Source organism: Capricornis sumatraensis, chromosome 9 (genome assembly GCF_032405125.1).
Source record: "Capricornis sumatraensis isolate serow.1 chromosome 9, serow.2, whole genome shotgun sequence".
Taxonomy (NCBI): domain Eukaryota; kingdom Metazoa; phylum Chordata; class Mammalia; order Artiodactyla; family Bovidae; genus Capricornis; species Capricornis sumatraensis.
In genome coordinates, this window is record NC_091077.1 from 72,938,856 (window position 1) to 73,083,034 (window position 144,179).

Sequence of the window (144,179 nt, forward strand, 5' to 3'; positions counted from 1 at the left end):
GGAAAACCAATAGACTGTTAAATCTATGAGTGGAGAAACTCTATCTTCTTCATTACTTTATCTCCAGGACCTCACACAATTCCTAGTACATACTAAACATAATAGAGTGCATTGTGTAGGTGAGTTTTAGGAGCATCAGACTGGAGAGATTATCAAAGTCATGGAAAACTGATTTTATTATCTGTTTATGCAACTCAGCAGAGAACTAGACAAGACATTTAAAAGTCTTGACTCTATATTTGATTTCCAAAAGCAAGTTGATACTGGAAAAAAGATAATCTTTTCATATATACAATCACTCATGTGTTTCCTCTGCTTTTCTATATGTGCTTCCTATATATTCTAGAATCATAAATCTATTACCCCTTGTTTTCTCTCCCTATTTTTCTTCCTTCTTTCCTTACTAGTGGACTCTTGGCATTTATTTTTGGCTATTTTTACCTGAAGGAAAGTAATAGCCTCCTAACTGGTATCCTTCTACTGTAACATCTAAAGAACCATTAGTGTCATCTTTCCAAATTGAAACTGATGTCCTGCTCTAAAAATGTAATGGCTCCATATTGCTCTCAGAAACAAGTTCAAAATTCTATGAGGTTTTTTAAGTCCATGCTTAGTCTGGCCATACCTGACTCCTAGTTATTAGCTCACGTCCCTTTCTCTCTCCCTCACTGTGTTGTTCTACTGTTGCTATATCTCTTCCCAACTAGAGTCTTTGGGCCAGCAGTGCCAGAAATGATCTTTCCAACCCAGTTCCCCTTTTCTTGCAACTAGCTGGTGCTGGCTACAAAAACCACAGCTGTTTTCCTAGTTCAACTTGTTCACGACAGGCTGTGTTCTTTGTAACAAATATCATGTAGTTAATAAACTTTTCCCCCCTTTCTTTCTCTAAGGAATATATATTCCACAAGGTCAGAGATTTATCCATTTGTTTATATCTATGTTCCCATTGTCTGATACACTCACTGAATGTAATTGGAAAAATAAATGAAATGATGAATATTGAGAAAAAAATGTTAATTATCTCTCACAATTAGTACAATTTTTAAGTGATTTTTAAGGATAAGTATCTGGGTCCATAATACAGAGAAAAAATCCAATTCTTTTTCAGTCTTCTACACGTGCAAGTCTGATGGTCAATATTGTGGTGAGAAAGTTATGAATATGAAACTTTGTTAACAAGTTCTCAGTGTTCTCAAGTTAATGATCTTTCAAGGGTTTATGTTAATTAAAGAACAAATTTTAACTCAATATTGGCATCTGTCTCCATAAAATGTAAGACAATCACAGGTTTTTTTCCACTGTATTATATAGCTTATATAATCTAGCATAAATTCCCAGAATTAAATATTTACAAATTCACAATTTTGATACTGAATAATAATTTATTTTTCCTTGATTTACCTTTTATTTATCATTCATTTTTTATCATGAAGTATAGTTTATTTCCAATGTTTGTGTTAGTTTCATGTGTATAACAAAGTAATTCAGGTATCTTTTTCAGATTCTTTTCCGTCATAGGTTATTGCAAAACACTGAGTATAGTTCTCTGTGTTATATAGTAGGTCCTTGTTAGTTACCTGTAATTATTTATTTTTTGATGACTAAAAGTTTTAATCAGCCTCTGGACCCACAATCTGGATGTCAGAAACTGCAAACCATGTTACACTAAATAATCAGGAAAATAAAGAAATTGAATGTTACTTTCAACAATGAGAGCAGGACCAACAAAAGAATTTTTTTGGTAAATATCAATGAACCAGAAATCAACTATTTGTGAAGATCCCACTCTCCTAATATTTTTTGTTGTGGTTGTGGCAAAATATATGCAAAATAAAATTTACCATTTTATCCTCAAATGTCAAGGTTAAATAAAGATGTAACATACATGGCAGAGACTACTTTGCTGTTCTCCAGATCTGTGTTTTCTATCCTTGTACTTAAAGCTGTCCTTTATTTACAGCTATGCTATTAGTTTGGTGTGGCCATAAGGCTCGATCGTAGCTCTTATAATGAGGTCTGAGCAGAAGTTAACATTCTCCCCATTCACACTTGCTCTATAAAATACTTCCATCGAGAGTTCCTCCATGCTTTTTGCTCATATAGTGGTTGAATGACAGGACTGAAAGGCCGTAGAGGAGAATAAACTCACAAGAGGAAAAGATGCTGGTTTCCTGAATGATCACTTGGAAGGTGAACTGACACAATGGAGCATTTAATGCCATCACTTAATGTGGTATGGAATTAGGAATTTTGATGGTCACAGATATAGAATCCAGTATTATCCTAACAAATACTCCATAGCAGATACAAATATGGACTGCTAGACTTTCCAGGTATTGAACTAGCAAAACATATAAGAGGTGCCTTTCTTTTGTTTGCTTTCCTCTTAAGTGACTAGTTTCTGGAAGTTGATAGTAGCATTTGAGGAGACAAATATAATGACCTGATATTACTAATAGCAGGAAGAAAGGCTGGGATGAGCAGCACATCCTTTAGGGGATGGCATAATTCCCTACAGAATGCCTGAGGCTGACCTGAGTTCACATCAGAATGTAATGATGGTTGCCACAGCAACAGGGTAGTAGCATTTATTTCTGTTGAAAACATCTGAAGCACATGATGCACCTTTTCCAAAGCGAATGCTCTATTTAGAAGTCATTTGCCCAGATTGTCTATCCTAAACTGCTATGATTCCCTGTTGAGCTCCACTCCTTACTATAAAGAGCAAAGGGCCTCATCTCATATTTCCAATGTGACTGTTCACTCCATTTTCAGCTTATCAGAAAGACTAGAGAGGAACACAGAAGGATTCTTTTGACTGGGGAGGATGTGAACTATAAAGGTGATAAGGTATAAACTGTTCCCTGTGAGAAGAAGGAAGGACTTCCTTCTTAATCACTACACACGGATGTGTCTGATAGTGAGCCCTGCTAGAGTAACTTAACAGACAATATAGTTCTGCTTTCTCTTCTGAAAGAGTTAAAACAATACTCTTAGGAAGATCTGGGGAATGGGGAGATCTCTGGATTAATGAAGCTCACCTAAAACGACTTGTAAAAGCAGCTGGATTAGTAGAGAAATTACTCTCTTGTTTAAAATACGTCTGTGGCTCCATGTTGGGATACCAGACATGGAACAACAAACTGGTTCCAAACTGGGACAGGAGTATGTCAGGGCTATATATTGTTACCCTGCTTATTTAAGTAGTATGCAGAGTATATCATGCGAAATGCCAGGCTGGATGAAGCACAAGCTGGAATCAAGATGGCTGGGAGAAATAACAATAACTTCAGATACACAAATGACATCACCCTTATGGCAGAAAGCAAAGAGGAACTAAAGAGCCTCTTGATGAAAATGAAAGAGAGTGAAAAAGCTGGCTTAAAGCTCAACATTCAAAAAACTAAGATCATGACTTCCAGTCCCATCACTTTATGGCAAATAAATAGGGAAACAATGGAAACAGTGACAGACTTTAGTATGGGGGGCTCCAAAATCACTGTAGATGGTGATGTCAGCCATGAAATTAAATGACACTTGCTCCTTGGAAGAAAAGCTATGACCAACCTAGACAGTATATTAAAAAACAGAGACATTACTTTGCCGACAAAGGTCTGTCTAGTCAAAGCTGTGGTTTTTCCAACAGTAATGTATGGATGTGAGAGTTGGACCATAAAGAAGACTGAGGGCTGAAGAAGTGCTGCTTTTGAACTATGGTGTTGGAGAAGACTCTTGAGAGTGCCCTGGACTCCAAGGAAATCAAACCAGTCAATCCTAAAGGAAATGAACACTCACTACCTCCTGATGTGAAGAACTAACTTATTGGAAATGACCCTGACGCTGGGAAAGATTGAAGGCAGGAGGAGAAGGGGATGACAGAGGATGGGTTGGTTGGATGGCATCACTGACTTGATGAACATCAGTGTGGGCAAGCTCTGGGAGTTGGTGGACAGGGAAGCCTGGGGTGCTGCAGTCTGTGGGGTCACAAAGAGTTGGACATGACTGAGAGACTGAACTGAATTGAACTGATGTTGGGATAAATGTTTAAATTCTTAAGAAGCTACTAATGCCTGAATCATCATGCCCTTACTCTCTTCTACATACCCATCTCAGAACAACCTTCTCATCTCTATCTTTACTTCAGCTTTCTTTCTTGCAATTTTATAAATCACCATGTTTACTTGCATCTCATAACATATTCATTTGCTGTTTGCACTGCATAGAATGTTCACTGTGGGACCACAGTTTTTTTAGTTAAATACATCTCATTCATTAGAATAGCACGGAGACAGTGCTACCCTCAAGCTTTCCTTGTCTCCTCAACTAAGTTGAGGATCCTTTCACATGGTTATTGTGGGTTGCATTATTTGTTTAAAATATCCTCTGGTGGGACTGTCCCTTTCTGTCTCCTCTTAGTGGAGAAGTGACAGAGAAGGCAATGGCACCCCACTCCGGTACTCTTGCCTGGAAAATTCCATGGACAGAGGAGCCTGTAGGCTCCAGTCCATGGGGTCGAGAAGAGTCAGACATGACTGAGCAAATTCACTTTCACTTTTCACTTTCATGCATTGGAGCCGGAAATGACAACCCACTTCAATGTTCTTGCCTGGAGAATCCTAGGGACGGGGGAGCCTGGTGGGCTGCTGTCTCTGGGGTCGCACAGAGTCGGACATGGCTGAAGCAACTTAGCAGCAGCAGCAGTGGAGACGCGTATTTCCTTCCTCATTAATGCATGATTTTACTATGAGGCTCCTTGGTGGCTCAGCTGGTTAAGAATCCACCTGCAATGAAGGAGACCTGGGTTCAATCCCTGGATTGGGAAGATCCCCTGGAGAAGGGAAATGCTAAGCACTCAAGTATTCTGTCCTGGAGAATGCCATGGACTGCACAGTCCATGGGGTCACAAAAGAGTTGGACACAACTGATCAACTTTCACTTTCACTTTGCTTTCTACAATGAAATGAAAGTGAAAGTGATAATATGTTCATGAAGAGGCCTCAAGGCTGGTATAACTAAGATAGGAAATGATAGTTTCTTCTGGATTCCAGAAAGAAAGCATGTGGAGGAGAGTTGCAACTGACCCACAAAGAACATTAACATGAGCAATAAATAAGTAATTAAACCTTTATCATTGTGTAAGTCACAGAGACTTGGAATATGTCTGTTATTTGAACATAATGTAGCAAAAGCTGACAAACTGTCATATTTCACTTTTTTTAAATAAGAGGAAGTATAGCAAAATAATATTAAACAGGTTGTAAATTCAAACCCCTATATTCAATGTCCATTCTGCCACTTGATGCTTTGTGTTTTTAAACATCACAATTAATGTCTTTGGCCTCTGTTACTTTACTTGTGAAATGGAGATGATACTAGTATATACTTCATAAGGTAGTGGTCAGGATTAAATGAGTTAATATTATTAAGATTCAGTTCAGTTCAGTTCAGTCGCTCAGTCATGTCTGAGTCTTTGCGACCTCATGAACTGTAGCATGCCATGCCTCCCTGTCCATCACCAACTCCCGGAGTCCACTCAAACTCATGTCCATCGAGTTGATGATGCCATCCAACCATCTCATCCTCTGTCGCCCCCTTTTCCTCCTGCCCCCAATCCCTCCCAGAATCAGAGTCTTTTCCAATGAGTCAACACTTTGCATGAGGTGGCCAAAGTACTGGAGTTTCAGCTTTAGCATCAGTCCTTCCAAAGAACACCCAGGGCTGATCTCCTTTAGAATGGACTGGTTGGATCTCCTTGCAGTCCATGGGACTCTCAAGAGTCTTCTCCAACACCACAGTTCAAAAGCATCAATTATTCAGTGCTCAGCTTTCTTCACAGTCCAACTCTCACATCCATACATGACCACTGGAAAAACCATAGCCTTGACTAGACGGACCTTTGTTGGTAAAATAATGTCTCTGCTTTTGAATATGCTACCTAGGCTGGTCATAACTTTCCTTCCAAGGAGTAAGAGTCTTTTAATTTCATTGCTGCAATCGCCATCTGCAGTGATTTTGGAGCCCAGAAAAAATAAAATCAGCCACTGTTTCCACATCTATCAATATTACCTTCTCCAAATTAAATATTACACCAGTGCCTAAAAGAGAACAAGCCCTCCACAAGTGTTAGTTATTAGTATTCATAGGACTTAGCAAATTTTTCAATCACAGATTCTCTATGATTATTTGATTAAAGTCTGTTTCCCCTATTAGACTGTTCGAATCCTGAGAGCAGAAACCTCACCAACTTGATTCACTTTTATCTCACCAGTGAATAGCATAAACTTATGCACATAATGAGCACCTGACAAATATTTGTTCTATAATGAATTTTTAAAAATGAATGAATAAAATTAATAGCTCAAAGCTAATACCAGTCACTGTATTGAAAGGAAGAAAAGATAAATACTATTAATATTTTAAATTACTTGTAAGATGAACAATATTTCAAGCAATTCCAGCTTTGTCCACTGAAATTATATAAAATCTATACTGATGGAAAAGCCATATTTTTTTGGATGAAATTTGCAGGATAAGATTTCCTATGGTAGATTGCACTGCTGCTATTACAAAGGTCATAACTGTGTGAAATATGGGAAGGTTGTCATTTGTTTACATGTTTCTCAAAAAAAAATACTTCAACAATGACCCATATAATTATTTGATTTTATGATGAATAAAGTCAGTTCTAATGTCTATATATAATGCCTGTTTTCATATTCTTTCACTGCCCCTTTCTACCTCTCTTAGAAGACATTGCCTAGTACCCCATGTTGGCCATCATTTTTGTAACATCCGATGTGACTGCAACTTCATGTCCATCCATCTCTGAAAACAGGTCTCTATTTTTTTAGGTACTTTGCTTTCCATTTCAACATTGTGTACCAGGCAATGTCCTGTCACAGAGGCTTGAAATTCAAAAATTAGATTGTATGCCATAAGATACATGACTGGACTGGTAAATTAAATTGGACTCTGATGTAGATGAGTAACCTGGGAGAAAAGACTGGGATACAAATGTAAGGCTTAGTGAAATTAGACCTTTGGAAGGTAGGATGAGCACTCCATGAGAACAGAGCTGGCAGCAAGACTCTCGGTATTGACAGGTATGTGTGAGCCAGTGAACCAGTGAAACACTGGTCTGTTGTTAATAATCCTGGAATGAACATGAGAGGGTAGACTTCTCTTTGAAATCTTGATTTCATTTCCTTTGGATTTACATATATACAGAAGCAGGATTGCTGGGTCACATGGCAGTTCTATTTTTAGTTTTTTTGAGAAACCTCATACTGGTTTACATAGTGGCTATACCAATTTACATTCCTTCCAAGAGCGCCCTTCCCCCCCCCCCCCCCCATATCCTTACCAACCCTTTTTCATAACAAACAGGTATGAGGTGGTATCTCATTGTGGTTTTGATTTCCATTTCCCTAATGATTAGTGATATTGCACATCTTTTCATATACTTATTGGCTATTTGCATGTCTTTTTTGGAAAAATGTCCATTCAGGTCCTCTGCCAATTTTTAGTTGGATTTTTAACTTGTTGCTATTGAGTTGTATGTGTTCCTTATATATTTTGGGTATTAACCTGTAATTAGAGAGGAGGTTTGCAAATATTTCTCCTATTCTGTATGTTGCCTTTATATTGTATTGATTTTTTTTTTTACTTTTTACTTTACAGAACTGAAAAGTGCAGAAGCTTCTTAGTTTGATGTAGTCCTGCTTATTGATTTTTGCTTTTATTGCTTGTACCTTTTGTGTACAGAAATTTGCTGCCAAGACCAATGTCGTTTTTTTTTTTTTTTCCCTGTTTTCCTTTAGCTTTACAGTTTCAAATCTTATGTTCAAGTCTTTAATTCATTTTGAGATAATTTTTATGAGTGGTATAAGATAGGAGTCCAATTTATTTTTTGCAAGTGGTAATCCAGTTTTGCCAGCAACATTTATTGAAAAGACTATCATTTCTCCATTAAGTATTTTTGGCTTCTTTGTCAAAAATTAATTGACTGCTAATGGAAGGGTTTATTTTTAAGCTCTCTATTTTATTCCATTGGTTTATGTGTGTGTGTGTGTGTGTGTGTGTGTGTGTGTGTGTGTGTGTTTTGCTGGCACCATACTTCTAAATTGCTGTAACTTTGTAATAAGTTTGAAATCAGGAAGTATGATAACTCCAGTTTAATACTTTCTTAAGACTGCTTTGGCTAGGAGAGGCCTTCTGTGGTTCCATACAAATTTTAGGTTTTTTTCCTCTATTTTGGTGAAAAATGCCATAGGAATTTTGATAGGGATTTTACGGAATCTACAGAAGGCTTTGGGTATTATGGACATTTTTACAACATAAATTCTTCTGATCCCTAACCTTGGATATTTTCCCATTTATTTGTGTCTTCTTCCTTCACCAAAGTCATATAGTTTTCAGTGTACAAATCTTTAATCTCCTTGGTTAAATTTACTCCTAAGTATTCTACATTTTTGAAACTATTTTAAATGGGATGGTTATCTTTACTTCTTTTACAGATATTTCACTGTTAGTATTTAACTGTGTTTAAGTTAAAGTATACATATGACCAAGTGATTTTAATTCTTAGAAGTTCATTTTTAAAACCTTGGTCTGCAAGCCCTTGAGACAGAAACTTGGAAATATCTCAGTGGTGGTTAGATAAAAACATGTGCATGTTTTATTACAAGAGAAACTAACATAATAAACACTTAACAAGTCAGGTTTGTTGTTTTTGTTCACTTTATTTGCCAACGAGTGTTTTTGAACTTAACAGAGATGACAGCTGGAGATATCTTAAAAGGGACAAGATACAGGCACTTTGATTTTCAATTGATGGTATTTGTGGATAAGAATTTTGTAAATTATCTTTCCTTAATTTGTCAAAAATTAATTACATCATGAATGTGTGAGGCTGGGAAGGGACAGGCAAGGCAAAAATGTTTAGGAGGTAGAAACATGGTAACAATTTATTGATCCATTAATTAAATGATAAGGCATAATAGCTCAGTCCAGTTCAGTTCAGTTCAGTTGCTCAGTCATGTCCAACTCTTTGCAACCCCATGGACTGCAGCACACCAGGCTTCCCTGTCTATCACCAACTCCCAGAGCTTGCTCAAACTCATGTCCATCGAGTCAGTGATGCCATCCAACAATCTCATCCTCTGTTGTCCCCGTCTTCTCCTACCTTCAATCTTTCCCAGCATCAGGGTCTTTTCCAATGAGTCAGTTCTTTGCATCAGGTGGCCAAAGTATTGGAGTTTCAGCTTCAACATCAGTCCTTCCAGTGAATATTCACGACTGATTTCCTTTAGGATGGATGGTTGGATCTCCTTGCTGTCCAAGGCACTCTCAAGAGTCTTCTCCAACACCATAGTTCAAAAGCATCAATTCTTTATTACTCAGCTTTCTTTATAGTCCAACTCTCACATCCATACATGACTACTGGAAAAACCATAGCTTTGACTAGAAGGACCTTTGTTGGCAAAGTAATGTCTCTGCTTTTTAACATGCCTTCTAGGTTGGTCATATCTTTTCTTCCAAGGAGCAAGCATCTTTTAATTTCGAGGCTGCAGTCACCATCTGCAGTGATTTTGGAGCCCCCCCAAAATAAAGTCTGTCACTGTTTCCCCATATATTTACCATGAAGTGTTGGGACCAGATTAGCATAGTAGGTAATTTATTAAAAAACTGCATTTTTTAAGATTTATTCAGAAGTAGATGTCAGTTTCTGTTCTCAAACTATTATATTTTATATTTTGCAATCAAGAATATCCATGAGTTACAGAGAACAGAGTTGTGGTTGCCAAGGGGAAAGTGGAGAGGGATGGACTGGGAATTTGGGGTTGGTAGATGTAAATTTTTATGTTTAGTATGGACAAATGACCAGGTTCTACTGTATAGCACACAAAATTATGTGCAGTCTCCTGGGATAAATCGTAATGGAAAAGAATACTTAAAAAAGAATTATATATGTCTATGACTGAGTGACTTTGCTGTACAGCAAAGACTGGCACAATGTTGTACATCAAGTATATACTTCGGTGAAAAAAAAGAATATTCAGAAGAAATTTAAATGACTGAGTAAAATGTATTCAAATTAATGAAGACTACATTCATAAGATAATAGATGAAATTCGTGTGGCAGTAAATGTTTTTCCTTGAATAAAAAGAGAGACAATTTATAACAATAAATAATAATATTTAATCTAATCAAAGTTTAGCAGTATAATAAGCTTTAGAGTCTAAATTTCTTGCCATGTTATCCCTATAAATACAGATCTGACTTCCTTAGAAAACCTGGGTGCTTGTTATACTACATAATATTTTCTTTAATTATATTTTATTGTCCCAAAGAAAACTGTGATATCTCTGAAATATAACACAAGCGTCTAGTGCTCCCATTTTTGTGAGGTGCTATCCCCTGTGTGCTTCATCCGCTAGCCCTGAGTGGATTGTGGGCACACTTAATCTGGGCAGGAAACCAAAGGGACAAAAACACATTTCTGAGTTTTTACATAAAGCACTTCATTTGTCTAGACCTGGCACCAAAGAATGAAATATCAATTATTACAAAACAGATTTGGGGCACTTAGAGGCACATTACTCATTCTTCAATGTGGAATGGGAATTTGTGTTTCCAGACGAGAGAGAGATGGCAGGTGCAGCGAGAAGTACTGCAGTAAAAATTCCCCTACAAAGAGAGATGCTGTGTGTAGAGAATGTGTGCAAAACCTCCTGCATTGCTTAAACCATTTTTCTTGGGTAGAGAAGCCAGTTTACATTTTCCAGTGAACCATATCTATTGACGATTGCTTTGATTTCATTGAACACAAGGCTTAACAAACAGCCAACGGATTTATGTTTTAGGGGAAAGCCTGGCATAACCTTCATCAGAAAAACCTCCTTCAGAAAGAACTGATGTGCTTAGCCTGCCAAATGCATTTAAGTGTTGCAACAGTCTAAGAAAACAGGACATATGTGTGCCTCGTTCACCAGGCTGAGTGTCCTCTGAATAACCCCCTCGGGGACAAGTCCACACACAAAAGATTTCACATGCTTCCTGACCTTAGCAACTTCTGCATCTCTCTAGTTGGTGCTGTAGAGGCTGAAAAAAAATCTATTTGATGGTAAGATTTTTTTTTTTCCACTTTAGTGATTTGGACCTTTAAGAGCTGTTCATTTTTAATTCATCCATTTTGTTCTCTGTCGAGGGCAAAAGCAAGATACGCTTTTTAAAATATGTGTAGATAGTACAATGTATCAATTAAAATATCATTTTCCCTAATTGTAAGATTTGAATTGCAAACAATGACAATTTTAACTGCTTTATTGAAGTATGATTAACAAATAAAAAGTTGTAAATATTTAATTTATACAACTTGATATTTCAAGGTAGCTATACACTCTTGAAGGGCTTCCCAGGCAGCTCAGTGGTAAAGAATCCTCCTTTAATGGTGCAGAAGACACCAGTTCAATCCTTGGGTCGGGAATATCCCCCAGAGAAGGAAATGGCAACCCACTCCAGTTTTCTTGCCTGGGAAATCCCATGCACAGAGGAGCCTTATGGGCTACAGTCCATGGGGTCACAAGAGTCAGACATGACTGAGCAACTGAACACCACCACCACGTACTCTCGAAACCATCAGCACTATTAATGCCGTAGTCACCCATCACTTACAGAAGTTTCCTCTTCCCCCAATGTGTTATTTTGTTGTTGTTTGGTTGTTTTATGGTTTTCCTTTTTGTGTTAAGAGCACTTTGCCATAAGATCTAGCCTCTTCTTGAGTCTGTTGGGCCCCAGTTAGAAATAACCCAGTTGCCAAAAGTGACACATTTTGGGGCAGCCAGAACCCCATCACATCCTAAGGGTCTGCTTTGTTTTTCAAGCAGGGATACCGCCTTTGGGGAAGTTTCAGGAAAAAATATGATATTGAATATGATTTCTGTGGCTGATTTCTATGTGGGTAATACAGAGACATTATTTTCTGCAGTATAGATGGAGGGAGGGGAAGACTGAAGCCAAAAACTTGTTGATCTTTGATTTACAAGACTTTGTGCTCAAGCAGGTTCTGTGGACTTTATCCAAGCTCTGCTTCATTAGTAGTTATAATTAGAAAGTAACTGTTCTCCGTTCCTATGGTATTCTGATATAAATTTTGGGAGAGACACATGCATTATTGATTTTATATTTGTGCAATATATGAGACTTTTAAAAATTATTTAATTGGAGGATGATTACAATATTGTGATAGTTTTTGAGATTTTTAACTGAAAAATCTTTCCTTATTCATAAGTAATCTTTAAAATTCTATTTAAAGGCACTCATTCCTCACGTATCAGCCTGGCATCTTCAACCTGTGAGGCACCATGCACTTGAACTTGGCCCCTGCTGTTCCTTTCATTCAGAACATCTCCTCAAACAGCACCGGTCCTTCTCCCTCACGTCACGACGCTGCTCAGATATCATCTGCTCAGTGAGGTCTTCTACGGTCACTCTATTCAAAATGGCACCTCCATATTTATACTTCCTATGCTTCTTCCAAGCTTTATTTTTCTCTCCAGGATTTAACACCTTATAGAAAAGTATATAATTTTACATTGCTTATGTGACCTCCATTCACAAAGATGAAAGCGCCATGTGGGCAGAGGTTTTCAGCGGCTTTTATACTAAAACTAACCAGCCTAGAACACTATCTTACACCTAATATATACACATTTGTATATATACAAATATAGCATTGGGTGAAAACTATTAATACCAAAAAATTAGCAATATATAAATACAACTACATATATCAGATCCAATTTTGTAAACTACACATAATTAGGGACAGTAGTAGAAATAACCAAGGATACTTGTCTAAATATTTATAATTCCATATTTAGATAATTATTTAAAAATAAAAAAGGCTGTATTAATTTTAAATGGAATAATTTTCATGGGTTTAGACATCAGTTCCTGAAATCTTTCAAAATTTGTTTTGCAAGGTGTATTTTAACTTAAACGATATTATTGCTTTCAAAATATTTTCCCAATAACAAGAGAAAAAAATTTGCTTACATTTAAGAAGAGTCCATCGGAGAAGACAATGGCACCCCTCTCCGGTACTCTTGCCTGGAAAATCCCATGGATGGAGGAGCCTGGTAGGCTGTAGTCCATGGGGTCACTAAGAGTCAGACACAACTGAGCGACCTCACTTTCACTTTTCACTTTCATGCATTGGAGAAGGAAATGGCAACCCTCTCCAGTGTTCTTGCCTGGAGAATCCCAGGAATGGTGGAGCCTGATGGGCTGCCATCTATGGGGTCGCACAGAGTTGGACACGGCTGAAGCGACTTAGCAGCAGCAGCAGCAAGAGGAATCCATAAGAAATTATAATACAGATTTACTTGATTTCATTCATTAACTGAAAACTTCTAAAACAAGAAAGTGAAAGTGAAGTCACTCAGTCGTGTCCGACTCTTTATGACACCGTGGACTGTAGCCCACCATGCTCCTCTGTCCACGGGATTTTCCAGGCAAGAGTACTGGAGTGGGTTGCCATTTCCTTCTCCAGAAAATCTTCCCGACCCAGGGATCGAACCCAGGTCTCCCGCATTGTAAGCAAGACGCTTTACCAGCTGAGCCACCAGGGAAGTCCTAAAACAAGAAAGACCAGGACCAAAACAAAAACAAAAATTACACCCTGAGAAGAATAACAGCATTGCAATCTAAGATACTATGGTCTTTTTTTCCCCCTTAGCACTGTCTTTCCCACCTGTGTTTATTGGCAGTGGATCCAGATTCATAACATCTGTTTTCAAAGAGACATTAGCAACCTGATATATAAATTAGTTTTCCATGTTAAAACTGACTAGGAATTAATTGCCAAATAAAGGATTGCATATTAATTCATCATTCACTTATTCATTCAGCATGTATGTATATATTTAGCAAAAGCCCACTATGTAAAAACATTAGCCTTTGTACTACCTACAAGAAGAACAAAACACAGTCTTGGTCTTCAGGCAGCATGCATGCTATGGGAGAGAACGACTGGAAAATCCAAGCTACGTGTGGTGATACCCTGAAAACTCCCATGGCGGCCTTCAGAGTCCTGCTCCCTCCTCGAGGATCTCTAGAGCACAAGTGAAGAGCTGTGAAGAGCACAAGTCATGAGGTCAGGAAGTATAGGCTGTGATGGAGACAATTTTACCAAACAAGGCAGGAGACTATAGGTGCTAGTCAGGAGGTGTAATCAATGTGTGTGGGAGTAATTAATTCCAATTCAAAGACTGGAGGGTGGGAAAGGGGTGACAGGAACCGCAAGTGGTGTAATGTGAATTTTTTCCCAAAGCTAGGAAGGTTATTTGGCTTAAATAGACTCTCACTTTCACTTTCTTCAGTTAGAGTAATTAAACATAAAAAAAAAATAGAAAACATTTTACAGATAATTTCTACTTCAATATCTTTGTTTTATTGATCCAGAAACTGAAGCTCAGAGGGAGAAAGTGATATGTCCAAAGTTACAGAGTTAGTTAAATGCAGTATGAAATTCTAATCTCATTTATTAGTTATTACTTACTATTTGATATTATTTTCAATCTAGAATTTTTTCTCTAGTTTTTCCAATGAAGCTAATCTTTCTCTTAATCTCTTGATTATTCAAGTGGTCTCCTATTAAGTGCTAAGAGAATTGTAAGGTGATACTGTATGAAAACATTTTAGATAATATCATGTGTTAAAAATCTGCTTCAGGCAAGAAAATTATTTTGTAAAAAATGTTTGTGCTGTTTTCCTTAACTAAATGAACCAAACTTATGATTCCATACTTTTCAGTTTTTTCTCAGGCTAAAAAAAAAATGACTATAGCAAAAATAACATGTTATAGCAATAGTGAAGGGGATTAATGTTATTTAGAGATGTGGAAAACTATTTCTAACAAAACTAAGCATTTCTTTAAATCCTTTAAGTCTACTGTGACTAAAAGAATTAGAGTTGGAAAAGTTCCCTCAGGATAGTATAAATCAAAAGTGTATGGCCTTGGTGTGGGTTCTATTTCTGATTTCACTCCCACCTTTTTTCTTTCATGATGGCTCTATTGGGAAAAAATATTTCATTTAAATACTATTTACTTAACACTGAAGAAATATTTGGAAAATTAAAAACAATTCAAATTATCTTTTCAATTTAAAAAATTGTTCTAAAGCCTTAGATAATTAGCCACCAAATCTTGAATTTACATTTACCTATATATGTAAAAGTCAAGAGTGCTCATATTCTATAGGCATAGGAATTTAACGGCAATGGTATACCATTATATACCCTTTATATATATATATATATATATATATATATATATATATATATATATATACACACACACATATATACACATATATAAAAATACATATTTACAAGTATATTTTATACACACATATATAAAGCATATATATATGTAGGTAATATATATATACATATATATATTAGCCACAATGTGATAGGCATACAAAAATTTTTAAAAAACAATGTTCTATACTTAATGTTTTGTATCTCCTTGGAAAATCATTAGAAATTATTGATTAAACTAAATTGAAAATGCCCTTCAAAGAGTATTAAATGGGAAGGTTGATTAATAAATTTACATACATGGAAAAATGTTATGCATCGGGAATAAGAATGAGAGTAACTAAATTTTTGAAAGATTCTAGTTCTGGTAAAGTATCCTTAAAGTACAGAGGCATTATGAAAATATTAATTAAGTAAATTATTTAAATTGCTGCCAGCCTAAATATAAATCCATCCCATTTATGGAATGCAGGATTAACTTTAGGGCCATGTTAATACTGTTCACTAACTTTAATCTGGATTTCTAAAAGTGCTCATTATTTTACAGCATTATGAAGAGGAAAAGAGAATAATTTCTATGTGTGGGTATTTATTTTCCCATGTAGGGCAAAAGTTAAAGAGAATGAGAAATAAAATATTAATGACAGACATACTTGAACAATAAGATTCTTGTTGCATTTTTCCATGTTTTAAATTTCTAAATCTTTAACTATTTTAGGTTTAATATGTGTTATATCTATCACTTGGAAAAACAACCATGACTTTCAAATAGGCAAAACAGCAACAAAACCAAAACAAGTATTTTCTCGTAAGATTCCTTGGTATATATATATTTTTTTACTTATAAGTAAAACATAGCCAACATCCATTAGATCATCGAACCTGTAAGTAAAATCCAGAGCCAACATCTGTTGGATCATTGAAACATTCATTGGATCATTGAAAGAACAAGAGAGTTCCAGAAAAACATCTACTCCTGCCTTATTGACTACCTGAAAGTCTTTGACTGTGTGGATCACAACACACTGTCGAAAATTCTTCAAGAGATGGGAATACCAGACCACCTGACCTGCCTCCTGAGAAATCTGTATGCAGGTCAAGAAGCAACAGTTTGAACCGGACATGAAATGACAGACTGTTTCCAAATTGGGAAAGGAGTGTAGTAAGGCTGTATATTGTCACCCTGCTTATTTAACTTATATGCAGAGTACATACTGGAAAATGCCAGGCTGGATGAAGCACAAGCTGGAATCAAGATTGCCGGGAGAAAGAGAAGCAATGTCATACATGCAGATGACACCACCCTTATGGCAGAAAGTGAAGAACTAAAGAGCCTCTTGATGAAAGTGAAAGAGGAGAGTGAAAAAGTTGGCTTAAAGCTCAACATTCAGAAAACGAAGATCATGGCATCTGGTCCCATCACTTCATGGCAAATAGATGGGGAAACAATAGAAACAGTGGCTGACTTTATTTTGGGGGGCTCCAAAATCACTGCAGATGGTGACTGCAGCCATGAAATTAAAAGATGCTTGCTCCTTGGAAGAAGGGCTGTGACCAACCAAAACAGCATATTAAAAAGCACAGACATTACTTTGCCAACAAAGGTCCAACTAGTTAAAGCTATGGTTTTTCCAGTAGTCATATATGGATGTGAGAGTTGGACTATAAAGAAGGCTGAGCACCAAAGAATTAATGCTTTTGAACTGTGGTGTGGAGAAGACTCTGGAGAGTCCCTTGGAATACAAGGAGATCCAACCAGTCCATCCTAAAGGAAATCAGTCCTGAATATTCACTGGAAGGACTGATGTTGAAGCTGAAACTCCAATAGTTTGGCCACCTGATATCAAAAACTGACTCACTAGAAAAGACCCTGATGCTGGGAAATATTGAAGGCGGGAAGAGAAGGGGATGACAGAGGATGAGATGGTTGGATGGCATCACTGACTCAATGGACATGAGTTTGAGTAAGTTCTGGGAGTTGGTGATGGACAGGGAAGTCTGGCGTGCTGCAATCCATTGGATCGCAGAGTCAGACACGACAGAGTGACTGATACGAACTGAAAATAGAGCCAGATAGAAAAGGCTTCAGAAAAATTTGTAAGAAAAAATACCAAAAAATAATTTAAAATCCATAATTATTGAAACTTTTATTGAATATGACTGATTTGGTGGTTTTATGTTAACTGAAAAAATGGCAATGATCCACCATGTCTTTGAGTTATATGGACTATGGATATACCACTTGGTCTTATTCTAGGGTTCACCATGTCCATATTCTGGGCCAGCTAAGGAAACATAAGCAATAATTCAGCAGATGGCACTCCTGTCCTTAGGTCGGGACTAAAACCAAGTCTAAAGATGTTTGTTTCACACCTTAGTATAGAAATAGCAATGAGAAACCTGTAAAAACTATTTATCATATTACTAAATGGATCAATGCAATCCCCACCAAAAGCTCAGCAAGTCATTTTGTGGATATCAATAAACTCATTATAAACTTTGTGTGTGTTCATTCAGTCGTGTCTGATTCTTTGAAACCCTATGGACTGTAGCCCACCAGGCTCCTCTGTCCATGGCCTTCTCCAGGTAAGGATACTGAAGTTAGTTGCCTTGCCCCCTCCCAAGGGATTTTCCTGATCCAGGGATCAAAACCACATCTCTTATGTCTCCTGCACATAAGAGACATGCAGGAAGGTTCTTTACCACTAGCACCACCTGGGAAGCTCCCTCAACTTTATATGGAAAGGCAAGAGACCCAGAATCGTCAACACGAAATTGAAGAAGAACAAATTGGAGAACTGATGCTAGCGGGTCTCAAGGTTTTCTATAAACCTGTAGTAGGCAGTTCAAATCAGGATGGTGGTATAAGAGGAGCATGGAGCTCACCTCCCCCATCAACACATCAAAAATGCATCTTCAGGTGGAATGGTCCTCACTGAAGTCTACCTGGAGACTGTCAGAAGGACTCCTGTAAAACCAAAGCTATATGAAAAACATACACCTAATTGGGTAGGAAAGGAAGAAAATTGCTTGGATCAAGACCTGTGCCCTTGTGAGGAGTCTCATGGGAAAAAAAAGATATTACACAGGAGGACACCCTCCCTGGGTAGTGAGCAGTTAGAGCCACAGATGGGTTACCCTGTTCCTGGGGTCCTTTGAGAGGGAGACAAGCCCATTGGCTGGCTGGAGGACCACTGGGCCTGACAGAATGGCTGTGGGAAGCCTGAATTCCATCCAAAAGGAGCACACAAGCTGGTTTGCCTCAGAGGCAGGGTAGAGAAAGGTTGTTCTAAAGGCTGCTGGATTTCCAGCAACCACCTTGCTATGAATCCCAGTCTAAGCTTTGCAAACACTTCAACCCTACTCACTCCACGTTACATTGCAGCACTGGATCTGAGGTAGTTATGACTGGGGCAAAGACTGGACCATGGGACACAGAGTGACTCAATCCTGGGACAGCTTGGGTGGTATCTCAGTGGGTGCTTATTCAGGAAGTTTCTCAGAAATAACTCAGATCCCTGACAGCAGCTGCACAACCACAGTTCACCTGCTGAGATGTGCTGAGTCCACATGGCCCCTGCCCACCCTGCAAAGCAGCTCCACAACAGAGCAGGGGGAGCCGAGGCTAGGGTCAGGGACCAGCTGTGATGGACAAAGGAGACTTGGACTCAAGGATGTGTCTGAGAAGAGCCGCTGGGGCCTGCACTCGAGCTTAGAACCTTCAGGGGCCTGACTTCCCTCCTCCAGGGCAATGCAGGAAAACACACACACACACACACACACACTCCAAGGGAACATAGCTAGCTTGGGCCCAACCCTCTGGGATCAGCCACTTGGGATCAGACCCACTGATAGGGTAGTGATGGTCACTGAGCAGAGAGGAAGTCCCATGTCATGCTGTGTGTGACAGCTCTGGCCCCTTCACCTCCAACCCACCCCCTAGGAAGGTGATAGCTCTAGCACACACAGATGAATGATGTGACTTACATCCATGTCAAATCCAGACCCAACCCTGCCAAAGGTGTTGGGCACATACAGTTTGTACAGGGATGCTCCCACATAAAGACATTCACTCAAGCCTGCAGAAAGTAACTATTTCACCCAAATTCATAGATGTAGAGAAAGTCGAGCAGAATGAAAAGGCAGAGGAACTACTCTCAATTGAAAGAGCAAGAGAAAACTCCTGGAAAAATAAATAGTGAAACAGAAACAAACAATTTACCAGATAAATGAGTCAAAGCATTGGGAATTAAAATGTTAACTGAATTAGGGAACACAGTGAACACTTTAGCAAGAAACAAGAAAATAAAAAAGACCCAATTAGCAAATGAGGAATTCAATAGCTGAAATAAAAAAACACACTGGAAGGAATGAATAGCAGACTTAGTGATACACTTCACTGATTCCCAGAACAGCAACCCTGTAAACTGATCTCAGTAACCACACATTTTAATCTGGGAGCACTCTACTATTGTTTCTGGATTGGTACTTGCTGACATTCTGCCACAGAATATGAAAAACACCATTGTCACTTTGTGAAAATGCCATTTCTTAAGAAAGACAGACTTTCCTGATTACACTGAGGGAAAGAGATTCCACCCGAATCCTATCACTCATTACTCTCTGAAATTGTAATATGTATTTATGAACTGTACTGTGAAGAAGGCTGAGTGCCGAAGAATTGATGCGTTTGAACTGTGGTGTTGGAGAAGACTCTTGAGAGTCCCTTGGACTGCATGGAGATCCAACCAGTCCATTCTGAAGGAGATCAGCCCTGGGATTTCTTTGGAAGGAATGATGCTAAAGCTGAAGCTCCAGTACTTTGGCCACCTCATGCGAAGAGTTGACTCACTGGAAAAGACTGATGCTGGGAGGGATTGGGGTGGGAGGAGAAGGGGGTGACCGAGGATGAGATGGCTGGATGGCATCACTGACTAAATGGGAGTGAATCTGAGTGAACTCCGGGAGTTGGTGATGGACAGGGAGGCCTGGTGTGCTGCGATTCATGGGGTCGCAAAGAGTCGGACACAACTGAGCAACTGAACTGAACTGAACAGAACATGTATTTATAAACGTGCAGTTTATAAATACATCCAATCACATGGAGGTATTGTCTGTCTTGGTCACCACTTAAACCCCAATGTCTGAATGAATGAATGAGTGAAACTGTGAATGGAAAACAGAATAAATGAGGCTAAGAGAAACTTATGTTTAAGGAATTTATCCAAATGTTCACAATTGGTAGGTTGTACAAATGAAATTTTAATTGCAGATTTGAGTCCAAACCCTATGGGCATCTCATCATGCCAATGGTTTCCCTTTTGCTTCCAAGAGTTAATGTCACTGTGGCCATGGAGAGTAGCATAATATAATAGGAATTTGAGCCATATGGAATTTTCTTCCTAGGTTGAGTGTTATTTAATCTATAACATGAAATATATAAAGAAGTCACTCTGCTACTAGGAAGGATATCTTATGCAGAAGAATCAGTAAGTTCAAGGGCTTATACATCAGGAAAGAACATGGGTTATTCTATAAACTGACAAAAGGCCAATATAGTTGGAATTTAGTAAGTGATTGACAAGAAACGTGTTTGAAATGAGTTTGGAGGGTGGGCAAATTCCAGATCCTACATAGTCCTGTAGGTTATGCAAAGGAATTCAGATTTTATTCTAAGCACGATAGGAAGACACTGAAGGTTCAAGTTTAAAGAGTGACATGATCTGAGAGTCTGAATGGTCACTCTGGTTGTTGTGTGGAGAACAAAGAAACAGTGAAATATGTATACATGCTCTATACCTCCACACCCTACTTGTTACCTTTGGAGAGGTATAAAGGATGGGGGAAGAGAGTATTTTGTACAGATTAGACACATGGTAACAGCGGAGTTTATGATAGTCTCTGAACACCAGACCTAGGTATATACCCTCTTTCCTGTCCAAGCTGCCTGCCCTCACAGCAGTATGAGCAACCTAACACAGAATAAGGCCTTGCCCTACAGATTGCAACTTTGATATGAATGGAACACTAAACGAGATATAATTTCATATGTAAAACATTCAGTATGTAACATATATTTTCTGTTAAAGTGTATTTTATTCCTGAATGCTATCCAATTGCTAACTATAGTTTTCTTTTTTTTTTGGCCATGTGATTCTTACATCTAATTTTTTTTTTTTTTTAACCAGCTCTGTTTTCTTTTTTTTCTTAGGATAAAATTCAGGCATTTAGAGATCCCCTTAGAAAAGGAAGCCTTCCTATACTGCTGGTGGGAATGTAAATTTGTGCAGCTACTATGGAATATAGTATAGGGATTCCTCAAAACACTAAAAATAGAGTTGCCATATGATCCAGCAATCCCACTCTTGGGACATGGAAGCAACTTAAATGTCCAATGACAGATGAATGGATAAAGAAGTTGTGCACATATATGCAACAGAATACTACTTACCATAAAGATAATGAAACAATGTCATTTACAGCTACATGGATGAACCTAGAGATTATCATGCTAAGTGAAGTAATTTAGATAGAAAAAACAAATATCAAAAACAAAATATCAAATATCATATGATATCACTTGTGTGTGAAACCTAAAATATGATACAAATAAACTTATCTATGAAACAGAAACAGATTCACAGAGGAAGAGAACAGCCTTGTGGTTGCTGAGGTGGAGGGAGTTAGGGAAGACGAGGACTGGGAGTTTGAGTTTAGCAGATACAAACTATAATATATAGAATAGGTAAACAAAAATGTTCTACAGTATAGCACAGGGAACTATATTCAATATTCTATGATAAACCATAGCATAAACTTATGGAAAAATATATGTGTACACATATAACTTAATCACTTCGTTGTACAGTAAAAATTAACAGAATGCTGCTGCTGCTAAGTCGCTTCAGTCGTTTCCGACTCTGTGAGACCCTATAGACGGCAGCCCACCAGGCTCCCCCGTCCCTGGGATTCTCCAGGCAAGAACACTGGAGTGGGTTGCCATTTCCTTCTCCAATGCATGAAAGTGAAAAGTGAAAGTGAAGTCACTCAGTCATGTCCGACTCTTCACGACCCCTTGGACTGCAGCCCACCGGCTCCTCCGTCCATGGGATTTTCCAGGCAAGAGTACTAGAGTGGGCTGCCATTACCTTCTCCTAACATTATAAATCAATTATACTTCAATGAAGTAAATTTTGAAAACATTCTTCATGATCTGGTCCCTACATCTCTCTATTCTCACCTTTATAAGCAATTTCCACTCATCCATCACATATCCACAAACACACACACACACATACTTAGTGCTGAAACAGTAATGAGTATAGTCATCGCATCCTATGATATTTTTCCAGGCTTTTATACCTTTGGGGGGATGTTTGACTTTTTAATCTGACAAACTTGTATTCAATCCTAAGACCTCAGTTGCTGTCATCTTCCCCAGAGAGCTATCCCTGGTATTCTATTAAATGGAGGCAGTTACACTTTTTCCTAAATTTTCTCTATACCTTACTTATGTATATACTAATGATTTCTTTATCAGATTGCTATTTACTTATTACCAGAATGAGTTTCCTGTTAAGGGATTACTTCTCATTTGTTTTATGTTTCTTGTGTCTATCAGCATTTGGCTTGAGACAATTCAGCCATTCAAGGAATATGTTCTATGTTGAATTCTACTTTTCATCTACACAGATATTCTGAATAACTACTATTCAAGTGCAAATAATGTAAATTTGGATTATGAAGTAAAAGTGGAAACCAGGATAATTATTATTAATTTGTCTACTCCTCCTTGCAAAATGAGTTACAACTTAACAAAAGGAAACATAACACAATTTCTTAGTGAAACTGCAAACATTCTTTAGAATTTTAATTTTTTCCTTTGTAGTTTTGGAAATCTATATTTATGAAGATATAATGTAGAATAAAAGGATAAATTAAAAGTCCATGACAAGCTTGTTTTAAAAAACTGAACTTGGAAGAAATACATCAACATACTGTGGATACCACCTTTTTATGGTTTTGATTTAAAGCACTTTAAAAATAATATTTCCACTAAAGGCCTCTACTACAATTTATAATGATTTTGGTCTTTTTTGTTCAGAATGCTGCTGACCTTTGAAATTAAAGGAGCTGGGAGCTGGAAGGAAGAGAATCGGTATTTATTATTTGAGGTGGTATTGCATGACCAGGCCTCTCTCAGCTCTGACAAAGGAGATCAGAGCTTGTGAAGGCATGGGAAAAAGTTAAACACCAACCAAACAAAAAACTCCATCCATCTGTAATCCCGGTAACAGTAATAGACTATAACATACTTTTTAGATTCAAGATCCCAGGAATTAAGATAGAAACTGTTTGCAAAAAAAGAGGTTTCAGTGGATATATGTTTCTGATGAATGTTATTTCCTCCTTAGATTTCCTCACCTCCTTTCACGAGGCCACTGGAATGTCTAAAAATAATATAAGTAAAAATAATGTTCTGATGAATTAATTACTTCAGGAAGAGAATCACAGATCTCACATGGTTATGTTAATTTCACTGGGGTCTAGATATTTGTGATTGGGATCTTTATCTTGTTCCCTCTATAGAATAAATACCTAAAATAGTGGAACAAACATGGTGAGATCTCAGTATTTGTTGGACTAATGAATGACATATTGCATATCAACTTAAATATAAGTGGAAATAACTATTCTTTCCAATGGTCATATAAATATATATACATCTGCATTTTTTTTAAGATTTATTTATTTATTTATATTTTTGCTATGCAATGCAGCATGTGAGATCTTAGTTCCCCAACCAGGGACCAAACCTGTGCCCTCTGCATTGGGAGCATGGAGTCAATCACTGGGCCATCAGGGAAGTCCCTTAAAGATTTTTTGTGGAAAAGAGCTCTGATATTTCTCTTACTCAATCCTCCAATTGTTAAATTTTGCCTCATTTGTTCTATTTCCCAATCTATACATAAATATATAGTCATTATCTTTCATCTTTTCCTAAACTTTCTAAGAGTAAGATGTAGGCAGAATATCCTCTCACTCCAAAAATACAGTATTTATGCTCCCCAAACAAGAATACTTTCGGGAATAAAAATCATATAACCCTTCCCCAATTTAAGCTCCTCAGTCAGGAACCTAAAATCAGTACATCATCATTCAAGCCCATGTTCCCATTCAAATTTTGTCAGCTGCCACAAAAATGATACCTTTCCCATTCTAGTTCTGATCCTTATCTAAGACACCATGGTGAGTTTAGCCGTCAGCTCTCTTCTGATTCTTCCATCCTGAATTAGTTCCTCAGTGTTTTCCTGTCTTTTGTGTTTTTGATAGGTTGTTTAACGGTGCTTGTGCTGAATCACTCAGTCATGTCCATCTCTTTGAGACCCCATGGACTGTGGCCCACAGGCCTCCTCTGTCCATGGAATTTTCCATGCAAGAATACTGGAGTGGGTTCCCTTTTCTTATTCCAGTAGTTTCAAGCAGACAGGCCTTAAACCCTATAGCAGGAGCCCCAAACAGGGTCCATCTGACGATTCTTCATGTCCTGACTCAGGTCATGCACTTTTGGTAGAAATTCCACAGAAATGATATTATGCACTTTCTGGTACATCATTTCCAGAGATACTTTGTGACCCCATGGACTGCAACACGATAGGCTACCCTGTCCATCACCAACTCCTGGAGCTTGCTCAAACTCATGTCCATCAAGTTGGTGATGCAGCTGTATCACACTGAAAAGTAAACAAACCAGCTTTGCAGAAGAATCAATCTCTTCCAATCCTTTTCATTAGACAAATATCCTTCATAAAATAGTAAGAAACAAAGTCTGTCAGTACCACTTCTGGTAAAATAGGTAGAAATGCAGGAGACTCATGGAAAATTGTCTCTCAAAGCCCAGCTGCAGGTTGATTCCAGGAAGGCTTTAGAAAGTCACCACATATGGACCTAGGGGTTCAAGACTTCCATTTTCTATTATCCTTAGCAAGTTGGAGACATTTTTCCTTATGGCTATGAGATGTTTGCAGCAGTTTCTTGGTATCATACTCACATATGCACCTTAATCTAGTGAAAAAGGGATGTTTCTACTCTTGCTTCTCCTTTATTGATGCAGCCACACTGCCTGTTCACAGCTTAGAGGGTAAAAAATCTGCCTGCAATGCAGGAGACCTAGGTTCAATCCCTGGATAGGGAAGATCCCCTGGAGAAGGGAGTGATGACCTACTCCAGTATTTTTGCCTGGAGAATTCCCTGGATAGAGGAGCCTGGTGGGCTACAATCCATGGGGTTGCAAAGAGTCAGACACAACTGAGTGATTTTCATTTCTTTTGGTAAAGTGAAAGTGAAAGTGTTTGACTCTTTGCAACCCCATGGACTGCAGTCCATGGAATTCTCCAGGCCATAATATTGGACTGGGTAGTCTTTCCCTTCTCCAGGGAATCTTCCCAACTCAGGGATCGAACCCAAGACTCCTGTATTGCAGGCGGATTCTTTGCCAGCTGATCCATAAGGGAAGCCTTTCTTTTGGTAAAGATTGGGTCATTCATGTTTAATTAATTCCAGTAGGCATGTATGGATGTGAGAGTTGGACTGTGAAGAAGGCTGATCGCTGAAGACTTGATGCTTTTGAACTGTGGTGTTGGAGAAGACTCTTGAGAGTCCCTTGGACTGCAAGGAGATCCAACCAGTCCATTCTGAAGGAGATCAACCCTGGGATTTCTTTGGAGGGAATGATGCTGAAGCTGAAACTCCAGTACTTTGGCCACCTCATGCGAAGAGTTGACTCATTGGAAAAGACTCTGATGCTGGGAGGGATTGGGGGCAGGAGGAGAAGGGGACGACAGAGGATGAGATGGCTGGATGGCATCACTGACTCAATGAACGTGAATCTGAGTGAACTCTGGGAGTTGGTGATGGACAGGGAGGCCTGGTGTGCTGAGATTCATGGGGTCGCAAAGAGTCAGACACGACTGAGCGACTGAACTGAACTGATCTGAACTGAGGAGGAGAAGACCTATTGTAATTCTTCCCTTCTATTTTCTTTCCTGCATCATATGAAGGGGAGGATCCAAACAAATGGAGATTGTATACCAAAGAAACAGGCAGATGGGGAAACCAATTGAGACTGCTAGGCTCCTATTCCAGGAATATTTCTACTTCTCTTCTATAAATTTTAAACTTTTTTTTTTTGGCAGCACAAAGATGTAAATGATCTTTCTCTTCCGTGTAAAATAATAAAATACAAGTAATTGCAAACATTTTACCTATTGGCAAAATCCTACTGGTGAAGCTAAGTAGAATATACAGCTTCATTCTATTGTCTAAGAGTTTGTGGTTCTTACTCAGGTTATGAGGTTGTAATTCAAAGAATTCCTTCTTTTCTCCATGAGGTTTAGAGACAGTGAACAACAACATTACTATCACTTTAAGGAATGCTCTCCATCTTCTAAAGTGTTTCTTCTGATTTATAGCTTGAAAAAATGTGAATAGGATTGCTCTTCAAAATTAAATTTTCTTAAATTCCCTTGAGAGTTTATCATTATCATCTTCATCAAGAAGTCATCTCTTGAATTACCAGAGAGCCAATTAGCATGATTATGAGAGCAATTTATATTTGAATGGTCTCTAAATATGTATTTCATGGAAGGAAAGTGAAAAATATCTGTTTGATTAATTTAATTGCTAAAGGTGAAATTCAAAAAAAGAGAGTACTTCCTTTCCACTAAATTGGCTTTTCTTTTCCTCTAGGTTAAACTTGTATATCCACGAACTCTCAAACATACAACCCTGCTGTGATGTAATGGAATCTCAGGAAACTGGGTTACCAAGCATTTCTAGTAAACTAGGGAAGAGTCTTTCATTTTTTAACTGGTAGAATATAACAAAGGCCTCTTTTCTGAAAGAATGTGTTCTCTGGTCTCCCTTCCTTAAGGGAAGTAATTACATGAAGTGCTCTACCTAGTTTTTAAAATCCGATTTGAAATATGCCACATTTAGTTTCTAAACAGATGCCTCTTCAAACTTTGACCTCTTATACTGGGTCAAATGTTGTTTCTTTAGTTGGTTTTTGTTGGTTTTTAGTTTTTTTTTTTTTTAATCAGGAATGTAGTTTCTATCAAAAATTCTGAAAGATAAATCCTAGTTCATACATATATCTGTCTACATGGTGGAAGGGAAAAAGCTAGAGTCCTGGACCAGGCTTTCCCCCAGAATAAGTTGCTTGGGAGCACGTCACGTAGTGATAATTCCAAAGTAAGATTCAGGAAGTCCCAGTTAGCCTCTATTACTGTGTGACATTGGAAAAGTTGCTTAACCGTCTTGGGATCTTTGTTTCCTTGTTGTGAAGTTCAGGCATTGTGTTAATGCTAAGAATCATCATTCCATAAACTGATTCATCTCAAGATCTGTGAGATTTCATGATTTTTACTAGTTTTATAGGGCTGTAGTAAGGATGGTTTCTAGACTTAAGGATATGCCTTTAGTCCTTGAAAAGTTTTGTTTTATAAATGTTTTAAAGGTTCAGTTCTGTGATATATTTTCCTTTTTTTTTTTAATTGGAGGATAATTGCTTTACAATGCTGTGTTAGTTTCTGCTATACAACAACTTGAATCAGCCAGTTCCATGATTTTTATCTTACTGTTTTCTTCTCTATTTGTGAAAAAACACAAAGACTAAGCATCCTGACTCTTTATTTTCCTAATTCTCAAATTATCTATTCCTGACTTTTTGTCTCATTGAATACACTGCTCTTATGGAAATAAAGAGATGAATTTAATTGATACAAAAGAGAAAGTTCTACCATGTGCAATAATGTCTTCTGAATTTGTGCTCTAGGATATCAGTAAAACTTTGATAGAACAATGATAGTAATGTAGAGGTAGTGAATACTGCAAGGCATGCCATATTATTCTCTTTGAGAACTAGATGGAGTCCAAATAAAAATTAACAAAAGTAGGCATGTTTTTATATTATGTTCCACGCATAGGTTGCTTTCTTGTATTAATTATATGTGTCTAATCTACCTAATCATTGTGTTCTAAACTGTTTATTTATTAAGTCAGCTGGGTATGCAATCAGTTCAGTTCAGTTCAGTCACTCAGTCGTGTCCGATTCTTTGCAACGCCATGAATCACAGCACGCCAGGCCTCCCCGTCCATCACCAGCTCCCGGAGTTCACTCAGACTCACGTCCATCGAGTCCGTGATGCCATCCAGCCATTGCATCCTCTGTCGTCCCCTTCTCCTCCTGCCCCCAATCCCTCCCAGCATCTCAGTCTTTTCCAATGAGTCAACTCTTCGCATGAGGTGGCCAAAGTACTGGAGTTTCAGCTTTAGCATCAATCCTTCCAAAGAAATCCTAGGGATGATCTCCTTCAGAATGGACTGGTTGGATCTCCTTGAAGTCCAAGGGACTCTCAAGAGTCTTCTCCAACACCACACTTCAAAAGCATCAATTCTTTGGCACTCAGCTTTCTTCACAGTCCAACCCTCACATCCATACATGACCAGAGGAAAAACCATAGCCTTGATTAGATGGACCTTAGTCGGCAAAGTAATGTCTCTGCCTTTGAATATGCTATCTAGGTTGGTCATAACTTTTCTTCCAAGGAGTAAGGGTCTTTTAATTTCATGGCTGCAGTCACCATCTGCAGTGATTTTGGAGCCCCCCAAAATAAAGTCTGACACTGTTTCCACTGTTTCCCCATCTATTTCCCAGAAAGTGATGGGACCGGATGCCATGATCTTCGTTTTCTGAATGTTGAGCTTTAAGCCAACTTTTTCACTCTCCGCTTTCACCTTCATCAAGAGGCTTTTTAGTTCCTGTTCACTTTCTGCCATAAGGGTGGTGTCATCTGCATATCTGAGGTTATTGATATTTCTCCTGGCAATCTTGATTCCAGCCTGTGTTTCTTCCAGTCCAGCTTATCTCATGAGGTACTCTGCATATAAGTTAAATAAGCAGGGTGACAATACCATGATACAATTTCCCAACTACCCCCCCCCCCACCGCCCCTCCCCACCACCAGCTCAACCTCTTCCATAATCTGGTGGAGGCAGTGATGCTTTCTGCCAAAAGCTTTGTGAGTAGGGGTTCTTAGATATATTCTCTTGCATGAGGGTGTGTGTTTCATGAACTTAAAAGTAAAAAATTTCCTAAGGGAATAATGCCAGAGGCAGAAATCTTTATAAAGGGATATAGATGGTAGATGAGAGCAGTATGATGAACTTGAGTTCTATTTCATAAGCTGACTGATTTCTCCCAGAAATGGAGTTGACTGGGTGGAGGTGATGAGAGTTGTGGATGGGATATAAAAAATCACAACATTGTTGCTATTTTAATTTTAGAAAGGCTCAGTTCAGTTCAGTCAGTTCAGTCGCTCAGTCATGTCCCATTCTCTGCAATCTCATGAACCGCAGCACGCCAGGCTTTCCTGTCCACCACCAACTCCCGGAGTTTACTCAGACTCAAGTCTGTCAAGTCAGTGATGCCATCCAGGCATCTCATCCTCAGTCGTCCCCTTCTCCTCCTGCCCACAATCCCTCCCAGCATCAGAGTCTTTTCCAGTGAGCCAACTCTTCGCATCAGGTGGCCAAAGTACTGGAGTTTCAGCTTTAGCATCATTCCTTCCAAAGAAATCCCAGGGCTGATCTCCTTCAGAATGGACTGGTTGGATCTCCTTGCAGTCCAAGGGACTCTCAAGAGTCTTCTCCAATACCACACTTCAAAAGCATCAATTCTTCGGTGCTCAGCCTTCTTCACAGTCCAACTCTCACATCCATACATGACAACAGGAAAAACCATAGCCTTGACTAGACGGACCTTAGTCGGCAAAGTAATGTCTCTGCTTTTGAATATGCTATCTAGGTTGATCATAGCTTTCCTTCCAAGAAGTAAGCGGCTTTTAATTTCATGGCTGCAGTCACCATCTGCAGTGATTTTGGAAGGGATCCTAAAAATGTTATTGTCTCTCAAGGATATGACCATTTCTTCTGAAATTGGGACTGTGTTGATTTTTGTGGATGCTGTAGTCACTGGTTCTTTAGTTTAAATAGTACTACTTCAATGGGGGGAAAAAAGCCTGGCTTCAGTCAGAATGCTCAAAGTAAGCACAGTGCTAAGTACCACAGTGGACTGATCCTTAGCATCGTCTCAATACCCAGAATGGTGAGCCTTGGGAAAATGAAAGTATCCTTGACTACAAATGTGAAGAGATGAGTAGATTCTGTGCTCCTATCCTGGGATGATAAGATGTTTCCAAAATGGCAGAGAAATCAAAACTGTTTTAAGCATGGAGAAAGCCGAATGTTAGTAGAGAATCAGATTAGATTAAATAAGCATCAGAATTATATGCTCTTAAAAAAAAGTGGTTCTTTAAAAAAAAATGGAGGATATAACTGTTAAACTCTTTCATTTCATACAATCATTTTCCTCAAATATGGGCTTTCTATTGATAAAAAATTCATTGTTCCTTTTTCTCCTACGACTGTTGGTTAGGTTAATGGAATTGGCATTACTTCATGAATAGATACTAGTGTCCCATTACTAGTCAATCAAACATGTTATTACTACAGTGGTTTGATATCTGCTCTCTTGATATCTGCTCTGGACCATTCCAGCAACTCCAATTTTGCTTCCTCATATCCAGTTTCATGCCCCACCTCCCTTACCTCCCCAAATCAGCCTCTCTTATCCATTCTCCACAGAGAGGGCTTTCAGGAACACATGTTTAATCCTGTTTCTTTTTGCCTAAAATTGCTTAATAGTGCCATATTACCTAGAGTATAATGCCTAAGACCCTTAAATCAGACTTGAAAGTCCTTCATATTTGCCTTTGTCTACTTCTCTAAATCTGTAATTTTTCTGTCCCAGGACCATGTATCCACTTAAACACTACCTAAGTTTTATCCTTTAGCTATAGCAAAGATTTGGATCAAGAAAGTTGGACCATAAAGAAGGCTGAGTACTGAAGAATTGATGCTTTCAAACTGTGGTGTTGGAGAAGACTCTTCAGAGTTCCTTGGACTGCAAGGAGATGCAACCAGTCCATCCTAACGGAGATCAATCCTGAATATTTACTGGAAGGACTGATGCTGAAGCTCCAATACTTTGGCCACCTCATGCAAAGAGCTGACTCATTGGAAAAGACGCTGATGCTGGGAAAGATTGAAGGCAGGAGAAGAAGGGGACGACAGAGGATGAGATGGTTGGATGGCATCACTGACTCAATGGACATGAATTTGAGCAAACCATGGGAGATGGTGAAGGACAGGGAAGGCTGGTGTGCTGCGGTTCACGGGATTGCAGAAAGTCTGACTCAACTGAGCAACTGAACAACAACAAGACCAAAGATGGCTAAAGTTCTTGGGAAACACCATATTGCTCTCTTTTCATTTATTACATTCTCTACCCATCTTGTTTTTTCATTTTTTCTCTACTTGCAAAATTCCTTTTAACCCTCAAAACCTAAGTAACATTTTTTGGAAAAACTTCCATGAAATACTCAGAATCAATCTTCTCTCTTTTATTTTTTCCACATCCTCAGTATTTGCACAGTTGCCGGCACATGCTAATTTCATGATAGTTGCTTTTATGTAAATATATCATATTTATGACTGTAATTCTCTGGATCTTTAATGAAAAAAATGTGCCTGTAAACTTCTAAGAGGAGTGTGGAATGTACAGGGTGTATCAGGAATCACATTCAATTGCTGGCAACAGAGATCTGGTTGGAATAGCTTAAAAACTTTATGATTTTATATCTTCACTAAAATCAAGATAAGAGGTAGACACGCGAGGGCTGATGTGGCAGTACCACAAAGTAAATTAAAGTTTCATCTATAGGGTGTTGTACTATAAGCTCTGACAGTTTTTCTTGTTGTAATGTAAGTGCCTAATTTAAAATCTGCCTAAGCACCCACTTCAGTGGTGGCTATCTGGAATGAATACAGTGCCAATCACAAGGCCAGTTAAAGAGTCAGGCCATGCCCCACCTACTTTGTTTGAAAAACCTTGGTTAATTTCAATAACCGAGTATTTGGGACAAAGATTTCCCCTTCGTGTGCTTTAAATTTCCACATTTGTGTTTAAATTCACTGATACAGAATGAACCTTTGAAACTATAGGCCCTCATCCTGCTGCTGCTGCTGCTGCTGCTGCTAAGTCGCTTCAGTTGTGTCCGACTCTGTGCGACCCCACAGACGGCAGCCCACCAGGCTCCCCCATCCCTGGGATTCTCCAGGCAAGAACACTGGAGTGGGTTGCCATTTCCTTCTCCAATGCATGAGAGTGAAAAGTGAAAGTGAAGTCACTCAGTCATGTCCGAATCTTCGCGACCCCATGGATTGCAGCCCACCAGGCTCCTCCATCCATGGGATTTTCCAGGCAAGAGTACTGGAGTGGGGTGCCACTGCCTTCTCTGATAGGCCCTCATCCTAGACCTCAATAAAGCAGAACTCCAGGCCTCTTGCACACTCTCTCTCTGTGAGACCTGCTGTGTCCCTAGATGTGTCATGTAATTTCTGAGACTTGTAAGGACCCATTTTCTTTCCCCTAAAGTTTCTTAATGGTTATTGCTGAGGGTGTTCTGTGTGTGGAATCAAAATTTGCACCGAGGACTTCGCTGGTGGTCCAATGGTTAAGATTCTGTGCTTCCCATGCAGGGGGCTCCGGTTTGATTCCTGAGGGGGAAGCTAAGATCCCACATGCCATGTGGCACAGCCAAGAAGTAAACACTTAAAAAATTACAAACCAATGTGACAAGAGGATTATTTTTAAGTAAAAGAAGCCTCAGGAATTGTTTTTATTTCACCCTTAGCTACCTAATAAATTAGTTAAAAGGGGCTATAACAAGAATGGAAAGAAAGAAAAGGTTAGTCTATCAGTCCTATCCAACTCCACAATCCCATGGACTGTAGCCCAACAGGTTCCTCTGTTCATGGGATTTTCTAGGCAAGAATAATGGAGTGGGTAGCCATTGTCTTCTCCAGGGGATCTTTCTGCCTCATTGCTGGCAGATTGTTTACCATCTGAGCCACGAGGGAAGCCCTGCAACAACAATGCAACTATCACCAAAGATATCTGCTACTGGGTTAGGTGTGGAAGAAGGAATTTGGCGGGGCCTGGAGACCAATGTCCTGTCTGTATCCTATTGTCTCTGTGTCCCCAGAAAACATATGTTTATAAAACATTTATTTTCCCATCTCCATGTGAACCACCTCCCTTCCTTTTGAAGTCCCAATCCAACACCCTCAATGTTCTCTTTGGTCTTTTGCTGTAGATGGTGTTTAAGGTGAGGGCTTTGGACACTTTGGTGAATTACTCAGTTTTCCTGGGTCTCTTCCATGTGTACATGCTATTAAACTTTTTTGTTTGCTTTACTCCAGTTAAGCTGTCTCATGTCAATTATTTATTAGACCAACCAGAAGAATCTAGAAGGGTAAAGGAAAGTTCTTTTCTCTCCCACACTTCCAGTCATAGTAAGAAGCACAAGGGCCAGCCCAGCCAAGACACTGGTTATCAGTAGACTAAGACGGGCAAAGAGCAGTGCTATCATGCCAACTTGGGGGATTTTATCCTAAAAACAACCCAATGTTTGAAGAGTATGGACTACTGGAACTCCAGCCATCATATATGGCTGAAGAGTAAAACAGAAAAGTGGCAAAATAGATCCACTCCAATCTAAACTTACAGCCCTCTCTAAGGAACTTTTCTCACACAATCTAAAATTAGATTTATATTTCATTGGCCTCTTCAGTGAAATATAGACTGGGAAATATATTCACCTGGTTATAATGTATATATCACCCTGTTTCTACTCCATCTCCAAATAAAAAGTTTTTTTAAATTGGTTTTCTGTTACTAAAAAGGAAGAGATATGGATAAATAAATTCTGCTGGAGGAGTTTCAAACTATGAAATCCTTATTTCATGAAACAAGAGCATTGCTAAAAACATGCATTCTTTGAAATCCAGTTTTGGAAACAATGGTCTAGGCAAGCTCTTTGAAACATTTTTCCCAGTGTAAAAACATGTCATTAATTACTAGTTACTCCAGGCGTGAACTTCAGATCCCCTCAGATCTGATATTCTACTATTGAGATCAAAACCTGCATGTTTAGTTCAAATAACTTTTTTTGTGTTCCCTTTGTCTCTGTACATTTATGAAACATTTTCTCTAGGATGGTAATGATCCTTTCTCTTCAGAGATTTTTTTCCAGAAACCCGTCATTTTTTCTTCCAAAGGACAAAGTCTAGAAGCACCTAGAGTAAAGATAGGTCAGCTATATTTTTATGCTAGAAGACTGATTCAGGTGCTTGTACCCATTTTATTGTGTAGACAGTCTATTGTCTCCTATGGCGTCCACTGGAAGAAAAAATGTTATGTGCTGTATTTCAGCTGCTGTCTAGAGCCAAGCTTTTCAAACAGTGAAGATAAAAACCGCCAATCATTTTGTACCATTACTGAACCTACCAATCTTTGGGATACTACAATTCTCTATCAAATGATGACAAAGCTGCCTGCTTTATAAGGGAAGAAACATCTGCAGCATAAAAGATGCTGCATTAGAATACAGGCTATATATTCTGCAAAGATCCTAGCTCTGGAGCCAGATAGTTCCAAGGTTCAAATCTTGGCTCAGGCATTGGCTGGATGGAAAATCTTTGAATTTTCCACCAAAAAGAGCTTTGCCTCTCTGAGCCTGAATTCCCATCTCTGAAAGGAGCATCAAAGCATTTTGCAGAATAATCTTGAGGTTTAGAAAAAAGCCAGTAAAGCATTGAGCATAGTTCCTGGCACATGTACTCCTCCATAATTTGTTATCTTCCTTGACTTCTTATTCCTTCCCCACTCCTCCTCATCCTTTTACTCATCCTTAGATTGTTATTTTTAGTGGCTGTAGAAGTATCAATGTTCTATAGTAATAGTAATAGCTAGATGCAAATATACTTTATTCTGTTCTCCAAACACTTTAAGGTGAAGGCATTTTTTTTTCCTTTGCAATCCATACACCTGCCTTCCATTGTGCAAATGTATTCCTTATTTTCAGAAGACTCATAGCATCAGTAGACTTTGTGTCTTTTTTTAAAATAATGAGGAATGTGAGCCAGTATAATTCACAAAGGAACAGAGACAGCATCTATCCCATCTGATTGCCTACTGTAGTCTATAATTTTCAACACGATCTGGCTCCTGCACAAATGGCTAAATTCAGCCAGTTTTCCTTTTCCTCTCACTCATTATGTTCCAGCCACACAGCTTTTCTTTCTCTTTTTCAAGCTTCAGTGTCTCTACTCATGTGGCTTCTCTCTCTCTCCCTCTCTTTTCCCCTCCATTTCACTTTCTCTCCCTCTCCTTTTCTCTGTCCTCCTGGAATATTCTTCCCCCCAAAGTCTACATGGCAGACCTTTATCTTAAATGCTATCACTTCAGGCAGGCCTTTCTGGACCACTCTATTTAAAGAAGCTTTCGTAATGATATTATTCTTTTCATTGAGCTTCATAATGTTTATAACCACCCAAGATTTTAAAATCTATGTATTCACCTTTTTATATTTGTCCTTGCTCACCAGTAGGTGTGCAGCAAGAGGGGAAGGAAATTGTTGGTCATAGTTAGTGCTCTATCCCTTGTGTCTGGAATAATCTCTGCCATCTGGAAGGTGCTTGATATATACTTGAATCAATGAATTCATGCTAAGTAAACCTTTATTGGGATTCCCAAGTGGTACTAGTGGTAAAGAACCCACCTGCCAATGCAGGAGATGCAAGAGACACAGGTTCAATCCCTAGGTCAGGAAGATCCCATGGAGGAGGAAATGGCAACCCACTCTAGTATTCTTGCCTGGAAAACTCCATGGACAGAGGAGCCTGGTGGTTTACAGTCCATAGGAGCCTGGTGGTTTACAGTCCATAGGATCAAAGAGGTGAACACAATTGAAGCCACTTAGACAGCACAGCACAAACCTTTACTAAATATGAAGGAAGGGAATCACAGGATATTTTTAGTCTTTTGTCTTTCTACACTTCTTTTATATGCTGCAAATTTTTTTTTTCCAACAGTCTCTCGAGACCATAAAGTATCTAATATTTATTTACTTGTAAGCTAATACTTTATTCTGCTGCCATTTCTAGAATGCTAGTAAAAGACATAAGATCCCCATGTCAAAAATAAAGGACTTTATTATTCCAAGCACGCAGCACGAGGCGTGCAGCACGAGCATCACATTTGCATCAGTGTCCCATGCCCCGATTTTCACAGGGTGACAGGATGAGGGCCAGGTGACATCTGCAAATTGAATGGGGTGCATTATAGTAGAGGAGATTCCAATTTAGGGGACTCACATGTCTTACTATGAGAAATGAGCACGCTTGCGCTTTGTTCTAGATGAAAACATTATCTCTACCTTCCAAGCCAATAAGAAGAATTGCTTTTTGCTCTAAAGAGACATACTCTCTTATAAGGATGTTTACTAAAGAAACATCTATGAAAAAATAATCTGGAAGAAAGCAACGGTTGTTTCCTGCTCATAAGATGTGCAGAAATGCCAGAAAATGCATTTTGCTATCTCCCAATAAGTCCCTCTAATTCTTACTCACATTTCAGCCCAGGGTCTATTTTGCTCTTCTATCTTCTATACTGTGTTCAATTCATTTGTCCACTCTGAATGCTCCTGGTTCTCAGGAAGCTTATAGTCTAATATCAGTGAGTAAGGAAACCCATTTTTCAGCTCCCAAACCGAATTACCTGCCCCAATCTGTGAGTACAGGCCCCTAAATATTTGAAGTGGCAGCCACTGTTTCTCAGCAACATCTCTCTAGGTATATTAGACAAGAAGTAGTAATGCTTTCCAGTGAGTACAGAAGGCTGGATATCTTCTGAAGCACTTAGAAATATTAAACTCAGCAGGAGAGTATAAGAATGATTGCACTGAGAAAAATCCCCTTATATGATTTACTATTGTTGGTATTCGTAATAATCAGAAGATCCCTAACCAGCAGGGCTCCAATACTTTGGAGATGGAAATGTGCCTGTCATAGTTTGCAATGTAATCAGTCTGTATTTGTAAGGACTGGATTAGAGGTGGGAAATTTTTAGTCCAGTAGAAGCCTGGGCACCAATATCTGAGTGTCAAGTTTTTGAAAATATTCAGCAAGTTCTTTGGATATATGGACTGATATATAGGAAAACAATTTTCTCGATTGATAACTGCAATAAGGGACATAATATTCAAAAAGAAATAGAGAAGGGTGTAGAGGCTATATTATACAATTTGCAAACTGCAACATTTTTTCTTTTTACCTGTTCAGAGGTTCATGGAGCCAAGGAGGAGAAGTAATTGTACATTCTGATTGATCTAACTTCAGTGTTTGTATGATCTCAATCTTTCAGAACATTTATAACTAGACTACAGTCTTTAAGGTAGGATTATCTAAAGCCTATAATGACTGCCCACACTGATAGACACTGCCATCACGTCTAGGAATCTTCAGTTCATCCATTAAATCCTAAATTGTACAGTGTATCCAGGGAGACATGTGTTGCTTGACATGTAGCATTAGCATGCCTGTTTTGTAAATTCTCAAGTGATGATGACAACAGCTGTGTTCCTTAAAAAAAAATAAAATAAAATCTTACAGTGTCATTGTCTCCAGTAATGATACCTATGGTGAAATTTCCCTCAGATAACTGATTTCTAACCTCACTTCAGTCCTGAGTGTTCACTGGAAGGACTGATGTTGAAGCCAAAACTCCAATTCTTTGGCTACCTGATGCGAAGAGCTGACTCATTGGAAAAGACCCTGATGCTGGGAAAGATTGAAGGCAGGAGGAGAAGGGGACAGCAGAGGATGAGACAGTTGGATGGCATCACTGACTCAACGGAGATGAGTTTGAGTAGATTCCGGGAGTTGGTGATGGACAGGGAGGCCTGTCGTGCTGTGGTCAATGGGGTCGCGAAGAGTTGAATATGACTGAGTGTCTGAACTGAACTGAATGAACCTCACTGTGAGGAACAAATATTAATCTCAATCTGTAGAGAAACTGAGTTTCAGAAAGATTTATTAGAGTAGTGATAATAATATTAAGAATAGAAATAATATCAGTGACTTTAATAAGTTTACTGAGTATTTATCATGTGCTAAGCACTGGGTTTCCCTGGTAACTCAGATGATAAAGAATCTTCCTGCAATACAGGAGACTCAGGTTCGATCCTTGGGTCAGAAAGATTCCCTGGAGGAGGGAATAGCAACCCACTTCAGTATTCTTGCCTGGAGAATCCATAGCGTCCATAGGGTCACAAAGAGTCAGACATGACTGAAGTGATTTAGCACATATAAGCACTGTGCTAAGAACTTTATTTACCTAATTTAGGCCTCACAGGAAAAATTTGAAGTGGCTCTTATTCCTAATTATTTGGCAAATAATCAGAGACATAGAAAGGTTAAGTAATTCGTGTCTGCTCAGTAATTAGCTGAGTCAGGACATGACCCCTGTTTCTGTGAAAATGCTCTGCTGTCCCTCTACTTGGATATCTACTTCATGGAGTCTGCTTTGAACAAAGCCTCTGCCACCTCTATGCCCATCCAAGACTGGGCATCTAATCCCTCCCTCCAACCTCTACTCTCACTTCATCTCAAAAGCACAAAGAAAGTCCGTCTCTTTGCAACCAGTCTGCTTAGTCATTCAGTCATGTCTGACTCTTTGCAAACCCGTGAACTGTAGCCCATCAGGTGCCTCTGTCCATGTGATTTCTCAGGTAAGAACACTGGGGCAAGTTGCCATTTCTTTCTCCAGGGGATCTTCCCGACCCAGGGATCAAACCCATGTCTCCTGTGTCTCCTGCATTGAAGGCAGATTCTTACCCTCTGACCCATCAGGGAAGCCCACCAGGGAAGCCCCAGAGACCATGTATGCCTTACTTCCCTGCATCATGCCACCTTGACTATCATGCTAATTTTTACTCGCTTACTCTTTTGAAATGCAAACCTATTTAAGCTGGGTTGGAAATAAGAAAATGCTCCTCTCATCTACCAGGATGCAGTAGTAAAATGTAATCATCAGAGTTTTAAAATTAGAAGTGTTGCAATAAAATCCTGCAGATATATTTATTAATGATTATACCTGACCTTTTCATCCTTTAGGCAGAAAGCCATGCTTTCAACCCAGAGAAAATAGATACCCAAAGTGTATTATATTCATTAAGGGAGAACTGTTTTCTTTCTTTGTACAAAGATGCAAAGCAGAATTATACTTTTCTCTTAACTATGAGGTTAACTTTTTAAAATCTCCATAAACAATGGATTTATGATGGTACATTGTTTAGGAGTGAAAAAAAAGACATTTGGGACATTTAAACATACACTGTTTTAAAGCAGGGTTTTAAACTTACTCTATTTTAAAACAGCCTCTCTTTGTTGAGGCTATGTGAAAATTAAAGAAAAAAATAACAGTAAAACCTTCCATATGAGAGAAAAGAGCACGCTTGATAGGAATTTGGAGCTGTTTACTTACATATCTGTTGTGCAAAATCATAGAACCAAACTTACATATCTTTTCTAGTCAGGGAAACAAAGGGACTTATTGAACAATTGGCCCACGAGAATTACATGGCTAGTGGCATTCCAACATCTGCAGACAGAGAACTAGGCAAAGAACTCTGGTTCCCATCAATGTGATGCTAACAAACTTAAACGTATGCTCTGTAGGCTAGCTAGCAAGCACAAAACAAATTCTGCCTGAAACCCTGAAACAAACAAACCAAACATGGGAAGGGGCTGAAGTCTCCACATCGGTGATACTGTAAACTGTTCTGGTATTCATAGCATGCACCCAGTGAGGCTTTCCTACTCAACGATGTATGTTCAGTTGATTGACAGCCTCTGTTTTTCAATCATCTGTTACTGAGTTTATAGTAAACCTGTAAGCACATTATTTGAAGCAGAACTTAAGATTCTGAACTAAGTTATCTTATTTCTGAAGGGAAGTGTTACTCCTGGATGACTATGTAATTAGGAGAACAGAGAAAGTGAGTCTGAGCTTCTAGCACTAGGCTGCCACTTCCTCTTCAACTTCTAGAAGAAGTGAATGAAATCTCAGCAATTTTGAGAATCCAGCCTTTTCTGGGTGATAATTATAATACAAACTTGTCTCTGCAAACACGTAAGAGTCAGACTTCCATGGTTTTAAGTGAACTCAGGTGTCACTGATTTCTTCTGTGTCAGGAAATTGATATCACAACCTTTTACTTTTCCTTTCTGTTATTGTTTTATTAAAGTTTTTACAAAATATGTATATACATTTAAAAGTTGTACTATGTGGAAATGACGAATTAAAAAGATGTGATATCTACAGATAGTTTTATTTGTCTTAAATGTGTACCATTTCAGACCTATATTTTACCTTGTTTTTATATGTATTTTGCAAAACAGAAATCATACTATTTACATTTGCTTTTTGATTCAGCAATACATTGCAAGCATCTTTTTGTGTCAATGAGTAAATATTTACTTGTTTTATTTTTAAACACTGCATATAATTTCATGATGTGAATATATCAAAATTTATTCAACCATTCCCCCATATTTGAACTTTTATGCTCTTAATTTCAGAAGTATTTACTGATGATTCTACATTAAACCTCCATCTATATACACACTTTCACTCTTGTACTAAAATATCTAAAGAATGCATTCCTAAAAATAGTATTACCGATAGAAATTTTGTATATATGTATTTATCATTTGATATATATTAACATTGCTTTTATTACCAGCAATTTTTCAGATGAACATTAAATCAGAACATTAAAGTCTTTAAAATATTTGTAACAATCTGATAACCATGACATTATCTTGTTTTAGTCTGTATTTTCTTGATCACAACTGTAGTTAGATATCTGATCTTATATTTCTATTAGTAGAATTATCTTACTGATGTAACATTTCATCTTCTGTACTCATTTCTTTTCTGTGAGTTGTCTTTTATTATTTATTTAACTGATCTATAGGATTTTTGTAAATTTCTTCCTTCACCAAGAATCCATTTTTATTTACAGTTGGAGGTGCAAATCAAATTAAAAGTTTCAGTTTGACTTTAATGTATGCTTCATAATGTTGCCAAATGTATTAAATAATAAATTACTTCACAGATTTGGAATATTACTTTTTCATATAAAATATATCATATGTTCATGAATGTTTCTAGGCTTTTCATTATTTTTTAAAATAGCTATATAGATCGTTCAGCGCCAGAAATCTTGAGTTTATTTACTATACTTTTTCATATGCATTTTTCTATCTGGTAGAACAATGTCTATGCCTAGTCTTTCTTTCCTCTAAAAAATTCTTGATGATTTTGTTCACATATGTTCCTTCACAAGGACTTGTGAATTGACTTTACCAGTTCTAAGGATAACCTTAATTATTTAGTACATTTGTAAAGATTTTGAATAAAAGAAATTCTGGGAACTCCAGACATTAATATTCACATAGACATGAATTCTGCAAATGGAATTGAGAAAGCGAAACTAGTAGTTCTAAGCAGGTGTGTCCTTCAATAGAGCACTATGCTGTTAAATAAATAAATATAAAATTTGAATATGAATTTGAAAACCAAATAGAAATTATGATAAGTGTGGTTACTGAGGGCTCTGCAAATAAAAGTGATACAAACAAGTAACTACTTAATATTGTCCAGGCATCATCTTTTTAGATTTTAAATAAAATTTTATTTTTCCATACGTTTAATGTATTGAGCTCTGAAGACTATATTTATCTTTATTTCTTAATGTTTCAAAAAAGAAGGGATTTTAGCAACTTTAGAGTAAGAATGATATTTGAAACGGAAAGAATGATAAAAAAAATTTGGGACTACAATTTCAAATTTTACAAACACTTGCTCTACCTGTATCCCTACATTATAAGTAGATGGGTTACTGTAAGGTTTAACTAATTTAGTCCTAAACTGTTTGGGGTTTTTTCCCTCTCACATTTTCCTGGTGCCTCACAAGCTCTTCTCAAAGAAGGTGGTATTAGTCTGCCTTCTATTTTAATTTTTTTTAATTTTCCTTTTTTCTTACATATTGCTCCAAGCCAAATTACACCTTGATTTTGGGAAAGCAGGGGATGGAGGCCACAGTTTGTAATGGATTTTTTTTTCATAATTTATGGGGCCTCCCATGAGCATGTATGTGGGCAATAGCTGCTGCTCTGAGAGCAGGGCTTGTAGTGGTGTCCTTAAGCCTTTGACAAAGGCTTTCCAAACCTTGACTGACCTTCCCCAACCATGTTCTTCCAAAGCCACAGGGCAGTTCTCCTGAATTCACTGACTTGCTCGCGAGCCTGACAAAAATTTCTCCAGGCACTGAAATCTTGATTTAAACATATGGCTGTCAGACTAACTTAAGACAGTTCAATCCCTGAAATAGCTAGTTTTCCTAGAGGTATGGAGTCTCTCAAGGTCACCTAAAGAGTAACTACAGTATTTTAACATGGTTCACCAAACTAATAATGAAGGATAAGAACAGGACAACAGTCTAGATAAGTTGCTTGCAGACACTGTTTCTAGGTCCTGGCTGCATTCCACTTGGATCTTTAGAAGAAATAGAAGCATCTTTTAAATTTGAAGTTATCTATTGAAAATAATTGTGTTTAATTTGAATTTCTGAACATTGATATTATTCACTTGGTTCATCAAAGAACTTCCCTGCTAAACTTTCCTTCTGAAAGATTCCCCAACACATTAAAAACAGGAAAAGCATGGTATAAAAATGGATCTCATCAGAGTTTCCCTGATACCTTATTTGTCTAGCAAAGCTTTCTTTGATTTATCATCAATTCCAGAATTTGCCAAATCAATAATAAATGGCTTGTCTTTCAATGTTGCTTTCTAGAGTTTTTGAACTGCTTCTTACTTCAGCAACAATTATACCAATTATCAGGAAAGAGTAAAACATAGCAAGAGTAGATAACTTTCCTCAACCTCTTACTTATTCCTTCATTTTCATGTCATTTATTTTATATTCCATTTTTTCTATTTTCAATATTAAGCTATCATATTTTCACTCAGTGTGAGTTGTCTTATTGGCGAAAGAGTTAAGCAGAAGAGGTTGGATGAAGAAGAATTTTTTATCTTCTGTTGTGTGGTTATAGTTGAGCCTTGCAGATGCTTCAGCCTCAAGCATTTTATGTCTTTTGTGCTACCACCTGTTGAGTCAAATTTTTCTGAGATAATGAATTTGCTTTCCCTGCAAAGACCAATGTTTTCTTGCTACAAGTTCAAACTATATGATGAAAAAGCCCAAATGGTCCACCTGATATTTGATAAAATTTGACTGTGTTGGTTTAACTGTAAAGTTTCAGCTTAATTGGTGGACATATGTAAAACCTTAATTTCAATATTCGAAAAGCTAAGTTATTGGAAAAGTCATATATTATCACAAATTATTACACTATAAAGATTGTGTTAACTATAACTGCCGATTCTTGAAAATATTTTGTAGGTATATCATAGATATTCTATGTAAAATAAAGTTATTACTCATCTAATACAATACAAATAAAGAAACTGAAGTTTAGAAAAGGCAGGTGACCAAACAGTAAGTCACTTACTGAGAAAGAAAGTATCTAACTCTATATTCTACTTTCTTAAATAGGTTATTCTTATGCTCTATTTGCTGTTGTTTAGTCACTAAGTTGTGCCCAACTCTTTGTGACCCCAAGGACTATAGCCCTCCAGGCTTTTCTGTCTATGGGATTTCTCAGGCAAGAATAATGAGTTGCCATTTCCTTCTCCAGGGGATCTTCCCAGCACAGTGATCAAACCCACATCTCCTGTATTAGCAGGCAGATTCCTTTCCACTGAACCACCAGAGAAGCTCTTCTTCCTTATATCAAACATTTAAACCTGTATTTTACATTTCACTGTCACAAATATCTGTGATCAGAAATATTTTCATCAGCCTATCATGTCAGTTCTACTCCCAGATTACATGGAAGGGAACTACCTTCACTACTTAATAATCATGAAATTTTGGAAGCCACAAAATCTATGCCTGTGGTCAAATACAAGTTCTGATTTATACCCATGTGTCTCAGAGGAAGTCCCTTATTCTTTTTGAACCTAGGTTCTCTCTCTGTAATCAGCATAATTATAAGAAATTGCAAAGTTCATGTCAAGGAGGGAGAAACTAGTATAGTGTCTGGTATATTACAGTTATTAAATAGGAGATAATCTATTTTATGAGGGGAGGGAATAGTATTTTGGAGTTCATTCTCTCATTCCCCTAAATGAAATTTATGAATGGTCTACTTTCTGTTGAAATTCTAACAGTGAGTATGTGTAGTGACAAACAGTAAGCCCACTCAACTGCTTTCAAAGATGCACTTTACATCTTTCAAAGGCAATTAGGAGCTGTCATCTTTATAACCAGTTAAAATGTAGGACAAATAAATATATCTTTATTTGTCATCTTGATTCTTTATGTTATCTTGGTAACAGGCTATGCATTGTATCCTTTTACTGGCTAAGAGAAATGCTTTCTGGGCCAAATCTCCAGTTCTCATAGTGAATAGCCTACATTTATGATGTTTGCATGGGTTTTTTGTTTCATAAATACAATTACTCAAGAGTGATTATCATTCACCATTAAAAGTCTTTAGTTCTTCTCTACCCCTGCACAAGTTCATATATATACATGTGTATATTCATATGTATATACATATATATAATACATATAATTGAATACATATTATATTAAATATAATGGAGGTTTTGAAATATTCTCCAAGAAAAATCTTGATGAATGTTTGTTACTATAAGCAAAATGGAAATGTGTTAGGATAAGATTCTTTAGTTGTAAATGATAGTTAAAAACCCCATTAGTTCTTTTTTCTACATTTAACACAAAGATGTTAGTTACATTTGGATATATTTATGAACAACCTAATAAAAATGCATCCACAAACTCGTTTTCATTTCACTGCACTGAACACAATTATTGTAAACATCAAGAATTGGGAGCTATTGAACAGATGGGGCATTAGTGTCTTAATTCTTGATCTTTGTTCTAGTAAATCCTTCCGTTTCATATCCTTTCCACAAATCCTACAGCCATTCAGGGCATGATGAATGATTTTTTAAATGCTGCTTTAATGTTCATGTCACTTTTTGTGTTTTCCAATTTCAAACAAATATGTAGACTCAGGTGCCCAAGCAGGATAATGAGATCATATTAAAATACTCAAATAATGTAAACTAGGCATATCCTAATCATGCCAGAAGATTCTGCATATACTATAATAAATGCAGTTTCTTGATACAAACATGCCTAATGTTCTTTTATTATTTCTGATAAATAAATGCTGTAAACTGATTCCTGACTGAGATTTTTATTTTTCCATGTTGCATGTCAGACACTTAAGAAATGATACTGATTGAATATCTATTCACTATGTTTATCTTAACAAACAAAAATAAAGTTAAATAAACATACTAATGGTTTAAAAGACTTTACACAGAGACCATACATACACACACATTCAAAGCTTCACTGATGGAAGCACATACACATCCTGAATGTCTTAATTTTGCCATAAAAATAGAGAATATCTGTTTCCTGAATCAAGTCATAAAGAATATAGCATTTAAAAATACCTATTCTAGGGTTGTGACAGCATTTTAACAAACTATGTGTGTTTCCTTACCTCCCTCCTGGCTTACACCTTAGTCTTCAATTTGCAAACGGAATCTACAGAGTCCAAAACCCTTGTTCAAAGTTTTAGGAATCATTGATATTTTATTTGACTTTTGAAAACAGTTTCTTTCAACTATCAGCATATTATAATTCCTCTTAACTCTGAATAAAACTGCAGTTTTCTGCTTGGTTTGATGGGATTGACATCTGAGCAAAGAAAAGACTTCGAAAGAAAATGGGTGAAGCTAGGTTACACATGAGTTGCTTATAACTGAAAACTGCCACAGATGAAAATTGGATACTGTCCTACTTATGTGACTATTAAGGAGAGTCTGGCTCTCACATGTATATTTTATTCCTGATGGTTATTGTTTGGGTCCTTCTTAAATCTTATGGAAAATTAACATAAACTGTAGCTTTGGGGAAAACTACTGCCGACTGTAGTAGCTGTGGCTAGAATGTATCTGATGGGTTCTCTCTTGGGATGTATTCTCTTCAAATCTTTCTGGTTTGGGGGAGAGCAGACAGGATGATGTGAGAAGACCTGACCTCACTTCCTCTCAGGAGCATAGCAAAATCACAACTATATTGAGAACAACCATCAGTGGAAAAGACTGGAACCCACGGAAGAAAACCTTCTCCAGCATAAAAAAGGAACCACAACAAGACAGGAGGAGGAGTGGATGTGCAATGGAATCAAATCCCATCCTCACACTAGGTGGGCAACATACACACTGGAGAATAATTCTACCACGGAGGTTTCCCCCTCAGGACTGAGAGTTCTGAGCCCCACGTCAGGCTCCCTGGCCCAGGGGTCCAGCACCAGGAAGATAAGCCCCCAGAGCATTTGGCTTTGAGGGCCAGCTGAGCTTAACTGTCAGAGTCTCACAGGACTGAGGGAAACAGAGACTTTACTTTTAACGGGGAACACAAAATACCAGGGCAAAAGCAGTCCTTTAATAGGTGCCTGGGCCAGACTCTTTGGAAGGAAAGTTATGACCAACCTAGACAGCATATTAAAAAATAGAGACATTATTTTGCCAACAAAGGTCTGTCTAGTCAAGGCCATGGTTTTTCCAGTGGTCACGTATGGATGTGAGAGTTGGATTATAAAGAAAGCTGAGCACCGAAGAATTGATGCTTTTGAAGTGTGGTGTTGGAGAAGACTCTTGAGAGTCCCTTGGACTGCAAGGAGATCCAATCAGTCCATCCTAAAGGAAATCAGTCCTGACTGTTCATTGGAAGGACTGATGCTGAAGTTGAGACTCCAATACTTTGGCCACCTCATGTGAAGAGCTGACTCATTTGAAAAGACCTTGATGCTGACCAAGATTGAAGGCAGGAGGAGAAGGGAATGACCAAGGATAAGATGGTTGGATGGTATCACCGACTCAATGGACATGAGTTTGTGTAAACTCCAGGAGTTGGTGATGGACAGGGAGGCCTGGCATACTGCAGTCCATGGGGTCTCAAAGAGTCCAACACACCTGAGCAAGTGAACTGAACTGAACTGAACTGGGCCGGACTTACCTGCTGGTCTTGAAGAGTCTCCTGGAGAGGCTGGAGGCTGTCACTCACTCTGGGGACATTCAATGATGGGAAAGCGGCAGTGGCCATATTGACTCATTAACATCAACACCACACCTGGTCCTACCCAGCAGTCTACGGTACACGTGCTGGTGCTGGGACTCATGCCAAACAACTTAAAGGGCCAAACACAGCCCCACCCATCAGTGGACATGCCCTTAGACACATGAGGGCTCCACATGTTGGCCAAGCTCCAGCTCCACCCACCAGGGACAGGTACCAGCAGCAAAAAACTAGGATCTACCATGCAGGCCAGACCCTAACCTGGGACCTGCTGGGCCCTGACCATGCCCACTAGCAGACCAACCCAAGCTTTGGGACCCACACCCTTTACTCAACTGTATCAGCAAATATCCTCCCTCTGTCCGCGTCCCATCTTCCCCACTCTGACAATCCAAATAGGGTTCTGGGCTCCCTGATCTGCAGCCAGACTCCAGGAAACAGCTCTGCTGCCAGTGGTCTTGCACTAACCCCAGGACCTGCCAGTGGGTGGGGAGCAGCCCAGAGTCTTTGGGACCCTGAGTCTGCCCACCAGTGAGCCAGCACTACCCCCTGGGGTTCCCTAGGGTTTCACAACCAGCCACCTCGTGACCAGGCTCCACTAAACCACAGCCAGCAGCATCCACACAAGGTAGGGCCTGGCAACCAACCAGACTAGAGACCAACTCCGCCTACCCTACCATCCAGACACATACAGTTTGGGTGATGAGGGGAGAGTGCACCACTGGGATGCATAAAATGCGTCCTGCATAGAGCCACTGCTCCAAGATCGAGATATGTAATTAACCTATATAACAGACATAAAAATACAAATAGCAACTAGGACAAAAGATGTGGCAGAGGAACATGTCTAGACAAAGGGATAAGATAAAACCCTAGAAGAACTAAGTGACCTGGAGACAGGCAATCTACTAGAGAAAGAGTTCAGAGTAATGATGGTGAAGATGATCAAAGAATTCAGGAGGGGAATGGATGCAGGGAGCACAAGTTAGAAGTTTTCTTTTCTTTTTTTTTAACATAAATTTATTTAATTGGAGGTTAATTACTTTACAATATTGTATTGGTTTTGCCATACATCAACATGAATCCACCACGGGTGTACACGTGTTCCCCATCCTGAACGCCCCTCCCTCCTCCCTCCCCATACCATCCCTCTGGGTCATCTCAGTGCACCAGCCCGAAGCATTCAGTATCATGCATCGAACTTGGACTGGTGATTCGTTTCTTATATGATATTATACATGTTGCAGTGCCATTCTCCCAAATCATCCCACCCTCTCCCTCTCCCACAGAGTCCAAAAGACTGTTCTATACATCTGTGTCTCTTTTGCTGTCTGACATACAGGGTTATCATTACCATCTTTCTAAATTCCATATATATGCATTAGTATACTGTATTGGTGTTTTTCTTTCTGGCTTACTTCACTCTGTATAATCGGCTCCAGTTTCATCCACCTCCTTAGAACGGATTCAAATGTATTCTTTTTAATGGCTGAGTAATACTCCATTGTGTATATGTACCACTGCTTTCTTATCCATTCATCTGCTGATGGACATCTAGGTTGGTTCCATGTCCTGGCTATTATAAACAGTGCTGCGATGAACATTGGGGTACATGTGTCTCTTTCAATTCTGGTTTCCTCGGTGTGTATGCCCAGCATTGGGATTGCTGGGTCATAAGGCAGTTCTATTTCCAGTTTTTTAAGGAATCTCCACACTGTTCTCCATAGTGGCTGTACTAGTTTGCATTCCCACCAACAGTGTAAGAGTCTTCCCTTTTCTCCACACCCTCTCCAGCATTTATTGTTTGTAGACTTTTGGATCGCAGACATTCTGACTGGCGTGAATTGGTACCTCATTGTGGTTTTGATTTGCATTTCTCTGATAATGAGAGATGTTGAGCATCTTTTCATGTGTTTGTTAGCCATCTGTATGTCTTCTTTGGAGAAATGTCTATTTAGTTCTTTGGCCCATTTTTTGATTGGGTCGTTTATTTTTCTGGAATTGGGCTGCAAGCGTTGCTTGTATATTTTTGAGATTAGTTGTTTGTCAGTTGCTTCATTTGCTATTATTTTCTCCCATTCTGAAGGCTGTCTTTTCACCTTGCTTATAGTTTCCTTTGTTGTGCAGAGCTTTTAAGTTTAATTAGGTCTCATTTGTTTAGTTTTGCTTTTATTTCCAATATTCTGGGAGGTGGGTCATAGAGGATCCTGCTGTGATTTATGTTGGAGAGTGTTTTGCCTATGTTCTCCTCTAGGAGTTTTATAGTTTCTGGTCTTACGTTTATATCTTTAATCCATTTTGAGTTTATTTTTGTGACAGAGAGTTCCTTGGACAGAGGAGCTTGGCGGGGTCTGTCCATGGGGTCTAAACGAGTTGGGCACAACTGAGAGACTAACCCTAGAAAATATAAAGAACAACCAAATAGAGATATATGATTTGGATTGCATGTAAAGTACTCTACTCCTAAAGCAAGTGTAGTGAAAAAAACTTTTTTCCCCCCTCAGAATACCTTAGAATATGGGCTGAGGATTTCAGGCGGTATGTGAGCTTTCTTGTCATAGTACATTGTCTGATAACTGAGAGTTTTATGGTTCAGTTAGTTAAAGCTTATGGAAAACATGGATAAAATAATCAGTATTGTGAACTTTATGGACATGCTGAAGATAATGGACTAAAATGTTTGATAAATAATGAATTTGTGTTGAGATCAAAAAGAAGGAAACTGGCATTCACTGGATATCTACGAGGTGTTATACAAGAGGACCATGTATTTTGCATTTGTTTTCCCATATAATGCCACAACCAGCTAATGAGATAATAGTAACTCATTTTAAAACTTCAGAAAATGAGGTTCAGAAAAGTTAAGTAAATACCAATGGTCACAAGTCTATTAGGTGTCAGTGACTAAAGAGCTGTATCCATACCTGAGCAGTCATTCTGCCATGTGTTGTATGCTAAGTCGCTTCAGTTGTGTCAGACTCTGTGTGACTCCATGGACTGTAGCCTGCCAGGCTCCTCTGTCCATGGGATTCTCCAGGTAAGAATACTGGAGTGGGCTGCCATACTCTCCTCCAGGGGATCTTCCCAACTCAGGGACTGAACCCATGTTTCTTTTGTATCCTGCAATGACAAGTGGTTCTTTATCACTAGCACCACCTGGGAACCCCCATGTGGCTTCTGCGCCATGCTAACCTGCAAAAATCACTGAAAAAATTACATAATCTTTTTTATTTGTCTGAGTGGTTGGAGCAAATAATCTCTACATGCCTTTAGAATGTCAAACATTTATGACTTAAGTATGAGAAACTTTTGGTTTTCTTTTTACTGTACTTACCAATACTGAGATGTCAAACTAGCCTTTGGGCCTGGGAAAAATTGTCTAACTAACATGATGTCAAAGATGTCTAGCTTAAGGTACAGAATTACTTTATTACCTTAAAGTACAGTTCTTTTTCTTTTCTGAACTGAACTATTAGTTCAATTTCAATTATAACAGAAGGGCTAGCCCTCTGGACATGTGTATAGTTCATTAACAAGATGGTCAGTATTATATACAGCAAAATTAGAAGGTGGGGAGCAGGTTTAGTGAGTGAAATCATTCCATATAAATATCCAAATATTTTAAATTATATATATTTGGATATATATAAATGAGGATGAAATCCTATTTAACTGCCACCTGTATATTTCTTGTTACAGACAGTTCAGTTCAGTCGCTCAGTCGTGTCCAACTCTGCAACCCCATGAACTGCAGCACGCCAGGCCTCCCTGTCCATCACCAACTCCTGGAGTTCACTCAAACTCATGTCCATCGAGTCCATGATGCCATCCAGCCATCTCATCCTGTCATCCCCTTCTCCTCCTGCCCCCCATCCCTCCCAGCACCAAAGTCTTTTCCAATGAGTCAACTCTTCGCATGAGGTGGCCAAAGTGCTGGAGTTTCAGCTTCAACATCATTCCTTCCAAAGAACACCCAAGACCGATCTCCTTTAGAATAGACTGGTTGGATCTCCTTGCAGTCCAAGGGACTCTCAAGAGTCTTCTCCAACACCACAGTTCAAAAGCATCAATTCTTTGGCACTCAGCTTTCTTCACAGTCCAACTCTCACATCTATACATGACCACTGGAAAAACCATAGCCTTGACTAGATGGACTTTCATTCGCAAAGTAATATCTCACAGATGACCATTAAAATATTAACATTAAAATATATTTCCAATGTACATATTTGACCCATTCAAATGCATTTAAAAAGACCACTTTACCCTCTGGTCTTCCTTGGTTCCTCAGATGGTAAAGAATCTGCCTGCAATGCGGGAGACCTGGATTTTATCCCTGGGTCAGGAAGATACTCTCGAAAAAGGAATGGCAACCCACTCTAGTATTCTTGCCTGGAGAATTCCATGAACAGAGGAGCCTGGCAGGCTACCCATCCATGGGATTGCAAAGAGTTGGACTTGACTAACACTTTACCCAAGATCTCAGCTGAAGCTTATTTGATTTTTATCATTTTACTTAACTCTTCTCCCTCACCCAAAATTATTTTGTAAATGATGAAAAGCCACCCTGAATTAATGAGAACATGCTCGATATTATTTTTCTCATTTGGTTCACATTTAGTTGGATAAAGTGAAAACATTTCTGTTGAAAAGAATCAGTACACTTCTTCAATTAGGTCAGGGCTTCCTGCCATTTAAAATTGACAGAAAAAGCAAAATGTACCAGACTGCAACACTGGAAACAGAGCTATTAGGCCTCCCTATGATCTCTGGTCCTAGGTTTGACCTCAAGTTCCTTCTGCTCAGAACTAGTGACTGTTTCAAAGGGATTTCACAACTAGCCTCATGAGACAAAAGGAAAATAGAAGAAAACTTCCAAATACTAAAGTGAGCCTGACACCATGGTGCAATTGGGTACACTATATCATCAAAAGAAAAAAGCTCATCATGAATAAACACCTTTTTTAAATACTCAGGGGTAGGTTTTATGTGACTGCTATGAAGATGGTCAAACATAGACATAAGAATAAAACAGATCTAAACATGAACTCACAACCACATCTTAAGGAAATAAAGTAATGTAGAGATGTGGTTAAGAGGATAAGCTCTGAAGTTAGAAGATCTGAGTTTGCATTCTAGCACAAACATTCACTAGCTGTGTGACCTTGGGCAAATCTCTCGCTCTCTCTAATCCATAATTTATTGAATGATTTGTAAAAGAGGGATATAAGACTATCTCTCACAGATCTGAGAATTAAATGGAATGATTTATGCACATTGATTAGCACATTATTTGGCAATAAGTAAACATTTTAAGAATATTAAACATCACAGTTATTGTGATTTCAGGAACTTAATTCAATCAGAGGCACACTGACTTTAAAGGGTTTTTCCCCCCAGGTAAAAGAAAAAAACAAAAATGTCAACTCCTATCTAAAAGAGTCAATGTAACAAGATCATATAAAATAAATGACTGCTTTGCCATTAATTTCTTATGGTTTATTCCCTGGTTTTATGTGCTCCTGTTAATGACACCTTAGATGGAAAATAATAACCACACTCATAATTTAGAATTGCAATTGCTATTTTTGAAATAGTCATACTATCAATATTTTAAACATCCACAATTTATTCATTAAAAACATACATGTCCCAAAAGATATTATATATACATCATCTAGCAAAACCTATCTTATAAATATTGCATCTTAAATAGAGAATCATCATATAGGTATTTCCATTTTCATATTTTTACCATAGTTTTCTGATACATTTGATAATTATTCATAAATATTCATTTGTTTTGAAAGGTATGGAAATGTGCAGTTGTATCTTGCTGGAGAGTCACATAACACTTTTAGTCTCAAGTGAGATGTGATTGGCATTGTTTTCATTATTGCTCAAATGATAAAGTTCAGTGTTTATGCTCAAAAAAACAATCAGCAGAGTGATTTGGTTGTATGTCATTAGTCATAAAGTCATTCTCAATTTGTAAAGAGAAGTAAAAGGAGCTGTGACTATAAAGCCAAAGATGGGGAAAAAAATCTAAATTGTGTCATGTTTAGGAGTATCAGTCTCAAGTCAAAATGGAACTATGAAATTGCATTTTAAATTATCAGGTAAGAAAATAATGTTTACTAATTGTTAACCTGGGGTTTTGAAACCTTACTAAAGTGAATTTTATTCTCAGAACTGTTTAATAAATAAGTAAATTAATGGATAAATAAAATAAAAATTAAATAAATAAATAAAAATTGGGTAATGTCACACAGGAAAACTCTTGATGCTCCTTCAGTGGCTATTGTTAAGAATACATTACATTTGTTGTGTCTGGACAGAGTAAGCAATTACTGCCCAGAAACAAAGGTATTATGAAATAATCTTCAAATCTCCCTTCCTTGAAGATTCATTTCTAAAATAACTTCCCAGTGACACTTCTCCTTCAAAACTCAGAAGAAACCAAGCCCAACTCTGAATGTGATCTTTAATTATATATTTCTTATTTCAATCACTTGTTTTAAGTTTCAATCATATAAGCTGATTGTGTTGCAAGCACAGTCAAGGAACACTTGTAGAATCAAAAACGCATGAGTGGTATAAACTGGCCATGTAGATTTTTCTCTTCCCTTACCAATGATACAACCGTATCAGAAATGTCTTCTCTGCTAGAAATCCTCCTGGGAAAATGGCTAGGAAGCTCACCAAAGTTCACACTTTGTTCACCAGAAGAATTGCATAGTGCAGTCCCATCTCTTCTTTTCAGCACCTGCTGCTACCTAGTCCAGGGGAAAGAAAGTGCTGAAGGGACAATTCCCACAGCATCAGGTCATTTCAGTAAATGCTTCCAGAAACACAGGACCCACCTCCTCTCTGCTACAAATTCCCATTCACAAAATCCGAGGAGAGAACTACAAGTCGTCCCTGATTCCTTGGAAATGTAGTTAGACTGATGTTGAAACACACCCTCCTTCCCTCAGTGTATAATTATTTGTGGGTGGAGAGCCACCAGGGAGGGTAATACAAGAGGAAAGAGAGAGAGAGAGAGAAAAAAAAAAAACAAAAAAACTAGAAGCAGGCTTTGTTTGACCTGACTTCTAAAAATCTTTCTGTTCATCTTTTCTCATCCCCTCTCTCTCATTTTTCTAATCCAGAGAATGATGGAGTTACAAGGCAAGGGAATGAATCCGAAAATAGAGATAGGACGCTTGCCTAGAAATTATCCGGGCGAATTATTTAAAGTTAAATACTCCTGGTCCTAGGAAGCCAGCATAATTCATATTTAAAGGAGGTTATCTTTTCTGGATCATGACATAAACAAACAGTTTTCCTCCAAAGATTAAAACCCCGGTTCCAGAGCGCGTTCTGGCTGTCCTCTAAACTGCAGACTGAGGAGAGGTGGAAAGCGCTGATAACCTGTGAAAGTGCGAAAGACTCTCACGCCGGTGGCCAATTCGCCACCGGCCAGAGCTCTTCCCTCCTAGCCCTCATCATTCGTGACTCTGCAAGACACAAGGACTCAGACGTGTGGGAGTGCGTGTGAGCGAGACAGGCGAGAGGAGAGCGCGCTTTCCACATGTGGAACCCTGCACCTCCCTGTCTCATCGCTTGCATCCATTCATATACATGTAGTGGTTAAATATTTGATCAAAGGTGGAATAGTTATACTGATCGGTTGTATTTTTAATAGGCACACCTTAAAATAGAGGGTTCGTACATTGCAAGTGTGAAGAGATTCTGAGGAGAGTCCCTGTGCCTCTAACCCTTTCTACTCTTCCCTCCTCCGTCTCTACTCCCCCCCAAAAAGGGAAAGCTTGCAGCAGATTGTAGAAGGATTTGAGTCTGCAGCTCAGAGAAGGGGATTAGGGCCAGAGCGGTGCAAGTTAAATTGTGCTGCAAATAAAAAATGGGCGGATTGGTCTCCAGATCCAGAGGCTGGTACCACCTTCCTTTCTAAAATAAAATCTCTCTGGCATGAAGTCACCGCCTATTTCACATCCGGTTTGCCCTGGGACGTATTACTACTGTCTTGGTAAAGAAAAATCTTTTGTTGTATAGCTGCAGATTGGAATATAGGGAAGCAAATTCGGGTGTGAAATCTTCAGCAAAGGAACACGCAGAGTCCATGATGGCTCAGCCCGCTCAGACCGAGTGAGTGAGCGGCGGAGCGAGGACGCCCCTCCGTTGCCGGCGCGCCCGGACTCGCGGACTCGCGGACTCGCGCCGGCTCCAAGCTCTGCACGATTTTCTCTCGCAGACTTTTCCCGGGTCTGGAGCGATCCTGTGCCCAGAGGGGGCCCGAGGTAAGTGCGGCTTCGGACCGCAGCACGCAGAGCTTTGAACGTGCCTTTTCCTTGCTGGAGAGACCAGAATGCAATAGGGAAAAGAGAAAGAGGGAACAGGACAAGAACCTGATCACATAGCAGGTAGACAGAACGAATGTTTTTCTTTCAGGGTTAAAACCGCAGCGGTCTAGGAGCATTATCGTCATTATTATTATTTTCTCCGTCTTTCTTTTCTTTCCTTCCTTTGGCAGGCAGATTTGAATGTATTTCGCGGGGTAGGTGGTGACATGTTGTTTTGGTCTTTTTTTTTTTTTTTGGCAAAAGGGAGCTGAGGTGAAGTGGGGAGGGGCGTTGTGGGGGCATCCTCTAAAGTTAAGACGCTGGTATAGAAAACCTGTCTCAACGTTGCATATCTTAGGGAAGGCACTCTCCTTCTTGCTGCAAAAAAAAAAAAAAAAAGCCTCTTTTCTCCTTTCCGGTGAACGCTGCTGAAATGCCCTCTGGTGTAGGGGTCTCTCCCATTCTGAACACGAAAAAACTCAAGTTCTCATTTGATGTGGGTGGCATGGAATATGGGTGTTTGGAGTGTGTGTTTGATGAGGCGAAGTTGAAGGTGGAAAAGGGTTAGGAGACAGCTTAGCGTTTCTCTTAAACTATTATGTTTGTATTTGCAAGAAACTTTCTTACTCAACAACTCAAGTGCCATGATAGGTTTGTTGTCCTCTTTTTAAAATGTCAGTGGAGAACAGAAAGCAATGGTATCTTGCTTTGGGGTTTTGTTTTGTTTCATTTAGTCCTTCGGGAATTACCTTTTTTAAAAAATAAAGATCAACAAATATTAATAAGGTAGAGAAAGTTGTTTTTCCTTCATAACAGATGCTGAAGATTAATAAAAGATTAATATAATTATGCAATTTAGATGCAATATTTTAACATGAGGATATTTATCCAATATTCCTTGTCCTATTCAGCTCTTCTATGTTAAAAGCAGTCACTAGTTTAGGGAAAAAGTATGAATCTCACAGTTCTTATCTCTAGATCTAGACTGTCCACTCTAAGCACCTTAATTATGTTTCATTGCTTACATTGCCATTTGGAATGATTTTTACTGATATAAATGATCCCAGAGAGTGCGGAAAGCATTTGTGTAGATGTATTTAAAGGCATACCACATTAAACTATAGAGTGTCTCATGAAAAATATGCTTTAAAAGACTTGCAATCCATTAATCACTGACCCTCCTGAGGGATTCAGGGAAGTGCTAACAAATTTTACCTTGAACAGTTTCATAACTGGAATCAATTATCGCACATTCAAGTAAAGTGTTACCATATCTTCTCCTTCTCCAGGTAGTGCACTTATTTTTAAAAACTAACTGCACAAATAGGTTATAATTTTAAAAATTCTCTAAGCTTTCCAGACTCCTCCATTCCTCCAGCATCCCACTACCAAGTCGAAATTCAGCAATCAGACGGTGATTGATTGCACTTTACCTAAGAGGGAAAAAAAGATTCCCTTATTCATGCAAAGCAAAGCACTCCAGTTTCCATCTGTTTGAGATGAAACATTTTCTAGCAGCAACCCGGCAGAATCCAAGAGGGCTTAAAAATATGTGTAGGCATGTTTGTGTGCATTTATGTGAGTGTGGTTTGTGTGTGAGAGACCAGCACATGGACTGACTATAAAGTGTGTCCTTTAGCCCCACAGAAGCATTAGTGAGCATATTTAACAAGGCAATCACAGGCAGAGAATTACAAGCACGACTTCAGGATTCAACAGTGTATCTCATGATTTTTTTTTCTAAGATAAATAGCAGTTGCTTCTGAAATCAAGGTGTATCCAGAACCCCAAGATGAATTCAGTCATCAAAGCATAATAACCAACCCCATCACAGCCCCCAGACATGCTCTCTCTGTTGTAGACACCAGCTGAAGATTTTTAATGCACAGTGCAGTTGTGGGAACTCAAATCAGAAAGGTCAAATTTATCAGATGACAAACAAGAGGAGAGTAATTCAAACTATACTGGAAATATAAAGCCTATAAAAACAAACAACTCACAATTCTATGTTGAGCAATATTATCACCTGAGAGCATTTCAACTTGTATTCTTTTACAGGAGAAACTAAGACACTTATATTTCTGAATGGAGAAATGGAAGGGAAAGTGGAGAATGGATGGTCCAGGTTTCCATTGCTTCCAATGAGGTGTCATATCCCAGTGAGGTCATTTCCTGACTTCAAAGCATTTATCTGAACTGCCTCAGTCAGCCCTAGTGGTTATAACCTGATGTTTCTTGCAAGAGACATTGATCTCTACTTGTTCTACTTTTCAGCTGCACAAGCCCGCAATGAAGAAAAGTCCTGGTCTCTCTGACTACCTTTGGGCCTGGACCCTCTTTCTGAGCACATTGACTGGAAGAAGGTGGGGACCCTTTATTTTAAATCTGCATGAGAATTTCTGTAACTTTTCATTTATTCTTTCAGAGTGAAGAAAATTAACCTTGGATAAATTCATGACTAAGGGAATTAAAAAAACTTAACAGCAATAAAATTCCAGCTAATAAAGTAGAACAGTATGAAAAAATAATTATCTTATCTGCATGTTAGTTACAATACACTTAACATGCTTTTGTTAAGGAATGTGTTAATTCACCATTTAATTCTTAAATTGAACTTTTCACTGCTTAGTTGTAACCGAACAAAACATGCAGTTTCCTAATTCATAAAAAAAAGTTACCCCAATTAATATCTGCATACTATGTAAGTTGATTTTCCAACAAGAAAATTTCTAACTAATTGCAAAGATCATAGAGTAACTTCTGACTATGTGCAAGTAGAAACTTTGGAATAATATTTTTAATTTGAATGTTATAATTTTTTATAAATGCATGTGCATTTTGTTTTGAAACTATAACTTATATAACTAATAGAAGTAGAGTATACTAGACACATTTAAGAACGGTAGATAAAACTGAACTTTTCTATTTAAGTTTACTGTGGAGACAAGTTATGAGAAAAATGTAATAATATGATTAACTATATTCAAAATATTAGCTAATGATCCCATCAAGCATATAGATAGATTATAATAGCAAAGATATAAATGACCAAATATTTCAGATTCTCCTTTATCTGCTTTTATATTTCTAGTGTAATCTGTTCCTGTGGCCAAAGTCTTAGCCATACTGTAAAAATCTAAGATTCTCCATAATGTAACAAAAAGTGAACCCTTAGAGGTTAAGGCAGAGAGATGGAATAGTCTGGAAATATGAGGATTTAGGAGGATTTTTTTCAATTGAGAAGTTGTCCATTTTTAATGTTTGTTATTGTGCATGGTGAATAATGACTGCCAGATGAACAGGAAATGCCTTATTGTCAGATACTCTTAATCTGAGCAGTAAAAGGTTCCTCACTGCTTTTGAAACATTATATGAAGTGTTACTATTGTGATGACCTGTAGATGGAGTTAGTGCACAGTGTTTTCCTATATAGTGGCTCATACAGAATCAAAATCAAGTACTGTAACTGACATTTCTCTACAAATTATAGATTATATATTCAGTTTAGGAGACATTACATTGGCATGAGTGTTTAATAGCAAATAAATAATCTTGATCTTCATCTTAGGCTTATTCTCTGACAATTACATAGTAAATGAGAATTAAAGATGAAGCATAATCTGATTAAGAAAATCACATAAAAGAATGATTATCATTCCAGTTGGCAGAGCAGAAATGGTTCGCTGGGAGGGAGGGAAAAGACTCTTTTGGCATTTGTATTCCAATCCAAACAATTGGTGAGAACAACATTTATAAAATCAAACCAGGGGGTGAAAAGCCTTTCCTGAATTTGACATATGCTATAAAAACAAAGGAAATGCAGGTAAAGGTAATAGACCACTCCATTTTGGGGGAATCATATTAGCAATCCAATATGCTCTGTCATGTCACGTCATCTCATCATCTCCCCCCTTCTTATTTTAGTGCTTCTTCCTTAGAATGCTTGATCAGGCCCTATTCACAACTCAAAGTGTGCTAGCATTTCTTTTCTACCTTTATCAAGATGACCTTCTAATATCCTTGAAAGATGCATGCATGGCAGTAGGTTTTATAACAATGAGTTTTTAAAAACAATTGCCTTCAGAAAACTATTTTTGCTTTACCACTGTCATCTGCTAGTGAGACATCCTAGAAGACACAGAGCTTGCTGAAAATTTGATTTCAGAAACCAAGAAGATCTTTAATTTTGCCAAAAGAGAGTAAACCCTCAATCTGCATGGTATTAATATTGAATTTATGATACTGTGGAATTGTTTCAAAGAGGTACATTTAATATATTTCATATTCATGAATAGATGTCAGTTATAGCTTATTAAAATTTTATCAGAAAAGTTTCACATTTTACCAGTATAACATTAATTACCTAAATAATAGTATTTGTTTTTTAACTGATACTTGATTATATTTCTTGCTTTTGTCAAATAAGTGAACCTTGGTTTCAACTGTTACATTTTTCTTAGATTAATCAGTAATATAAACACACAAGTAAGAAGCCAAAAGCATATTACATAGAAAATATGAAAGTGATATTTTTATGTCAGTTTTTTAGTTTACACTCTATATTCATTTTTTCTCAAGGTCAGAGCTATCAATGAAATGTATCAGTAAGCGTGATCTATCCTAAAATAGAAGACTCTTCTCCCAAAGGATTTTGGAAGTGTCATCTTAATCATTACATAAAATATGACTTAAGGAGCATAGATAATAATGTGATTGATACAATAAATATATAATATTTGAACTGTGGTTATTACATGATCAAAATTCAAAGACTAGTAATGATAAGGAATTAAAAACTAGATATTCACATAGAAAGAATTAAACAGAAATAATTACTCTGATATAGAAGAATGAAAATAATGTCTAAAAGTTAAAGAAAACTGGATTTTAGTTCAAATTCTTCTCACAAATAGCTGTGCTTTCTTAAAACAATAATCCTGCATTATCGCTTAGTAAAACCATAAATTAAGAATATTGGCTCTTACCTTTTCCAAGGTATATTTTACTTCTAAGACCAACAAGGACAAAAATTCAATTAATTAGAGGTTTGAATAGACAAATTATAAACAGTTTTGGTTTATTGGTTCATAAACCTTAATGAAATAGAAATTACACACTGATGTGAACAAATAATTATCATAAGTAACAAGTTCTATTTTTCTCATTTAAACACCTGAAAGGACATAAAAAATTACAAAAGAAACATAGGAAGTGGATGAAGGAAGGGATGTTGGTAGATGCAATTTTAGGATTATGCTACATATTAAATGAAAACAAAGCTATTAATTATTTTGGTAGCTCCTAAATACTTTTTTTTTAATTTGGGAAGAAGTTTCCCAGATTTCGGTTTTTCAGTAGTGTGCATTAATGTTCTTGCTTACCCAGGGAAAACATGCATTACAACTTTGTACGCACACTGAGAATTATAAATGTAAAGAGACAACTCATGTCCTTTAATTTTCCTTCCAAAGTTAGAAATATTAGAATATAGAGCATATCATATATGAGAGCAAATATAAGAAAATGTTAAGAATTAAGCTATGATTTTTTTTTTAATTTTACAAGAAGGAATTTTCAAATTAAGATTCAATAGAAAGGAAAAAATTGCAGAAGGCTTTATTTGGAAAAAGGTTTTAGTCGAAATGTATAATTTAGCTATTGCCTCTGATATTTCAGCTATGGACAACCCTCATTACAAGATGAACTTAAAGACAACACCACTGTCTTCACCAGGATTTTGGACCGACTCCTAGATGGTTATGACAATCGCCTGAGACCGGGATTAGGAGGTGAGTAGCGTTACTGTGTTTTATTTTAGAGAACGATATTAAGCCTTTACTATTAAAGCATTGCTTCCCTCTACATGGTAAAGTAAGAAGAATAACAGCATGTAGTGTAATGACTCATCCTATTTTCAATAGATTGCCCAGTGTTAATTCAGTTTTCCATGGTCATCCCAGGCACATACCCAAACGTGATAAAAGGCAATTCAAACTTCTCATAATGTCATGAAAGTAATGTTACATTTACTTGACATTCATAATCATTTGCAAGTATGATTTGATTTTACAAGGGAGAAAGGCGGGTAATATTCTCCCTTCCAGCCCAAAGACTGCATTGCTATTTCATTCCACATTGCTTTGTTTGCATTGGATTCCATTAAAATATTTCTGAATCTGTTGCTGTAAACATTTCTTGTGGAATATTACAGACTAATCCACTATTTTGTGTTCGATTAACCCCATCTTTGGGACAAAAGGTGAATGAGATAGATGGTAGTATTTTTTATCTCAGTGCACTTAAACTGTAATTTTCTGTAGTAAAAATGTATTTTTCTTTGTATACCACTTAATTCGTTTACTAATGAATTTATACTCAGGAAGAAGATAGCACTTAATAATACAATATTTATAACAATAGAAGCAAATAGTACAAGACATTACACACTTATTTAAATAGCCTTTGAATAAGATAACCAGCCTATCTTATTTAGTTAAGCAAAGAATAATGAAGTCAAAACAAAATATTGATCTCAGAGTAAAACAAATGAGGCAAAAAATGAATTATTGTTCAAAGTCACATAAGAAACTAAGGTTATTATCTATGACTCCCAACTATAACTTATGCTGTACTTTCTCCAGAGCATTTGTTGAAACTATTTAATAGCAATATTTAAACTACTATGAAATGGCAGTTTTAAGAAATTCATCTCTTCTCCATCTAGACAGCAAAGATATGCAAAGAATAAGAAGCTTAAGAATTCAATTTGTGATTTTAAAACAGAATGGTAACATGGATTTAGAATCTTCGTTTTATATCTTTAGGTAGTGTGATCATAGGGGTATGGGACGTAGGTCTGCTTTGAGGCCGCCAAATGCCCTTAGTGTCTCAGAGGTTTAACGGAAACTCTTTTGTCAAAGGCACAATTCAGAAATATGTCAAAGGTCTTACCAGGTGTCCTTTCCTATCAATCTCAAGCATTCATTCTAGGACATGCTATACAAATTCCTCCAGGTTTGTTGTATTCCACTTGGTTTCCCCTTACTAAGTTCTTTGAAAAAGTATTAAGGAATAAAATGTATCAGTCACAAAATAGAGTGCATAAATAACTCTGTGCTGTATTAATATAAAATCTGTGTATATCTAAACATCTAGAGTGGTTTCAGGAAAACTGTTCTTAGTTTATAAAATTTGAAATAAACTGCAAACACTGCAGGTAGGGGAGGAACGGACAAAAAGAAAGTCAGAATAGTGATAATAACTTTTATGAATGGGCATGCATCTCATTTCTTTACCTATTCATCTTCCTTCTCCATATCAATCCATAGAAAATCTGCAGAATTTTGTAATATATCTAGAAAATCTTATCTTCATTCTAGTTTAGGAAATTGTGTTTAATACTTTAACATGTGAATATGAGTATCCTCTTAAGTTCTGTGCATAGTTTTAAGTTTGTTAAACAATTTTACACACACACATACACACACACACCTTCGTTAATAATCAGCTATATGGTCGTATTGTTATTTGGAGTACAGATAACACACCCATGACTGCTCATTTAAACTTAATTATGTATAATAACTTTAATAAATGTGTATGTTAATTCTTTAATCAAATATCGTGTAAGCAAGAAGCATTTCACCTAATCCTCATATGCATACCTAAGTCTTGGAGAGCCACAAACCTCGAAGATATATAATACAAACTCAGAATGAGTTGAAAAACTACTCTTTCAAGACTCAAGATAGTGAATTTATGATACAGAAACAACTACATTAATTCAGGCAGCAATTTTCATGGAATCTATTATCTATTTAACCCCCTCAGAATAACAAAAATGTAAAGAACAGAGTAGTGGTAGGCTAAATATAGATAAGATATATTCTTTTTAATTGAAGTGAATATAATGTCCTCTACCATAGTAGAGGATTCAAGGGCTCAGGAAAAAGTTTTAAAATGGGCCTGCTTTATTCTTTTTAAAAAGAATTTTCTGATATTTTTGATTTCTGGAAATGGTGATTTTGAGGTTATGATAGACATGAAAACAAATTTAAAAGTAGCCTAAATAATTTACTCCATTTCTATTTTATGTGTCATCTTAGAACATACTGCAATTAAATCTGATGGATTTGAGATTTATGAAAAAGTTTTAATTCTAACTTAATTTTTGTCATTTTTTGGATTGCCTTTTCAGTTTTAAGGGATATAATGGGATGTGTTTATTACCCTATCTCCAGAGTCATTTACATGTTTATAAGTACATTTTGAGAATGTTTATCTGCCTTTAGAAAAATACAGCCTTAAATATTAAACACAGTTTTTAGATATTTTATAAACATAATCAGCTAGAGAATTAGAGCAAAATGTTAACATCATGCATGATATTTGGATGCTATAAATTGAAATTATCTATTACATACATTTCTACAGAATTATTTAATTCTATGTGTTTACCATAGATTTCTGGTAAGCTAAGTTTAACATGCATTCTAGTAGCTCTCCATTATAAAAATCAATTTTTTACATGATTCATTTGCTTATCAATGCAAAAACTATATAGAGGCAATACTTGAAAGATTATCATTAGCTTATAAGGGGGGTAAAATTTTCCTCATAGTAGGTTCATGATCACAGCTGGAATAATCTTTCCTTGCAAGAGAAAGGAGCCCACTGTCTTCTTTATTATGATAAAAGTCTGGTTTTATAAAAATAACAACATTGTGCAGAAGGCAGAGATATTTTGTTCTGAATGCCTTGATAAAATATAGAAATGTGTTGTTAAGCTAAGACTTGAGACTAATGTAAGAAACTCTGGTACGTGCAGTTTCATCATGACCTGTTTTTTAGAAACACACACAGCATCCAAAGGTGTAATGTTACTCATTGGAAATGTACACCTTAGATCCAAAAATTAAGAAACAAATATATAATATGGTTCATCCAGATGATAGGAGGTTGCAATTATTGTAATACTATTTTAAAAAGACTATCTTTTCAGGGTCAAGAGCAATCCTTAGGGGGAAAAAAATTTAAGGACAACATAAAAAATGATATCCTGGAAGGCTAATTTAAAAAAGAAAACACTAAAAAGGATAGTGTGTGGAATTCTAGTAATATCCTCTATTCAGGGATATAAAGAGAAAAACATTTGGCAAATTCATATTTTAAGTACAAAATTAAGGAAGGAAGCTTTAAATAGACTTGAATTGAAATAGTCTGTAGCCAGAAAATAAAATCAAAATTGTCAGTGATTGTTGAGTTCATTCTCGTCTAATATTGCCTTCTTTGAGGGCAAGGTGTGGAGGGCTCCTTCTTCCTTGCAACCAGAGACGGAAGAATCTTTGAAAGGCTCGTGCCTAAAGCGTGGTTCCCACAAAAGAATAAAATGGTTGAGGAAGGAGAGGACATAAAATCCAGGAAAAAAAAAAAGCGAGATAAGAAAGGAAAGGTTAGAGCAGAAAGGAGAGCGAGAGGGTATTGAAAGAGGGTATTCAAACTAAAAGAAAGAACGGAGAAAGGTGAGAGAGCTGGAGAAGGCAGAGGACAGCTAGAGCGCCTGGTGCGGGAGAGGTGTCTGTGTTCCGAGGCTGGCTAGGCTAAGGTGTTCCTTGATTAATCAAGGTTCCTCTCTTCATTTTAAATCAAGACCAAACCAAACACCTTCTGAGGAAATCTGTTTTCTCAACGTTTCTCCTTATTGGCTGTGAATCTAAAACTAAAGAAGCCTAAATTTTCTCCAACTTTCTAAAAGAGTAAACGATGCTCCCCCCACTCCCCCCCGCCCCCCCCCCCCCAACAAATAAACCAATCTGGGTAAAATTTCAGCCACTATCACACTGGCTTTCCCTGCACTCTAGGAGGAGGGGTAAGAACAATTCAGAAACAGAGATCCAAAACTGCATTCTGAAGAAAGTTTTCAGGTTTTAAAGGAGCAGCAGTGTCCTTCCAGTAACATCTTTCCCGCCCTCTCTGCCCCACCATTTAGACAGGCTGCCCCATTTAGGCTCTTTGCAGTGAAAGAGTGCCCGTGTGTACTCATCATGTGACAAACCCAGATGGATGGGAGAAGTAAATAGGTAGGTAGGGATGTAGGTAGAGAATTGGCTTTACTCCTGTTGTTCTTTAATCACTGAGTCGTGTCTGACTCTTTTGCAACCCCATGGGCTGTCCATGGAATTTTCCAGGCAAGAATACTGAAGTGGGTGGCCATTTTCCACTCGAGGGGATCTTCCTGACCTAGGAATCAAACCCGAGGCTCCTGCCAGGTCTCCTGAATTACAGGCAGGTTCTTTACCACTGAGCCACCGGCGAAACTACATATTTATTCCTACTATAAACCTAACATATTTAGTTAAGATTTTCTTCTTTTTCCTGTGTTACAGAATTGGGTGGTTGTTGTTTTAGATTTTAGTTAATTGAAGCTCTCAGTTAGATGAGTATACATAACTGGAATGTAGCTGGGATTTTCTCTCAAGGTATTTGAGCACTGACATACCATCTGATAAACAATCTATGCCTCAAAGCATACTCCTTATCTTCTTGATTTTCCCAATTTTTGATTTTTTATGCCTGTATGAGACCTTTTAGACTTCCTTTAGCCTAATTATTGCAAGAGATCTCAGCTTTAAGATAATAAGTATCTCCCACCAGGCAAGGAGACTGGACTGGATATGAGTGCTGCTGGCAAAGTGGTATTGGCTTCTTGGGGAATTGGCATCTTGGGTTATGTTTCTTTATGTCAGAATAATTCAAGGTGGAACACTGAAGAGCACTCTAAGGCGAAAAAAAATCAGATTAACTTCTGTGAAATTTTGTGCCACTTTATAAACTTTAGGTAACTATGATCTTTATTATGTTTTTATATGCTGTGTGATGTTGAAATCAGAGGCAACCATTTTATCCATGTTCACTTAAAGCACATATTTTGTATTTATATTAAAAAGCCAGAATTTCAAAAATTTAGAGGACAAGATATTATGTCACAATATATTCACTTTCAATAAAAAAGTTCCTAAATTACTGACAGTACCCCAAAACAAGTTAAAACATTAGATTTCTCCAATATTTGTTATTGCTGTTGATATATTTACTTTACCAATTAATAGCTTTTCTTGTTAACTTTTGAAATTCCACTCTAGAATTCTTCTTTTTGAATTTGCTATAGCTTTGTCTGGTGCTTTTAATGCAAGGTGTGGAGCAGATGCTCAGACTTTGGCTTAATGAAGTTTATTTCCACTGAAATACTATAACTAGACAGTCCATAATTCAACTGAATTTTAGAGGAAGAGCAGTTACCAAAGACACAAGAAAAACTGTTAAAATGAACAGAGAACACCTTCTAACCTTTACTGGCTGAGAGATCCAGTCAGCTCATGAAGCCAGCTTGTCTAATGAATCCAAGTGAGATGCCCAGAGGAATGTTTTAGCATGTTTAAAAACTTGCTGCTTCCATTTTTCCTTTTTGTGTATAGATCATTGTGCCAAGCACTTCCTAAGATAAAATGTTGCCTCTGAGACTATGCTCAGGTTATAAAGGCCAAATTATTGGTAAACAACTGCAGTTTATATTTTGTGCACTTACTTTTGACCTTTTTATATACTTAACATTTCCTCTCTTGATACTAGAATGAATGTGAACTACTAAATGTGTGTGTGTGTGTGTGTGTGTGTGTGTGTGTGTGTAGGTGTGTGTGTGTATAAATATATTCTTTAGATGGTTGGTGTTTTACAGCCTGAACTTGAGTTCTTAATTTGAAAAATCGTATTCGTACTGTTTCTGAGTTGAGAATCTTCTTGTTCATAGTCATGGACTCTGCCATTTTGAAACACTTGAAACTGAGTCCTAAGAGGATGGCATATCCCTCCAAGATTATTATCCTCATATAACTAAAATTCTATAATGGGAACAAAAAGTATGATGCCTCAAAGCTATTGCATATTAGGCAATTTTGATCAAGACTTATATAGACTGAAAGAAACCCATTTCTCCAGTACAGCAATCACATCCTTTTCTAAAGCTTTGCCCTCTCCCAATAGAAATGCCATGATATAAGGAGCAAAGGAGGGACATTCTCAGTGGAGGAGAGATGAATGTCTGCTGTAATATGCTTTACCTTTTTTCCCTGGGAGATGCTTATATCATCTGAGTTCTGGAAATCTGAAGACACAAAAGGACCAGGCATTGGCTAGACATTTCTTTTTTTTTCTAATTTTAATTTTTATTTTATTTTACTTTACAACACTGTATTGGTTTTGCCATACATTGACATGAATCCACCATGGGTGTACATGCATTCCCAAACATGAACCCCCCTCCCACCTCCCTCCCCATAACATCTCTCTGGGTCATCCCCGTGCACCAGCCCCAAGCATGCTGTATCCTGCATTGGACATAGACTGGTGATTCGATTCTTACATGATAGTATACATGTTACAATGCCATTCTCCCAAATCATCCCACCCTCTTCCTCTCCCTCTGAGTCCAAAAGTCCACTATACACATCTGTGTCTTTTCTGCTGTCTTGCATACAGGGTCATCATTGCCATCTTTCTAAATTCCATATATATGTGTTAGTATACTGTCTTGGTGTTTTTCTTTCTGGCTTACTTCACTCTGTATAATCGGCTCCAGTTTCATCCATCTCATCAGAACTGATTCAGATGTGTTCTTTTTAATGGCTGAGTAATACTCCATTGTGTATATGCACCACAGCTTTCTTATCCATTCATCTGCTGATGGACATCTAGGTTGCTTCCATGTCCTGGCTATTATAAACAGTGCTGCGATGAACATTGGGGTACATGTGTCTCTTTCTATTCTGGTTTCCTCGATGTGTATGCCCAGCAGTGGGATTGCTGGGTCATATGGCAGTTCTATTTGCAATTTTTTAAGGAATCTCCACACTGTTCTCCATAGTGGCTGTACTAGTTTGCATTCCCACCAACAGTGTAGGAGGGTTCCCTTTTCTCCACACCCTCTCCAGCATTTATTGCTAGCAGACTTTTGGAACACAGATATTCTGACTGGTGTGAAGTGGTACTTCATTGTGGTTTTGATTTGCATTTCTCTGATAATGAGTGATGTTGAGCACCTTTTCATGTGTTTGTTAGCCATCCGTATGTCTTCTTTGGAGAAATGTCTATTTAGTTCTTTGGCCCATTTTTTGATTGGGTCGTTTATTTTTCTGGAATTGAGCTGCATAAGTTGCTTGTATATTTTTGAGATTAGTTGTTTGTCAGTTGCTTCATTTGCTATTATTTTCTCCCATTCAGAAGGCTGTCTTTTCACCTTGCTTATAGTTTCCTTTGTTGTGCAGAAGCTTTTAATTTTAATTAGATCCCATTTGTTTAGTTTTGCTTTTATTTCCAGAATTCTGGGAGGTGGGTCATAGAGGATCCTGCTGTGATTTATGTCTGAGAGTGTTTTGCCTATGTTCTCCTCTAGGAGTTTTATAGTTTCTGGTCTTACATTTAGATCTTTAATCCATTTTGAGTTTATTTTTGTGTGCGGTGTTAGAAAGTGATCTAGTTTCATTCTTTTACAAGTGGTTGGCCAGTTTTCCCAGCACCACTTGTTAAAGAGATTGTCTTTACTCCATTGTATATTCTTGCCTCCTTTGTCAAAGATAAGGTGTCCATAGGTGTGTGGATTTATCTCTGGGCTTTCTATTTTGTTCCATTGATCTATATGTCTGTCTTTGTGCCAGTACCATACTGTCTTGATGACTGTGGCTTTGTAGTAGAGCCTGAAGTCAGGCAAGTTGATTCCTCCAGTTCCATTCTTATTTCTCAAGATTGCTTTGGCTATTCGAGGTTTTTTGTATTTCCATACAAATCTTGAAATTATTTGTTCTAGTTCTGTGAAAAATATCGCTGGTAGCTTGATAGGGAATGAGTATACTACCCAAAGCAATTTAGACATTTCAAAATGTGATTTTCTACTCCATATCCAGATTTAGCAGTTGCATCACCAACCATCACCAAGTTGCTCTACAGTAGCAGGTAGGGGAAAATGGTAAAGAGTTAAGGGAATGGAAATGAAGGACAAGGAGCAGAAATGCTGCTCCAGGAAGATTGGCAGGGAGCTGAAACATTGTCCAATGCTGCTGCTGCTGCTAAGTCACTTCAGTTGTGTCCGAACCTGTGTGACCCCATAGACAGCAGGAGTATAAATTGATGGTTATGTAGTGAGCTCAAGATATTTTCAATTTCTGAACAGGACCGTTTCAAAGTGGGGTTTTAAGAAATACTTTATTATAATGACTAATGCTAGCCAATTCAGACCCCATATAGTGACTGCCTCTGTGAATTAATAGTAGCAAAGTAGCTTGAAGGAGGCAATAAACCTCCTTCATAAGTTACAAGCACACAGAACTGGGTCCAGTGAATATTATTCTGAGTTCCTTAGTAGACAGCATTTCCATTGAAAATATGGCTAGTGCCGTGTTAAATAAATTGTTGTAATGGGAATCCCTAACAAAATACTACCTACAATTCTTCACTATTGATTCCCTCTTCCATTTTTTTTTAAAAATAGTCACTCTTACAATCCACTCTTTACAAAGTATCAGTTGTCTTCTTAAACCACAAGTAATATTATTTCACTTCATTACCCCAAAGCTTCTTATTACATTAGAACAAAGGTCACCTGTTTCTATAAAGAGCTCTTTAAGTGTGGACCCTCTTACCTCTAGAGTGCCATCTTATACCATGATCATCAGCATCACCAAGTTCCAGATGTATGGACTTTCTTAAACAAAGAGCATTTATTCTCATCTTTGCTTTATTCTTTCTTTTATGCTTTAGATCTTTGCTTTATTCTTTCCTCTCCTTGAAATGTCTTTGCCTGGATCTGTTCATGCTTGAATTTTTCTCACCATCGAGGTCACAAGTCAAATGCTATCTCTTCTTTCAGAGCATTTATAATGATCTGACATCAACTAGTATAATTCGTGCATATATGCTTATACACAACTATGTATATAATTTTGTCTACCTACCTGTTTATCTATCTATGTTTCTAACCTATTTACCTAAAATATGTGTTACCTAAGACTATGAGATATGCTGCAGAAGAACAGGAACAATTGCACTTTTGTTAACCAGTGTATTACTGTCATCTAGAAAAGTGCCTTCCTAGCACATAGAAAACTCTCAATAAACATTTGTTGACTAAATTAATGTACCCAGAAAATACATCTATTTGACTCTCACTCCAATAGAATGGAGTTGACTGTGCAGGTATTATTTCTTCACTGAAGAAGTAATAAAATAGTCTAAGAGACATTAAAGGATTGTCTTAAAATCACAAAGCTTGTTCTCTAGGAAAATCCGAGTTAAAATCCAAGTGTTTTGACTCTTAATCCAGTGTGCTTACTACTTACTATACTACACTGCTTTTCTGATTTTTGCCTCAGGCGCTAATCATCTTTTTGAATTATCACTTCAAAACATCTGCTACTTCAATACTTATCAGCAGGATATCAACATTGTAGGAAATCCCTAGTAAAAACAGATCTACAGCTGTCTAGCTGTTATAGATGTTATAACAGTGTATGTACAAATGTGTATGCATATATGTGTGTTTGTGAATATATGTGTGTGCACATATATGTAATATAAATAATATATCTTTGAAGGGTGTGCTTGTTTAAAAAATGATTTTAATCATTATAAACAATTTACATTGATGTACTATCTTAGATATCCTCAATCACTGTAACAATAACCACCATCATAATTTCATTTTACATAACTCTACTCCATCTTTATCCTTTGAAAACTTGAACATGTGTATACAGTTATACTAATTCTAAAGAATCTGTTGATTATTTTACACTGGACAGAGGATTATTGTGACAAAAATACTGGATTAGAAAAAAAAAATTACTTGCTGATTGATCTAGTCTCTTCCAACCAAGTTATTTTGATTGATTTCCACTTGCAGACAGTTTCTTTATTACATAAGAGGTTCATTCACATATAACTTTGGTTAAGTGTGTAATCTTCCTAGCTAAACTTAATTAGAATTTCTGCTTCATGTTGTATGCTCTCAAATAGAATATTTCACGCATAAAACTCTTTACTTTTCCCATGTGATCCATAGAAAGGCCTTGAATACTTTCTAGATATTTCTAATAACTTCAGAGTCTAATGCTAAGTCAATAAAGTCTGGTATTAGAGCATGTGATTTAAATTTTATTGCTCCTTAAATAATACATTGTATATATATGTATAAAAATAAAATTTTTGCTGGAGGGGAGGGGGAGCTGATGACAAAGTTTTTCTAGAACTGGGAAAAAGAAAGTCCTTCAACAATTGCCTTAGCTCTCAGCCAAAACACATGAGTATGAGTGCATCTTCCATTTAAGCCTGGTTGATCTGAAGAGGATTGGATTTCAAACCACCATTATTTTGTCAAAAAAGCAAGTTAACCATGGCACTATTTATAATTTGGCTGAAGTTCCTTCACAGTGACCCTCTATCTTGAACCTTTGCACTCCAGATTATAAAATGTTTATCTTAAAGCAGAATGGCTTCACATGCCATTTAAGGACTCCCCGGTGAACTAAAGTGAAGGACGCTTTTGGTCAAAGGATTCTATTCTTTGCCACTGAAATTGTACTCAACTGAGTGAGAATGTGGTTTGAGGATAATCATTAAGTATATATTTGAATAGAAAAAACTATGTAAGGGAATACATCAAGATATTAACAGTGAATTTATGTGGATGGTGATGTTTCAGGGAATTTGAATTTTTAAAATATTTTTCTGAAGCATCTCAACTTAAACTATGGACTTATATTTTTTATTAAAAATTTTTTTGTAAATTACATAATATGCTATATTGTGCTTATGCTTACTCTAAAGCTTTTGTAATGTTTTAGAGTAGCATTCCCAAGTGAGTTTCAGAAACACAGGGGTAGATGGTGTTGACCACTTTCATTTAAAACATGGTTTCTTAGAGAAATGAGCATGGTAATGTCCAAGACATATCTTTCAGCAGCATACATATTAAGCAGTTTGATAGCAATGGTAACTTCTTTTTCCACTATATATTCACTGATGACAAATAAAAGAAAACTACTTGAACATGTGACAAGGGAGCTATGCTGCTGCTACTGCTGCTAAATCGCTTTAGTCATGTCCGACTCTGTGCGACCCCATAGATGGCAGCCCACCAGGCTCCGCCATCCCTGGGATTCTCCAGGCAGGAACACTGGAGTGGGTTGCCATTTCCTTCTCCAATGCATGAAAGTGAAAAGTGAAAGTGAGTCATTCAGTCGTGTCTGACTCTTAGTGACACCATGGACTGCAGCCTTCCAGGCTCCTCCGTCCATGGGATTTTCCAGGCAACAGTACTGGGGTGGGTTGCCATTGCCTTCTCCAGGGAGCTATATTAGAAGGGAAAGTATAGAAAGTGTACAACCGTGGTGGGTTCATGTCAATGTATGGCAAAACCAATACAGTATTGTAAAGTAAAATAAAGTAAAAATAAAAATTAAAAAAAAAAAAAAAAAGAAAGTGAGTCTGCTGATTATCTTGCTTCCCCTAGGTTACAGATGGAATCATCTGCTAACAATCTAAATACAGCAGAGAGAAATATTCTGTATATTGGCAAGTTCACTTCTTCAGAGCATTTTATGATAGATAGAACAGAGTTTTAGAAAAATTTTATTGGCGTATAGTTGATGTATAATGTTGTGTTAGTTTCTGATATACAGCAAAGTGAATCAGTTGTGCATAGACATATACCATTCTTTTTTAGATTATTTTCTCATATAGGCCATTACAGACTATTGTTTAGAGTTCCCTATACTATATCATCAGTTCAGTTCCATTGCTCAGTTGTGTCTGGCTCTTTGCGACCCGATGAATTGCAGCACGCCAGGCCTCCCTGTCCATCATCAACTCCCGGCATTCACTCAATCTCACGTCCATCGAGTTGGTGATGCCATCCAGCCATCTCATCCTCTGTTGTCCCCTTATCCTCCTGCCCCCAATCCCTCCCAGCATCAGAGTCTTTTCCAATGAGTCAGCTCTTCGCATGAGGTGGCCAAAGTACTGGAGCTTCAGCTTTAGCATCATTCCTTCCAAAGAACACCCAAGACTGATCTCCTTTAGAATGGACTGGTTGGATCTCCTTGCAGTCCAAGGGACTCTCAAAAGTTTTGTCCAACACCACAGTTCAAAAGCATCAATCCTTCGGCACTCAGCCTTCTTCACAGTCCAACTGTCACATCCATACATGACCACAGGAAAAACCATAGCCTTGACTAGACGGACCTTGGTTTGCAAAGTAATGTCTCTGCTTTTGAATATGCTATATAATACTTATCAGTTATCTTATTAGTTGTCTGTTTTATATATAGTAGTGTGTCTATGTCAATCCCAATCTCCCAATTCAGCCCATACCTCCTTACCCCCTGGTAACCATGTTTGTTTTCTACATCTGTAACTTTAAGTGGTATCATATGATATTTGTCTTTCTCTGACTGACATCACTCAGCATGATGATTTCTGGCTCCATCCATGTTGCTGGGGATGGCATTATTTTCTTCATTCTATGGTTAATATTCCATTGTATATATGTACCACTTGCTTTCTATCCATTCCTTTGTTGATGGACATTTAGGTTGCTTCCATGTTTTGGCTATTGTACATAGTGCGACAGTGAACATTGGGGTGCATATATCTTTTCAAATTATCATTTTCTCCAGATATATGCCCAAGAGTTGGACTGCTGGATCATATGGTAGCTCTATTTTTAGTTTTTTACAGAATATCCATACTGTTCTCCATAGTGGCTGCACTAATTTATGTTCCCACCAACAGTGTAGGAGGGTTCCCTTTTCTCCACATCCTCCTCAGCATTTAAGAAAAAAGCATATTGGTTGCCCCTAAAACATCTGGTAAGCCAAGCTTTGAAAAGCTAGCTACCTCAGGGAGTTTTTATTTTCTCCTCACACTCCCGAAATAGATAATACTGATAAAAGGAGTCCAAAAGAATTGTCTCAGGCCACGAAGCACTTGCAAGTGTAAAAACAGGGACACTTATTTCCCCAAGTAAGTGTGCATTTAATGATAGGTCCCTACCATAAAAATAAAATGAAAGAAAGGAAATAATCTTACTTCCATAAGTGTCACTCAAAGCCATAAGATATTCATCAAAAACCTTATAGCTTGTAATCTGGAGAGAACTGAAATGCAACTTCAAGAACAAAATGATTTGTTTTACTTGATCTAGAAAGGGAAGTCTTGAAAGAGAAAGGACAAAAATGAGCCCAATGAATAGATGAACTGCAGCTTTTGTGACTAGATACCATTTTTTCATTGTATTATGATTTTTAATTGAAAGTCATTCTGACATTCTAATAAAGTGTGAGCTCTTGCTGGACTCTTTAAGAAATAACAGATATACAAATATATATCTCCATATATGTATATATGGAAATAAAGTGTGCAGTAGAGAGAGAGATGTATGCTGGAAGAGAGAATGACTGCTGGAAGAGGTGAGAAGAGGAACGTGGTGTGAGAGGCAAGTGGTTAATACAGCTGAGACTTGGTGCTGACAGCTATTCTCTTAAGCTCCACAGTTGCTGCAGGATGTTGGATGTTAAAGTTGAGGTTGGAAATGAGTTCTAAAAACACAACTCTATTCTCTTTGTCTCAAGCTATGTTCTTTATTTTGAAACACTGAACAGTAAACCCCACATAATTATTATGACAGCAGGCTCATTTAAGCATTTTGGAGCCAATGAAATCTTTGGGGGTAGGGAACAAAACCTAAAAAATAATGGATTGTTTATGGACAGAACTATCTCCACCTCAAAATTATTCTATCATTTGAGATACACATTATGTGTATAACATGACTTCCAAGAGCCAAATTTATACTGAACATTTAATTCTTTACAAGTGAATTGCTAGGGGATAAAATTTTTGATTTTCAAACGAATTCATTATTGCATGTATTGGGTCAACTTTTTAATATACTACACAAAAGATATAAATATCCATATCAATGAAATGAATTGTTTAAAATGCTGGACTGTTATTTCTCAGAGCTAAAGTTGAAAATTAAAAAGTCATCTTTTCATTCCCACCTCTCAACAAAGGTTTCCTTTTATACAAGCAACATATATTTTTTTTAATATCTGTGTTGGGTTGTCACCAAACTACATATGTTTTATTGGATGATATATATGCCTCAGAGCCACTAACATAAAATTACATTGAGCTTGAAATGGAATCTATTAAATGAACTTTCGCTGTACCATAATATGTGCTTCTTGTCCTCAAAATTGAAGATACTTGCATAGGTTGTCAGATTCTTTTCCCAGGGAGTAATTTGGATAATCCACTTATGATTTAATGCCAGAAAGAAATCATTTATAAAACACACCCTGGAGTCCTTAAACAGTTAATAAAGTTTGCTACAGTACATTATATATACATCCCAAGAATAGCCTGAATACCTGGAGAATCTGGCAAGCTGTATAAGAATAGTTAATCTTAAATCATACCCATATGCTAACATATTTTTTATTACAACATGAAATGGCTTGGTATCATTCAGGAAAGTGTGTCCATTCTTACAGAATCCATTAAGAATCATCTGACCTCTTCATAAAATCTGTCTCCCAGAGTGGCATATTTAGGCCCCCTTCTCCATTGAAAAATATTCACTGTGAAATTTCATGTGTAAGCAGTAAATTATCAGGACTACACAGTGGAGCAATTTTAGAAATAGCTAATCAAAGCCAATAAATTTCCCATTTGGGTGTGAGTATATGGTTGTGAGATCTAATAAGGGCTGTTGATAGACATTCACTGTCCCAATTTCCTGCTTCATCAGAGCGTGTAACTGAAGTGAAGACTGACATCTTCGTCACCAGTTTCGGACCCGTTTCAGACCATGATATGGTAAGTGACTCTGCAATTTTGGTTTTCCTGGAGTATTTTCTAAATTTAACTTTTGAAAGGAAAAATATGGATTAGGTTTTTAGGAAGTAATTTGCAGTGCCCTGGTTATATCTTTGTGTTTCCCTGTGTGCATAATAAGTAATATATCATTTATATGTAATATATATACATGTAATATATGTGTATATAATATTTACATAATGGAAAATACCCATTCGCTTTTCAGGCCAGGCCTGTTTATAGTTATCAACCACTGTAGTCTTCTTTTGTTCATCACGGAAATTTTTCCTTTGCCTTGGTCTATGGTCTGTGTTTCCAATAGTGTGAATTACCTTATATTTTAGTTAGGAAGACATATTGATTGAAGAATGGTCACTTTCTGATGGCCAGGACTAGTATAGAATAGCTGTAAACACTGCAATTTCTGAATTATTTTTGGTTAAAAATGAGAAATGAGTATAAAAGCTGAGCAAATACTTGACCAGAATTAGACTGAGAATGAAATAACACCTGTGGGAAAGGTTCAGCTTCACTGCAAAAGGCAATCATTAAATTATTACCAAGAGTGAGAATAAAATGAATACATACCTGCTCTCTCCTTTCCCAATCCAAATGAACATGATTTTCTCTTTTATGTGATGGGAGTTGGTAAGTCTGTAGAGCTCTGCAGATATTATATAATATTTCTGAACTCTTGACAGCCAAACTCCTATAGAAGCAAAAAATCATCAAGAGGCCATGAGACACATCATTACAGTTATTTTGAAGATACATTAATTAAATACTGTTTTTTGAAATATCTTTTTGTTTACGCCATCTTAAAAGTCGTCTGATTTCCTAATAGCTCAGATGATTCAGAATAAATGTTAGAGAAAATAACAGTTTAGACCAGCATTTCCACAAGGCACCCAGATTGGCAGGGTTAGAGCTCTGACCAGTCCCGAGGTAAGGTAAACTGTTGAACTGCATTTAATCTAGTGTGTTCCAATCATATTTGCCCCAAACCCTTTTCTTTAAGTGATGCTTGCTGACATTCTGTGACTCAAACATTGGGAAATGCTGACTTAGGATAATTAGATTTTGTTGTTTTTGTTTAGTCTCTGAGTCATGCCCAACTCTCTTGCTACTCCATGGACTGTAGACCACCAGGCATCTCTGTCCATGGGATTTCCCAAGCAAGAATACTGGAGTAGATTGCCATTTCCTTCTCCAGGGGATCTTCCCAACCCAGGGATTGCACCCACATCTCCAGCATTGACAAGTGGATTCTTTACCACTGAGCCACCAGTGAAGCCCCAGGATAATTAGATGCTTTACACCTAAGACAGGTTATGAATGTAACCTGTACAGATTAGAGTCAGTGGAGCATAGAACAGATAGCAAAGTGGTAGGTAAGAATACAAATTTCTGAACCAGAATGCCTGGGTTTATAATACCAGTCCTTTCACTAGATAAGAGTGTATCTGTCCTTGGGGAAATTACTTAATATGTCTCTGCCTCAGCTTATTCATGTGTGAAATGGGAGTAATAATAACAATACCTCATGGAGTTATCACCAGTATTAAATGAATTAATGCATGAAAAGCACTTAAAAATCATTGGCATATCCTAAGCACACAGTAAGTGTCAACCACTATTACTATGTAAGAAAAAGAAATATTAAAATTAGCCAAAATGGTGGATTTATTCCTCTGGTAATTCATTTTGCCATTGTGGTCAGTCTGTAGACCACTTTATTGAAATACTGTACAATACAATAATTTTTACAAACTTGATTGTGGTCTGAGAACTATTGTGATTCTCCCACATTGCAACTCAGTCTTCCCACAAAACTATTATTCTCTCATGCTACTTTTCTAATTAAGAAACTTTAATATATCCCAGTTCAGTTTAAGGTCAAATTTAAGCTCCTCTGCCTGTATCCCATAATAACCATATGTGATTTTACCACTCGTCCTCACTTGTTCCCATGGACTATTCAGTGATTTGCATAAGTATTACTTTCTGTGAAGCATACCCTTGGGGGCTAGAACTACCGACTCTAGGATTCAGCCTTGCTGAATTCAAATTCATCACTGACAGCAGAGTGACATTGGAGCAAATCAATCTTGTAAGGCTCAAAGCCTCTAAAGTTGATATATTATCATAGTCACCCATCCTTGTAAGACTTCAACAACAACAGCATCCTTGCAGGACTGTTAGGAATTTTAAATGAGATACATAAATAAGGGTCTATCGATAGTGCTCAATAAATAGTAACTATTATTATTTTTTGTCTCTGAATCCCTTATGATGGCATGCACCCTTTGTAGAAATTTCCTCTAATCTCTATCCATTTAAATTTTGTTATTTCCCCAAAAGTCCAAATCAAGACCCAAATGCTTGATGAAAACTTTTCTTTTATTCATCCAATAACAAATTAACTTTCCTTTTCTTCATTCAATCATATTTATTGACTGTAAAATACAATTTAGCTTTTGGTCTCATATATAGCATTGTTTTGTTAAGTTACTTATCTTATATTAGTATCTTATTTTCCTAAAGTGATGCCAAATGACATAAAGGCAAGCTTGTTTCACATCTCTTATACTATCAATGCCTTGCTGTTTTACAATAAGTGTTTAATTTCTACTTACTTGGTAAAAGGTTTATGAGTCTACATTAACTTTTAAAAATTAAGGTCTTCTGGGACTCAGTAAATAACACCCTCTTTCCTACCTGAGTTCTGATTGAGAAATAAGATAGCAGAGTAAAGGACATGAAAAAGGAAGATATTATCTTTATTGCTAATGTTTATTGCTAATAATGGTGGTATTCTAGAAGGTGGCTTATATCAGCAGACAAGTGGTTTCCAGAGAGTAAACACCAGGGTCAGCCAGAGTAACCCACCCAATCAGCAGGAAATGTTGGCTTCCTTCTGCAAGGGTGGAGACTGTCCATGCAAAACATGGAGCATGGAGGAACACAGTAGCATTTGTAAGTCTACTGGACAGCTGGCATCAAAAATGGAGAAGACAAGAGGAAGTTGCTGAGATAGGCACAATTAATTTCTCCTTCCAAATTCTCCTGTCAAGTTAAATTACTTGTCCTCTCTCCCCTCTCTGAATAAAAGAGTGTGAGAGAAAGGAGAACTTTCGGAAGTTTTGCACTGGTGAAGCTTTCTTCTCATAGATGGAACACCATGAGCGGGGATAAAGCATTATAAATAGTGCACACTAGTAAAGATATTACTCCTCCTCCTAATAATAATAAGGCTGTGTGCTTAGTCGCTTAGTCCTGTCTGACTCTAGGTGACCTCATGGACTGTGGCTCACCAGGCTCCTCTGTCCATGGGATTCTCCAGGCAAGAGTACTGGAGTAGGTTGCTGTGCCTTCCTCCAGAGGATCTTCCTGACCCAGCGATAGAACCCAGGTCTCTCACATTGCAGGTGGATTCTTTACTGTTTGAGCCATCAGGGAAGCCCAATAATAATATGACTATTCTCTATCTCTGGCACCTAGCATAATCTCTCAGGAAGAGTAGATGCTCAATAGAAATTAATAAGGGACAGTGCCCAAATAAAGCCATATGCAGTCAAGCACTTTTCTCTTGAAAAATATTTTGCATGAACAGTGATGTCTTTTCCCTTAGACAAAAGATTCTCACTAGGATTTTGGATACACTATTAACCCTAAGATTACCATAAATTACTTTTTATACATGGCCTTTGGTCAATAATCAGGTAAGAAGAAGGGAACAGAGTCTAAACCAGTGACATTGTTTTGCCTAAAACTCTTAAACAAGCCAACATTTTAATTGTTCTGTCACAGAAGCAAATTAGCCTTAAGTCTGCAACTGATTTCCTAAGTGACTACTGGAAACTGTACCTAACCACTTCGAAAAGATTAATATTTAAACTACATTATGGGAGAATTATCCATAAAAAAAGTGGAATGATTTAGAGAGTATCAAAATTAAAGGCAGAATGACAAAGCTAATTTTCAAGACAGGAAATGTAGTTTTTAAACTGAGTACTAATAACTAAATAATGATAACCATAACAACATTAAACACTATTGAATGCTTATGTTAGGCACTGTGCTAAGAGTTTTATAGATCATATATCTCTTAATCCCCATGTCAAAATTTTTGCTACATGTTATTATTATCCACATTTTCTAGAGTAGAAAAGTAACCCAGCTAGGTAGCAACTTGAACTCAGGCTGCCTGTCCTTAGAGATTCCACAGATCCCAAAGTATCTGACTTCATCTGGAATAGAAAACAAAATTAGGACAACTCCTTATTTTAAAAACCATTAATTGGCAATCAAACTGCACATTCCCAGGGCACTAGGTTCTGACAAAAATATCCAGGCAGCACAATCAGAAAGCTCTGTTTTCCATAGTGCTTAAAATGTATTAAATCACAGCACACACAGATGGTAATAAATTGTGCAAGTGGGAACACTTCAGTACAATATTTATTTAGAAACATAACGGATGTTGTGTCCCTGTCTTCAGAATAAGGCTCATATTCTCCAGGGACCTGCTCTATTGAAAAGGGGAACTGGGAGAGAATTTTCGCTTGAGTGGTGGAGGCTGGTACACTGAACTCTGAAGGAACACCAGCACTTCTTATTTGTTCAGACACTTTTCTGTGGAGTCTTCTATTTTGCCTTCTGTTTTTGTTTTACTTAGTTATGACCACTTTCTCACTTTCTTCACTTCCTGTCCTACCACCCTTCCAAAGAAATAACACTTTTTCATTCCCCGATACCTTGAAATCTAATACAAATTTGTGTTGATAAAAAAACAAAATGGGAGACCAATAGTCCCTTTTAACGTTTACTGAGAACTTCTGTGGTCTAGAACGTCTTACAAGTTTTTCGCTTGTGTTGGCTCACTTCTGACCACAGGCAAGTGGAATGAGTATTGCAATGATCCCTACTTTATTGGCAGCCAAGGGTGTTAGAGTAAATAAGAAAATTGCCTAAGGCCATTCATCTGGAAGAAGGACAATTCAGTTCTAGTTAGCAGATTTATAATTTACATTTGTAAGCTTTATGCTATGGCTCTGCCCTCTCCTCCTTATTCTGACTTCCTGAAGAAGGAGCTCTGGCACATCTTGGTCTAGTGAATTTCGACCATGGGGAGAGGTCGGGCTGTACAAGTAGCTACTGGGAGTTGCCTGCAGCTACCATGGCAATATTGCAGGGGCCATTCCCAAAACATGGGAAACCAAATATTTCATCCTTGATTAGGCAAGAAGTGTTCATGATCAACTGCTTTCATATCAGTTTTAATTTCTACTTCTAACACAGGGAAACATAAAAATTAAAGCTTATTTAATTTTGCTCTTTGTGCAGGTTTATGCATGTGTGTGCACATTCATGCTTGTGTAACCAGAATGATATTTAAAGAGAGAGTATCTTAAATGAATTTGGGATTTCATTGTCCACCATTAACACAGGGAAATAAAGCTAGCTTTCAATATGTTAAACTGTAAGCCTTAGGAGCTTGACAGGTTTTGACATTTTTTTGAATCTTAGCCTTTGGGATATATCTTGTCAAAGACTTGATGATAAATATATTTTATCTTATAGGTAACATTTATTTTATATTCAAAAATCTCCTTGGAGCAAGCAAACAAGCGAACAATGCTTTAGATTTATAGTAATATGGTCAGCTTAGACATCCTTGGAACCTTGATTTAAAAATGACCCTTGCCTCCACTGTTGACCAGGCTAAAGTTTTGCAGCCTAATAAAATATAGAGCTGATGTGACTGACTCCTGAGTAACAGACATAGATAGCATCATTGTCATAGCCCTGACTTACAAGTTTGTCTATTGTCCAGAGACAAGAACATGCACAACCCAGACTAAACCCATCCATTCGGCTTCCCTGGCAAGCACTCCTACTCTGGATCCCTTCCTGGTGCAATCCACAGGCACTCTCCTCATTTCTCTCTGCATGAAAAACACTATTCTAAGCCCATCCTACTCCTCCACGAGTTTCTTCTATAGCTTCCAAGTCTAAACAGTTTCTCCCTCTGTCAAATTTAACGGATGCTTAACACATGTTTCTAAGTAAATTCCTACGTCACATATCCCAGTGCTTCTCATCTGACACTTCCAGACAGAAAAAAACAGTAACTTCTCTTGCCTGCAAAGATAGACTGGTGTCATGTTACACTTTTTAAATTTCTATTTCAATCAGCATTTACCACTATGCCTGGTACATTATAGACTTTGTTGTTGTTCTTTAGTGGCTAAGTCATGTGCAACTCTTTCGGGACTGCATGGACTGTAACTCACCAGACTCCTCTGTCCATGGGACTTTCCATACAAGAATACTGAAGTGGGTTGCCATTTTCTTCTCCAGGGGATCTTCCTAACCCAGGGATTGAACTGTGTCTCCTGCATTGGCAGGCGGATCCTTTACCACTGAGCCACCAAGAAAGCCTCTCATTATAAACTAACCAATAATAGTTTTTACTTGATCAGTAGGGACTCAGCAATGCCAACTAGTGCTCTGAAAATTTTCATTCAAACTTTATGCAATTTTGCATTAACCCTTGGAAAGAAAGATATAGTAAAATTCATGCACAAAAAGCCTGAACATAGACACTGTTTATTTTACATGCCCTAAAGACAACATGTATAAGATTAAAAAAAAGGAAAAACAAAACAGCAGCTTTCTGATACATCAGGGTTTAGGGGTTTAAGAAAATGGAGCATGATGTTTTTAAGTTAGTTTTCCTTCCAGTTTGGAGCATTTGAAGATTAATCGAGAATATGGTAGTCTTTATTTCAAACCTCTGAGTTCCAGTTTTAGTGTCAGTGTAGCAAGTCCTGCAAGAAAGATTGATATTATTACCCCTTTCAATTTTAGGAGCTGGTAAATCTCATTGCTTGTTTTCAGATTAGCAGATGTTTGTCTCTGGGTATTGCCATGAGGAATGCTGCGTTTATTCAAATAAATAGATTCCCTGGCTATGAATGATGAGGAGCTTCACACCGTTTCTCCTCTGTCTCATACACATCAGTTCAGTTCAGTCACTCAGTCATATCCGACTCTTTGCGACCCCATGGACTACAGCAGGCCAGGCCTCCTTGTCCATCACCAACTCCTGGAGTTTACTCAAGTTCATGTCCATTGAGTCAGTGATGCCATCCAGCCATCTCATCCTCTCTTGGCCCCTTCTCCTCCTGCCTTCAATCTTTTCCAGCATCAGGGTCTTTTCAAATGAGTCAGTTCTTCCAATCAGGTGGCCAAAGTATTGGAGTTTCAGCTGAAACTCATACACATATATACTCACATAAACACACACACACACCTGCATACTCTGAATTCTTTTCTGTCTTTTTTTTTTTTTTGGAAAAGATGCAAATTACCATTGAAATGGATTTCTTATTTTAATAATCTTGTTCATTGTGTAGAACTGAAAGTCTGTATACATTATTTGTAGGGGAAAATGTTTACTTAGCCAAAATAAAAATGTTTACTTAGCCAAAAAGAAGATTATTTCAACATTAGCATCTTGGGATTGGGGTTTTCAGAGACCATGAGAGGGTCCCTAGAATGTTATAGTCTATTTTTAGAACTAAAATTGTCTATTTCATGTATGTAATAAACTGTAACATGAGTTCTGTTTTTATTTGCAGTATATTCTGTCCCTTTGAGTACTGATATGATGGAGGTGGGGTGGAAGTAAGGTACTAAGTTCCTTCACATATCTGAGAAGATATTCAGCAGAATTTTTCTGACAAAATAATATTTGATATTTTAGATATTTTAAAAGTGATTATGCCAACCAAGGATTCACCTGACACCAATAGGTTCAGGCCACCACAAATTTACTTGTAGAAATATCATCCAGCTCGTGTTTTGCTTCTAAAGTTTCAAAAAGGATGCACTGTCTTTATAAGACATTGGCATTACAAAATACAGCACAGTGAACTCTTTGCCATTTTCCCAAATTCCCTAGGAATATACAATAGATGTATTTTTCCGTCAAAGCTGGAAGGATGAAAGGTTAAAATTTAAAGGACCTATGACAGTACTCCGATTAAATAACCTAATGGCAAGTAAAATCTGGACTCCGGATACCTTTTTCCACAATGGAAAGAAGTCAGTGGCACACAACATGACCATGCCGAACAAGCTCCTGCGCATCACAGAGGATGGCACTTTGCTGTACACCATGAGGTGAGGAGGACTGCGCTTTCCCCATGACTTTTTCTAGACCTTCTCTTCCATGTGTAGATGAACATCCAGCTGATGGGCCACTGGAGAGCATCTGGTTTCCTGTTTTCCAATATTAATACTTACTCTACTATGAAAACTAAACAGGCTGAAATATTATGCAAGTCAAAGTGTTAAGTAAAATGATTAGACAAAAATGAAGAAAATGTTTACAGTGTATGGTAACTAATGCAATATATAGCTCCAACATATTCTAATTCAATAGAGGAACTGCTCTCTACTATTACTTCATGGCTTCCTGCCTTACAAATTTCTAGAAGCTATCTTCTATATATATCTGAAAATGTTTCTATTTAAAAAGAAGTGGGGAAAAAAAAAGAAAATAGAAAAAGTTCAAAAATTTTAAACATAAATTCATGTGGCAGTATACATATTGAAGAAGTGTATGAATTCACAATGATGTTAATGAGAAAGAATATAAATATTACTAATTTTGCTTAAACTGAAGACTATATGTATATTTTTACTTTATAAATATTTCCCCCATTTTGAGATTACTGGACAGCTCAGCATCTGAACCAATCATTCATTTGTGGTTAGATGAAAGAAGCATGAATCAAAAAAAAGTTTTGAATATTTTTAGATAAATTTTTTTATGAGAAACTCACTGAGGACTCATAAATGAGGACTTATGCTTAAAGGCAGCTGTTATTTCATATCCAAATGACTTGTTGAAATGTTGTTTTTGTAGATCTGGCCAGCACTTGCTAATTTAGGCTATTCAGTTATTCCTTTGGTATGAAAAGTTAATGAAGGGAATGCCTCCACTTAAAGGATTCTGTTTAGAATGAAAGTAGAGTGATACTTTGCCTTTAGAGAAAGCTTCCAAAATTCCTAGCTTTTTAATACCCAAATATCCAAATCAGAAACAAACAAAACATGCTTCAGGTGCCACTGGAGACAGATGTTGGATTCAACTAGTAAACGTGTAATAGGACTGAAAGAATGAAAAATTCAGAAAAGAGAGAAAGAAAATAGAGGATCAGTGGACAGGTATGTTGAGAACTTTCCAGATCATCCAAGCAGGATCTGTTTATATTTGAAATTTGAAATATTTTTCCCTTGTGAAATATCCCACACTTGTTTTTGAGCCTAAATCTAGCATGTATTTCTAGTAGCTGGCAGTTATCTGAGGAGGGATTTGCACATACTAAGAAGTTTAGCTATTAAAGGTTCCTGATGTATCTAACATTCTTCATCAGGAACTAACATAACCCCCTTCTCTGAAATGTCTCACCACCTTTGCTAATTTGTTACCACTTTCCTAATAGTTTGACTTAAGGATATGAGTTTAGTTATTAGTTTACATGTTTCATATTTAATTAATATTATAATGACTTCATGATTTTACCAGTTACAAAGACACCTTATCACATTTCTTGAGTTACCTAATAATATAGATAAATATATTTTCTGAAACTTATGTGAGGAATTTGGGTACAAATTTTCCATAGTTCGACCAAATGAGATCAAATATATTTCAGTGAATTCCTTTCTTGACTACCCTTTTAAAACATAAATAGAATTCATGTTCCCAGAACATAGGGACTAAAAAGAAATTCTGCAGAGTCCTGGCTTCCGTTAGGCAGTGGATTTGTATATAAAACTAAACAGTTGGAATAGAGTAAAATCACATATAAAGGAGTCTCAGGGACTCTCAGCTTCCCAAAGTCTGAGGACAGTTCGTCCCTCACCTATCCCTTTGTTGTTTAATGCATTTAGTGCTATTTTAGGAAATGAAGTGGGGAACTTGATCCCATGGACTGCAGCCCACCAGGCTCCTCCGTCCATGGGATTTTCCAAGCAAGAGTACTGGAGTGGGCTGCCATTGCCTTCTCCGTAGATGGTCACAGAGAACAGCATTGAAACATAGACATTACCATATGTAAAACAGATAGCCCGTGGGAATTTCCTGTATGATGCAGGGAGCTCAAGCCCCAGCGCTCTGTGTAATTCTTTTCAGATCCTTTGATGATTAACAGCTTAGTATGACACTGCTGTTTGTGCTTTTCTTTCTTGCTTTCTTAATATATTTGCTCTAGTTAATAGCATCCCAATCATATTCATCAGAAAGTATCTAATCTGCCCTATGTTTCTCTTAATTTCTAAGACTGACGGTGAGAGCCGAGTGTCCAATGCATTTGGAGGATTTCCCTATGGATGCCCATGCCTGCCCTCTAAAATTTGGAAGCTGTGAGTAAATTTATGTTATTTTTGATTCTTATGAGAGCATGTCTTTAAGCAAGCAACCTCCAATTCATTATGAACGTTAGAGAGACAGATAAAGAGTATCAAGAAAACTTAAATAGTGATTTATTGCAAGTGCTTTCTATAAGTAACCATCTTTTAGTTCACTTTTTAATATCCTTTCAGGAAACGGTTATTCCCTATCCTCTGGACAAGAAAAAATGAATTTTACTATTTAGTGGAAAAAATTCCATTTTTGTTCAAGTTGTGTTCATAGAAAACCAAATGGAGTATGGATGTTTATGCCTCATAGATACCATCTTCTTTCCAAAAAATGGAGGTCATTGTGTTTATTTTATACCATTACTGATGTTTATTCTTAATAATTTGACTTGTTTATCAGATGGAAATATTGGTAGATAGCAAAGGACAATAATTAGATTTTCTTAATAAGGAAGCCTTAACCTAAAGATGATGCCAGAAAAGGAGTTAATCATAGTCTGAAAACACTTTTAGATCTGTTTGGATAGCTCATGAAATTTAGTTACATATTATTGCTTCTGAAGACATCTTAGATAAATTCGCATTGTAATAACTTTCAAGGTTTCTACATCTTTGAAATATGCAGGCACACATTAGAGAAGCCCAGAGAACAGTGGCCAGCCGGTTAGGCTCTCTGGTCTTCCCGTTTTTCTGCTTTTGATTAGCGTGCATGCATAAAGTCAGGAGGGATAATGTATTCCTGGTTTCTGCAGGGGAGTTACATATAAGGACTGACTCAACTTCTGGACTAACCTAACCAGCTTTCTGTTCTCACTAGTCAGGCAATCTGAGCAACTATTTTGGTGAAGATATGATTCATAGAAGAAAAATAGTGGTAGTGTAGGAAGACAGCAAGCAAAGAAAATAGCAAAGGGCCTTCAGGCTCCTAAAAGTACTAATCATGGAGAGACAACTTTCTCTATTTATAAATCTCATTCTATACTAAAACCCAAGGATAAACTACCTACTTCAAAAACTGTCAGCTACACAGGCCATAGGTGATAACTATCCCCTCTCAATCCTTTTCCCAATGTAATGTATGTTCTATGCCATGACCTATTACATTTTTTTTCTGATTACCAGTTCCATTTTTAATGACAATATTTTATATTATGTGTTACTTATATGCCAGGCTATGTATTAAATATTTGTATATGAATCAACCCAGCTAATCCACAAAATAACCTTATAGTTCAAGATATCATACAAAATCAGTACTGTTTTTGCCTGAAATGGTACTGATTTATATCTAAAATCCTAGTATAACTACTAATAGTGTCCCTTTTTGCCTTCAGAGATATCTTGTTTTAGACATTTAACTATATGTTTAGTATATTAATCAGGAATACTTTTAAGCAGTGAGCATAGCTTAAAAAAAGGAGTCTAAATTTTCATACAAGATATGTGAAGGTAAGTGATTATTGGTTAATTGCTGGTTAATTTAACATCTTAACAAGGATGATGTTTCAAGATATTCTTAGAAGTTCTTCCTGATGAAAAAATGTTTGCTGCTACTCCAGCCATTGCCTCCACTTTCAAAATAAAGAAAAATAGGGAGCAGAGGAGAAAGGAGCAGTGCCTGTATCAAAAAAAAAACTTTCCCTAAAATCCTAACAGACATCTTCTCTCATCTCATTAATCAAAGCTGTGTCACATGACCAGTGCTAAATACAAAGGAGGCTAGAGAAACAAGGCACATTTAATTAGGCACATTGTCATCCTGAAGAAAATGGATAGTGAATGGAACACAAATAGTGTCTTATATAAGAAAACTGAAATTTAAAGACAAATAAGTAAGCTGTTTTCTACCTCAGAGCCCTGGCATATGCTCTTTTCTCTGCTGCGGTTACCTTTCCTTTGTTTCTTAGCATGGTTGGTTTTATTTATCCCTTACATCTCAGCGTAAATATTAGTTTGTAGGACCTTCTGTGAAGTCCTTTTCAAAATGTGTATATAGTCCCATCAGTCTTCTTGATCATAATACACATTTATTTTATACCATTTATCACCAAGATAATTGTTAGTTTTAACACTTATTATCTGGAGACTGTAAACTCTTTAAGGGCAAAATCTATTTTGTTCTGCATTTTCTAGCACAGTAATATAATGTAGGCATTCAGGAAGTATTTATTGAATGGATAAAGAATATAATCAGGTTTTAAATATCTATTCAGTATTTAAGCCTCAAAAAAAAAGAGAGTTTAGGGACTGTGGGGATTTAAACCTCAACAGAGAAGACATACATTGAAGAGCAGGCTCAGATGGCATATGCTTGGTGGGAAAGAGGACCATGGTGAATTGCTGTACCTGCCAGTAATGTGGGAAATGGTAATGGCTGTACACTTATTGTATAGTCATTTCTCTAACCTGGCCTAACCAGCATATTTCAGAGATGAAGACGTTAAGGCAAAAGTGATTTGGAAATGTTTTGACTCAACTTTTAAAGGAAACATCTTGCCAAAATCTCAGAGAAGAGAATAAGGAAGAGATAAGCAAGATGATTTTGTGATAATTTATTAAAGCACTATGTAGTAAATGTTTTTAAAGTATCTGAAGTAGCTTAAGAACCAAACTTGGAAATGCAGACGTCTTCTTTACCACCCTCCATGAGATTCTGAATGTCAGTGCTACCTTACATTTTCTGCTTGTTAGGGATAACACCTTTTGTATAAGGCCAGATAATGCAAAGATAGTATACAGAGGCAGCTGACATCTTTCAACTGCTTTCTGAGGAATATACAGTATAATGCTTTGATTCTAGAAAAAGTGATTCAGATTATATTTGGATAATAAAATCTAGGCAAGTGCTAGATGTAGTCAGGATTTAATAAATGATCATTTCCTGACTAATTACCAAGCATTGTCTTACAAACAAGAAGAGAGGGAAAGAATTATGAATAATAAGTAATTTTAGAAATTATTTAGTGAACCTGCCTCATGCAAATGAAAAAACAAAGGCCCATAAAACCTAAGTGACAGTGTCAATCAGCAGATGCCCTTTTGATACTGTCTATGCTTTTTGGATTTTTTTTTTTCAGTTTTTTTTAAAGTGTTTATTGAATTTGTTACAACATTGCTTCTGTTTTTGTTGTTGTTCAGTTGCTAAGTCACGTCTGACTCTTTGCTACCCCATGTACTGCAGCATGCAAGGCTTCCCTGTCCTTCACTATCTTCCTGATTTTGCTCAAACTCATGTCCATTCAATCAGTAATGCCATCCAATCATCTCATCCTCCTGCCCTCAATCCTTCCCAATATCAGGGTCTTTTCCAATGAGTCAGCTCTTCGCATTAGGTGACCAAAGTATTGGAGCTCCAGCTTCAGCACCAGTCCTTACAATGGATATTTAGGGTCAATTTCCTTTAAGATTGACTGGCTTGATCTCCTTGCTGCCCAAGGGACTCTCCAGAGTCTTCTCCGGCACCACAGTTCAGAAGCATTAATTCTTCTGCACTCAGCCTTCTTAATGGTCCAACTCTCACATCCATACATGACTACTGGAAAAACCGTACCTTTTGTTTTACCTTTTGGTGTTTTGCCCTTGAGGTATGCAGAGTCTTAGCTCCCTGATCAGGGATCATGCCCGCACCCCATGCATTGGAAGGCGAAGTCTGAACCACTGGACCCACCATGGTAGTCCCTTCTCCTATTATTTAAAAATTCTTTTCTTATCTACTGATTTATTTGAAATGTGAGCTTAACATTTTTGACTAAGTGGTTGAAGACTTTCTAATCTTTTCTTTAGGCTGAAGAGTGTCAAATCAAAAAAGTCTTTATAGGTCCTACTTCTCAGATACTGACACAAAGGAATAAGAAGATGTATCACCTATTGTGGAGCTTTAGGTTGAGTCTTTAGGTGTATCTGTCTTCTATATTTAAAACAAAAAATTTCATCATGTGGATTTACTCTACATTTTGGAAGATTTCTATTGAGAGATAAAGGCAATGAGTAACCACCGCTTTCACAACAATAGCATATTTGTGGTGGATTTCATACACAATGGAGTTTCTAAGAAATTGCAAGGAATGAGATACTGTATCATTTGACATAAGTTGATAGTAACACTTTTTGTTTCCCTCTACAACTATAGTGGCAGCCCATTGGCAACACATGACACAGTATAAAAAGACAGATCTAGGCACTGTTGCTAATGACAGTGCAATAAAGTCACAAGAGCTCTAAACTGTCAAGAAAGGACACAGGTCTAGAATAGGTTTCATCATTACTTACATGATGACCAATTATCTTTGCTTAGCTTTTGAGCATAGTGTAGAGATTTTTTCTCTAGAAAATTCTTGACAGCAGTGGAGCAGAATGAATAGCATTCTATATTCTTATAGTGGTTATCCCACTAAGTAACTGTGGTGGTTTAATCTGGTTTTCCCACAAATTAACTGTGGTAGTGATCTAGTCTCTTAAGTTGTATCCTACTCTGCAATGCCATGGACTATAGCCCACCAGGCTCCTCTGTCCATGGGATTTCCCAGGCAAAAATACTGGAGTGGGTTGCCATTTCCTTTTGCACGGGATATTCCTGACCCAGGGATTGAACCCAAGTCTCCTGTGTCTCCTGCTTGGCAGGCAGATTCTTTATCACCGAGCCACTTAAACAAAACGAGGTAAACAATGTGACTCTAAAGTCTTTCCACCTTAACATTCAATGATTCCAGGTACCATAAGCCCAGGGTGGCCTCTTTGGTAAGACCCTGCCATCTGACAAACAAGAGTTTGTCAAAAGAGTGCCAAAACACATGGACCATTTTCCATTCTTCCCTTTTAGATGCTTATACAAGAGCAGAAGTTGTTTATGAGTGGACCAGAGAGCCAGCACGCTCAGTGGTTGTAGCAGAAGATGGGTCACGCCTAAACCAGTATGATCTTCTTGGACAAACAGTAGATTCTGGAATTGTTCAGTCTAGTACAGGTAAGTCCTATTTGGGAACTTTAGATAGGGAAGAAGGAGCCAAAAAAACTTTTTGTAGAAACTTGTAAATTCAGTTAAGTCCTTCAATAACAGAAGTAAGGAGAGTGAAAAATTACAGTAAACTGGGGAACAGTTAGGCTGGGAACTAGTATAACCTCTATAGACCTATGATCTTGAATTTGACATCTCATGCCTTTTGATCCCTGGTTTTTGTTTGTTTGTTTGTTTACGAAAGAAAGAAGTGGTTCTGTGTGATCAGGGTAGATACGTGAACTGTATTTAGATATGTGAACTCTGAGAGAAGAATATATGGGTTGAATACTTCTCCAAGTTGCCAGTTAATTGTGGTCACCTCATAGGGTTGTTGGAAGGAATAAATTATATCCATAAAGAGTAAATTATCATACTTTGGGCACATAAAACAACTCTTAATAAATGCTAGCTATTAATATCATCTAGGACCCTTTTATTGTCTTGATTCAATAAATCTTGGTAAATTTATAGCAGCAGTCATTACACATAGGATGCCAAAACACCTTCCCCATCTCACTCCCTCCACACCTAACTTCATTTGTAACTCTAGCCAGGAAACTTCCACAGCTAAAGCCTACCCTGATTACTCTATTTTGGAATTAAATGTGGATGGACCACCGTATTTCTCAGTGTTGTAACTGTTTTACCAATGAAATACTCATAATTAGATCAGATTTTCTATCAAGCAGTAAAATCCAAAATTTTAAACTTTTGAAGTTTCAAGAAATAATATGAGTTTAGTTATTCAGGTATCCCTTTTGTGACTAACTGATATGTGATAACAGGGCCAGATAATTACTGATAAAATTTGTATCCTAAAAATTAGGAAAACTTACTCCCTCAATCCCAATATTTTTAATTATGTTCAATTTCTAAAAGCTTAGCAAGGGTCAACAATTTTACAATTGCCTTTTAATTTTGAAATTCATTCATTAACTTTGATTTGTAATTTCTAAAAAAAAAAAGTTAAATGATAAGTAAGGGCAGAATCACTCTTTATCTCAGAAAAATTTCTCTCTTAAATTTCAAATTTTACATTAGGACCATGGTCATAATCTGATCGTTCTAAATTCAAGTGATAGGTCAATATATCTTACTCTGATTATTGGATAACTGCTGCTTAACAGGACTTATCTTTTGTCCACTTTATAGCATCCTTGGTTACTCTAGAAGTTGAAACATTTATGTTTCTTGTTTTGAAAAATGAGAAGATTGTTCCCCATTGTGCTTTACCTACCTTAGAAATGCACATGGCATAATGGGAATGTGTCAGGCTTTGCAGTGAGAAACATGTGGGCTCGAGTCCTAGTCCTGCCACTCAGAAGCCTGGTGACATTGAGAAGTTCATTTAACTAATTAGAAACTGTTCTCTTCTAAGAATGGGAAGCCTCTAATTTTGTATTAAAGATAATATAAAATGTTAAGCAGAATGTTATACAGTAGATGCTCAAAATGGTATGCTGTCATTGTTGTTATTGTCCTGAAGATATCCCAGAACATGCAAAATACTGAAAATTATTTTTTTCTCACCAAGTTATATTGGAAAAGATACTAAAATGAGCAGTGTTTACTTTTAAACATTGAATGCTGTAATTGACTGGATATTGTGACAGGCACTACAGTCAATGATAGACAAGACACATATCTTGCTTTCATAAAACCTGAAGTCTAAGGGAAGACAAACACATAAACTATAATTATCAAAATGGGTGTTAAGTGCTGTGATTAACATTTTGGGGAGGGCAAGTCCCTGCCTGCCTTCTGTGTCCCTATGATTTACTATAGTAGCTGAAACAGAAGAGGCACCAAGTAAATATTTTTGAACTAATGAATAAAAAATTAGTGAATTCAGCCTGGGAGAATCAAGGAAGGATCGCTTCAGGGGTTGACTTTCATTTTGTTAATATGCATTTGTTGGGAGTCAAATAATCGCTGTTCTAAGCCAAGGCATTCAGAATGCCTTGAACTTCCCCTCAAGAAACTCTCTCCCTACTGTATTAGAATGGAGGTTGGGAGACGTCCAGGAAATGGCATTTCAAGTGCAGGAGCAATAGGACGGAGAAGGCAGTGGCACCCACGCCAGCACTCTCGCCTGGAGAATCCCACGGACGGAGGAGCCCGGTGGGCCGCAGTCCATGGGGTCACGAAGAGTCGGACGTGACTGAGTGACTTCCCTTTCACTTTTCACTTTCATGCATTGGAGAAGGAAATGGCAACCCACTCCAGTGTTCTTGCCTGGAGAATCCCAGGGATGGGGGAGCCTGGTGGGCTGCCGTCTATGGGGTCGCACAGAGTCGGACACGACTGAAGCGACTTAGTAGCAGCAGCAGCAGCAGCAATAGGACAAGTGTATATGAAGGTTGTTGGGAGGAAGGGATGCTTCCACTCTATTCTAGCGCCAATCACCTTAATGCAGCACAGGATCCCTCCTTATGTTCTAGTTCCTATGTCTGCAAAATAAGTGGCTTAGTCCGATGAACTTGGAGACCTTTTCCCTTCTGGTTTTCTAAGCCAACCTACCTACATTCTTGTTACTCAGAAAAGATAAAGAGTCACAAAAGGACACCAGGTGAGAAAGAAGGTTCCAATTCACCACCAACAAGCTGGCTGGACCTCATAAATTAGGTTCCTTAAAAGTCATCATTCTGTGTTGGAGCAGCAAGTTTATCTGTGCAAAATAAGAGCTTGTCCTTGTCATTTCTATAGCGTATGGAGGGAGGGGGAGGAGAATAATGAGCACATTCAAACTCAGTTTGATGTATGTTTTCCACTCCACAATAAAACCCTGAACTACACTTCCTTTGGTTCTGCATTTGCTCCCCAAAAACCCACCTTAAAAGATTTCCATGGGAAGAAACAAAGATCTATTGTAAGGCCTTCAATCCCATATTCACATCTCCTATGAGGCAGCTTATGGCTTTGAGTTTGGTACCATGAAACATGGATGACAGCACACTTGGAGAGGTCTGTATGGGCTCTCATGTCCTTGTAATAGGAGACCAGACAATCACCCACACAGTGGAAGCGGGTTAAACACAAAGTTCCCTGGATATGATCAGCTATGAACTTGAAGCCTAGAGAATGCAAAGATCATGGCAAACCAAATGCACAGATAATCTAGTAGCTTAGTTTCTTCCCACTAGTCCTTTTCATAATTGATTGTATTTAGCAAAATGGACCAACTTGAATGTCCATTAATAAAAGTGTCATTAGGGCAGCAGTCAGTTTTTTACTAAGAGAAAGAGCAGGGAGCCGATACTTGCCATGTTGCACACAGCTATGAATTTTGCATCCTTGACATTATTTCAATTTTTGTCACAGTATCCACTGCTACTGGGCTTCTCAGTGGTAAAGACTCTGTCCAGCCAATGAAGGAGACATGGATTCAATCCCTGAGTTGGGAAGATCTCCTGGAGAAGGAGATGGCAACCCACTCTAGTATTCTTGCCTGGGAAATCCCATAGACAGAGGAGCCTGATGGGTTACAGTCCATGGGGTCACAAAAAGTCAGACACAACAGAGCAACTAAACAACAACAACATGGAGCCTTGAAACATTAAGATAAAAGACATTGAGCATTATTGTCTCCCTGTTTCTGCCAGAAGACTAGGAAGAGTGAGAGATAAGTGCACATACATTGAGAATCATTAAGTAAAGAGCAGCTTTGGCGCCCTTAAAATTCTCTTTGAGGAGAGAAGCAATTCAGGTCACCTTCTAGAAGGTGTTGGCCTGCAACCAGCACACACATGAACACATACTCGCAATACCACCACTGACCTCTTTCATGTCAAATACCTCTAGATGACTTCAGCGCCATCGGAGGGAAAATACGAGGCTCGATCTAACACTTATATTTTTTTCAGTGCAAACATGTTAGAAAGACAGTCCCTTCATTAGCATCTGCCATCAGTTTGTGGAGGGAAATGAGTCGGAGACTCAGTTTGAAGTGCACTTATTCACCTGGCAGAACAAACTTGTTACAAGGACACAGAAGGATGAGTCTAGTCAACTTTCAAATCTGATGCAATTCTCTGTTATCCACTCATTTATTCCTTCAACAATGTGCTCCTTTACCGTGTTTAACATGTGAATGACCTAACGAGAACAGATGAGGGACACATACTTCCTGCTGTCAAGAAGCTCATGGTTAGGACTTCTCTGATGGTCAAGTGGATAAGAATCCACCTGCCAATGCAGGGAACACAGGTTTAATCCCTGGTCCAGGAAGATCCTACATGGCTTGGGGCAGCTAATGCATGCCCACAACTGCTGGGCCTCTGTTCTGCAGCCTGTGCTCCACAGCTAGAGAAGCCAGCTCAAGTAGAGAGGAGCCCCTGCTCTCCACAGCTAAAGAGGCCTGTGCATAGCAACAAAGACCCAGCAGAGCCAAATCAGACAAGTAAATGATTAGGAAAAATTGAAGCTCAGGGTTGAGTGATTTAAGCAGCTAACATTCATTGACTTGGTCTACTCCTCACAACACTCCTAGGGTGTATGTATTATAATTTTTTCCATTTTGAAGATGGTATATAACTGAGGCCCAGAGAGGTTTAATAATTTTTCCAAGGTCACACAGCCAGGGAGTGGCGGAACTGGGATTTGAACTCGGGAAGTCTCACTATAGCATGTATGATCTCAACCATATGAAACACTAGTAACAGGCAGGATAGACAAGTGTGAAAACGCAACAGTATGGCATGTCATGGAGCATAAGAGATGGATTCTGGAGTATATGAGGAGATTTTGGATGCTGGTTTTACAACGAATTAACTGCATGACCTTTGTTCATCTTTTCTCTTGTACTTTGGAGATAATCAGAGGATATACTTCATGGGGTACTGTGAGATTGAAATGAGAAAATGGATGTAAACTGATTAGCAGAGTTTCTGACATGCACAAATCATAATAAATATTAGCTATTACTATTAATAATGATGAAGTTAATATAGGAAGTCTATATGATGACACTTAAGAAGTCATTTCTGCTTGAAATGTCAGGGAAGGTAGTTTGAAACTAGACCCCATGCATGGGCCCCTATCTCATTCTACTACACCATGTTTTGCTTCCTAAGTAATTCTTTAAGGAAAGCCCACATAAAAATTATAATTGTAATTAAAGGGCATGGCAATGTAACTTATAAAGAGAAGCCAAATTGTCAAATTAGTCATTAGGTGTAAGAATAATATCACAATTATAAAATAAGATGTAATAAAAATGCTTTTTCAAAATGCAACAATGATGACTAGAAAGTCATATTTACCTAAGCCAATAGACATACGTGATCAAAGGAAGCATAGGTGAGATTTGCTTAATAAGAATGTCTCTTATTTGTGGATGACTATTTATCCTTAGAACAGATGACTAAGAGAAACTGTAGGACCCTATTTCCTAGAGATAGTCTTCACTGGATGAGTTAAGGATGCCTCGGCAGGATCAAAATGAATGACGAAAGCAACTGTTTTCACTGACCATGGAGCAAATGTGGTGATGGACTTTCATCAAAGGGGCCTCAGGGCCCCTATTTTTGCAGCTTAGCACATGATCTCCAGAGAAATAATATAACTATAAAATGTGAGAACAAATTCACAGAAGGGAAGGTGGAGAGGGAGAAGACGTATACAGTCGTCTGGTCAACCTAATCATATTTCAGGTGAGGAAACAGGTCTAGAGATTTAAGTGGCCTAGAACTATAACCATTGTTTCATTATTGCTATTTAAGTATTCTCTGAAGCAGATATTAAACTATGAGCCCCTCCCTCAATGATATTTTTGATTCCTCATTCCTTTGAAAAAGGTAGCATCTTTGGAAAACACAAACGTTTAGAATACGTGAAAAGCTTTACAAGGAATCAGTGTCCACTACAATTTTGTTAAAGAAATGAATGGTGGATTTCTTCAGCTAGAGAGAGAATATGTTTCTATCTGATTTACCTTTACACTATAAATCTGCCTGTGACTCAGAAGTTTTTAGAATAATTTTCACATCTGTTATTTCATATCATCCTCACAGCATCCCATGAAACAACTAGCACACTAGCATTTTTACTCAACAAGTGAGAAAACTAAACTCAAATAAAGTTAAGCAAGGGATCTACTCTAAGGAACTAACATTTGGGAAAATAAACGTTGGAAGTCAGCTATAAAGAAACCCGCAGTGTTGCTTTATAGAATTATATTCCTGCTTCTTTTCTTCTCTTTCCTTAATTTTATATTGTAATGTGTCAAAAATGTTGTCTCATCTAATTTACAAGCTTCTCTTGGGGTTACATGATGTGCAGGGATATATTATTAAAATTCAAAATTCTTCTTGACTGTCGAATCAGAGGGAAATAATTTGACATGCTTAGTGCATAAATACTTGATGTCTAGAGATACTCTTTCAATCCAATTTAGGTGACTTTTTTGTTGTATTTTTCTTTCATTTTTAAACTATTACAGTGTGATTCTGATTTTGTCACTTTTCCTTTTCTTATTTAAATGTTACTGATGGAAATAATAAGTAACAATCTGCAATAGGGATAGAGAAGAGTTTATTTGAACCAAACTGTGGACTATAGCCTGGGAGACACAGATCCAAGAAATACTTGAATTGTGTTTTTCCAGGCTGCAAAATGGGAGACACTTATAAAGACAAGAACCACAATATTACATAAGTTGTTTTCCAAAATTATAACTGGAGTTGGCAAGAAGTAAGGGTGCTTGTTAAGCTAGTGTTGGTTGGGGTCTGAAATGTTACATGGGGAAAACTTGAGACTATAATGTTGCAGCTGGCCAGTGCTGGTAGATAATTGTTTTGAGAATAGCAAGGTGGTGTCCTTAAGTATGATAGAGTTCAGAAAATTCAGGTTCTCAGTGATATGAGAATGTATGTAAAACCACATCCACAGTAGCCAACCAGATCCATTTTGGTTGTATGAACCTCAGTTATTCCACTTAAATTTTTAAATGTATTATTTTCTTTAATGGTTAAAGTAGATATACAATGTATGCTTGATAGGCCACAAGGCAGGCTGTTCTAGTTAGCATCATGTATAAACCAAATCATGTATAAGCCAGAATGACTTCCCTGTACTTCAATATGTGAAAATTTCTTCCATCAACATGTTATACCCAAACTTTTAAATTTTATTTAATTTAGGAAGGTGATTTCAAAATATTTGAAGTTTTCCTCTACTTTCTCTAGTTTGTTAGAGGGGAAGTGGTTTATAAAATAAATACAAAGTCATACAACAGCTTATCCAAAAAATATTCTTTGCAGAATCTTCCCAAAATGTCACACTGTGAACAACAAAAGATGATAATGGAATATATATAGACACTCATTTTTATGGCATTACATGAGAGATGGATTTTTTTTTCTTTGAGCTGGTGACATTTTTCAGGCTACAATTGAATGAATGATTAGGAATAATAATGCCTACTCCTAGGAGGTAAGGTGTAACCTGACTGTGTCTATCCAAGACTACATTTTACCAGAATCTCAGGAAAAAATGTTTTTTGGTTTGTTTGTTTTTTGCTCTTTTTCTTAAATTTGAATCACTTATTTCTTTAAGATGACCTTGGAGACATTGTCCAAGTTATCTACAGAAAAATAGAAATAAATTAGATAGCATTTTTTTTACCTTTCAAAAAAGAGATGCTCGTAGGTGTTAACTAGAGTGGGTGTTCTTAAATCTCATGCATCCCTTTTCATCATAGGCAAGTGTTGAATATTTAGGATATGTAAAGCCACACTATATGGACTTCCCTGGTGGCTAAGACTCTGTGCTCCCAATGCAGGGGACCTGGGTTTGATCCCTGGTCAGGAAACTAGATCCCACATGCCACAGCTTAGAGTTTACATGACACAACAACTAAGATCTACTTTTCCAATAAATAATTTTTTTTTTAAGCCATGCTGTATGTAAAGAACTGTCTCTCTTCTTAACTATTTTTCAGTTTGGTGGAGGGGTATAAGCACATAAGTAGCTGAAATTAGGAGAAGGCAATGGCACCCCACTCCAGTACTCTTGCCTGGAAAATCCCATGGATGGAGGAGCCTGGTAGGCTGCAGTCCATGGGGTCACTGAGGGTCGGACATGACTGAGAAACTTCACTTTCACTTTTCACTTTCATGCATTGGAGAAGGAAATGGCAACCCACTCCAGTGTTCTTGCCTGGAGAATCCCAGGGACAGGGGAGCCTGGTGGGCTGCCATCTATGGGGTCGCACAGAGTCGGACATGACTGAAGTGACTTAGCAGCTAAAATTAAAATTATACAATATAAGCATAAACAGAAACTGTAAATAAATTTGAAGTTAATATTGATCAGTAAATGGCAGGTGTTATCCTTAATAACAACCATGAAAGCACAAATGAACGCACAGATGACTTCCTACTATAGAGAACATAGGCAGCATTTCTTCTGCCAATACTTCCACCAATTCCAACTGGAGAAATGGGAGGAAAAAATGGAGAAAGGAACTCAGTGTTTTAAAACTCTAATGTAGCATGATCTTCACTAGAGCCCTCATTCTTTATTCTCCCCGCATATACTTATCACTGTCTTATAAACAGAGAAATTGAGGATCAGAGAGTTTAAGGCTACACAACAGGAAAGTGGTATATCTGGGTTTTGAACCCAAATTCATTTGCTTCCAAAGCTAACAAACTCTCTTCTACAGTAACTTTCTTCCTATTCTACTATGGACTGAATCCTCACCCATAGATAAACAAAATATTCAGCTATAGAAGAAGTCAAAATGAGATTTTTTTAGGTCAAAATACGGAGAGATAAAAATGTGTGGTGAGACACAAGATGAAATACTGAAATGCTATCAGAGTTAGGATGTGGAGCGTCTTGAATCCTGGTTAGGGAGTTGCTTGTTTGTAATACTGGAGACATTGATTGTCACATTGATGGGAGAGAGAATTCTAATGGCATCTAGGGGCTAACAGGCAAGGTATGTGACTGAATGTCCTACTTTACACAAGACAGTGCCCACAATATATAGTTATCTCTTCTGAAATGTTTTGAAAAGAGCTGAGGTTGAGAAACACTGATGTAGATAATGGGAATCCATTACGATATTTTAAGATATTTATATATACTTTAAAATGATCATTCTGACCCCCAAATTTAGGGAGAATTGGAGTTAGGACATGACTGGAAACCAACAAGACAGTTCACAGATTACTGTAGATTTACACTGTAAATCTCTAAAGAGATAAGTGTTGACCTTGAGATAAGAGATTGAGAGATACTGCACAGGTGAAATTAAAATTGTGATGATCAATTGATTTATTTCTCTCTCTTTTGGAAGCCTTACTTTAACACACAAGGATTAATTCCAGATTTTTAGACTGAGTGGATAGACAGATGAGTGTGCCATGAATTTAGAAATGGATGCTCAGTGGAAAAGAAGCCCTGCTATATGCTTGTCATTATTTTTTATGAAAAGGTTTAAACAGTATCACTTTTGAACATATTTAGTTTGTGATAGCAATGAAAAATCACTATCTATGAGTTATCTAGTAGATATTTTGAAATGCAGTGATTTTGAAAGCAATGTCACTTAGAGATGTAGATCCCACAGCCATCTGGATCAAAATGACATTAGGAGCAGGGGTGAGAAAGAAAAGTTCTTATTAGAGTTAAGAAAAAGATGGAAATGACAGCTGAAGACAGAACTATACCAGGAGCTTCTGCATTTGCTTTGCAGAAAGATGAAGCCCAGTGCCAGAGAGACAGGAGGGACTTAATACTCTGTGGCTGAAATAACCAGTGAGTTAGCAAAAGAAATGGAAAATGAGAGAGAAAAGGAGAATGTGGCTCTAGAGAGTACTATCAAGATGGCAGGCCCCTTCAGCATTGCTCAGTTTTTAATGCTACAGAGAAGGTGGTAGTGGACTTGAAGACTGAGATGTCCTTTCAGATTGAGACATTCAGTTATGGATACTAAGAGATCATGGGCAGTTTTAATCGAATTATAGGAGCTGAAGCTGAATGGTCATGAGCTGAGACATAAATCATAGGATGAAGAGAGAAAAGTTTTGAGTTGATGTGAAGGAGGGAGATAGAAAGATGTGAATACCAAAGAAATGTTTTCTTAGTAAGAATATACCTAGTTCTCTCCTACTGAGTATATATTCAGAGTGAATAAAATTAAAAACTTCAAAGATTTGTAATTAAGAAACAATAGCATCAATTTAGAAAAAAGCACCTCCTACAATTTGAGTTGTGTGTTCATTTCTTTGGGCCTCTTAATCAAATCAGACTTTGTCATATATAAAGATGATGGAGATGCCTAGCTGGCCCAGTTGTTTCCCAGACTGGTCTGGGAGTTGGGACAAGTTCAAAAGCTCGTGACAAATCTGGATTTTCCTGACCCCCTGTAAAGGATGATTTGTGTATTTAGGTGGGATCTGAAGAATTGCATGTTTCAAAACCTTGCCAGGCGATTCTGGTGAAGATATTCCTTAAAACAAATTTTGAGAATTCTGTCTCACAGTCCTCATTTCAGAGGTCAGACTAAGCTGAATTCACGGTCAGACAGCTAAGGAAAGAAAGGGCTGGAGCTGGAATTCAGGTCCCCCGACTTGAACACCAAAGCTCCTTCATTAGACAACCTGACTGTCCTGCAGTGGACATACCGGAGATCTGGTGTCTTCTGATGCATTGGTGTGTGTCATCAGGATCTAATTCATTGCCTTCAGGGTTACGAGTGCCAATCTGTAAATATATGCTCAGATTTGTCTCTTCAGTGTATCAGTCACCAGGATTATGACATAATATCAATGAGACCTCAGGCACCTCAGTCTCATCCTCAGTGCCTTTTTGGTGTGTTTTATTTTTAAACTAGAGTTGTTTTTTTTTTTTTTAATTAAGATTTATTATAATTTTTTTTATGTGGACCATTGTTAAAATTCTTACTGAATTCATTACAATATTGCTTCTGTTTTACATTTTGGTTTTTTGACCTCCAGGCATGTAGAATCTTAGCTCTCTGACCAGGGATTGAACCCACAAGTCCTGCAGTAGAAGGCTAAGTCTTAACCATTGGACCACCAGGGAAGCCCGGTGTGTTTGGCAAATGTCTTTTTTCTTTTCTGGATAACAGCTTTTCTCTCCAGGAACCAGATGTTATGTGGAAAAAGGCTATGTCTAACCTCCAGGTTCTTGCTACTGACAGAAAAACTGAGAGATTTCTTTTCAAGGTCAAATTGCTCACCTTACTGTCTGTTTTACCCTCTAGGAGAGTATGTTGTTATGACCACTCATTTCCACCTGAAGAGAAAGATTGGATATTTTGTTATTCAAACATACCTGCCGTGCATAATGACAGTTATTCTCTCCCAAGTCTCATTCTGGCTCAACAGAGAGTCTGTGCCAGCAAGGACGGTCTTTGGTAAGCGCCAGTCGAGACACACACGCAAGGGCTACTTGCAAGGGCAATTTGTATCATACCTGTGACATTGCAGATAGAATGAAAAAAAAAATTATACACTAAGTCTGGAGTTAATACAAGAGAAAGGTTCAAGGTATTACCATTTTCATTAGGACATGATTGTAAAAAATTCTTTTTTAAAATAGCAAGCTGTTTTAGTTCATGTTAATTGATGGGATTAATGAACACTTGACTTGCTGTTTTAAAAGAGAAATGTAATGAAGCAGGCATAATGTGCTTCGTAATAGACTAAAATGTACACATAGGAACACTTATACCTAAACCATACATTTAGAATACATAATCAAGTGTCCATGTATCTTTTGAGAATCTAAGAAAAATATCAGCAGAACTACTTCCTTAATATATGAAAGCAGGGATTCTTTATATAGAAATAACTTAGTGATGACCATTATACCAGTACAGGAATATCTCATTTTTACTAATGTGTGCACTTCTGAAGAGTTACAAATATTTTTTTTTCTATGAAAATATTCTAAATGCATTAGATATTTTGAGTTGTCAATCTAATGGAAAATTATTTAAAGGGTAATAACTTTTTACAAATAGGAAAACTCTTGCCTAATTCATTGTTTTAGAAGTGTGTGTTTCATATAAAGAGCTCCTGCCTGTATTATAGGACACTGTTTTAAGTATACTTTTAAGAATAATAAACACAAGATTTAATTAACAAAAACTTGATGATTCATTCACTCATTTAGTCATTGACTTTTTTTTGAAATCTACTATGAGGGCCTACTCTGTTCTAATGTAGCTGTCACCATAACATTACCCACTCCTCTCATGAATTTGGGAGTTTAAAATTTGAAAAGCAATAAAATCTTGCAGAATACTTATTGAGTGTTTTTATATCATGCTCTGTTCTATGATATAACTCTCTATTCTCTTATTTAACACTAGAAAAATTCTCTGTAATATTACCCCTGTGTTTTAGGCAAGAAAGCTAAGGAACAAGATATTAAGTACTGGGTTGGCCAAAATGGTCATAAAGCCTGAATGACCTTTTTGGCCAACCCAATAACTTGCCTGAGGTCAGAAACTATGAGGTGAAGGACTCTGGAATAAGATCCAGCCTCTTAGCTCTAAAGCCTGTGCAAATAATGATGATGAGGTACCACTCCCCACGTACTGCCTATCCCATGACAAGGCTAAGAATGGGGTTGTTGTAGGCAGCATAATTCATTTGGAAACAACAACCACACATTCAATTGGGGAAAGTTACAATTATCAAGGTTCATTCCAAAGTTCATTCAAATATATAATAGGCACATGCTATGTTTATAACCCTTTACTACAAAACAAAAGGCTTCAGATGCTTACAGTCTAAACTGAGGATTTTTCTTGTGCAAAGACCCCTATGGCATCATGGCTTTATCCCAGGAAAAAAAGCAAGACTCTGCTACCAGGGCCCAGAAAAGAATCTGGACAAGTTGCTTCTGGGTTGGAAACCACCAAATCTTTGCTGTGACATCAGCCTAAGAGCCCAGCTAAATCAAGACCCAAAATGATTAGTTAATTTAAAACTCTTTTTTTTCCTTACCACAATTTGTAAATATTAACTAGTGTTTAAGCCACTTATTAGAACTGAAGATTGAACTCTTGTCAGATGCTCACTTATATATAGATATATGTATATATATAACTACTTATATACATATATATATATAAGTAGTTTGAGCCCTTTATTCATTTGAATGTTTTAATTAGAACCAATGAGATATTTTCTTTATGTTTTATGTTTATTTTTATAGAATGAGCCCAGCACTATAGTAAAAATGGTTTTTTTAAAGGCTCACTTTCCGCCCCCTCTGTCCCCAACAAATCCTATTCTTCCTTTTTGGAAATCCTATAAAGCACTTTGGAATGTTTTGTAAGTCAAAAATCTTGCTCTTAATAGTTTCAACAGTCTGCTCGCCTAGCCAACTCATGCCCTTTTGGTGAACATAACTACATATCTGTAAATACAACCGTGGCAAGTATTTCTGTGTATCAAGTTATATATTTCTAACGTTTTAAGCTCAATAAAATCACAAATGCAGTTTTCCAAGACCTTTAGCCTTTTAAAATTTATTTAATACACATGTCTTTATTCTTTTTAGTTTATACTCAGCACATTCCTCTGAGGGTCACAGGTACTTGAAGAAAAAATATCAAAAGGAAAAAGAAAGCAAAAGTTATACCTTGCTCAGTTTATTAAATGGCATCCAGAATGCAACAAAGCTGAAGCCATTTTATGTCTTAAAACATCATCTTCCTGACCTTCCCTGCTCTTTCTTATTTGAAGACAGTGTGGTCATGTGATTTTGATTCCAGATACACCCACGATTTTGGTTCAATCTTATCTTTGAAGTGTTGGTTACTTATAAAATGAGAGTATAATTAAAATAAAACAGTGCCATTTAAAAGATTAGGTGAGAAAAACAAAATAAAATTTATATATTGCCAGCCTCAATACTTGGAACTAAATAGATGCTCAACACATTTTAATTTTTTTCCCTTTCTCTATAGCTCGAATTGTAAGATGACAAAATACACACACACACACACACAGCATGCCTCTCTTTATGCTATTCTTAACTGTTTTTAATTTATGGATACATTTTGTTTAAGAACTTCTATTCCCAAATTACTTTTAGCAGTTGACACATAAACCAAAATTTAAAAAAAAAAAAAAAAAAGGAATTCATTTTAGCAGGGATTTATCCAAAAGGAGTGAAGCTGTCAATAATAAGTTATTAACTTTGCCCTTAGTAAGTATCAGGCTCAATACTTTATTACATTATTTTATTAAATACTCACAATAGTCCTCTGAGTTAGACTTATTCAAATTAAATTACAAGGGAATAATTACAAAAACACTCCAGAAGTTCAGACTTGTGAGACAGTCTTCCCAAGGTCACTCAGCAATTACAGAGCTGGGGCTCGAAACTGGGTTGCTCTGTTCCCCAAATACTGACATTTAATTACTTTGCTCTTTGCTCAAGTTAATATGCAAATTTGGGGGCTTTTTCCCAGCTAATATTCCTTCAACCAGTTGTTGAAGGAATTATGTAATATGGATAATGCCCCAAAATGTCCTGCAACACCTCCAAAGCTCATAGTAAGTCTATTCCCTACAACTCTGACTGTGTATCAAAAATATGACTTGCTGAAAATCTCAGTGTTCTTAATCCTATCACTTCCTAATAGAGCTGCAAAGATAAATTACCTTGAAATTCATGGAAAACTGGGAATATTGGGTGGTTTAAACTGCTTAGAAAAATTAGCTGCCTACCAGCTGCATGACCCTACTGATTCTCTAAAATTAATCAAAAGAGGAATCATAGGTATGAGTTTTAGACAGATGGGATGACAATATCTTCTGTGGCAATAATTGACTTATCTTTAAAATGCTGTCACATGTTATTATATTTATTCCTCTAACCTTATGAATGTGTAAAAAGGAATGTGTTTTCCTTTCTTAGAATTTCAACAATGATATACACCAACCAAGGGAATGAAGTGTAAGTCACCACATTTACAGTTATGGAAACTGAGGTCCTTAGGAGCTAACTCACTTGCTCAAGGCTATACAGTTAATAAATAGTGAGGGACTAGCTACTGGAAGAGGTTAAGATTTTTTCCACACCATGCAGTCTAAGTTATCGGGTTCCTGTGATTTTTTTTTCATACATTTTCAAATGGCTTAAAAGGAGACTTACAGTATTCTAACTCATAGATTGCATCACATATAGTAGGTTAAAAATATTAACTTGTTAAATGGATATTATTGAATGTCATCCTTCAATACAAACTCCTATAATTGGGCTCAGTGGTAAAAGAATCTGCCTGCAGTGCAGGAGATGCAGGAGACATGGGTTCGATCCCTGAGTTGGGAAGATCCCCAGGAAGAGGGCATGGCAACCCACTCCAGCATGCTTGCCTGAAAAGATCTAATAGAGGAGTCTGGTGGGCTGCAATTCACAGGGTCACAAAGAGTCAGACAGGACTGAAGCGACAGCACACAAGCAAACTGAAAGCAACTGACTTGAAAACTGCTTTGAAAAGAGGTGATTTTAATCAGTTGGGATAGATTCATAGATTAGGGAAGGTATATAGCAGCATTAGCAGAAAGAGAAAGACTTTGGACATTTGAATCAAATGAATGCATTCAAAGTTGGTTTTGCCATTTCTGAGCTATGTGACCTCAAGCAAATCACCTGAGACATTTCAGTTATTTCTTCAAAAGAGTAGCTATTACAAGAATCAGGAAAAATAGTATAAAATACAAAGAGTTAATAACATAACAAAACATTATCCTATGATAATATAGTTATCTGTCAATGATCAATTATCAAAAAGTTATTGGTTTTATGGTTTATATATTCAAGGATTGTTCAGTCACTCAATAGTGTCTGACCCTTTGCGACCCCATGGACTACAGCCCGCCAGGCTTCCCTGTCCTTCACTATCTGTAGAATATTAAACAGAGCTGAGGATTCAGTGATTATTTATGGATCCTGGACAGTGACAATCTCTGCTTTCTTTTTCCTAGAGTTGGGGACAGTGAAGGAATATTATTTCCTTTCCTAGCCAAGGCACTGTGTTCAAGATGCCTATTTAAGGGAGCTCACTGTCTTATTAACAGCTTCTCAGTAGCAGAGCAGTTTATCCCTCCAAGAACTGCCCTTCATACTGCCATACCATGAACCACAAACTACATTGGGATTAAATTAAAACTCATCCATCCCAAACCAAACGGGATGAACTTGAAAACATACTCTGTGTTTCATTTTACACAAGTAGGGTGACTTCAGTGATGAAAGTTTGCAGTATGAACCTAAAAATTCACTTTCTTTCTTTGCAGGAGTCACAACTGTGCTCACCATGACAACTTTGAGTATCAGTGCCAGAAATTCCCTCCCTAAGGTGGCTTATGCAACTGCTATGGATTGGTTTATTGCAGTGTGCTATGCCTTTGTATTCTCAGCTCTGATCGAGTTTGCCACAGTAAACTATTTCACCAAGAGAGGTTATGCATGGGATGGGAAAAGTGTGGTTCCAGAAAAGGTAAATGCTTTAATATCTCCTGTGATATTGCACCATTATGTCTTTTTAAACCTGTAAGATATAATGTGTGAGCTTGGGGGAATGGCTAAAGGATGCAGAGAGAGGGAAAAGGAGATTGTTTTTTTTTTTCTTATGTCATAAATGATTAAGTGCTGTGAGAATTTCCTCACTGCTAAGGAAGGAGGTTGTTTCTGTGGATAGGTGTGCAGAGTCAAGGGAAGGAAATAGAGGAGAAACAAAAAAGGTAAACATTTCTATTCAAGTATGGTTTCCTATGGTCCCCATTAATATGAGAACAGTTTTAACAAACTTGATATTGGGAGCAATTATGCCATTATAATTTTTGTGACTTGAAAATCATAGTCTTTTGGGTGTTTTCTGAACCTAGTAACTTTGGTCCTAAATGTTATTACTTTAATGACTCAACTGAATTGAGCTTACAAAATGCATTATCTCTAATTTTCACTAAAGTAAAGGTCAGGAAACATATTTTCTTTTTCTAAAAGAGAGGTTTGCTTTAAGAATCACAGCACAGAATTCACAAAATTTCTTCATTGTAAAAAATTATCAAGCCAAGAATATCACTGTTCTTCTCAGTTAGAACATATTTTGGAGTGACTTTTAAAGCACAGGTGGGGAGGATATTTCTAATTCTGGGGTTTGAAAAATATGTCAAAAGGCAAGAAAGTCTTGGGGTGGTGGAAAGAAAGGCAAAGTCAGAGTTCCAGAGGTTCTAAGACATCTAGAAGCAATCTAGGAGGAATTTCTCTACAGCAAATGAAGAGTACTAGTGTCCCGAATCAGTATAAAAATACAGTTATGTTGTCAAATATACTTGAAAAGTTCTGAATACTGTCACAGTCACAGTATATTAGAGAGTCTGAGAGGGTCTACAGTAAAGAAATTCATTTAATGATGTTTTTCCCACAGCCCCATGAATATACTAGATAAGAGGATCCTTTGTAGAAACATCTACTGCATTTAACAGAATCTATAGTGTTACTGATTCTAAGATGTACCACTAATTTATGTGTACATAAGAAAGAAAATATGCTGCCAAGTAAAAACTCTTTGAGATTTACCATTCAGCCACAGGTGGATCTATTGAATACTCCAGTGATCTCCTACACAATTCAAAGCAAAGGAAGTTCTGTATGGGGTATGCTATACCAACCAGAATGGACCAGATCCAGGTCCTCAAAATTCACCTTGCCTTAACACATCCTCACTTAGTATAAAAAACATATCTGAATTTCCAAACCAAGAATCTTGTCTCAGGATCAGTAGAGAGGAAACAAGACAAAAGAAACTGCACTTACCAGATGGAGAGAGAGGTGAGGGAGTGGAGACAGAGTTTTTGCCCAATACTTTAGCCACTGATGGCCTCCATTTGTCCTAGAACAGAAGGGCAACCCCAAAGGAAAGCACTGAATCTGAAGATGTGTGATCATAAGACACTACAAACTGTGAGACATCACCCCAAGTCATAGCTGTGGACATTTTAAAAATCCACATCTTAGAATTACTGGTACACTCTACGAAAGTTCTTAGAATTAATGATACACAAACATTAGTGATATGCAACTGAAAAATGAAATGCAGACACTGGGGAAAGTTACTTTTCTATCCTAATCCTTTCTTTGCATGCTGCAAGAAGCCAGTGTCTTTCTGATTGTAGCTTGTGAGTTGCAGTTGTTAATGAATTGCTAGATGAACTGAACTTGATCTGGAAAGCATATAATTTGGGTTGAGGTATTGGTGATCTCATTATTGAGTTCAGATTTCTTTCTGACTGTGCACTAGTCTTTAAGTGCTGTCTCAAATAAAATATTTCAATCTCTATCAATCTACAGGTCACATTATTCAGTGTACATATATAGATATAGATACGGTCATATGTACATAGACATCTACATATACATAAATAATACATTTATGCCCATATTTGGCATCTTATTAAGAAAGAAAATATTTTCTATAATGTATTTTTGTCTCTGTAAAAATATTCCACAGGGCTTTGCCAGTTTGATTTGCTTAAAACAGGGAATGTGAACACAATGTAATCCAGATCTCACTCTGACATTCAGAGAGGATACATTTCCTTTTCTGTAACTAGATAAGTGTTTTCAGGAGAGTTAAAGTTTTGATCTCTGACATGGTATAACTTGAAAATAAAAAGAAAATCCCAATAGGGCATCACATTTTCAAGTGAATATACAGTGGCCTTCGTAAGATCCACCCTCATACGGTTAACTGCTAAATTAAATACTAACTTCTTAAAGAATATGCAACTATATCAGACCACATAGCTCTGAACAATGACCTACTTTATTTTTGAGAAGTGTCTATATGTCAGAAACTAAGAAAAGCTGCAGTTATCAGTTACCACACAGATAACATTAGTAAGCAGGTAACGTTGAGCAAAAATCGAATCCAGGATATCCTGACTGAGCCTGCTTTGTCATTTGGGCACTGGAAGCCTGAAGAGAAGGAGCAAAAATTAATCGGCTCATCAATTTTTTCTCATTGCAAAACAAACTGCCCCAAAATTTAGTGACCTAAAACAATAACCAAGCATTTGGGGCTGGCAAAAACCTGAGGTTATTCCTTTTAGTCGAACATGGGCTCACGGACGTAGTTCCGGCATCAGGGGAAGAAAATCTACAATGGCCTTTCTCCCGTGTATGAGGCCTCACGCTGGCCGGATCTCTCACTGAACATAGTCTTTGGTCCCTCAATGTCTAATCCAGGCTTCATGTTTCTGTGGCATGCTTCCAGAGAGTAAAGAGTGAGGTTGCCAAGCTTCCTGACGATAGGGTCTTAAGCTGGCACAGCATCACTCTGCCAGAGTCACACGTCTAGATGTAATAAGTGGGGATATAGACCCCATTTTTTGATTGGAAACCCTGGAAAATATTTGTCTGCATTTTTCCCTAGCCTTATTGAAAGATAATTGACACATAGCATTGTGTAAGTTTAAGGTGTACAATGTAATTAATTAGATATATTATATATCATGAATTGGTTACCACCATAATATTAGCTACCATCTCTAACTGGTCACAAAGTCCTTTTTGTGGTGAAAACATTTAAGATTTAGTCTCAGCAATATTAAAGTATATGATACAGTATTGTTATCTATAGTCATCATGGTTTAGTAGCATTAGGTGCTGTCCAAAATGTCCATAAGACATTTGGTCCGTGGAAACCAACCCCGAATATTCATTGGGAGGACTGATGCTGAAGCTCCAACACTTTGATCACCTGATGTGAAGAGATGACTCATTGGAAAAAGACCCTGATGTTGGAAAAGACTGGAGGCAGGAGGAGAAAGGGGTGACAGAGGATGAGATGGTTGGATGGCATCACTGACTCAATGGACATGAGTTTGAGCCAACTCTAGGAGATAGTGAACAACAGGGAAGCCTGGCATGCTGCAGTTCATGGGGTCACAAAGAGTTGGACACAATTTAGCAATTGAACAACAACAACAAAGGACTTTGATATTTGGTCCTGTCCAAAACCATTTGTCATGGATCCAGTATGCTCATAGACATTTTGGATAGGACCAAATTGCAAGGACCATTGAAGTAAACCAAATGTCTTACAGACCAACTGTCTTATGGACATTTTGGACCAAATGTCCCACCAGGTCACTTGTCAATTTTACAATTAGACCTTTGTGTCTGCGTTTTACATTTATTCCCAAAATGCTGTCATAAATTCCATTTCTTAGATGTTAAATAAAGCACATGTTTGAGTTCTAAAGTAAAGGTCACTTTGCTCAAGAACTTATAAACTTGCTCCCCACAATTTACTAAACAAAATACTTTAACTCTTTCCTTTACAGCCAAAGAAAGTGAAGGACCCTCTTATTAAGAAGAACAACACTTATGCTCCAACAGCAACCAGCTACACCCCTAATCTGGCCAGGGGTGACCCCGGCTTAGCCACCATTGCTAAAAGTGCAACCATAGAACCAAAAGAAGTCAAGCCGGAAACAAAACCACCAGAACCGAAGAAAACCTTTAACAGTGTCAGCAAAATTGACCGACTGTCAAGAATAGCCTTCCCGCTGTTATTTGGAATCTTTAACTTGGTCTATTGGGCAACATACTTAAACAGAGAGCCTCAGCTAAAAGCCCCCACCCCCCATCAATAGGTCCTGTCATTCATATTCTGTTGCTCAGTCCTTTGCACTGGGAATTGCTTTCTGTTCTCAACGTGGTAATTCCCATCTGCTTTATTGCCTCTGTCTTAGAGAATTCGAAGGTTTCCTTATTTCCATAATTCATATAAGAACAACAGACCCCTGTCTGGCCGTCCAGAGCAGAACACAGCATACAGCTGAGACAGGATTCTGAGAGAGGGAGCCAGAGAGCAAAATCATGACAGAAGGAGACAGAAGGGAAGAGAGAGAGAAGGAGGGGGAAGTAGATCCAAAGATAGGAGGAAAAGTAGAAGAAAAATCCAGCTTAACTCCAGGTCATTTGTAGATATATATTTCCAAATATTCTAGAAAAAAAAGATACTGTATATGTCAAAATATTTTTATGTGAAGGTGTTTAAAAGAATATAATGTTTAATGAAGAAACATTTTAAAAAATCTATGTCTTTATTGCACAGATGATGATGTGTTTCTCACATTTCTGTTTTGTATTTTAAACCTATGTATAGCTTTAACAGTTTATTTCCAAAGCTCAAGATCCCCATTCTTTCTCTTTTAAGAAATACCTAGGGCATTATTTTGTTGTTAAATGCTATTTTAAAATTTATGGAAATTGCATAGGCAAAGGTGCAGTGTCTCACAGTAAGAGCACATTTAATCCAATGGAGACAAACGCTTTAAATAGGCTGCTTTACTGTCATCTGAGCTTTTACCAGTAGACTCTATGAAGAATCATTCTAACAGATACATACACTCAATAAAACTAAAAAAAAAAATTAATAATAAATTTAGATAGAACAATTTTAAAAGATTTATTTTCCACCCTCTCTATATCCAGATAACACATGCATCCAGTAATCATTTGATTTTCATTCTGAAGATGTTTTTAGAGGGGCAAAAATATTTTGCAAGCTCTAGAATTGTTGAATGTATTATTTTATATAACGATACATTAAAAGCTTTAGATTGAAATTTATGACTAATAAACAAATATAGAATATATAAATTATATATGTAAATATGCAGCATGAGATTGTACATTTTTTTACTTTTTTAAAAGTTGTGTTCTTAAAATATTGTGTAGGACTCACCGCTCTTAGCTGTTAGAATGTTGTTAAATGCTATGGAAATACTTTTAGAGCCTGCATTTAAGACCAGAACAGTCTGAAGGAATCAGATGGAATTTACAATATGTGGGTATAAAATCTACTTACGTAGGGAAAGCTTGTAATTCAAACTGTTGTCCCATGTACAGTAGTGAATCAGTTGTTATACACTCTAGTCATCCCACTTTTCCCTATTTTAGGCTCTTATAATATAGAAATAAAATGGAAAAGCACTAGTGGGAGCTAGAAAATCAACTGTATATTACTGCTATCTTTGCTGATACCAACTATTTCAATAAGTGTTGTACCATATGTAGCATTAAATATAAAAATACATGAAAGAATGTACAGGACTAGCTTTTATCGAGTAATATTACATTTCATTTATACTGTAGCAATATATTTGTAGGCATACTACGTAAGGGCTTTAATGACAAGAGGTCCATTCATACTCCCAAAATTCTAGTCTCTTTCATTACTTCCCAGATATTTTAGAGATAAATATTTATGAAGAAGGTATTTTTGAAGTCTCCTTTTGTCTGACAGAATTTCAGAGATATTTAAAATTAGCATCCAGAATCCACAGGTCATGGGCTAACCACATTTAGAATACTATGACATAAACCTGTCATCATAATTACCAAATAAGACAATTGGGATCCATACCCAAGTTTTGAGCAATGTTTGTCTCAAAAAGCTGCTATCCAGTGATGTAGGAAAATACAGTTTGTGTTTTCCTAAACAAACTCTGGTATTTTTAAATGTGCTTTATTGTTTGATTTGGTCCTGCCTAAATTCAATGAGCTAGGCCAATAAAGGCTGAACCAAGGATATTTCATTCTTTGGTATCATGTGTAGATATCATGTATAGAAAATAAAGTAAAATATGGCTCTAATTTCTGTGTTGCTGTTAATGTTGGTTTTTCTTTCTTTTCTTTTTTTTTGGGGCGTTAATCTAAATGTTTATTAAGAGTATTTTATCTTCCAGACTCCTCATGGCTAACATTTGGTCTGTATTTTGCTCATTAGATGCGTATATTTCTTATTAGTCTGCTTTATGCTATGCAATGACTGCATTTCTATCGTTTTTTAGTTCGTTAATATGTATGGACAGTATTCTATTGTATAAATTGATTGCACAACTTATCAAAGACAAATAATTCTATGTAGCTTTTCTACAGTGCTTTGCTAAACCATGTAACACTAGTTAAGTCTTCCTTGAAAATAAAGATACACTCTTATAGAGGACAGTTCCTGTTAACTCCCAGGAAAAACTTTTAAAAGATGACACTGAATGTTTATGGCACCTTAGTGCAGTGAAGTGGCAATAAAACCTAACATGAATCGAGGTTGTTTATGGCAGATGCATGTATTGCTTTACAGAGTTTAGCAAAAGCTCTTAATTTTATGTCATACTGTATTCTATTATAATAATAAAGTTAACATTATTCAATAACAAAATGGAATGCTTGACTCTCTCTCTTTTCTTACTATCAGTACCATTACCCTGTTTTAAAACATTTTCAAGTAGGAGCACCTAAAAGTGCCAAGTGCTAACATGAATCTAGGCTACTCAAAAGATTTTTGAAGAGGTGTGAACGGTATGATCCTAAACTATGATTTTAAATGAATCACTTTCAGAAAGAGAAATTCTTAAAAACCTAATATCTGCTGTCACCAGTAGCACCAAGACTCAAAATTTATAAAACACAAATAGAAAAGAATCTACATACTGAATCAATAGTAGTTTGTTCATATCTATTGTTAATACAGTAGATTTGTCTTCTGACCTACCCCTGGGAGACTGGTTTAATAGTTTTAGGGAAGAATCTGAGCATTACAGTTTTAAAAGCTCCTCCAGAGCTATTATGTCCCTTAATGTTTCTATAAGCAAAAAGTTAAAGTACAAAATACAATCACTTGAATAGCAATGGAGAAATCATTTCAACAATAGGCATAAAACTGCACCTGATTCCTACAGATAAGATCATGTGAGGCAAAATCTTTCTGTGTCTCTTTTTTATTTCTACAAATAGAACATGTATCTTCTTAAAACATGATTTAGGACTTAGCAAAATTAATACTTTAAAATCGTTCAACGAAATGACTTATTCAAGCCAAATAAAGTTGCCCATGTAAACCAGGTGAACAATCACATTCATTGATTTCTTGGCTCTCGTAAAAACGAATGTAGTGAATGATGATTATTTTGGCTATCAAACTACATCCATGTCAAGGCTCACCATAATAATTATCTAAGGAATCAAAATAAGAATGGACTTGGCATTATGACTGACCATCTGTTTGAATTTAATTATACCTGTTCATTAAGACCTTCTGTTCGAGTTTTCTAATATCCATCCTACTCTTGTGACCAACAAGAACAGTAAGCTGATGTGATTACATTACAGACATGATTTATTCAAATAAATTAACTCTGAATGTTAATTTAACTAAATTCTACTAACATTTTCTGAGTCTTAACATTTAGCAGTGTTAAGTATTGTGCTAGTTGATAGGGATGTAGAGATAAATATCTCATGTTCTTTATCCTAAAGGAAATAAAAGCTATGATAGGTGAAGAAAACAAAGAATTAGGCAAAAATAATAATAAAATATTATAAGAAAAGTAAAGGATGCCATGAAACACATAACAGGGGTATCTTGCCACTCTTCATAAGGTTAGTTCATTGAATCTATAGGAACTAATAATGTCTCAGATGAAACTGGAAATATAAGAGGAATTGAAGTGGCCCTGCCCTACAAGAGAGTGGCCTTGAAACTTAATACCAATCTATGAGTGTTTAACCATTTAACCACTGACTAAACAGTTGGGACATTCTAGAATCCCTCAGTTACTATGGTGGGTACTGAGATTACAGAGGTGAAGATAACAGTATGCTCTTGGAAAGCTCATCATTTAATAGAGAATCCAAATGAACCACAAGTTACAACACTAAAAATGATGTACAATTACCAATAAATGGGCCAGGTAGAGGGAGTTTTTACTTGGGAAGTGGTATGAGGAAGGTCTTCAGATGCAAGTGTTAGCTGAGCTAGGTTCTGAAAGATAATTCAACATTTATCAGGCACTTTAGTCTTGGGGAGGCTGCCTGTGATGAGACATTTTTTATTCAATGATGATAACACATTAAAACTTAGTCACAAAGCTGACTGCCAGGGAACTAACATGCATGTGTAAAGTAGAACATCACATTAAGGGAAGCACTGGGAGCTACGGAAAAAAGCACATGTCCAGTTTCTTTAGCCTCGGCTGTAGCTATTCAGTGCCTTGTGGGGAAAGGAGCCTCATATTGCTACATATTCCAAGGTACCAACAACAAAATGCCAAACACTTGATTTTGAATTTCCTTTTAATTCTGATTCTGAAACTACTGCTGGTCACATGTCAATGTGTCAGCCAGCTGAATTTGTAATTCAGCTGAATAGTGAGCTCTTTTCTTCAGAGTATCTGTACAAATCCACACATTTATTTGGTAATCATTACTTAAGCAGCTATACTATGTTTGGTGTTAAGATTATTTCACAGAGAAATGGAAGGTTGTCCTTTTCTGCATTAGTTGTTGTTGTTCAGTTACTAAGTTGTGTCCGACTCTGTGACTCATGGACTGCAGCAAGCCAGGATTCCCTGCCCTTCACTATCTCCCAGAGCTTGCTCAAACTCATTTCCATTGAGTCAGTGATGCCATCCAACCCTTTCATCCTCTGTCACTCCCTTCTCCTCCTGCCCTCAATCTTTCCCAGCATCAGGGTCTTTGCATCAGTGAGCTGGCTCTTTGCATCAGATGGCCAAAGTATTGGAGCTTCAGCTCCAACATCAGTCCTTTCAATGAATATTCAAGGTTGATTTCCTTTGGGATTGACTAGTTTGATCTCCTACCTGTCCAAGGGACTCTCAAGAGTCCTGTATTAGTTAGTAAATGTCAAAACTCTATGTGAAAGAATGCTGATGTACTACATTTTCAAAAGCCACATTATTTTTCAATAAAACATTTATAGTTTAAAAAGAGGTCAAAGTTTCCATGGGATCGTAAAATATAAAGCTTTTTTTGTTCTGATTGATAATTTACCTGCCTTTCTCTATAACATGTAGTATGTGTTATAGAAAAGATGATGTCCTAATTAATAATAGTCCATCAAAATATAACTTATGCATATTACCTTCTTAAAAGAAGAAATTCGTATAAGTCAATTGATTTGTTTAAAATACTGTGTAAGTGATTTTGTCAGATTAAAAATGTAATTTGAACTTAATTATAAAGATACTTTCAAAACTCATCTTTAAAAAAACTTACACTGTATCTCCTTGACTAGTAGTCTATGTTTTATTTGAAAAGTTAATCAATGTATAAAGAAAAACAACATGAAAAAAATTGGCCTTTCAGGTCAAAGGAAAAGTCATCTGAAAAAAGTTAGAGGTGATGAGTGTGGTCAGCACAGACTCTTTGTTATCCATTGTAACAGAAAAGCATGGCACCTGGAGTCAGGTATCACACTGTAAATACTGACTTGACCCATTGCACAGTTCCTTCTGAGCTTAATTTATGAAGAAAACAGGAATAATAGTAGTCAATGTGGATATTTCTAGAGTGACACAGTAAGGATCTGAGCAGTTCCACTCCTCAAAATCAATAGTAAAACTTGACAAATTTTCTGAAGCAATAATTGCAAGATTCTAGAAATCAATAACAAAGTAAGGAGTATTTCTTAAAAAAAAAAAAGCTACTGAAGCTTTTGTAAGAATGTTTATATGTAATGTTTCAAATTTTGCAATTGTGCTCATGGCCTCTTTAGCTCCATTTTCACAGTACTGTTACCAGTGAAGGACAAGCTGTGTATATAAGCATTGTCACCACTGTGGGGGGAGGGGTGAGTGTCTTACATAAATTGGAGCCAAGTATGCAAAAGTTTTATACCCATGAAATTAGTTGTAATCTGTAGGCAAATGAATAGGAAAGCCAATACTGAGGGTAACCACAAGTTACAATCCTTCTTAAAGCAAACAAATGACTGGCCGAAGACCCAGAAAAGAAAATTTAACAAGGGAAAAAGACCATTTATAATGGGTTGATTTCAAATCAGTATAAAAATGTGTTAAAAGATGAAAAATGTGGTGTTCCAATAATAAAAGAAAATTATTATAACAATGATACATTAAATACAGAATCTCAGACTTCCTTTGTGGTGTAGTGTATAAAAATCCACCTGCCAAGGTAGAGGACATGGGTTTAATCCCTGGTCTGGGAAGACCTCATGTGCCACAGGGCAACTAAGCTCGTTTGCCACAACCACTGAGCCCACACACCTTAGCACCTGTGCTCTGCCACAAAAGAAGCCACCACAATGAGAAGCCTTGAACAATAGTCCCTGCTTACCACAGCTAGAGAAAGCCCAAGCACATCAGCAAAGACCCAGTGCAACCAGAATAAATACATTTTTTAAAAATTTCTATTAAATACAGAATCTCAGCAGAGAGATATCATTAGAAAAGTAAATCTAAAGGAAAAATCTGGATTTGGAAGTAAGGATAATTGAAGAGATTAAGTTTTACTAGAGGAGCTCAAAATCAGATTTGAGATTTCATTTAGTTATTTGCATATGGTTTCAACATTACCCACATATATGTTTATGGATTCATTGGTTTTATTTCAGAAACTAAAGTAACAATACTTGTGAGTAGGAAAGGAGGGAAGACTGGAGATATAAACAGTAACTGTAGCATTACTAGGGAAAGGCTATACATTTTACTGACAATGATAAGGAATTCAAAGTTTAGTTAAAATAAATCTTGGAGATTTTCTCTCATTCAGTATAAAACCAGTAACTATAATAAATTTCCAACATAAAAGGAGGAGTGAGTACAAGTTCAATGAAAAAATAAAATTCAACGAACCTGTTAAATCAGAGAGTTTTTCATTTATGTAAAACTCAAATATTTTGGAAAGTTAAACTGCTTTGCCCTTTAAAGAGGGAACTCAATTTCAGACATCATAAATGAGACTATACTCTCCCCCTACATTACAGCACAGCAGTTTGTAGGTCAAGCAGAGACATTTGTTCCTGTTGTTTGTAGCTGTCTTTACTTTGGCCACCAGCTCTAGTTTTCCAACTGATAGAAGAGCAGGGGAAACTCTGTGGATATTATAATTATTATAAATTTGTATCATCTTGAAAGATGAAGTATAGTTTCTGCTCAGAATGGTCTAGTTTTAGAGCCTGGCATGTAATAACAAAAATACTGCCTAGACATTTATAACACTGATGGCTACAAAACTACATTGTTGAACATAATTTGGATTCCTGGCATCACAATTATCTCAAGGTGAGGGGTGCATTAGGGTTTCTTACTCAGAATATTGCTGAGTACTCATTAGGATCTGGTACTCAAAATATTGTTGAATATTTCTCTTTAACAAAGATATTCAACTATTAATTGTATTATATTTTTGTATTAATTGTATATATTTGTATATAACTGTATTATATTGTATTAAGTATTTAAAATTGCTTTTGTTAATATTGGTGAGTCACTGCTCCTCATAAACCCCATTTCTGCACAGACCACCACTGGGAGTTGATATATTAACAATGTGGAAACTAAACCCACATATCTGTATGTCAGTTGTCCACATAAATTTAGCTTTATTTTCTCATGGCCACCACAAAAATAGAAAGAAACAGAAGTATCAAAACTGTTTTTAAGTTCAAGGCCAAAGTAGTATTCTAAAGAAGTATTCTCAAGAACATTTGTGGTTCAAAATCTTTTTCTTAAGTAAAGAATGATTCAAAGGTAAGATTAGTATGCTATGTGGCCCACAGAAAAGGGATTTTTCTCCCCAACAAATTTTGGTTGTTGTGCCCCTATAAAGTTAAATGTTGATATTCAGTCACATCTGTGTGTTCTGTGGATCCTAAAGAAAACTTTCCACGGAAAATAAATTAATTTATAGCTCCCAATATTGTATTGCTGACAGATCAATAGAAGACGTGGAACATATACACAATGGAATATTACTCAGTCATTAAAAGGAACAAAACTGGGTCATTTGTGGTGATGTGGGTGAACCTGGAGCCTGTCATACATAATGAAGTTAAGTCAGAAAGAGAAAAACAAATAATGTGTATCAACGAGTATATATGGAATCTAGAAAAATGGTACTGATGAACCTTTCTGCAGGGTGAGGATAAAGATACAGATGTAGAGAATGAACTTACAGACACCAGGGAGTGAGGAGAAGGAGAAGGTGGGCCGAACTGAAAGAGTCTCACTGACATATATACTCGACCATGTGTAAAATAGATAGCCAGTGAGAAGCCGCTGCATAGCACAGTGAGCTCAGTTCAGTGTTCCGTGGTGACCTAGAGGGGTGGGATGGGGGAGGTGGGAGGGAGACTTAAGAGGGAGGGGGTTATGTATACATACAGCTGATTCACGTTGTTGTACAGCAGAAACTAACACAACATGTTAAGCAATTATACTCTGATTAAAAAATTTAAAAAGACTATATTGCTGTCATAGTGAGAGGAATTACACTATATCATTTTCATATTTTACTTAATTCTCATATCTCTGTGATGTTGTGATGAAAATCCCATTTTACAGATGAGAAAACTGAGGTTTTAAAACATTGATGAACTAACCCACTGCTGTGCAGCTATAATATGCCAAACCAGGATTCAAAACAGGATTGAAACTAGGTCACTTTTTATGAACTGAAAAGGACCTAAAAGGTTATATAAATTAATTATTTTACTTTATGAATAAGATATAATAAAAGTCATAATGGATAAACTCTCTGCTAAAGGTAGATTCAAGATTATAGTGCACATTTTTTAATGCCACCTTAGAAAACAAAAGAAGCCTATTTTTCCAGTTTGAAAAACCCAACAATGAGATTATTGTGTCTGACTATGAAATCTAATTTTTCTGGAACAATAATTTAACCAGTATGTCTTCTGCCTAGGTATGTTTTACCATGTGAATTTTATTCATTTCCTATTGGTTGTCTAATATTAGGAGATGGGTGTAAGTGGTGAGGAGGGGAATGGATATATGGAAAATTGTAGGTACAGATTCAATTTGTTATAAACTTAGTCTTAGAAAAACTACCAACAGTGAATTGGGAAGGGCCAGCTGTGGAAGTGAAATATCTGATGGACTAGAAAACCCTGAGCTCACCTTGCCCCACAAACATATCAAAACTACAATCACATATGGAGCCACTTTCTCTGAGAACTAAAACAGCTCTTCTACAACCAAAGTTATAAGGAAAGAACCACAGAGAGCCTGGTAAGAGGAAAGAACCAATCTAGTCTAGACTCACGTCCTTGCTGGGTGACCCAGAAGAGAAGGAGGATATCACAGGTTAAGGAATCCTGCCTAAGAGGCAAGGAGGTCAAGTTCCATATCAGGTGCCCAAGCCTTGGGGTCTGGCACTGAGAAGATGAGCTGGTCAGTTTGAAAACCAGTGGGGCTTACCAGAGAGTTGTAGGAAATCAAGACTCAGCTTCATTCATTGATATTATCTTTCTCAACTTTATAGGCACTTGGAGGCCCCTGGACTATAAAACTACACATCTCAATGGAAACTGAGCTGTTAGACTTTTTCACGCAGTGTCTTCTTCAATTATCTGGAATTTTTAACTTCCTCATTCTTACATTTTGGGGAAATAATGCATATGTATGTGTACTTGTAGAGTCTTCTCTTGTGTTGTTGGAAGAGGGTGTTTGCTATGACCAGTGCATTTTCTTGGCAAAACTCTATTAGTCTTTGCCCTGCTTCATTCCACATTCCAAGGCCAAATTTGCCTGTTACTCCAGGTGTTTCTTGACTTCCTACTTTTGCATTCCAGTCCCCTATAACGAAAAGGACATCTTTTTTGGGTGTTAGTTCTAAAAGGTCTTGTAGGTCTTCATAGAACCGTTCAACTTCAGCTTCTTCAGCATTACTGGTTCGGGCATAGACTTGGATTACTGTGATATTGAATGGTTTGCCTTAGAAACGAACAGAGATCATTCTGTGGTTTTTGAGATTGTATCCAAGTAGTGCATTTCGGACTCTTTTGTTGACCATGATGGCTACTCCATTTCTTCTAAGGGATTTTTGCTCTCAGTAGTAGATATAATGGTCATCTGAGTTAAATTCACCCATTTCAGTCCATTTTAGTTCACTGATTCCTAGAATGTCGACGTTTACTCTTGCCATCTCCTGTTTGACCACTTCCAATTTGCCTTGATATGGCAGAAAGTGAAGAGGAACTAAAAAGCCTCTTAAGGAAAGTGAAAGAGGAGAGTGAAAAAGTTGGCTTAAAGCTCAACATTCAGAAAATGAAGATCATGGCATCCGGTCCCATCACTCCATGGGAAATAGATGGGGAAACAGTGGAAACAGTGTCAGACTTTATTTTTTTGGGCCCCAAAATCACTGCAGATGGTGACTGCAGCCATGAAATTAAAAGACGCTTACTCCTTGGAAGAAAAGTTATGACCAACCTAGATAGCATATTCAAAAGCAGAGACATTACTTTGCCGACTAAGGTCCATCTAGTCAAGGCTATGGTTTTTCCAGTAGTCATGTATGGATGTGAGAGTTGGACTGTGAAGAAGGCTGAGCACTGAAGAATTGATGCTTTGGAACTGTGGTGTTGGAGAAGACTCTTGAGAGTCCCTTGGACTGCAAGGAGATCCAACCAGTCCATTCTAAAGAAGATCAACCCTGGGATTTCTTTGGAAGGACTGATGCTAAAGCTGAAACTCCAGTACTTTGGCCACCTCATGTGAAGAGTTGACTCATTGGAGAAGACTTTGATGCTGGGAGGGATTGAGGGCAGGAGGAGAAGGGGACGCCCGAGGATGAGATGGCTGGATGGCATCACTGACTCGATGGATGCGAGTCTGAGTGAACTCCAGGAGTTGGTGATGGACAGGGAGGCCTGGCGTGTTGTGATTCATGGGGTCACAAAGAGTCGGACACAACTGAGCGACTGAACTGAACTGAACTGATGTATACTTGTACATGTGCCATGCAGTGTGTGTGTCTGTCTGTATTTCTCCCCTTCTTTCCATTTGTAGCTAGATAAATACAGAAGGAAAGATCAAAATAGAAACACATACAAACCCATATACATATGTAGTTATTATCTCTCCAAATATTTCCTCCTATTTGCAGAATTTGGTGAAGAGAGGGTAAAAAGTATAAAGCAGATGATCACATGGTGTTTTGTTTTTTTTTTTATCTAGAAGTATAACAACCCCATAGGTGATCTAGATTCTAAATGAACTTTCTCAAGAGCTAGTGATTTCTTGCAGTACAATGACACCTGCATTTTTTAAAATAAAGAACAAACTCTCTACATTGGCATCCTTGGTTTTCAGGTACCTGTTTGCTTTTGTTGTTGCCAAAAGGTTATTGGGACAAAGAAGAAATGACAGATTGTCTGGAGACCGTAAGGCTGCTAGCAGCCTGTGGCGGTCCAGGCAGCACCAGGGAGCAGCCTTCCACAGACTGCCAGGCCCTGTGCTCTTTAATCAGGACTGCTAAATGATGCAGGTGGTGTGGAGATTGGGGCATCCTAGTATAACACAGCAGAAATAAGTGAATATTCCCTTTCCACCTGTTCCATTTGGCCTTTCTTCATTCCATACAAATGTCCCCAGGAGCAAAGAGGACCTGTTTTTAAGGACAAGTTGAATACTTCCATTTTTTTTATTTATAAGAATGGGGCTTCTCAGGTGGCTCAATGGTAAAGAATCTGCCTGCCAATGCAGAAGACATGGTTTCAATCTCTGGGTTGGGAAGATCCCCTGGAGTAGGAAATGGCTACCCACTCCAGTTTTCTTGCCTGGAAAATACCATGGACAGAGAAAGCTGTTAGGCTACATAGTCCATGGGGCCGCAAAGAATTGGATACCTCTGAGCAACTGAGCATGTATGTATTTGTATGAAAAAAATAAATAAATACAAACCTAAAAGGGAAAATTAAACAAAATAACAAAAAGGGCTTGTTTGTCAGAAGCTGAAAAAGGCAGAGAATCACAAGGCAAAGATTATCTACAGCTCTTACAAAAAGAATGTGTGATTTTCACACATTTCCCTGCCCTGGAGAGGACTGCCTCCTGCATGGGCTTGGTTAAGTCCCTAGACTGAAATTAACCTTCCTATGAGTATCACTTCAACCACCCAAAATTCTTCCTCAACCTCTGTGGCAGGAATTTTGTTTTAGAAAGATTTCTAACTCTTACTTCGTCCCATGTAATTGCAAGTTTGTCTTTCACTTTCCTCCTTGTTCTCTTTGCTGACAACCCAGCCTTCATGTGCCTTGCGAGCACCCACAGCCTCACTATCTGCTCACTCCTCCCCATCCCAGGATCTTGACACTGTTCTTGTCCCAGTAACTCCCCAAGGAGGGATCCAACATGTAAAATCAACATTAACCTAAAGGCAAAGCTAGTGTGCTTTGAGTCACTGATAAACTCAATTCCTATTTACCCAAAGACTCTGCTCTTATCCTCAAAAGAATTTCACTAAAACCACAAAGACTAAATAGAAGAGACAAAACGCACTGTGAGTTCAGGGGTAAATATAGCCCTTTGAGCTCAAAACATCAGGGAAAGATGTTCCTTCTTCCCAAGTGGCTAGGGTTAGGTTTGAATAAGTAAATCAGAAGTAATGAGGATCACAAAAAAGGCCTGCACAAGGACAAATGTACCAAGTTAGAAACAGCTGGCAATAAATGCTGGAGAGGGTGTGGAGAAAAGGGAACCCTCTTACACTGTTGGTGGGAATGCAAACTAGTACAGCCACTATGGAGAACACTGTGGAGATTCCTTTAAAAACTACAAATAGAACTGCCTTATGACCCAGCAATCCCACTGCTGGGCATACACATCAAGGAAACCAGAATTGAAAGAGACACGTGTACCCCAATGTTCATTGCAGCACTGTTTATAATAGCCAGGACATGGAAGCAACCTAGATGTCCATCAGCAGATGAATGGATAAGAAAGCAGTGGTACATATACACAATGGAGTATTACTCAGCCATTAAAAAGAATGCATTTGAATCCGTTCTAATGAGGTGGATGAAGCTGGAGCCTATTATACAGAGTGAAGTAAGCCAGAAAGAAAAACACCAATACAGTATGCTAACACATATACATGGAATTTAGAAAGATGGTAATGATAACCCTGTATGTGAGACAGCAAAAGAGACACAGATGTACAGAACAGTCTTTTGGACTCTGTGGGAGAGGGAGAGGGTGAGATGATTTGGGAGAATGGCATTGAAACATGTATAATATCACATATGAAACAAATCGCCAGTCCAGGTTCGATGCATGATATAGGATGCTTGGGGCTGGTGCCCTGGGATGACCCAGGGGGATGGTATGGGGAGGGAGGAGGGAGGGGGGGTCAGGATGGGGAACACGTGTACACCTGTGGTGGATTCATGTTGATGTATGGCAAAACCAATACAATATTGTAAAGTAATTAGCCTCCAATTAAAAGAAATAAATTTATATTAAAAAATAAAAATAAAAATCCTCAGTTCAACCAAAGGAAAAAAAAGAAAAAGAAACAGCTGGGGCATATTATGAGAACATTGAGAAAAATGGGAGAGCAAGAGTGAAATCTGAATCGTGAGACCATGTTCTAAAGTTGTGATGTTTTTATTATTTCCTTTCATGAAGGGATATAGTAAAAGAAAATGCTTATGGGTATGGACTCTATTTTAGAGAAACCAAAATTCAAATGTCCTCCAGCACTAATGATCTATGTGAACAATGGTAAACTCCATATCTTCTCTAGGCCTAGGTTTTCTGATTTATGGTAGATATAGTAGTTAAATTCCAGATTGACTAGAAAAATTGAATGAGGTAATGTATGGAAAAATTAAGTACATTGCCCAGCACATAGAATTATTCAGGAATTATTGTTATTGGTAACTTTTTAGTCATGTAATACATTTTTGGAGAATCTGTTAGGCACTCTTTGATGCGATGCACACTAGGGATAGAAGCAGAATGAAACAACAACTTAAAGAATGGGAGTAAATGTTTGCAAATGATGTGACCAACAAGAGATTAATTTCCATAATATATAAACAGCTCATACAAATCAATATTAAAAAAACCCCAACTCAATTGAAAAATAGGCAGAAGATCTAAATAGACATTACTCTAAAAGGTACATGAAAAGATGCTCAACATTGCTAAATATTAGAAAAATGCAAAGGAAAACCACAATGAGGTATGACCTCTCACTGGTCAGAGTCACCATTATCAGAAAGTCTATAAACAATAAATGCTCGAGAAGGTATGGAGGAGAAGGAACCCTCCTACACTGCTGGTGGGGATGTAAATTGGTACAGCCACACTGTATCAAGGAGAACAGTATCAAGGTTTCTTTAAAAACTAAAAATAGAGCTACTATATGATTCTGCAATCCCACTCTGGGGCAAATAACTGAAACAAACCATAATTCAGAAAGATGCTTGCACCCCAGTGATCACTGCAGCACTATTTACAACAGCCACAAAATGGAAGCAGCCTAAATGTCCACCGAGGTTGGACATGACATTTAGGTTGTTCATCCATTTAGATGAATGGATTAAGATGTGATATATAAATATATGTATGTATGCAAACATACACATAATGGAATATTATTCATCCATAAAAAAGAATGAAATAATGCCCTTTGCAGCAACATACATGGGCCTAGAGATTATCATACTAAGAGAAGTAAACTAGATAAATACAAATACATGATATTGCTTATAAGTGGACACTAAGATAAATGATACAAAGGAAACATATACAAAACAGAAATATATGCACAGACATGGTAAACAAACTTATGGTTATCAAAAGGGAAAGGCTGGGGGGAAAGGATAAATTTGGAGTTTGAAATTAACATATACACACTACTATATATAAAATATTTATATAACCAACAAGACCTACTGTATATTACAGGCAATTGTATTCAATAACTTATAACAATCTATAAGGGAAAGTATCTGAAAAAATGTTTATGTATATCTCAATCATTTTTCTATACACAGAAAATAACACAATATTATAAATCAACTATACTTCAATTTTTAAAAAGCAGAATAAAATTGATTCCTATTCTCATTTCATTATCTATGGAAGAAAGTGGGAAGTTAGGCAACAAATTCAATACCCTAGCATACAAAATGTGATTAAGGTTAAACACAAAGGCCCTGGATCTGCTCAGATGGAGTGAGCAGCCCCTGGGGCTGAGGTGTTGAAGAGCTTACCTGATTCATACCTGGCAGGTCAGGTAAGATTTCCAAAATATAGAAATAAAAAGAGGGCAAGATGGAGGAGGGATCTTCCCAGCAGAAGGAACAGCAGGTGCCAAGGCTTCACATGGTTTATAGCAGCCCAGCCAATTGATGTTCCTGGAGCACACCCAGCCAGGACAGGAGCTGAGACTGGAGGGTTTCCTAAGGATCTGCCTTTAGTTCCACCCTGATTACTGTGCGGATGGTGCACTCAGACATTACCTTCTGTCTGCAAATCATAAAGAGAAAGAAGAGGGAGGCGCGGGGCTTGATTCAGTCTGCTGTGATGGCTAAAAGCATAGACTAGTTTCTATATTTTTACACTTGGTTGTTGCAAGTTAACTGTGGCAAATTTCATTTTACTTATACATAAAATGGAGACCATATTTCTCATAGAGTTACTGTGTTATTTAACTAAAATAATATAAATAAATATTAGGTCAGTGCCTGAACTATACACAGGACTCTCTGTTGCCTAACTCTGTTAATCACTATTTTCCTAAGGATAATAACTTTGGCTTCAGACTCCTAGGCAGAGTTTCAAAACCACGCCTGCTGTTGTCGCCACCTCTGCTTGCACAAATCAAAGTGTAATAATCCATAAAATTTATATTTAGAAAAGGAAAACTTAACCTTGAAGGTAAAACACCAGATTACAAAAGAGATGAAATTAGAGAAAACCTGGCTCACAATATCATACATGGCACTCTTGTCTCTATCCCACAGTTTCTCTTTCTATAGACCTTCTATCCCCCAGTTTTCCTTTCTACTTTCTCCTCTATGACTCAAGTACCAGCTACATTTTCTAAGACGGTCTTCATCACTGCACTTTATAAAGTAGAGGAAAAGGTTTCATAAGGAAGTCACAGTGGAATGCATAGCCCTTTATAACATGAGGCCTTACCCCTTAAACACAGTTGGTTTTTACCAAGGCTTTAAAACTGATACCAGGTTGTTTCAAGAAATTTGGAAGTTTAATCACTTAAATATGTTTAAACTGAAATATCACAATGAAAATATCAGCTAGTAATTAATTTCTCACACTGTGCCACATATTAATGACACTATTAACTATCCATATGATATGATATGATCCAGTTGCTGATAAACTGTAACTTATTTAAACATAGAGGGGCTAAAACAAATTGGACAGATCACAAGTAATAAGTTACTTCTGTTAATTCAGTCTTTGATTTTTTTTGTATTTTACTTTTTTTATTTTTAAAAATTGGAGTATATTTGATTTACAGTATTGTGTATCAGAAGTAGACATAGTGATTCAAGATTTTTACAGAGTTTTTAATTTAAAAAGGAAGTTTAAGTTGAATGATGTAACCTGAAAATTCCAAACCAAGAAATATAAAAAATAATTTTCTTTCTGATGGGCATTTTGGAGCAAGTTCTCTCACCCTCTCCAAATCTTGACTTCCAAATTCATAAAGCGAATAGACAGGTTCAAGACATCTTAACAATTTTATGTTTCTATAATTTTTATATGAGCCCTCAACACATTTCTCCAACTAGCATTTTCTATATCTCCCTGGGAAATTTCTGGAACCTTTTAAAACATTCTGGAAGGCACCTAGATGGATAATACCACTCATGAATGAAAAACACCTATCACTCCTGTTCAAACCACTTCATTCCTCTTCCAAGAGAGCTATTGCTACTCAATTACCCTACTCATTCATGCCAAGACTGGATGAGGACTCACTATCTCACTAAAAGTCAGAAATGATACATGAGATAAAACTTACTTGCTGACACATTTACAAAGTGATGACAGGCTACCCTAGAAAACTACTGCACATTTCACAAGCACCAATTTGAAGCATCAAGTCTGCAATGCTGGGGTCAAATGTTCTCATTTTTCACAACTCCTTGGATCCTTCCTGTCTTCATGGACCAAATCAAGCCCTGTGTTATCCCTGCATCCTTCCTTAGTAACCTGACCAGCAATGATTTCTTCCTTCCTTCCTAACTTCCTCCCTCCTTTCTTTTTCTTTCTTGCTTGCTTGCCAGAAGGCTCATTGCCTGGACTTTGATTATACTTAATTTGGAGCATGATTATACAATGTTTTTATAGAATTAAATGAGCTTTTCTTAGGTTCATTCATTTACTCATTATTCAGCAAATATTTTTAATTTGTTTTTACATACTAGACACTGAGCTAGGTACTAAGAATGAAATATGAATAAAGACACAGATTATATACTTAGGAAACTTCATATTTTATAGCAGATTAGCAACAACTGAAAAGCATAATAAATGAGACTTAGAAGCACATAGTAGAAGCATCAAAAACATGAAAGAAGTCTTCTTGCTGCAGGTAAAGTTGAGTTCTAGAGGATACGTAGGAATTAGAGATGTACAGATACAAGGAATGAGATTTCCATGGAGAGGAGGCATGAGGAGCTAAAATCCATAACCAGATAACAACTGTGGTATATTATGAGAATCAGAACATGAATCTGGTGAGTTAACAAAGAACCCTAAATTCAGTAAGTCTCAGATGCAAGGTGGGGGAATGTTAAAGGACAAAGGTTGAAGATCTATGGAGAGGTCTACTAATAAATGTCCTTGGAAGCCATCAAAATCAACTATGGATAACTTTTTAGAAATGATAGAACTTACTGAACTGGTTGAATCACAAAATTCCTAGAAAAGCTCTTTGACAAAGGAGGCAAGAATAAACAATGGAGTAAAGACAATCTCTTTAACAAGTGGTGCTGGGAAAACTGGTCAACCACTTATAAAAGAATGAAACTAGAACACTTTCTAACACCATACACAAAAATAAACTCAAAATGGATTAAAGAGCTAAACGGAAGACCAGAAACTATAAAACTCCTAGAGGAGAACATAGGCAAAACACTCTCCGACATACATCACAGCAGGATCCTCTATGACCCACCTCCCAGAATATTGGAAATAAAAGCAAAAACAAACAAATGGGACCTAATTGAACTTACAAGCTTCTGCACAACAAAGGAAACTATAACCAAGGTGAAAAGACAGCCTTCGGAATGGGAGAAAATAATAGCAAATGAAGCAACTGACAAACAACTAATCTCAAAAATATACAAGCAACTCCTGCAGCTCAATTCCAGAAAAATAAACGACCCAATCAAAAAATAGGCCAAAGAACTAAACAGACATTTCTCCAAAGAAGACATACGGATGGCTAACAAACACATGAAAAGATGCTCAACATCACTCATTATCAGAGAAATGCAAATCAAAACCACAATGAGGTACCATTTCACACCAGTCAGAATGACTGTGATCCAAAAGTCTACAAGCAAGAAATGCTGGAGAGGGCATGGAGAAAAGGGAAGCCTCTTACCCTGTTGGTGGGAATGCAAACTAGTACAGCCACTATGGAGAACACTGTGGAGATTCCTTAAAAAACTACAAATAGAACTGCCTTATGACCCAGCAATCCCACTGCTGGGCATACACATCAAGGAAACCAGAATTGAAAGAGACACGTGTACCCCAGTGTTCATTGCAGCACTGTTTATAATAGCCAGGACATGGAAGCAACCTAGATGTCCATCAGCAGATGAATGGATAAGAAAGCAGTGGTACATATACACAATGGAGTATTACTCAGCCATTAAAAAGAATACATTTGAATCAGTTCTAATGAGGTGGATGAAGCTGGAGCCTATTATACAGAGTGAAATAAGCCAGGAAAACACCAATACAGTATACTAACGCATATATATGGAATTCAGAAAGATGGTAATGATAACCCTCTATGTGACACAGCAAAAGAGACACAGATGTATAGAACAGTCTTTTGGACTCTGCGGGAGAGGGAGAGGGTGAGGTGATTTAGGAGAATGGCATTGAAACATGTATAATATCATATATGAAACAAATTGCCAGTCCAGGTTTGATGCATGATACTGGATGCTTGAGGCTGGTGCACTGGGATGACCCAGAGGGATGGTATGGGGAGGGAGAAGGGAGGGGGGTTCAGGATGGGAAACACATCTATACCTGTGGTGGATTCATGTTGATGTATGGCAAAACCAATACAATATTTTAAAGTAATTAGCCTCCAATTAAAATAAATAAATTTATATTTTTTAAAAAAGAAAGAAAAGCTATAGAGCCCAAAGTATAGGAACTAAGATATTCCCAAAAAACTCAGTAGCAGAAATGTATGACATTTTCTTTAAGACGCTATCATTGCACTGATTCAGCTCCAACCACCTTGGTTCCTTTTTGGCACTCTACTCTTGATTAAATTCTTAGAAGATTTTGATTGGTCCGGTTTGGATCAGGTACTCACTCCTTGGAGAGACACAGTTGGTGGTGGTTCTAACAGAGCACTATGAAATGGGAGGGGTAGCTTACCCCAAACAAATATGCATGGTGGGAATGTTGGCAAGAAGAGATGTAAGGAATAAGGAACAACAAATTCAAGAGATGCTAACAATATCACAAAGAAAATTTTGAATGCTAAACTGAGAGCAATGGATTGACACTCTATAGGAGTATGCTCTGAGCAGGTCTGTATGTAAGGAAATGTACAAGCAAGGAGGCTTGGGGTGGACCATTCTGGATGTTTGAGGATGTAGAGGTATACTATGATGAATGGAGATCTGTACAAAAGAAGTCATAGAAGGGATAGACAAAAGCAAATTAGTTAAGAGATATTAGTCCTGTAGAATGAAAAAGGCAAGAGAATGCTATATATATCATAGTAGCCAGCATATTTCCAGGAACAAAGCATATCAGTAAAACCTATTGATATGACATAAATGCAGGACTCTGGCTTAGAAGGTGCTTAGTACAGTTTGATATTCGTGCAACATAATATCCAAGATTTTTCAAATTCTACCTTTTTCTTATCATTTATTATAATGGCTTTTAATACTACAATTTTATAGTTTCATTGACTAAGTATAGGTGGTATGCACTATTTCACATAGTGAAAGTGAAAGTGAAGTGAAGTTGCTCAGTCGTGTCCGACTCTGCGACCCGGAGAATCCACGGAATTCTCCAGGCAAGAATACTGGAGTGGGTTGCCATTTCCTTCTCCAGGGGAATCTTTCCGATCCAGGGATCGAACCCAGGTCTCCCGCATTGCAGGCAGACGCTTTAACCTCTGAGCCACCAGGGAAGTTTTTTCATTTCAAGTAGAATCTTCATCTGAGAAGATAAAGATAGGAAAACAATAATGTTCCGATCTTGCAGGTTTTGCTTTAAATTCAAGAGATGAATATAAAGCCTTGATAAGTGGACATGTTAGAGCAATTGTGATAAATGTCTTAACAAGTTAGGTTTGGTAATGATGGCAGCTTTACAAAACTCAGATTTCAGCTTCTCTCTTTTCCACAACTTTAACAAATACATCAATGTTCTTTATTCATTTCTGAGAATACAAAAATAATTTTCTCTGCACATGGAATTTGACAGCAATTAATTGGAAGATACAGATGCTAATAAATTTTGATGTAATCTGATTTAAATTAATGACTTTCATACATTAATATAATGGCAGCCCAAATTTCAGATAACTTTGTGTTTCAAAACCAGAGAGGAATGAACAAGGAGGAAAGAAAATCACCAAGTTTCCAAAGCAAAACAAAAATAACCATTCTAAAGAAAAGGCTTACTCATGCATACCGATGTGAGTAGGGATTTGGGGGTTACTCATGAAAATCTATAGCCATCACCCTATGCACCACTGTCACAAAAAAAAGAAAATGAGAAAGCAGAGCTGAGGCTCAAGAGACATAAAATTGAAATACAAATTAAACGTAATCATGCCATGTATTACCACCTCTGCCCCTGCACAGCTCAAAAATCCATTTCAGCATAAACATAGCACTGTGCTATTCCACCTATAACAAGCTGACCTCAAAAGGGGAAAAAATGATCTGTTTCAACAACTGAAACTTACTCCTGATTAATGAATCTGATTGTTAGGGCAGTTTTGATACATTGTTGGAATTCAGACGAACTCTTCAAATTTCAAAGAATATTATCAAGGAATCTTCTAGTAAACCTCTCCTTTTCTTCCTCTCTTTGTCTCTTTCTTCTTTTTCCTTATTATTGAGATCCAGTTAACATGCAACATCGTATACGTTTTAAAATATACAATGACTTATTTGGCACATTTATATATTGCAATACAATTACTGCCATGGTGTCAGTGTCTCTATAAAGTCCCTTATTTATTTTGTGTGATGAGAGCATTTAAGATCTAGTCTCTTAGCAACTTTGCAGTTAACAATTCAATACTGTTGACTATAAGCACGATGCTATACATTAGATCTCTAGAACTCATTTCTCAGTTGCAAGTTTGTACCCCTTAGCCAATATCTCTCCAATTTCCCTACCTCTCAGTTCCTGGTTACCATCTTTCTATTCTATTCTCTGTTCTCATCAATCTACTGAATATCAAAGTTAACAAAATGATGTTAAAACCAAGAAAAAGGCAAGACAGATAAAAAGACATCATCAGTAAAAATACAAGAAGGCAGGAAACTATGATCTCCAAAATGCTGAAAAATAATACTGATAAACTAAAATTTAATATACACTTATGTGATCATTCTAAAGTGGAGGAAAATTAAAGACATTTTCAAACTCATTAAGATCATGAGTGTTTTTCACCAAACTAACTTTACAAAAGTAAATATTGGACTTCCCTGGTGGTACAGTGGATAGGAATCCAGCTGCCAATGCTGGGGACACAAGTTCAGTCCCTGGTCCAGGAAGATCCCATATGCTGCAGACAACTAAGCCCATGCACCACAAACGCTGAACCTGTGCTCTAGAGCTGCAAGCTACAACTACTGAACCCACATGCCCGAACTACTGAAACCCAAGTGCCTAGGGCCTGTACTCTGCAACAAGAGAAGCACCAAAATGAGAAGCCTAGGCACTGCAAGGAAGAGTAGCTTACCACGACTAGAGAAAGTCCACGGAGCAATGAAGATCCAGTGCAACCAAATTTTTAATGTTTTTATTAAAATTTACTTACTTTCAAAAAATTAATTTTTTGAAAGTATTAATTAAGGTAATTCAAAATATAGAATTATGCAATATAAGAAATGAAAAAAGAAACTAAACTCTAAATTTCATTAAGCAATACTAGTTCAATTAACTACTAAAAACTGCTCAAAAATATTAGTATTTATTTTGAAAAAGAACAATAAAGAGTATTCAATTTCTGGCCATAATTGGAGTAACTGGGATCTAATTGCCCTTCTCTAGTATTAGATACTGGAGGAAAGACAGCAAGGACTATGATCACTGAGTAAAGGGAAGCAAATGAGTCCTGTGATCACCCAGACTTCTGTCTAGATTCAACCTTTTAATAATCCAGAGAGGGTGATCCTACATGGAGCATGCTGATCTCTCTGAGTTGAATTATTAATCAGGGAAATGCATATTACAACCATGATGAATGGCTCTAAACACCCACAAAAGTGGTTAAAATTAAATATTATGAAGGACGTGGACTAATCAAGTTGTTTTTGATGCTCTGTCACTCAGTCATGTCTGATTCTTTGTGACCTCATAGATTGCAGTATACCAGGTTTCCCTGTCCATCCCCAACTCCTGGAGCTTGCTCAAACTCATGTTCACTGTCAGTGATGCCATCCAACCATCTTATCCTCCGTTGCCCACTTCTCCCCCTGCCTTCTATCTTTCCCAGCATCAGGTGTTTTCCAGTGAGTCAGCTCTTTGCATCAGGAAGCCAAAATACTGGAGCTTCAGCTTCAGCATCAGTCCTTCCAAAGACTATTTAGGATTGATTTCCTTTAGGATTGACTGGTTTGAACTCCTTGCAGTCCAGGGGACTCTCAAGAGTCTTCTCCAGCACCACAGTTCAAAACCATTAATTCTTCAACTCTCAGTCTTCTTTATGGTCCAACTCTCACATCTGTACATGACTACTGGAAAAACCATAGCTTTGACTATACAGCGCTTTGTCAGGAAATTAATGTCTCTGCTTTTCAATATGCTTTCTAGGTTGGCCATAGCTTTTCTTTCAAGGAGCAAGAATCTTTTAATTTCATGGCTGAAGTCACCATCTGTGATGATTTTGGAGCCCAAGAAAATAAAGTCTCTTACTGTTTCCATTGTTTCACTCTGCTTATTTGCCATGAAGTGATGAGACCAGATGCAATGATCTTAGTTTTTTGAAGGCTGAATTTTAAGCCAGCTTTTTCACTCTCCTCTTTCACCTTCTTCAAGAGACTCTTTAGTTCTTCTTCACTTTCTACCATAAGGATGGTGTCATCTGCATGTATGATGTTGCTGATATTTCTCCCAGCAATCTTGATTCCAGCTTGTGCTTCATCCAGCCCAGCGTTTCACATGATGTTCTCTGCACATAAGCTGAATAAGTAGGGTGACAATATACAGCCTTGATGAACCCCTTTCCCAATTTGGAACCAGTCTGTTGTTCCATGTTCAGTTCTAACTGTTGTTTCTTGACCTACATACAGGTTTCTCAGGAGGCACAGGTGGTCTGGTATTCCCATCACTTGAAGAATTTTCCACAGTTTGCTGTGATCTACACAGTCAAAGGCTTTAGTGTAGTCAATGAAGCAGATATTTTTTTGGAATTCTCTTGCTTTTTCTATGATCCAAATGCTGTTTGCAAATTGATCTCTAGTTCTCTGTCTTTTCTAAATTCACCCTCATTTGGAAGTTCTTGGTTCACATACTGTTGAAGCCTCACTTCGAGGATTTTGAGCACGACCTTGCTAGCATGTGAAATGAGTGCAATTGTGGACTCATCATGTGATCTAGCAATTACTCTCTTAGAGAGTTTCTGAATTGAAGTGAAAAAATATCCATGTGAAGACTTCAATATGATGCTATAGAAGTTTTATTAAAAATAGCAAAAACAAAACAAAAAACTGAGAAGCAATCCAAATATCCATCAACAAGTAAATGGATAAAATGTTTGTAATACATTTACTCAGTAGAACACTATTTGCAAATAAATGGAAGAAAGTAGTAATACATATATCATAACACATGAAAGTCAAAAATATGTTGAGAGAAAGAGGCCAAATGGAATAGATTAGATACTGTATAATTTTATCTGCATGAGATTCTAGAAAAGAAAAATCTGATAGTGCAGAAAGCATGTCAGGGTTTGTTTGCCTGGATTCAAACCTGTGAGTTAATGCCAGAAAATGAGCTTTATTGAGGTTAAAGAGTTGAATAATTTATCATAATTTGTTGAATCTATACATTTTTGTTATGTTTAAATTTTATGTTAATATTGTTAATTAAAATGCAATATGAAAAATCTAAAGAAATATTATACAACTAATGAGCATATGAAAAGATACTCTACTGAGATTTAGGGAAATGAAATTATACCAAATCAAATATGCAAAATGTTCAAAAATACCAATATAGATAAGAATGTGGAGAATCATAAACTCTCAAACCTGACTTGTGAAGCTGTCAATTAATACAACAATTGTGGTCAATATCTGGTAGATTTTGAATAAGCTTAGCCCAATGAGATATGTGTATAATGTCACATGCAATCAGATAACTGGGGTTCAAATTCTTCTCCTCTAATTTCCATAAACTCTTCATTTGATTCCCTTATTTCTGAAATAAGGAAAATGATCAGAGCTACTTCACTACAACATTGTGAGCATATGATAAGTTAATGTATGTAACACACTCAATGAGCTGTGGAATATTTTTAAAGAGATGGGAATAACAGACCACCTGACCTGCCTCCTGAGAAATCTGTATGCAAATCAAGAAGCAACAGTTAGAACTGGACGTGGAACAATGGACTGGTTCCAAATCAGGAAAGGAGTACATCAAGGCTGTATATTGTCACTCTGCTTATTTAACTTATATGCAGAGTACATCATGAGAAATGTTGGACTGGGTGAAGCACAAGCTGGAATCAAGATTGCCAGGAGAAATATCAATAACCTCAGATATGCAGTATCACCACACTTATGGCAGAAAGCAAAAAAGAACTAAAGAGCCTCTTGATGAAAGTGAAAGAGGAGAGTGAAAAAGTTGGCCAAAAACTCAACATTAGGAAAACTAAGATCATGGCATCTGGTCACATCACTTCATGGCAAATAGATGGGGAAACAGTGGAACAGTGACAGACTATTTTGGGGTATCCAGAATCACTGCAGATGGTGACTGCAACCATGAAATTAAAAGACGCTTACTCCTTGGAAGGAAAGTTATGACCAACCTAGACAGGATATTAAAAAGCAGAGACATTACTTTGCCAACAAAGGTCCATTTAGTCAAAGCTATGGTTTCTCCAGTAGTCATGTATGGATGTGAGAGCTGAACTATAAAGAAAGCTAAGTGCCAAAGAATTGACGCTTTTGAACTGTGTTCTTGGAGAAGACTCTTGAGAGCCCCTTGGGCAGCAAGCAGATCCAACCAGTCTATCCTAAAGGAAATTAGTCCTGAATATTCTGAGTACTGATACTGAAGCTGAAACTCCAATACTTTGGACACCTGATGTGAAGAACTGACTCATTGGAAAAAATCCTGATGCTGGGAAAGATTGAAGGCGGGAGGAGAAGGAAATGACAGAGGATGAGATGGTTAGATGGCAACACCGATTCAATGGACATAAGTTCGAGTAAACTCCAAGAATTGGTGATGGACAGGGAGGCCTGGTGTGCTATGGTCCACAGGGTCACAAAGAGTCTGACACAACTGAGCGAATGACCTGAACTGACTTGAATGCTTTAATATATTGGGATTTTATCTTGAAATAAAACTTTCTAATTTTTCTTACACTGCAACTAATCCTCAGCTGCTGGTCCCAGTAGCAATTACGTTTATAGTCCCTCCTCTAAAATGATGAGACTTATTTTCAGCATTGATTTCAAGTATATTTCACACTTAGTGATTCACTTTATATACATGTGTAACATATCTTTGTAGTTGTATAAGATATGAATCCTAAAACTGAATTTGCATTACTTAAATCTTCTTATAACATGTTTAGTTTTTTAATCATATTTAATACCAATTTCTTTTATTAAGATTTTGCCTTCTTTTTTTGTAAACGTACTGTTTTCTCAATTCTATGTTTTAGTATCTGGATCCTATGGCTCAGATGGTAGAGTCGGCCTGCAATTCAGGGGACTCAGATTCAATCCCCAGGTCAGGAAAATCCCCTGGAGGAGGGCATGGCAACCTAGTCCAGTTCTCTTGCCTAGAGAATTCCATGGATAGAGGAGCTTGGCAGGCTACAGTCCAGGGAGTCACAAAAAGTCAGACGTGACTGAGTGACTAACAGTAAGATTTAGAAATGGAGCACCTGGAGATGGGTTGCCTCTTTTATGTGAGTTAAAATGTTTATTTTGCCAATTACTCATTGTAGCATCAACTTACTATTTATTTTTATTTCTATTCTAGTGCTTCAGATTCCATCATTGGTTATAATGCTTTGAAAAAAAATTCATCATTATATCATAAATCATTTCTGAAGCATTTTCCAAAAATCAATACACAAAATCATGTAATTTCCACATTTTCCTTAAAGGTAAATTGAGTTGTCAGACTGAATGATTTGGGAATTAATATAACAAAATTGAAAATTGTACTTTGAGAAAGAGAGGGGGAAAGGGGGGTGGAAAGGGAGAAGGGGAAGCAGAGAGAGAATAGAATGAAACTAATAAAATGCAAACTCAGATTAAATGTTTTTTAGCTACTAGGAATTTTCTTTAAAAATTTTTTTTCATGCACAATTACAGGAATCTATTTATTTTTTCTGGGTAGTAGCATTTAGTGGTATTTCTCATTTTTGAGCTTTATATTCTAATATAAAATCTATTACTTTGGAAAACTTTAGCTGGGACATTTCAGAAAAGCACAAAGATTAGAATAAGAATTAGAATTTATTCTCATGGCATACTCAACACAAAGGATCATTTCAGTTCCTGAAACTAGTCAATTGTTTGAGTGAATAAAACAGTATATTATTAAAAAATTAATGAGAAAGATAAAGATTTAACTTATTTTACTGAGTTGCTGCTGCTAAGTCACTTCAGTCGTGTCTGACTCTGTGTGACCCCAGAGACAGCAGCCCACCAAGCTCCCCAGTCCCTGGGATTCTCCAGGCAAGAACACTGGAGTGGGTTGCCATTTCCTTCTCCAATGCATGAAAGTAAAAAGTGAAAGTGAAATCACTCATGTCCGACTCCTAGCAACCCCATGGACTGCAGCCCACCAGGCTCCTCCGTCCATGGGATTTTCCAGGCAAGAGTGCTGGAATGGGGTGCCATTGCCTTCTCCGATTTTACTGAGTAGCTATATAATATTTAATCCATCACAATTGTGCAGCGCAGCAGTTAGGAATATGGGTTTTGTAACTTGAATTTCTGGTACAAGTTTTTCTAGCTGTGTGATCTAGGGTAGATTACTCTACTTCTCTGTGCCCTAATTGCTTCATCTTCTAAATAGAGATATTAAAAGATCTTAGTCCCATAGTTTTGGTATTTAACAATTAATAAATTAATACATAATATATGGACCCAATGTATGTGTCTTCCCAACATTTTTATGTTGAAGCGCTAACCTCCAATGGGATAATATTTGGTGGTGAGGCTTTTGGGTGGTAACTAGGTTTAGATGATTTAATGAGGGCAAAGCCACCTAAATGAGATTATTGTTGTTTCGTCACTAAGTCATGTCCTATTCTTTGCGACCCCATGGACTGTAGCCTGCCAGGCTCCTCTGTCCATGGGCTTCTCCAGGCAAGAATACTTGAGTGGGTTGCCATTCCCTTTTCCAGGGATCTTCCAACCTAGAGATCGAAACTTCATCTCCTGTACTGGCTGGCAGATTTTTACCACTGAGCCACCTGGGAAACCCTTGTATGAGATTAGCTTTCTTATAAGTGAGGAAGAGACCAGAGCTTGTCCTCTCTCCACCACGTGAGTACACAAGGAGAAAGCACCCACCTGCAAGCCATAAAGAGAGGCTTCAGCAAGAATCCTACCATGCCAGCACCCTAATCCTGGACTACTCAAGAGTCCTGAAGTCCGATAAATAAATGTCTGTGGTTTTAACCATCTGTCTATGGTATTTTGTTATAGCAGCCCAAATAAACTGAGACACGGGACATTAGTAAATAATAAGTAAGTATACATGTTACTTTGAAATATTTAGCCTTTTGTTTTTAATGGGCATGTAACTTGCACTCAAATGATTTAGGCATGATTACTAAAATTTAAAAGGGAAGAAAACACAGAAATTTTAAACTAAATGTCAGTGCAGATCCACTCTATTATAAAACTTCCCCCCCTCATTTTACAATTCACAACACAATTATGGTCCAGCATTTCACAGCTACAAAATAGTCAGTAAACAGAACCAGGATGAAATCTGGGATTTCTTATTATAAGACCAGCACTCTTTCCACAAAATTTCTCTTATTTATCTAAAATACCTTTTTTAATACATCATAAATTGTAACGCTCTTCTCAGAATGTAGTTTAGACTAATAAATAAGAAATAGAAATTCATTTGACCACCATTTCTATAAACTAACTAAAATGATTGCTAAGACTTGTTAAAAATTAATGATTATTTGTAGAAGAAGTTGGTACCTTCAGTTCTGGCTAGCTAACACCTGGTAATGGCACTCGGGGACTGCCAGTAAAATATGGCCAGTTTAACACTGGTCTATCAACACTGTTCCCTTTCTATACCTCCATTACCATCTCCCAGAGCCAATAATACAGGCACATATCTCAAGTGATGAAATGTATGCAAGAAAAACAAATATTGCTTAGAGCTATCAACAAAACACTGGGAGATAGGAAACAGATGTTCAAGTGGTAACTGACATGACAATGCAGAGAAAGCTGAACATGTATGCCCATGACTTTTCTCAGCAAGAAGCTCTGCTATGCACAGTAGGCCACATGTTACACATAAAAGAATGAGATTAAAACATTTCCTCACACCATATACAAAAATAAACTCAAATTGGATTGTGTGTACATGCTCAGCCTGGCTCTTTGCAACCCTATAGACTGTAGTCCATCAGGCTCCTCTGTCCATGAAATTTTCCAAGCAAGAATACTGGAGTGGGGTGCCATTTCCTACCCCAGGGGAGCTTCTTGACCCAAGGATTTCAACCATTGTCTCTTGCTGTCTCTTACAGCAAGAATCCATTACCACTGGCACCATCTGGGAAGCCCTAAACATGTTAAAAACCTAAATATAAGTCCTAAAATAAAAAACAACAACAACAACAACTCCTCTTAGAAGAGAACACAGAACATGCCTTGACCTGAATCAGAGTAATATTTGTTTGGACCTGTCTCCCAAGGCAAGAGAAACAAAATAAAAATGAACAAATGGGACTTAATGAAATTAAAAATCTTTTGCACAGCAAAGGAAATCATCTACAAAAAGAGAAGTCAGCCTACTGAACGGGAGAAAAAATTTACAAATAATATGACCAATAAGGGGCTAATATTCCAAACATATTAATACAAAGAAGTCATATATCTCAGTATCTAAAGAAAAAAAAAAAAAAAAACATTTGGTCAAAATGGGCAGAGGACCTGAATAAGCATTTTTCCCAAAATGACATACAGATGGCTCACAGGCATAATAAAAGGTACTCAGTGTCACTAATCATCAGGGAAATGCAAATTAAAATCACGAGATATCACCTCTCACCTGTCAGATTGACTATCTTTGAAAAGTCTACAAATAACAAATGTTGGCAAGGATGTAGAGATGGCTGTTTGAGGAACCCTATGGGACCCTGGGGATTTCCCTGGTAGCTCAGGTGGTAAAAACTCAGCCTGCAATATGGAAGACCCAGATTCAAACCCTGGGTTGAGAAAATCCCTTGGAGAAGGAACTGGCAACCCACTCTAGTATTCTTGCCTGGAGAAGCCCATGGACAGAGGAACCTGGTGGGCTATGGTCCTTTAGGTCATAGAACAGTGGGATATAACTGAGTGACTAGTGGTTTCACTTCACTTTTTCAGGGGGCCCCAGGGCTAGTGCTGGCTTACTGGTGGGCAGAGTCAAGGTCTCAAAGACTCTGAGCTACTGCCCACCCACTGGCAGGTGAAGCCAGGCCCTGAGGTTAGCGCCAGACAACTGGCAGCAGAGCTGTTTCCTAGGGTCTGGCTGCAGGTCTGGGAGCCCAGAGCCCTTTTAGGACTGCTCGTTGGGTCACAGTCGGGTGAGTTGGGTGGGGATGGGGAGATAGTTGCTGATATAGCTGAGTAAGGGGCGGGGGCTCTGGAAGTCGGGGATGCCCTACTAGTGGGCAGGGCCAGGGCCCGGGCCCAACAGGCCCCAGGGTAGGGTCTGACCTGCCTGGCCGGTCCTAGATTTCTTGCTTCTGGCTCCTGTCCCCTGGTAGAATGAGCGGCGGCTTGGCCTTCACGTGGGGCCCTCACGTGTCCAGGGGCGTGTTTGCTAATGGGAGGGGCTGTGTTCGGCCCCTTTAGTCGTGTGACGTGAGGCATCCCACCACAGGCCTGTGCGCCACAGCCTGCTGGGCGGGACCAGGTGTGGCGTTGATGCTAATGAGTCAATATGGCCACAGCTGCTTTCCTGAAATTGAATGTTCCCAGGGTGAGTGTCAGCCTCCCGCCTCTCCAGGAGGCTCGCAAGGACCAGCAGGTAGGTCTGGCCCAGCCAGGCTCCTGTCACATGACTGCTTTTGCCCTGGCGTCTTGTGTGCGCCATTCAGAGTGAAGTCTCTGTATTGCTCTGTCCTGTGAGGCTCCG

General features: G+C 37.4%; 1 protein-coding gene across 1 annotated transcript; it reads left to right on the forward strand.

Annotated features, from left to right (window-relative positions):
• Nucleotides 1-58,238: 58,238 nt before the first annotated feature.
• GABRA1 (gamma-aminobutyric acid type A receptor subunit alpha1) lies at nt 58,239-112,970 on the forward strand. Its single transcript, XM_068979898.1, has 9 exons — nt 58,239-58,312; nt 61,626-61,738; nt 76,810-76,877; nt 84,847-85,067; nt 87,235-87,317; nt 92,134-92,277; nt 103,547-103,699; nt 108,606-108,808; nt 112,659-112,970. The coding sequence occupies exons 1-9, from the start codon at nt 58,239-58,241 to the stop codon at nt 112,968-112,970; spliced, it is 1,371 nt and encodes a 456-aa protein (XP_068835999.1).
• Nucleotides 112,971-144,179: the final 31,209 nt, after the last annotated feature.

Coding starts and splice junctions, on each gene's coding strand:
- GABRA1 (XM_068979898.1), top strand. CDS start 58,239: ATGAAGAAAAGTCCTGGTCTCTCTGACTACCTTTGGGCCTGGACCCTC. Junction 58,313..61,625: donor AGCACATTGACTGGAAGAAG/GTGGGGACCCTT, acceptor CTGATATTTCAG/CTATGGACAACCCTCATTAC. Junction 92,278..103,546: donor AATTGTTCAGTCTAGTACAG/GTAAGTCCTATT, acceptor TTTACCCTCTAG/GAGAGTATGTTGTTATGACC.